Source organism: Diadema antillarum, unplaced genomic scaffold, assembly GCF_040938485.1.
Source record: "Diadema antillarum isolate AM-2024a unplaced genomic scaffold, OU_Dant_1.0 scf00000181, whole genome shotgun sequence".
In the NCBI taxonomy this organism is placed as follows: domain Eukaryota; kingdom Metazoa; phylum Echinodermata; class Echinoidea; order Diadematoida; family Diadematidae; genus Diadema; species Diadema antillarum.
Window position 1 is genome coordinate 1,190,284 of NW_027271070.1, and position 144,179 is coordinate 1,334,462.

The 144,179-nt window shown below is 38.8% G+C and overlaps 2 protein-coding genes across 2 annotated transcripts; one reads left to right on the forward strand and one right to left on the reverse strand.

Annotated features, from left to right (window-relative positions):
• Window positions 1-8,349: 8,349 nt before the first annotated feature.
• LOC139723129 (syntaxin-18-like) lies at window positions 8,350-46,605 on the reverse strand. Its single transcript, XM_071634395.1, has 11 exons — window positions 46,400-46,605; window positions 45,241-45,308; window positions 44,542-44,657; window positions 43,237-43,314; window positions 41,485-41,551; window positions 39,685-39,764; window positions 38,067-38,143; window positions 35,142-35,200; window positions 33,228-33,297; window positions 10,147-10,227; window positions 8,350-8,489 (listed from the first exon to the last, which is right to left on the reverse strand). The coding sequence occupies exons 1-11, from the start codon at window positions 46,556-46,558 to the stop codon at window positions 8,397-8,399; spliced, it is 948 nt and encodes a 315-aa protein (XP_071490496.1). The 5' UTR covers window positions 46,559-46,605; the 3' UTR covers window positions 8,350-8,396.
• Window positions 46,606-47,659: 1,054 nt separating this feature from the next.
• Window positions 47,660-53,512, forward strand: LOC139723117 (TM2 domain-containing protein 2-like). The gene is made up of 4 exons (XM_071634383.1): window positions 47,660-47,847; window positions 51,012-51,099; window positions 52,050-52,165; window positions 53,020-53,512. The coding sequence occupies exons 1-4, from the start codon at window positions 47,660-47,662 to the stop codon at window positions 53,225-53,227; spliced, it is 600 nt and encodes a 199-aa protein (XP_071490484.1). The 3' UTR covers window positions 53,228-53,512.
• Window positions 53,513-144,179: the final 90,667 nt, after the last annotated feature.

Below are 144,179 nucleotides of genomic sequence, written 5' to 3' on the forward strand. Positions count from 1 at the left end.
ATGCGCTCTTAATATCATGGGAGCATCTAGTCGCCTTGGCCTCGGATGGTAAACTCTTGTGTGGATATCATAATGTACTGACCAAATTTGATGAGCCGTCATTTCATGTGGGCCTATGAACCCATTTCAGACAGACAGAATGAAAAGAAAAGAAAAGAAAAGAAATATAGGTGGATCAAATGATAGAAAGATAGATAAACATAAATACATTGACATATAGATGTGCAGGCCTATAGATAAATAGATAGATAGATAGCTATAAAATTAGATAGACAGATGAGATAAAAATAGATAGATAGATAGATAGATGGATAGATAGATAGATGGATAGATAGATAGATAGATAGATAGATAGATAGATAGATGAAAAGATAGATAGATAGACAGACAAACACACATTCGGATTGATTTTGTAATTGATATATGAACATACAAATAGATGTATTATTTATGGACATGGGCCGACAGATGGATTTTTTAAAAATTTTGTCCATGAAAAAGTTGCAGACACCAATAGGCCCTATATGAAATGAAATGACAATAGTCCGGAGCCCTATACCATGCATGCACGTACTCCCACATGTGGGGAATGGATGTAGATAAGCGAATATACGCGTGTGATAATGAAAAGAAGTGTTATGAATGCATAGATTTCAGACTATGCACAGATTGGTTAACTGATAGATTACTGACACGAAACATGTGCGTAAATGTAGGGCCTACATAAGAAATGTATATATGATTTCATTCAATAGTTGTTTTATCAAGTCGCTTGCCGAGAGAAGGGGTTGCTCGAATTTGCCCAACGCATTACAAAAATGTGTCAAAAAAAAAAAGCAATGGAAAATCAGGTAAATGGACGCAAGACGGATGTTTTATTGGTCTACATATTTCCGACTTAGATTGCATGAATTGCAAAACTCATAATGAATGATAGGGCATAATCAAACACACGGGATAGTTTGATCATCTCTAACATGTCGAATAAGTTGTGGCAGTGTTCGAAGTGGCTTGAGGCTTAACAAATGAAATTCATTCACTACAGAAGTCATGATCAATCAGAGTTAACGCAGTGATACTTTAACGGAATAGACATTGCAGACAATATATCACATCTGCATCATCAATCCGTGTAATCTCGTACTGATTGATATTTTCAGGAAATTCATCAACATAATCATCCGCGAATAATATTGATGCAAGAGCAACCCTTTTGCATGTTGCCTGCCAGTAGGAAGCATTACTTGTTCTTCAACATCATACTATAATTATTTTGGCGATGATTGACGACTAAAGTGATTAAGGATGAAAATCATAAAATCCAGAATAAAAAGCGCGTGGACGGAGATCCTTGTCCGTACGTCTGGACCATGGACTGCGTTTTGCCAGACGCGCTAAAACGGGACAGTGCGGTGGGCTCTCACGCCCCTGCGCGCGCCGTAGAAAGGTCGTTCGTCTAGACTGGAGACGCTTGCGCTCAAGCAGGTGGGGCCTATTTTCAGAATCGCGCGATTACGGGGGTTGTTCCCGGCGAGAAGTCGTCTGTATGGGCTCATCGAATGTACGTCCGTGCGTCAAGGATAAGGTGATGTCTTTCCGTTACGCGAGACCGTAGACGAAGTGACAACCGATAGGGTCGGCTAGAGTGTCAGGAAGGGGGTTAACATGGTTGTGGGGAAGGGGGGGGGGGGTGACTTCTGTAGAAGATTTTGGAGAGGGGTCGGATGATGCTGAAATACCGGTAGGGGGACAGGGTTCAGACATTCCTGGTGTGTGACGTCAAAATCGTGATTTCACGTGCGAGCAAGGGAGAGTGACTACAGTTATTCAACATCACCACTATACTTCCCTTCACCGCAGTCTCCCGGGGACTAAAACCAAAGTGCATGCAGCCGTCTATTTTTCAACTTACCCTTTTTCTTCCGTCCCTGCGTTGCATTCCAAGGGAATATGACCAGATATTTATGGTCTGATTAGCATTTCATGAGCGTGGTCCAGTGACGTTTCTTTGTTTGTTAGGCGGCCAGTGATCGGAATCGACATTCCTCAGCACATCGCGCAATTAATTTTGCAGACATGAAAATACTTATGAATACGCAATACAAAAACAGCAGGTATATCCGTGGCTTAGGGGGGTAAACGATAGAAGCCGGGCTGAAATTTCATATCCTGATACTACGTGTAATCTTGCAGCTCAAGACACATTTCATATCCTGGAGTACGAGATATTATCTCGCAGCTGAAGGTATTATAACTCATAAAATTTACCTATATTTCGTTCATGCATCAAATGGTATAGTTCAAGAAACCAATAAAACAAGCTGCACTACACCTATCATTTTATAAGATGTATTGATAAAACAAACTTGGATGACATCAACATTTCGAATTGATTATTCCCTTTATAAGATCATGCCATATACTGTTATCTAACCTGTTTTGCAATAGGCAACTCTTTCGTAAGAAGAAACACTACATACGTACGGGAAATTTTGAACAAAATGATGAGATGTACTTTGAAGAGACACTTTTAGTAAATTCAGTTTATAAGTGCAACTAAAAGATGTAAAGATACAAGAACTACAAAATACTAGATTACAAACCACTTGTCCTCCGCACCCACTTTTAATTTTGCTCTCCAAAGATTTGCAGTGAGTTGCACTCTCTCTGACTCCTACGTCATGTCTGACAGCTCCTGCCTCTCCCTCTCTCCCTCTGCCATTCCTTTCGCTGTCCTACCTGTCATCTTCACCCATCCCCCTCTCTCTCCCTTACCCCTTTTTCCTATTCTCTTTGTCGTTCTTCTTTCCCCTATATACCTCTCATCCATTCTTTCTCCCACCTCTCTGTCATTTCTTTCTCCTATCTCTCACTTCCATCCATCCTTTCTCTTCCCCTCTCTCCCACCTTTTTGCCATTACTGTTCCTTTCTCCTACCTCTCATCTTAACCCATATTTTCTCCCACCACTGACTCCCCTTCTGTTGTCATTTTCTTTCTCCTACTTCTCACCTTTAACCTTTAACCCATTCTTTCTCCCCTTTCTCTGCCATTTTTTTCATTTGTCATACCTCTCCCCTTAAAGGGATCTTATAATTTTGGTTGAGACCTAATTTCAGGTTTCTAACATCTGTTGGTCAGATTATGAGAAACCTCTTATGAAATATGAAAGAGCATGTAATTCCATGAGGAATTCAACATTTATTTGATGAAAAATTGGTTTTGAAATGGCTGAGATATCCAAAACAGAGCGATTCTAATAAAGTGTGGGACCCATCTTTTATTATGATGGCTTTGTTTTACTTTGTTTTTGGATGTCTCAGCCATTCCAAAACCGATTTTCATCAAATAAACTTTGGATTCCTCTTAGAATGGTATGGTCTGTACTATTTCATAAAGTGGTTTCTTGTTATCTCGCAAAAAGTTAAAAGCCCAATTCTCATCTCCACCAATACTGCACCATCCCTTTAATATGTTCTTTTCCCCACCTCCCTCCCTTACCCTCTTTCCCTTTCCTCTTTGGCATTCCTTTCTTTCTCCTACCTCTCCCCTTCGAACCTACTCTTTCCCCCATCTCCTTCCCCAACCCTATTTCACCCTTTTCTCTTTGTCATTCCTTTCTTTCTCTTACCTCAACTAATTCTTTATACCCCAATCATTTATCCTCAGCTAAATCATGGATCTCATCTACATGTAACAGTTTGCACGCATGACTATGCACTTCCAGCAATGCGAGTCTCTTCTGTAACAGTAGGCTTTTCCTGAATTTCAATTTGTCATGGCTGATTTTTGCCCAGATGCATGTTTCTCTCTTACCTCACTTTTTGCCACCACCTTGAATTTTCAGGAACTTTGCCTTCATGTGTCACAAAAACTGTGCGAAATTAAGATAATGACACAAAGACACAGTGACTTGAATTTTGATGGTAACTTTTATTTCCTTGATATAAGACATCTGAGATCCATATCTCAACTGTGATAACATCACACATCACATTTTTTTTTTTTTACATAATTCAAGAGTGATTCTACAACAAACAAATTACTCCTTATCACCACTGTATATATTTCCTATCTTTTTAACACTGGAAAGCTGTGATTTTAGATAGTCAGAATTGTACACTCTTGGACAGTGGATGGCAAGCACAGAGAAAACATATACTGTAAAACACAATATTTTTGTGGCATGAAATTTTTGCGAGTTGCCTCCAACATTCAATGCGTATAGTGTAGACAAGAACTTTCATATGCATTTTAATTTTGCGAATCTTGGCTCTCGCGAAATTCGCGAAATTAAATTGCACGCGAACATTCCTTGTTTTACAATAAATCAGTAAAGCAAGGCAGCATAGAAGACAACCATTTCCATGACAATATGAGAAACACAGAAGTTTGTATAATGTCATCAGCATCATTATCATCATCACTTCTCCATATGAGGGGGTATCATCTGAATCTTTTCGGGGATCTAATAAGAGCAGACTGAAGTTTGCGGTGCCAATGCCACCAGTGATCACGGCTCTTATCAGATGAATCGCGATTGAAAGGCATTTCAACCACCAAAAGGCATTGGAAGGTTTGGAGGAAAGGACAAGGGTTGAGAGATTTGGTGCTCGTGGAATCTGCGTAATTTATTGGAAACGAAGCACATTTTATCCACTTTGCCAAATGCATCCAGCGTCGGCATCTAGAATGATTACATGACAAAGTAATCCAACTCTAAATTTGATAAAATCTCTATTAATTAACTCCTGAGAAGTCATTGGAAAATACTGGGACCGATGTATGTATAACAACGAAGATCCTCCGATCACCACCAGCAACTTGTAAAACCCATAGGGACACTTACCTTTTCCTCTAATAGAAAAAAAAAATGAATAAAAAATAACAATGGAATTTATACGTACTTTTTTTTACTCTCAAAAAATGAGATGAGAACACAGTAAAACTGCTAAAATAACAGAAACTTTTGAAATATGACAAATCAACCATTATTCTTGTATAGAGCCTGTTCTGGAACATGGTCATCACAAGTTACATCATCATACTGATAAAAAGAATGGTTGTAAATCAATGGAAATTCTCTCAGAAGCCATTATATTTAGGTGGAAAAAAAATTTACATATATCTTGAATAAAAGAAATCAAGAAATAAAAATTGATGTGCAAAACTACAAGCATGATACTGACCACTAATGTCTCAGTAAAATTACTGGAGCCCAAAAAAACCTAATATTTGAAGACTCAGTAAGATACAATGGCATTGCAGTTTGAAATGAAGTGTTCGACTCTGCCCAGTTCTTGTTCATGTGACCGACTGTCACATTTACCTCACAATGCAACGGTATGGTTGTATATTGTCTTGATTCATACAAATCTGTGTAACCCATGTGGACTGAGCTACGTGTACACGTGGTTGACATGAATTCTCAGGCTTACTTGGTTAGCAGCCCTTTTGAAGGTGGTTATATAACGAAGGCGTCGTTGAATATAAGAGCCTACTTGTTGTTCTTCCCAGGAATGCACTCATAAGAACTCTAAGAGCGCACTCAGCAACCTATTGAGTCAACAATGGCGATGTTTCGCAGATTGCAAAGCGAACTTTTGGCACCGCTACTTACTGAGAGTAATGCTTGTAACCCTGCAGGCGATACGCTTCTTTTTTTCCGCAAACATCGCGGGAGAAAAGTAATCAAAATGGTAGCTCTCTGCAAGCATCTTTAACCAATTTACTGTATCATCCTGAAATCCCAGTGGGATGTGCACACGAGCTTCCAAGCTCTCCGTACATAATGGGTTAGAGATATCAACCTTTCTGTACAGAATCACACTTGTGGTGCAGACATAACGATGGCCTCACAGTGCAAGTTTCAGAATCATGCAATTACGCACAACAGTTTTCCAAGTACGTTTTTTTGAAGTTGTACTACAGCAGCATGGATGACTCGAAAACGCTCGACGCAATACTGAATCAAAACGCCAATTTTGAGTGAATGCTAAAGTTAAATTCGACAAGCAGACATAGAAAGATATGATATTAAGCTCTTGACACTGTCAGGATAATGGTTTCTCCGGGGCAAACAGCACAGATGACATAACATTTCTGAAACAGCACTTGCCTCTTCTTGTGACAAGGTAAGAAATATCTGGGGAGTGAGCGAAGGGTGGGTCGGCTCATTTTGATTACCCAAACAGTGCACTCCTGTTCTAGCAAACACAGCTATAACAAAAGTCTTGTTACAATGAAGTAACAATTCAGGTACCAAAATTATCATCTATATCTCTTTACATGCTTTACTGCTTGGCTACGACATAACTTTGATATAACGAGAGAAAACTGCTGGTCCCAAGAACTTTGTTATAATGGGAGGCACCAGTACCATAACATTATGCTGTCTCTATTTCCCTCCGTTGGCTGTAACTCAGATTTACCAAATGCTGACAAGAAATTCATCTGTATAAAACATAAAAGACATCCAGACTTTCCACCGTCATTACCTATAAAAAGCTTTGGTTAACTTTGATAAACTGAGTAAAATCAGTCAGAGAGAAAAGATGGACACTAGAAAGGGACACAATGTTAAAGCTTAACATGTTTTCATTGACACATAAGTGGGATTCACACTTACACAAATTAGCGGGATACAAATCTCAACATTTGCATCGCAATCCCATTTTGAGATTTTCGCCTGTGTGGACATGACAATCCCACTTTATAGCATGATCAGCATTATGATCCAAATCCCAAGAAATCTTGCAATTATTTTGGAATTATCTCCATAACTTGTATCGCAGCATGTGTGATAATGCTGGAGCAAAAAATCTCGAGACTTTCAATCCCTTCATTCAAAACACACATGATTAAACAGCGCATGAACACAAGGGCAATTCAGGGTCACCATTTCGGTAGATTTCAGGCCCGTGCAGTTTAGCCGACAAATCATCACAATTAGCGGGATATTTCTGTCTGAATGACCATATAAAATTATCCCACTAGTTTGTCTGTGTTAAATGTGAAGAGTGATATCAACTGAAACCACACAACAGTAATCGAATCAGACTGGGTGATGATGTTATCGCTTCACCACAGTCATGCTGACCTGTGTAGCAATCTTTTACAAGATTTCCTTTATTTTTCATACCCTCACAAAGAATAACCTGTATTTTTCACAACAAGTATCTATGGTGTGTAATAGCAGAGCATGGATGACTTTTTATTAAGAAGTGAAAGCAGTGGTACCGAATAATATCTAGATTTGTCATCAAAAACGAGATTTTACGAAATATTTTTGTGTACAAACAAATGGAAGAGTTGTGAGGTGATGGTAACATCATCCCCCTCCAGTTTGTATGTGTGGTTGCTCCTTATCAGTTATATCACCACTTACAAGAGGCTTTTAACCCGTTGAGGACGGTTTGATTTTGCTACAACACCCATTTCCCGTAGACACCTACCCGAGTCTACTCGGGACTCATCCTCAATGGGTTAAAATTCCACGACTGATCTAGTTGAACATTTTCCATCCTGACAATTTGAACGTGGATTGGCTCTTTTCGCTTAAAGGCTACCATGCACAGACAGTCTTATTGTCATGACAACCAAACTGACGGATCACAAACTAGTAGAAGTACTGTATGCTCCCTCGAGGTCAAACCTGTACCTCGTCACAACGGCTCAAACAGAAGCACACCTGCAACCCCCTACAAACGTTTTTTTTTTTTTTTTAATCTTCATTCCTCGCTTCTTGGATACTCGGTCGGACGCAGCATGCTTGGCATAAAACTGTGCAGTAAGACTCGGTGGTGATCCATGTCTGTGGACACAGGTCGGTAGGTCGGTGGCTACAATTATTGCCACCAGTCTCCACATTCCTGGCCTCTGCCACACTTTCATCACCACTTTCTTGTTGTAGTGGTGGACCGCGCGTTGGCATCCATACAATTCACTCTCCTCCCTACGGTTGCCAGCAACGTGTTGTCACTTCCATTCCTGACCCAGGCTTGCCATATTCTGTACCTGTTGTCTACACAAGTTGCTGCCTTCCACTTTTAATAGATGCATACCACTGTTGTTATCGACTGATTCTGTTGTCTACTGCTGCTGTCGTCCATTGATTTTGGTGGCCTATAAATGTTGCTGCCTTCCAACTGTTGATGCACAACGTTGTTGTTGTCTACTGATTGTGTTGTCTACCACTGTTGTAGTCTATTGATGTTGTTGCATACAAATGTTGCTGCCTTCAACTGTCGTTGCATACCACTGCAGTTGATTACTGATTATGTTGTCTACCACTGTTGCTACATACCACTGTAATTGTTGTCAATTGATGTCATTGCATTCTACTGTTGTTGTCTACCAGTGTTGTTGCCTACCACTATGGCTGCCACACTCGGCTCGCTAGCTGTACCAGTCCAGGAAGAGCAGGGAAAAGGAGCAGACGACGAGGAAAAAGAGGACCCAGAGACGTAGGCCGGCATTGTTCTTGATTGCCTGTTGAAGAGGGGAAAAACATGAAGATAGAAATACTGTGAAACATGATACATTCGCGACATAAAAAATTTCGTGAATAGAAGCCAGCGGCCTTTCTCGCGACATTAAATTTTCGCGAATTGCCACTGGCATCCAATGCATATCGTGTAGGCAAGAACTTTCACATGCATTTTAATTTCACGAATTTTGGTGCTCGCAAAATTCGCGAAATTAAAATGCATGTGAACATTCCTCATTTTACAGTACACTCATCACTCAGAGCAATGGACACACTAAAAGTTATACCGGTAACCCTTTTTAACACTTTAAAAATATCCTCTTCTTCTAACACTTTTCTCTCCATCATGAATGAATTCATACATTCTTCATTTGTAAAAGAAACATTACAGATCTGTCTTCAGAGTACACACAAAAAAAGATGTCAACACAAACAGGAAAAAAACACAAACAGTGTATTATGCGTATCATTCCACACCCTAATAAAAGTGCAAAAAAGGAGGGAAAAAGAAAATGGAAGTGTGTTATATCTCAAGATTAAATGTAGTGAAAGTCTTTGCTTAAAGTATCCTGATATGATAGTCACATATACAAATCACATGATTAATTTCTAAATTGCACATTCTTTGAAGAGTATGCTTTCTCTAAACTTCTGTTGAAGGTCATTCGAGTGTGGTCTTTGGCCCGACAAGGGAGTTTGAGTCTGAATTTTTGTTCCAATGTTATAATTGTGCTTATCACTGTTTCCAACACTTTTGAACAATATCATGAATCAAATCGAGACTGATTGCAAACTGCTGTCATGGATCTGCACTGGTGAGTTTGCATACTTGTGTGCATCATACTCGCGCAATCACAAAACCGTGGTAATACAATGCATCATCACATGAGTGTGTTGGGATCCAGTCTTCAAAATTGCACATCTCATGTTGTGAGGTCAAATTCCCAGATGGGGCCTCTTCTTTTTACTTTTTCCTTTTTGTTACTGTGAGTATACACCACACATTGGTTCAAGGATCACTAGTGTTATTATGATCAGGAATGCCTTTAAATTAACCCATTGAAGACCAGTCCCGAGTATACTGGGCAAATGTCTATGGGAAATGTGTGTTATAGCAAAATAAGCTCGTCTTCAACAGGTTAAAAGACAGGTCTGAAACATTAGGCGTGATTACATCTTTGCTATAAAGAGCTTCTGTCAGAAATGAGCGCTATCATTGGGTTATAAAGACAACTGAGGTTGAAAGAATGTACTGTCAAAACAGAAATTCTTGAGTGCATGAAACTTTCGTGAATTGAACAAGGAGCCAAGGTTTTGCGAACTTGTTTGACTACACAGTGCACCGACTTCCAGAGGCCATTTGCAAAAGTTTCATGCTGCGAAAAAGGCCATCGGCTCCAAATCGTGAAAGTGTCATGCCATAAATTTTTCTGGTTTTACAGAAAGCAGGAATCCCAGTTGCCTGCCTGACAGAAGGGCCCTAAGAATTGTGGGCTCAAAAAATCACAAAATAATAATGGTCGCATTACATGAAAGAGCTTTCACATCTCTGTCAAATTATGTAATGAACAAAATTCGATTTTGGGATGAAATTTCATGGTAGGGGCTATCTGCTGGGCAGGTGACAACTAATATTCTGTAAATCGCGTCATATCTCACCTCTCGAATGTCCTGATTGGCTTCTTTGATGTTCTCTGTTGTGTTGACGACAGTGTCCGCTATCCTGTCTATGTCCCCATCCTGCAGAGGTGAATGAACACAGAATCAACAGTGAATGCACTTGGAGGCAGGATTAACCCTCTGGATGCTTTGAATTCTGCTGAGCAGAGAAAACCCAATAGCACTGTACACAACGTCAAAAGTTTCAGGCACACACAAGGTTAATGGGGAAAGCCATAGGAGGAGATTCTTTTGATAATCTCTGGGACATATTTTCACTTTTCTAACATAATGAAAGAGCACTTGACTTGACCTCTTTCAGTAAGCAGGGGGAAAAATATTACCCTTCACATACATGATGTATGTCACTTACAAGTTGATGGAATATGCACTTTTCATGAAAAATGAAATTTTGTAGAATTCTCCTTGTACAGAGACTCCAACTTTCCCGCTTTCGATGGGAGATCTCCTGCCGAAAGCCCATTTTTGCAGAATTTCCCATTCTCCCGCTTGATATTTAATTTCTCCCGCTTGAAATGATTTCTTACTTAATTTCATTGTCTGTTGAAAAATAAGCCTTAGATAGCACGAGAGAGCATCTAAAACCCTAGACCGCAAGGTACTTCGCGCTCGTGATGTGCGCTTCACACACATTAAGTTGGAGTCTCCCGTTTGCTAGGGGTTTCAGGCGGGAGAATCTCCAGATCAGAAGGTGCTTGAGGTTGGAGTCTCTGCTTATATGTTCTTTATATTGTTGTCTGTAATGACCATCATGAAGTGTAGTAGTCTCCTACTCCAGTAATAACAGCACCGATACTTTAGAAAGTGCATAACTCTTGAACGGATTGTCTGATTCTCCTATAACTTTCACCGATGTGTTCTACTAATATTGCTGCTTTCACTCAATCCACATTTATATCTGGGCTTTGGTTTCCTTTAAAAGCGTCTTGCTCAAGGCACAAAGCACCATAGCAGGACTTGGAACCCTAAACCTTTTTGTTGGGCCCTATGCAAACACCAAATCGACACCTCCATAACTATTGACGTAGTGCCTGGTAAGACTAAAAAATATACAAACAGACACACATCCAATACACACACACACACACACACAATTACATACATTGTATACTAGTAGGCTCCATTAAGTCGCTGATATTTCAAAGGAAAATACACCCCTAAGGATTTGCCGTCAAACCTCAGTGATCACCTGTCCATAACACTCACCAGCCTATAATAACGGTAACCATGATAAAATCTCCCCTGGTCCCAATCTACCAGGAAAGGGTGAAATTATAAATTTGTGAAGAGTGGCTACCTGCTCAAAGTGACCGACAACTACAACTAAACAGATACGGTTTACACTGCAATAACTGCATACAGGGATTTCACCAAAAACGTTTAGGGTCACATCCCCCACCCCCTACCTGGAAATGAAAGTGTGTAGTTAAAATCTATAAACAGCGATCGCCTGCCGAATGTGACCAGTGACCACAGATTTGGTTTCCGCTGCAACAACTGCCTAGCAGTTCAGCAGCAGAGCAGAGCAACCAGCTGACTAGGTATAATACATTGTAGCTTTGTTGGCTAAGTTGACTGTATCAAACAGATGCTGTGAAGTCATGTTTGTGGCCATGGCAACCATGCATCTCTTACAGTGACCACCTGTTCATAACACCCACCAACCTATGATGACCACAATGAAAATCTCCCCCAGTCCCAACTCCCCCCCCCCCCCCCCCCCCCCCCCCCCCCAGAAAACATGTAGTTACGAATCTGTGAACAGTGGCCACCTGCCTAAAGTGACCAGCAACTATAACAGATACGGTGTCTGTTGTAATAACTGCTCAAAGGGCTTTCGCCAAAAATGTCTAAGGTCATCCCCTCCCTCCTCAATCCCCCCCCCCCCCCCCCACCCAGAAAGGAAAATGTTGTAGTTACGAATCTGCAAACAACTGCCAGCCGCATGTGACCAGTGACCACAGATCTGGTTTCCACTGCAACAACTGTCCACCTGCACAGTACAGAGCAACCAGCTGACTACAACTTTGTTGGCTATTGCATCATTTAAACAGATTCTGTTAGATCATGTTTGTGGCCATGGCAACCAGTTTGGAAGGGGCAGAGTAATCAGTTCACACAGTGATTTGACATAGTGTATACAATGTACTGTGCATTATGGTATACTGTAACATGACACTTGATAGCCATCACAATAGCTACTGCACCTAACCCTGTCTGTAACAACCACATGTTAATTCAAACACCACATCTCTGATTTCCCTTGTGCAGAGATTCTAGAGAGGTTTGACTGTACAGCCGTGATCTGGCAAAACTACACATCTCGTTTGAAGTGACTTCGAGATCATGATGTTATGAAAAACTCAATAAACCAAGAAATAAAAATTGTAAAAAAATTGAGATACGTAGTTCTGCAAAATCATGGCCGGGTATCCACATGGCATGGTTGCAGTGCAGTAACGGGAACAGGTCAGTAAAGACTTGAGGTAATAATGTAAAGCTCATTATGGAGATATGCTCCTTTACAATTTAATAGCATTTCACAAGAATGTCTCATTTGGCAAAGTTTTATTTCTGTGCCTCTGCACTCAACATTTCTTTCTAAAGATATGTTCTTCATACAGCCTGGCTGAAATTATGGAAATTTCCACTTGTTGCACATTTCTGGCTGCAATCAACTAATACAGTTCACCCCCATTATAACTAACACGGTAATAGCGAAATTCTAGTTACAATGACGTAAAAATTCAGGCCGCAACATTATCCACTCTACGTATTTTTATTGTTTATTTGTTCGGTTATAATGAAATTTCGACATAACGAAAGAAAACTGCTGGTCCCGAGGACTTTGTTATAATGGGAGTCTACTACTGTACCACAGATTGAAAATCTGGGTATGATAAAACATCACAGTCGAATATATCAGCGTCATGTGTTGACAGTGAATCTTTGCCACTGTCACGATGGGCACGTGCCCACAGAGCGTGACCGCACAGAGCGGGACTGCACTGTGGGGAAATCTCACAGAGGATTTTTCTTTTTCTTCTAGCAAAGAAAGGTCGCACACAAGGGTTAGAAGTGTATGCCTCATTATCGCCTTTACTGATACAAGTGTTTACATGGTGAATTGAAATAATTGAAATGACTGCGCAATACTGCATCCTGCAAATCATTTCTACTCTTGGTGCTGAAGCATCAGTATTCGCTGCTTTTCACGGGCACTCCACATATATGACGTCTGCTTCTCAGTGTGATTTGGATGAGCTCTCAAAACGCGATGAGCTCTCGTTGCAGATGCCAGACATACGGCATTGCATGGAAGACAATGTCTTGTGAATCAGAATGACAAGAGCACTCAAGAAAGATGAGAAGACTTGAGTGGATTCTCCCTCCGAAACTCATACGCAAGGAAATTTCGTACAAAAACTCAATCTCAAGAATCGGGGAGAGGCAATCAATACAGTGTTTGTCGCATATCAGTTGCAACTTGGCCCATACTTCGCAAATTAAAAATCGAAAAATTAATGGACCAATTCAGGTGTTTTTCGTTTTCTTAAGTCTTTATTGAATATTTTTCCAGTATCACTGTAATAAATTAAATAAAATATCTGGAGTAAAGAACGCCACATTGCCAGTAAGAATGCCATTTCAAAATATGTTCTTGGAATATCTGTCATGGAGTATGTTTGAGAGGTAGAAGATGTTGTAGGAGTACGTCTGAGAGGCAATGCCGGTAGATGTCACAGGAGTCGAGTAACATGCATTGCTAATAATTCAATAGTGATTCATCCTTGCATTTCTTGCATTGATACTGTAAAAGTGTAAATTAAAAGTCTCAGGTGAATAGTTTTGCTCGTCACATTTTCCAGGAGTCCATATCTTGATTACAAGGAATTAAAAACACAAGAAACTCATCTTACAGGACCAAGCACCAGAAATTACTCACACAAAAATATCCATTTTTATAGCAGTGGATTTCTCGCATGTAAAAAGTGACGGAAATGAAAAGAAAGAGATGTATACATGAACTATGCATAGGTGGGAAAAAATATTCAGTATGCTCTTAGACGTATGACCACAATATCCCACCATGAGCCATTATACACACCTACAAGCTCCATAAAATATTCCCCTGAACTTACTGCCGTACTGAATTTTTACCACATAGATGTTGAATAGGCACAGACGTCTGGAAACTCATTGTCAGAGAATAGACATTACCTATTGGACTGAGGCACATTTCTACACCTGAGCACCTGTGCTTGCTAATCTACAACTACATCATGTTTGCACGCATTACTCAATGCTGATGAAAAAGGCTTGGTGAGTTGAGCTACGTGCCTAGCCACTTAAAAGGATTTACAGGAATAACTAACTCTTCTGACCTGCATCAGACCTAGGACACAAATTAATCCATGACGATATTCATAATTTGCTTCATCACTGAATTTTAGCATCTCCATCAGGAGTATACGGCACAGCAACACTCATTACTTCACATCTACAGTGTACGTATCCGTGATGATATTGAATTTCGGGGCTTGCGTCAGAACTTGGGGGGACAAAGAAGCAAAGACACAAAGAAAGTAGAAGTCAATAATCATAATTTGTGGGATATGGTTTGGCGTTGATGGACAAGTGGATACGAGGGATTACTTCTTATTTCACTCAAGACTAGATAAGGACACACACACACACATTTACACAGGAGAGCACATGTACACGTATGCGGTTAGGAATTTGTAGTCCATATACTAGGCCTATCGGTGCTAATTTCCTGTTTTCCCAGGCTACGTATCGCCTGGCAGCCCCAAACCTCGCCCAGCACCGTGTTTATGCCGCCGCTGATCCCTCGAAACAAGTGATAAATTGATTTGACATTTATGTCGCAAAATAGACTGGGAGGGGGTACTGTCACCTATCAGACTTGTTGGTGTCTTTGTTAATTTAGAGACGTGGTGTTTGACCACAAAAAAAAAAAAGAGAGCTAAAAAGCAGTCACTGTGTGGCTCTTGAGTCTGACTTTCAGTGTGATCGGTCTCTCTTCTGCTCCTCCTTTGTGCAGCTAAAATAGCTATGATGTAATCATTGCGACCTACAATTTGCACTGAGCGAATTTTGAGGCCCGCTGATCTCTCTCCCCCTGCATTCTTCTCATCTGTCTTTCCCTTTCCTCCTCGGGCTCCTCCATTTTCATTCCTTCTCCCATCTTCCACTCCTCTTCCGACTCTTCTTCTTCATCCTCTCATGATGCTTATTCTCCTTCTCCTTGAATATCTTCTGCACTGTAAAACCACTTGAAGACCACTTATCGATTTAATAACATTGGCGTAGTTGATGCTAAAATCGTGTTGAACACAGCAGTAATTCTTGCTTTTCGCAGAGGACTGCTTTTGGTGCATTTTTTTTTTTGTTTCCCCTTTTTTAAGGTACTGGAATACTGTGGGTCAAACTTAAAGATAAGCCAACCCATCTGGATTACTCAAGAAAATAACTCCTGATCCTCTTCCTTGTCTTACAGATACAATCCAGTAAAATATTAGTTTACACAAATCATGAAAATGAATGAATGAATGAATGAATGAATAAATGAATGAACGAATGAATGAATGAATGAATGAATGAATGGAAAGTTGTATCGTGCTGTTGATAAGCTACTTGTACTTGGAGCTATGAGTGTGAGTTCTGACAGAGATCTCAAGGAGTTCCTTGTGATTAATCCCCTTGATACCACTAAAACTCAAGAGATACAAAAACTGCATGCAATACAGTTGGTCCATGGCTGAGAAGAGTTATTAAAAGAGTTTTACAGGATCTTAGAAGAGATAAGTTTTATTTCAATGACATAACAGAGCTTTAGGCAAGGAAAACATTTTTTACCAAAAATATTTGGCATTTTTTAATGACACATAACTTTTCTCAACAGTAACAACTAGAAATGTCGCTACAGCGACTGGTTATACCCCCGCCAAACAACATTTCATAAGCTTTGGTCAAAACAACATTTCATAAGCTTTGGTCAAAAAACCGAGGAAGTAGTTAAATCCGCAAGATCTTTCCTTGATCTTCTGCCATTAATATGCCGTTACCATGGCAACGTACTTTTGGGTACTGTCAAAAAATACGTCTTGCACATCTACAACCCAAGGCACACATCTGTGCCAAGTTTTATGGGAATCGGTTGAAAACTGAGGAAGTAGTTCGCGACGCAAGATTTGCAACGGACCGACCGCCCGACCGCCCGACCGCCCGACCGCCCGACCGCCCGACCGCCCGACCGACCGCCTGACCGACCGTCCGCTGATTCCTATATACCCCCTTCAAACTTTGTTTGGCGGGGGTATAACAAAATGTAATACATGCTCCCATGTACATGTTGGAAGTTTTATGTTTCAAGGTCCTTGTAATAAGAATGGGGTATGTAAAATCTGCTTATGCAGCCCATTTACAGCTCAATCTATATTACTTTGTGTCTCTTTGAATATTGTTTCCATTAACAATGCCGTCAGTATGTTCAGGAAATCAAAGAATTAGATGGGATTTTTGTTCTGTTATCTATGAAACTGGAATAACATACATATAATTCATTTATCAAAAAGAATTTCCAGCAAAGGAAATTCCTCCATGAAATGAAATAATGCGCGGAAATTGTCTTGAATTAATGTAAGAGGGTTGCTGTCTAGAACCATTTCCCTCTCCCCCACAGCTTTTGGGCGGTTATGCTGTCAGTATTAGTGATGTGCGAACAACCAAGCCATATTGGAGGAACGGGTTCGATCACTTCCCCCTCTAGGGCTGGTGACAGCCAATTTACGCCCCACACTGAGAAGCTGGGCCCCTTAGCAGACCTAGTTCACAAGCCGACTGAAACTATCCGCTTGATGATGATGAGGTCAAACAAAAAGACGAGGAAAAACAAATTTTTTTTTTTTTCCACGGGGGGATGTCAAAATTGCAGTTTGATTACATGTTAACGAGTCGGGGAAACAGGTGCCATCCGCAACACATTGCCTAACTTGTCACCCTCCGTCGCCGCGACGATGGAGAGCCCCGTGTCGTCGGGAGTGTTGCGGTGAGCGAGGGATTCATTAGAACGGCACGCCCTGGTTGGGGGGCACAGCGCGACACCCCTCGGACGGCCCGCGCCGTAATGATCCCTGTCGCCTGGAGCCTGTCAGGCAGCCAGCGCCTCGGAGCCGACGGCGCATCAGGCCGGTGGGGTTGCCATGGGTTGCCATGGGATGGGAAGACGCGGCGCCGACCGAGAGGAGGGGGAACAAATCTACATTGCTTCTCACCACTCTAAGGCACGACAAAGCCAAAGCAACCAATCAACAGTTGTGTTCTCCCAACCTCCCTGCTATAATAGCTTGGCCAATTGCACTCTTTTTAAATCTGTGCCACAAACCTAAAACAAACTTAAAAGCCACGAAAATCCCTCCTTCTTTGTTCAGAGGAGGTGAAAAAAAACACAATAAACAAACAACAACAACAAAAAAGAGGAGGGAGAAGAAAAAAATCAAGTGAAATCAAGCATTTGTGACTACAGCGGATTTTTCCCTCATTTACACTATTCATGCAGCTACTTTGCTATAAATAATGTTACGGAAACATCACAAATTTTAAAACAAATTATGAAAGAAGATAAACAATGGAAACTCTGTGAAAGCATCCTTGTATAACCATTAAAAAAAATCATATGTGCTGAGTACTTTGTATATTATAGCAGTCATTGGTCTAACATGGCCAGGAACTTGCCTAATTTGCCTCCTACTTGGGAATCAACCAAAGACTCAAATCAACAGAAAAAACCTGCAAAAAATCACAAATTTCTACACTGATTTATTTTGGATACAATCAAGGGTCAGGGAGATTAATATCTGAATATGATAGGTCAAATTGAAATGCCACAGGTAACATGCTTTAAAAAAAAAAAATTACAACGAAGTTTTGAGTTGAAAAAACTTACACATTTTTAAGATTCTGACAGGAGGTAAGACATCAAACTTTTACAGTCTTTCTAAAGAAATTGTATGAAAGAAATTTATTGCTATTGTTGCTGTTTTTGTTCTCTTTTTTTTTTTCTTTTTCTCTCTATTTTCCTTGTCTGCAAACTTTGTAGTCGTACCACAGTGGCAGGTAACAGATCACAAATAGCATTTTAAATTCATGACTTGACATTCGTATGAGAAACTATCAATTGACTACTGGTTAACTCCAGGACATTTTGGGAGTACAACAGCTAAATTTCAAGTTCATTCATTGCAGTTGCTCATTGCATGAGCAAACCCCCTCCCCAGCTCCCCCCCCCCTTTCCCCCCTCACCTGGTGGTGGTTTTAGCTCACCTGAGCCTTTGGCTCAGGTGAGCTAAAAACCACAGCGGTATCATCATTTTTCTGGACAATTGTGGCCAGAACACAGAAGATGATCGTTGTAAAGCGATTATAGAAGTTGATCACTGTGAAAAGACATAAGCAAAGAGAAACAATAACAGAGCTATCAAAGTTGAACTGCCATATTCTTATTCCTTACCATGAGTCACAAATGCATCACCAGCAAACATTAAAACACTCCTGCTTACTTCCGGGCGCCACTCTAGAAGGCTTATATCACCTTATGTGACATAAATCTTTCTGCAGAGCATGACACCAACACTACATCACATCAACTCCCCCAAAAATAAGAAAACAGAGTAAACAAAATAGATAAAGATCATCTCCAAAATGCGGAAAGATCATCTTCAAAATGCGGAAAGATCATCTTCGAAATGCGGAAAGATCACCTTCCTGCACCACAGACTAGGGGACCTTCCAGGACTTACGGGTAATTAGCTTTGATAGACAGGCCTACCTGTACATTGTTAAACCTCCACTGGGATTTAAAGACCACGATATAATTACAGTGCGGTAATTGGGCTCCCAGAGAGCGAGCGGTTTTTTAACCACTTTCACACCAGCACTCGGATGACATTACAAGATAACCTCCGCTTTTCAACAAAAAAAAAAGAAAATAAATTAATAGATGAATAGATAAAACAGAAGACTTACAAAAACAATACCAAAGATAACAACAAAAACATAAAAACAAACAAGATGGAAAATTTAAAAATTGGAATGAATATACAACCAGAAGACAGGTGGAAGCATTCTTCTATGAGAATTCCCAGGTATATTATAAACGTGAATGTTAAGATAGCAACCCATGGTAATCCATTGTCCACATACCTTTCTCCTATTTCACTGAAATTCATTTTGAAGTCAAAATTCGTTTTCAATGTCACATTTGTCAGTATATATATATATTCTTTTTAAATTAGCCTCCGCTCAGATCAACTACGTGGCAGGACTTGATATATCCAAATCTTTTAGCTCTGACTTTCACAAAAGTAAAACGCACACACAAAAGAGAAGTAGCTCGAGAGAACTATGATGCGATATTTGTAGGGAATGAAAAGAGGTACATAGATGAAGAGAAGACAAACTCCAACAGCTGTTAGCTGCACCCCGACTCTCTCTCCTCCTCTGCAGATACTGATGATGGTGATGTCACTCATTGACCTACATTTCGCTGTCATCGCCGTAACGCTTCATCACACCCACATGCAACGATCTTCTCTCCGACAAGACACCTTATCTCTGGGAGCCATCAGTTGGCGCATACTTGCAACAGAAATACCTCACTTTGTCAAGCTCCACCCGACTCCCTTTCTTACCCCTCCCCCCCCTATCTCTCCTCCATCCCAAATACACAAACACACATGTACTCATAAGCACACACAGACACTTGATTCGTAAATAGCAAACATTAAAAACTTGTCTCTCATCAGTAAGTGCCATTTCCCGTTTTCATAATCCTGTTTATTAAACCCACCAAACCACAGGTGCGTCACACACGCCCTGCACTTACCCCCCTTGTCCTCAGGGGGGACGATCTCTTTCTCTCTCATTCCCTCTCGTTGCCAGCAGGCTGCAAATGGGGGCGATGGAGGGGCAGGGGTCTTGCGTGATGGCTAATTGGTCATTTGTCGCGCCTCGCCCGCGAATTTTCCACTGGCAGCTCCTCCAATGCCACAGCAGGTCGCCACATCAAATCTCCATGTGTTCCGGAGGAGGTTTTAATCGTGGTCCTGGGCTTGTTTGATTACAGCTAGCAGTTTATTACAGTGCCAAGTAGACCAGCAATAGGGATGTTGAATGTTCGAGTGTGTGCATACATTATATGAAAGAATTGCCAACTTTACATCTGACAACCATGCCACATGTTCAGAAATTTTTCGGTGTGGAAGAATTGTTCCGTAATTATCAGGACGCATTTTTTTTTTCCGTCTCTGCTGGATTCAATATTTTACAACTTGATGTTATCATTTCAATGATGTATCATCATCATCATCATCATCATCATCGTCATCCTCAATATGATCATTATTACATCATCATCTTCATTAACATCTTAATCATCATCATCATCATCGTCATCCTCAATATGATCATTATTACATCATCATTTTCCTTAACATCTTAATCATCATCATCATCATCATCATTGTCATCCTCAATATGATCATTATTACATCATCATCTTCATTAACATCTTAATCATTATCATCATCATTGTCATAATTCTAAATATGGTAATTATCACATCACCATCTTCATTAACATCTTAATCATTATCATAATCATCATCATCGTTATCCTTCTAAATATGGTAATTATCACATCACCATCTTCATTAACATCTTAATCATTATCATCATCATCACCATTGTCATCCATCCTCCTCCTCCCCCCCCCCCCCCCCCCCACTAATTTGTACTCAATCAAAATTAATGTGAATGAAAATATTTTTGATAGCACAATTCGTTGCCCTCTGAACTTGGCAGATCATCCAAATTTTTCAAATCACTCCCGTGATCTTGGATGAGTATCAACAGGCCACATTCACTTGAACTTGGATACAGATGGTAGAGAGTCGGTCTTTATACTAACAAAAATCCTTTCCTCACTGTCTATTTCTTATAATAGACCTCATGCATCTCCCTTAGCTCAGTATTTTCACTGGTAAACTCTTAACTCCTACATGTAACTATATCAGGTGCGATCAACAACCATACATGATCTGAATATGTTGCCTACCCAGCATTTTGCCTACTAGCACTGTAAAAACCAGAGATTTTTGCATGCATAAAACTTTTGCTAATATCATGAGGAGTCAAGATTCGCAAAAGAAAAACGCATGGGAGAGTTCTATGTTGTTTTCTCTACACAATGCACTAAATGACAATGGCGATTTGCAAAAGTTTCATGCCGTGAAACTGGCCCTCAGCTCCAATACTGTATACACCGTAAATTTCACAAGGTTTTTATTTTCGCAAGTTGGGTGCTATTTGCAAAGTTAAAAACATGCAAAAATAATACCTCTGATCCTGGTATGAATGTGTGATGTGCACACGTATCATTTCTCCATTCAGGACCATAACTCCAAGATCGCGACTTTAACCACTCGTAAAATTATTGGGAAGTCCCAATTCACGGAAATTTAGACTTGTTAAATATATGGCGGATACAGTATGCGAAAGTTTCACGCTGTGAAAGTTTCAAGTTTTACCGTAACTGCATTATCAGTGAGAGTCAAAGCTTTCTCATGAAATAGGTTGGAATAAGGAGTGTTTTTTTTTTTCATTGCTGTTTTCCTTTTACACTCACAGTAACATCACAGCCCACTGCTTCCTGGTCTTTTTTTTTCGATACAATTACAAATAACTTTTGAAATATTTCCTGCATGATCAAATTTCCGGCAAACATTGTGCATGTGTGCAGATATGTAGCTCGGCAGGCATAATGTCATCATTCATGCTTCCCCAGCTTGGTAAAAAAATCACTTAGGCATCATAATCACTAATCAGCAATCTTAAATAAGAAGATAATTATTGTGTCTGGGCATGAGTTCAATCATCAGGACATGCTTATAGATGTACGTATGCCAATACTTGACAAGAATGTGATATCAATTTGATGTGCTGAATAGTTGATGGGGCGAATGTCTCCATGTTTAATGTTTAATGTCAATCTCCAACACATCTAGAGCATGATAGCAAACTTTGCATTCAAAATGCATCCCGGCGAAACTGGGACACAAATCACGAGAATCACACTTCTTGCCTCCTAAATATACGGTTCCAATCCACGTGGATTCTCCATCAATGGCACACATCATAGAGCAAATAACGTCACACTTCCGAGCATATATTGGCTGATGTGAGTCACTTTTGAATGATGTCTGACAAGACTCCTCCTGTATGTATTTAGTGCAGTGGTTGTGTGATGTACATCTAATTACTGAAATGACTTCTTCTTTTTTTTTTCAAATATCGAAAACAGTCATTCAGTAGACTGGAGTATTTAAAGAGATACATTGTAAGGGAAGCAAAGCAAAAGACATCAGAGAAGGAAAAACTTTTAAAAAGAAACATCAAAGCTGTGCATAGGCATGGCTCGCTATATGGCCATCTCCAAGGTTCAGTGTTTGGAGCAGATTGACTGTCCGTCATCTGGACAGGGGAGGATCTTTCAATCTGGAAGAGTAAGGGGAAAGCATAAGACACAACCTTTGAATTTCTGCGGCAAACAGTAGAAAGGAGATGATCTGTACTTGCCCATTTGGACAACTACGGCGGGAGTGGGAAGATACCCTGAGCACTGGTCAACAGCAAGTACTGCGATGGCATTCACAGTTTCGAACATTGTTTAAAGCCCTCACTGCGCTTTATTCGCAGATTGGCATTGGATGTCTCGAAACTAACTGTAAATGAATAGGTATTACTGAATCCCCCAAATCCCTACTGAGTCACCTCACCATGGCCTTCCTGTTGGACCAAAGGTACATTGCTACATCTGGGTGGGCTTGCTAACTTTACAACTGAGCTGTGTTTCGATGCATCACTGAATGAAATGCTGATGAAAAAACGCATGACAAGTTCAGTTAAGTCCCTTGGGCACATAAAGGATTATTAAATACCATTTCACCAACTATTTGTATCAATCATTGAAGTGTTTGAAGACCAACTGGGTCCCATCCCCAGGCCCTAAAAAAAGGGGGGGCACCCCGGGATGTGCCATGAACATGATTTTTCTGTCTGTTCACATGAGCACTTGCACATAACTCAAACTGCTTACAATTATGCTTACATAAGATATACGAGTGATTAAATCAAGCACTTGAGTGGTGATATAAGAGTCAATGGGGAATGGGAAAGCAACTTAGACTAAATATGTCACATACAGCTAACACCATCTTCTTTTTCTCGTATGGCACATGGTTGTTAAAACACTTCCTGACAATTGCTAGTCACATGGGCAAAGCACGAGGGGTGGGCATCATTCGTTGGTTTTTCTTGTGTGGGTAGGTATGGGGGCCACTTCACCGGGTTAGTACCCTGCTCTTAGCGACGAATGAATGAAGTGGGATCTTTTACGTGCACGAATCATGACTAACTCACACACGGGACCTCCATTATAATATGTCCTTTCTGAGGGACAGAGTGTTTTGCCTCTTACTGGACGGGTTGGTATGATTACACACAACACTGCTCAGCTTGGCTTGGGAATTGAACCCGGGTCCTTTGGATTGGGAGGCACTACCGACTAAGCCAAAGCACCACCCTATATACAAGTATACAGTCAAATCTCTCAGCAAGGTACCTCAACTCATTCCATACAGTAACATGTGATTCGGTAAAGATGTATACATTTGTGCTCCTATATGTCTACTATGTTTGCTTGTGTCCGTGTGTGTGTGTATGTGTGTGTCAGTGTGCGTGTGTTTGTGTGTATGTGTATATGTTTTGTGGGTGTGCATGTCTGAGTTATCTCCAGGTGCAAGTGGTCCTGGTTTCTGGAAGGTTACAAGACCTTTTTTTTGTGTGTGTGTTAACAACAAATGTCAACAGACACAACTTCCAAGTCAGACAAACCTACATAATTATCTTCCCCTGGTAACAAATGGGCTTGGATGGGGGCACATACCTTATACATGTAGGTCATTACTCTTTTTAACAATTGGAAGATAAGTTTGTTTTCTCCCTTCTCGGCCCCCCCCCCCCCTCACCCTTAAACATCATCCCCAAATACCAACATTTGATATGGCAAAATGTCAGTTCATCAGCTACCATTTGGGGCTTGATTTGAATTGATCAAATTTAACCTCGGCGGGCTCTTGTGCCAAATTGTTGCAAAAATGGCGTCCATGTGAACAGGAAAAGCTTTGGCAGAGGTCAAACACCTGGTGCATTACTAGATGCAATTGACTACAAATTACTAAATATTATGAGAATTCCTGTGCCTTAATGAGGTGACCTCCCTGTAAATAAATTTTGTCATCAAACAGACTCAATGTATCTTATAAAAACTCAGCTTTTACTCTCTCTTGGCTCATCTGATTGCTCTTTATTCGACGTAATTTCACTCTCAAAGAATGCCCTGAACTGAGTTATAATAAACCATTTATAATTCAAAACAAATATTACTTGTAACAACAGAAAGTAAGTTATTATTGATATGACATTAAAAACTTCTCTATGACATGAAAAGGGTCTGTTCATATTGCAATATTCCATTATGTCTACTAGGTAAGATTTTTGTGACTTTTGGCCCCCTGTACTTTGAGATTTTTTGGTCATGAATTTTATTTTCTTTTTACCTACTTTGTATAATCTAAGTCAAGAACTCCATTCATTAATTCCAGAAAGGCTTCTTCGACAAATTGCATGAAGTTTTGAATTATGCAACTTTTGCACCAGCCTTACTGTATCCCTTCTTCCTCCCCTCCCCCCTCCTGAAGAAAAGGGTTCTTTTATCATAAAGAGCATTTGCAGACAAATCATGGCAAATTTTATGCACCTGAGCAAATTCACTTTTCAAAGCTAAGCTTGCACGGCTTGAGGGCCAAGTATGTTCAATTTCTACTCAAAGGATCTTAAAGCAATTAAGTAAATATTATTTTGTAACTCCTGGTTTGCAAACGGACAGATAAACAGCCAAACTATCTTAGCCTACAGACATACTAAGAAGAGTAATTACAATTCAGTTTTTGGAAATAATAATAATAATAATAATAATAACAATAATAATAATAATAATAATAATAATAATAATAATAATAATAATAATGGTAATAATAATAATAATGATAATAATAACAATAATAATAATAATAATAATAATAATGTTAATAATAATGATAATAATAATAATAATAAGAATGATGATAATAATAATAATAATAATAAGAATAAGAATAAGAATAATTTGAGGTAATATATTTTTGAAATACCAAACTGTCTAGTAAATCAAGGCTGTTGCCGTGGAGACAAGTCAGCATAACTAAAGCAAGGTCCATGGTTATAGGCATGCCCTTTGGAGAGCAGAAAGGTATTCCCCTTGTGCAGAGAGGGAGAGGCTGGGATATAATTCATCTGACATCCACCTCGACTCACATACCATGCAAAGTCTCCCATAACGTCCTACCATAAATACATGTAGACAGAAGAGTGCGTGCACCATATCACCTCAACAAACTTCAGAGTGAAATGAAGCATTATCTACAAAATCTCTTTGTTGGCAGTCAGTGTCCTTTTCAAAAGTAATTACCAATCTTCTTTGTCTTTCACACCCCGCAAACATATGTGCACATGACTATTAACAAACCAGTACACAAAATACCTGTTGCCTAGCAACGCAATCAAAGAAGAAACGCGAGCTGATATCTCTGCTAAAAGGTCATTAAAATAGTTGCCCATAAGTGACTAGTCTTGTGACACAAAGGTTGGTTATTTGATTGACTATCTAAAGTTAGTCCTTATCATCACAACTTGCCACTCTCTCTGCTCTCTCTCTCTCGTTTCCTCACGTGAGCCGACGAACATCAGACCTTATCGAGGTCAATCTAATTTGAACGCCGTGCGCTCCACAGTTGGTACCGCAAATCTCTCCTCGGGACTCGCCAAACACTGTCCCCTGTTCGGAAGGTGACATCCCCCTCCCCCCCCCCCCCCCCCCCAAGAAAAAGAAGCACCCGTTCAGACCTCTGTGTCCTCATTTGATGGTCGCTACTTTGGTTAGCTAATTGGGCGTTCCCAAGTGGGATCTTCCTCTTTCTTTGTCTCAAGAGTCTGGTGGGGGGGGGGGGGGGGGGGGGGGGGGACTTCTTCACACCTTCGGCAAACGTCAATCCTCATCTCCACCCTCAGGTCTCCACGGCGACCTTGCATTGCCGCACATAGCAACAAAGGACACCGCAAAAAAAAAATATCACCTCTCGGCGTGTAACGCCAGACGCACACCCTGACTGGACATGACAGGAGTTCTATTTTTGACTCACGCAGACAAACTATGCAAGGCACTCATAATCCTACTGCGTGGATTTTTAAGGATTTGGGTTAAACACAAAGAAAATTGCTTATAAATGTTCACATACAAAGTGACTCCTGTTATGAAGAGAACATGAATTTTTCATCTCTTCTCGTTCTATTTTTATCTATGCATTACCTGACACCAAATGAACAATAGTACTCGCAAAACATGCACTTTAGAAGTTCAACTGAATATTGAAGGTGAAAATGTTTGAGAGCATGGGAGAATGATCACAAGCTCTTGTCTCTGTAGACAAAAGACAAAGGATTTTCATACCATGTGTCAAAAGAGTCATTTTGCTCTACAACATCTTGAAGCAGCAATTTTTCCAAATCTTCACTAAGTTGTCCTCACTGAGAATACCAAACTTAACAGGGGAATCTGACTTGTACAAAAGTGTAAGCTATTAAAAATGTGCACCAGATGATTTCCACTTGGAATTCCTCATTGGTAGATGAACACAAAATGTATAACTGCATATGAACTCATTGCACAACAAAGACCAGCTAATACATCAGTGTGGTTTTTTCTTCACACATTCAATTCCATTGTCAACTTTAAGAATAAGGAACCCGTCAAACAAGGTATTTATCAGCTGCTAGTGCATCCATCAACATTTTACTCGTTTCCCATGAATGCATGAACAGTTCGGTGAATAACCCGTTGAGAACGGACTGATTTCACTACAACACACATTTTCAATAGAGGCCTGCCCAAGTATACTCGGGACTCATCCACAACGGGTTAACACATGAAGCTCATGGACTCATCATAACAATGGGTGTCCCTGAAAGATGATTTCTGTGTTAATTGCAGTGACAAATTTCCTCTCTTCGACTGACGTTATATCACAAATGTTGCCAGGCCTAGCGGTCTCTTCCCAGTGCGTTCAAGTGACAACTGCTGTAATCAGAATATCACCTGTCACATTTAAGCTCAAATGAGCTAACAGATCTAATGTGAGAAAAAGGAAAATATTCAGCACAGTCCCTTAATTTTATTGGAATATCATACTGCAGGCATCTATGAGTTGCTATGAGTTGTCTTTTGATGAGCAGTCACATTTTACAGGAATGACACATCATAATTTGAAATTATTGTCTCCCATGAAGTTGTCATTTGGAGCTACAGATAATGTGACTGTTATCTCCTGGAGACCCCCCCCCCCCCCCCCATCCATAATGCTCTGCAACTAGCGGTCACTGCCTCTCACTCTAAAATTCGCAATCAGATGAAAACATCACTACACTATATAGATATGAAAAAAAATGATTTGTGTTTTCTCACCCCATCCCCTCCCCCATGCCAATAAATACAAAAATTGGCACATTTCCATGGTCATAAGAGTTGATCTCATCTTTGCCTCATCTGCAAAGAGCATCCAAAGCCACAAATGGTTATAACAGGTTACGGAGTATCGTCTTGACATTAAAGGTTATGGATTCTTAATGGGAAAGTGTCTAAGGTAGTCGCTGTCTCAGTGGAAGACTTGAGATCTCCAGCCACTTAAAAAGTTACAAAGGATGGGAATTCCATGACCTAAAGTTGCCATGGCAATGCAGAAATGGGAACCACATGGCAGACAACTTTGCTCAATTTCGATACTGGACTGGAGGATAAAAAAGCTGATACACCTCTCGACAATTTATGACTATAGATAGGATAAGAGAATAGGTGATATAATATCCTCCCCTCCCCCATCGTCCATTTACTCCCTTACCCCACTTTTGCATTCCCTCCCCCTCCTTCATCTCCCCTCGACCCCCCCCCCCTCCCCCCACCCCCACTGGACTGAAGTCTACAAAGCTGATACACCCTTGGACAACTTATGACTAGAGCTCAGGATGAGAAACCAACAGGTGATGTAATCTTTACCCCATCATCCTTACTCCCTCATCTTCCCTACTCAACCCCCCCCCCCCCACAAAAAAAAAATAAATAAATAAATAAAAGGGACAAAGAGAAAAAATTGAGAGATTCTCTTCCCCTGCCGCATCTGGTTCACTTTCCCCAGTTCCCGACGCCCCAAAACTCGTGGGGGGAAAAACTGACAGTACAGTTTATCAACAACGATGCCCCCCTTGATGAGATGCATGCAGAGAGAGATAACCAGCCTGGTATGTCGGGAATTCCACCTGTTGCCCGCCATGTCGGTCACCCCCGCCGTGAGCTCGGTCGCACGCGGGGGAATGCCTCACCGACATCACATGATGGAAGGGGAATTTTTTCCATGGCGCCCATCCAGCGCATGATGCATTAAAATCACTGGTATCTCACCACTGGGTAAATATAGACAACTTTGTTATATTTACATCCCCCCCCCCCCCCAAAAAAAAAAAAAAAAAAAGTGGCTCCATCCCTTACTCTATCATCTCTCTCTCTCTCTCTCTCTATCTATCTATCTATCTATCTATCTATCTATCTATCTATCTATCTATCTATCTATCTATCTATCTATCTATCTATCTATCTATCTATCTATCTATATACATATATCTGCCTGCCAACCTATGTATCTCTCATCCCCTTGATATTTCACCTGTACTTTCACTATTTGTCTGTTCCATTGTCTGCTGAACTAGACAACTGTGGTATGCTTGACATATTTGTCTTCACTTTCATCTCCATTACAACTTAGTGGTCCCTTCATACTTTCTCTTTCTCACCTTTCATTTCATCATAGTCTCACTCTCACTATCTCTCATCAGTAATTGTGAAGATAGATTTGAGTAGAGAGATATAGAACGATACATGATCAAAGTTATCAATCGATACTGCTAACGAAGTAAAACAAAAATTAGGTTCTAAAAAGAAGCATCAAACCATAGACAATACAAGTTATCAATCGACATTGTTTACAAAATAAGGTTCTGACAATGAGGGGATCAAGTTTATCAACATTGTTTTTTTCTCTCTTGAAGAGACATATGCTGCAATATCAGATTGAATGATGCAAGCATTCAACATGCCGTCCAATCTATGCATATCTGTGTGTGCATTTCACACTGAACTTGAAAGTAGCAGGGCATCACATAGTTTAAAAGTTGAGAAAGTTTTAAAATATTTGATCAGAAAGTCAAACGATTGGGCCAGAACACTACCGATACAGACCTGATATGAAAGACATGTGATATGATATGAAATGATATATGATATGACTAGACATAACATGACAGTACATGACAAGATTTATGATGATTATACAGCATGTGACGTGAAATGATGTGGCGTGATGTGATGTGTTGTGATGCGATGCGATGTAATGCGATTTATAAAATGGGTTCAAGAATGTAGCCAATAGGAAGCGCTGAAATGAGTCACCTGTGCTTTGGTTATTTTAGTCCCATTGCACTGTGTGTTAAATCCTATTGCCGATCGTCTGTGCGCGCGGCGGCTCCTTTGAATTGCAGGCATACGCGCTGCCAATCCCGTAAACAACTTCTAGTTTGGGCTGCCGGCCGGCCGGCCTTTCTTGTGCATAACATAACATGTGTGGCGTACGTATACTCTTATACGTACAGTACTTATATGTGCGGGATTTCCCAGTGCGACGTGCTTAAATGTTTGGGACGAACATCTTCATCGGACATCTTGACCCACAAAGGTACGTGACAAATGCTGTTAGTTTTCGACCCATTTTATAAAACAAATGATGCACAGGATTATTTCGTGGCGTTAGTGGAGATGTAGCGCACTCGAGGGTATTTACAATTGTGAAACATGCACGAGGCAAACCCTGTGCATCATTTGTATAGCGATGCTATGCGATGCGATTTGATGTGACATAATGTGATATGACATTAGATTATATGTGGTATGGTATGACTATACTCATACTTTCCTTGGATGGCAAACACAATGGCAAACACAATGATAAATTGACAGAGTATGAATAATTGATACTTTTGCAATTCAGCCTGGTTGACACTTATAATCAATTCCCACACTGTATATTTAGCCTTTGAATCAGCATGGCTGTTATCACATATAATTGCAAAAACCAATACAGTGCACAAAAGTAAGTCTTACCCTGAGACAAGGTCCACAATCCTTAGTGGGACTACACATTTTTTGTGTGGTTTCTAAGGCAACATATTGTAGAATTCTTGTGTTAAATGACTTCTACCTCAACTTTCATGCACCTCAGTTGGATTTTTGTAGAAAATGATTTTAATGATACAATAGCTGAGGAATACAAGACTAGATGGTGTAACAATCTGAGATGTTATGAAGTGAATACCATGGCTAAAAATATTCCTTTACGACCAGTAAATCATAGCACCGGTAACACTGAATTTTCAAATTCTCCATTTGTCTGAAATGAGTTAAGTCTTTGCTGGAGCATATTCATTGCTTCATATACTTGGAGCTCCCTAATGAACTTATCTTACTGAACAAGAGGAAGATGTCTAACATAGGATGAAGAAGGAGGAGATACTCTTTTTTTACGACTGGAGCTAAAGCAGGGCAAGGTGAATGTAAATTGTTGCAATGTTGCATGAAAGGTGAATGCAAAGTCTTGCAGCAACCTGTATACAAGAGTCATGGGGGGGGGGGTAAGCTTAAGGCTCACTTGAGCTCGTAGATAGTACTATTATATGACCTCAATGCAACCTCCATGCAGTTGCCCCATGATGGTATGTCATCAACTGAACTTGTGCCTAACAACTCTAAGGACCCTACAATTATCGCTCCTTTCCTACGCTGGTATCTATACACAATTTGGCTTATCTGACTTTCTGATGGAAAGGTGCTGATGATTGATATCTATGATAATTTTCAACTAATAATTCTCATCCCCCGCCCCCTCCCCCCCCCCCCTCCTGGGACCACATATAATTATACACTTTGAATAGCTTTCCCTACCAAGAGGGGGTGGTTCCTGACAAGTCTGCCTACCTCTAATCACAGAGTCTAAAAAAAAATTCCAAACCTTGCAAAATATTTGTACGCTAGATATGTATCAGGCACAATCGCATCTCTTACCATCATTGTCAGATGATCAGAAATCATGCGCTAAGGGGGAGGTCACTCAAACTGTGGACACCAATCACGATTTAAAATTAGCGGCTGCAAAGTTTGCAGACCGAGTGAGAGACAATGGACGTGTATGCTGGCATGATAACTGCTTCCAATGTGTCATTGTCACAAGATATTCACAATTTCATTTGAGTTCAGTTAACCCATTCCATACAGGAACCTGGTGGCCTGTGTATTAAGTCTATGGGGATTTCAGAATTCAGTATGGAATAGGTTAATGTATTACTGATGGCATACAAAAATGCTATACTTCCCATGCAAAGGATTTGTATCTTTTCCATGCCTCTTTCTCACATGACAAATCCAATTTCAGTTCATGACTGTTTATGACACTTTATGAATCTCTGCTACAAAAAAAAAAAAAAAAAAAAAAAAAAAAAAAAAAAAAAAAAAATATATATATATATATATATATATATATATATATAAATCTCTCTAATGCAACTTCATAGACATTTTATGACAAATTATGATTATCTATTTATCATAATCCTAATTTTTGACAAAATATATTAAGTTGTTCTTGTGTCTCTATCTCCATTTTTTTTTTTCCTGGGCTTTCTTCTCCATATCTTCTGAAGCCAATCAATGCTATTTTGAAGCCTGGCTTGTCCAGATTTTAACAAAAAACTGTTTGTTTAAAAAAAAAAAAAAAAAAAAAAAAAAAAAACGAAACCCAACTAATTAGAAATCTTAGCAGAGCAGCAGAAAATCGGATCATTCAGCAGTATTTCACACATGTTTATTATCAATATCAGAATTATGGATAGAACATTCCTCATTTTATCTTTTTTACTCTTTTCTTTCCTTGAGAGATCATAGTTTCTACAAATACTTGATTGCTAAATGTAAGACGCTTTGTTACTGGATGCTTGTTATATTTGTAGCTTCTTCGCTACATTTAGTCTAGGAGCCATTGTTATCAATATGGTTTGAATTTTCAACACCTAATTTTAACAATGGTTATTATTTGAACTTCAAGAAGGATGAATCTGACAGGGCTTCCTATGACAACCATTTTTTACATTCCACCCATTTGCCAAATTTTACATAAGGAAGGTTTGAATTCAAACTACGAGGAGTCAAAACTCTGAAGCTTGAAGTCATGGAGGTGTGAAGAAATCTCTAAGATCTCACGGATGGCTTTTTCACCTTTCATGCTTGCATACCATCTATTGAGTGGGACAGTTGTGTGGTTCAGTCAAAAGAGATTATAGGGAGCTTTTGCAAGGCAACACAGTGAGCTGTGCGATGGAGGAAACAACCAACCTTGACGTTATCCATTCTTTGGGCGGTTGTGCCCTCGGAGCACTTTCGCTAATGCATGATGCAGCAACTCGGCCGAGTTGCATTATCTCCCTGGTGCAAGCACATGCATGATGTCACATCCTTCAGCTGTGTCAAGGTTTCTAGTGCAATGCTAATTTGGTCAACTACCATCGTAGATTCGAGGGGATGCACGATGTCAAGCTCATAACCTATGCCAACTGTTGAAATATGCACACAACACACCCAATCTAACATCAGCGTAGATACCACAAATGTTCCCTGATGCAGAGTGCCAGGCATGCGATGGGTATCAACCGAATGTTAGATCGCTTGGGGCTTACCTGTTGGAGAACCTTGTCTGCTATGATTTCCTGCAGCTTTGTGATCTCCACCACCTTTCCTTCAATTTGCCTGTGGAAACAAAATCAGTGTCAGCACAGTCAATGCTCGGCCAATGTCAGCAGGGATCTCCCTGCCGTCCGAACTGAGTACAGCCTCAAGATTTCTGATGGTTGCCACTGTCATGGAAAAAACTACCTTCTTACAATGCATAAACATATGCCATTAGCCAGTGTCCTCTTGAGGTTTGCACAGTTACAATGATGATAATGCTATACCAGTAAATGTACACAGCTGAAAGGTCTTTACTTTGCTGCTTATATGGTAGTGACACTTACTGTACATTGCAACTGCGGGCATAGTCTTACAGTTTTGGTCATAAACAGAGTATTCTGTATGTTTCACAACACTTTACACCCTGTCAAAGACCAAAAGAAAAAAAATGGGGAGACTTTGCCCATGAAAAAAACAACAACAACAACAGCAAACATCTAAAAAATGGTTTACAGACAATTTCTATGCCTAAATCATTGAGCTAAAACCAGAGTTTTGTTAATTGAGCATTTGGCTGACTGGGGAAACACCTGGCAATGAAGGATATAGTACATAAAAATTGAGAGTATGCATATCATCATCTATATCAGGGCCAGTTGCCTTGTTGACAAACATAAGCACTATTTCATTTCTGAACTTTAGAAATACACAATATCTCCCACAAACTACAACAACCTCCCTCCCCTCCCTATACCCAAACCCCTATAAAGGGTCATTGGAAGACACATGTTCTAACAAGGCAAGTGCAATAATGTGTCTCGGCCATTCGCGTACAAGAAATTGTACGCGAATGGGATATAACAGATTAAAAAAAGAAGATAACAGATAAAAAGAGATGTGAAAGTGTAAAAATTTATGGCAAAAAAGAAACGTGCCATAAAAACTTAACATTGGGCCCTTAAAGTTTGTTGACCCTTGGCTGTGACCTTTGACCTTGTGTTGACCATCCACTTCCCAAGGGACATCTACCATCCAAGTTTGGTCACAAACGGACCTATGGATCAAAAGTTATGACCCATAATAGAAACGTGCCATAAAAAATTAACATCGGGCTCTAAAAGTTCGTTGACCCATGCTTGTGACTATTGACCTTGTGGTGACCATCCACTCCAAGGGACATCTACCATCCAAGTTTAGACACAAATGGAGTTATGGATCAAAAGTTATGACCCATAATAGAAACACGCCATAAAAACTTAATATTGGGCTCTTAAAGTTTGTTGACCCATGCTTGTGACCTTTGACCTTGTGGTGACCATCCACTCCCCAAGGGACATTTACCATCCAAGTTTACTCACAAATGGAGTTATGGATCAAAAGTTATGACCCATAATAGAAACGCACAATAAAAAATTAACATTGGGCTCTAAAAGTTCGTTGACCCATGCTTGTGACCATTGACCTTGTGGTGACCATCCACTCCCCAAGGGACATCTACCATATAAGTTTGGTCACAAATGGAGCTATGGATCAAAAGTTATGACCCATAATAGAAACGCGCCATAAAGACTTAACATTGGGCTCTAAAAGTTCATTGACCCCTGCCTGTGAGCCTTGACCTTGAGGTGACCTTCATATATGGTAAAATGTGACACTTTGTATGACCCCTCTTCCCTCTAAGTTTGATTGCAATTGAAGCCCAGAATAAAGAGTTATTGAAGTTTTTGTAGCGTTACGGACAGACGACGGACGGACGGACGGACGGACGGACGGACACCGCAGGCGATACCTTAGTCTCCCCTCACCTCCAGTGGGCTTGACAAAAATGTTTGACTCAGTGACTAGCTTGCCACTTTCATTAAATAAATTATTTCTTATTCCACATTTTCAACCCCAAATCTGCCCTTTCCAAAATGGCTTACCTGACTTCGTCCACCATGCAGTTCATCTCACTCAGCAGTCTGTGGTTCTCCTGCTCAAACTGTAGAGGATAGATCAGATAGAATGAGCATGACATATCATCTATGCAACACCTGAGAAGATTCTTGCTATGCGATTGGTCAACTGCTCATCATGTGACATTCATCAAAAAGTATTATGGCATGCTTTTACTGTCAAGTGTGTAATGTGTGTCAAGCAAGCTTGGATAGCGCAAGCTGACATCAACTGTGTGCATTTACTCCCATGACTGGCTCTTGATCAAAGTCACAGTCATGTGTGATCACACTCCTCTGATGTCATAATATGCAACTTTTGTACCGTACACTCAATCAGTTACAAGCTCGCGCCAAAGTACTTACTATCAACAATTTCAACTGATCTCTTTCTTGTACAACTGTACCATTCAGCTTTCCCTGAAAAATGGTTGTCATTACTGCATTACGTTCAGGAATCAGTGGGGACCACACTTGTTATTGTCCAAGGTATCATATAAAACAAATAGGGAATGGAATTCCTCCCTGCAATGGAACAAGATTTCACATTGATTCAGTGAGAGATGATGCGCTCTATTTAAAGGACAAGTTCACCTTCATAGACATGTGGGTTGAGTGAATGCAGCAATATTAGTAGAACACATCAGTGAGAGTTTGAGCAAAATCGGACACTCCGTTAAAAAGTTATGAATTTTTGAAGTTTCTGCTCAGTCACGGCTGGATGAAAAGACTACTATAGCTTGTGATGTCACATGAGTACAACGATATAAAGAAAGAATAAAGAAAATTCAACATATTTCCATTTTTCTCCCATAACAAAAGAACACTCGACTTCTCTCTTTCAGAAGGCAGGGGGAATTATATTACCCTTAACATACATCAGTAGCAAGTCGAAGAACTGTGCACTTTATTCAAAAAGTAAAGTTTTGTGAAATTCTCTTTTTATTTTCCTTATATAGTTGTACGCATGTGACATCATACACTGTAGTAGTCTTCTCTTCCAGCAGTGACTGCGCAGATACTTAAAATATTTGTAACTTTTGAATGGATTGTCCAATTTTCCTCAAACTTTCACTGATGTGTTCTACTAATATTGCTGCATTCTCTCAATCCTTATGTATATGAAGGTGGACTTGTCCTTTAATCATACTTCACCTCGTTGAATGGCGTGTATCAACTTTTACCAAATGTGAAATCTCGTATCATCACACTCGTGGACATTCACAATTGTGTACGGGTGAATTGCCCCAACAAATGTAAAAGTTCAGTACCTGCTCATGGCTGCCAACATTCACTCATTAAAATCTGGGAAATTCCAAAGAGCAATCAGGGAGATACTTGTGTGTCACATACCACCCAACAGGCAAAACTAACTCTCAAATCGAGGAGATTGATCAACAGTCTACTCCCGTTACAACAAAGTCCTCGGGACCAGCAGTTTTCTTTCGTTACATCGAAATTTTGTTACAACCACCAAAAAACAACAACAACAGCAATAAAAATCAAAGACAGAATAATGTTGCAGCCTGAATTTTTATGTTATAACCGGAATTTTGATATAAACCGTGTTCGTTATAACGGGAGAGCACTGTATTCTCTAATTAAGACATGAAGAGATATCAGAAGTTTTCAGGAATTCTCCTGCAGAATCATCCAGACTTGGCAGATCTGCCTAACTACATTTCACCTGAACCAACACATCTCAAACAAAGCAGCCCTGGTTTACAAAACATCTTGAGTGAGTGCGAAACAAGTGATTTTTATTACCCTGGCAATGACAGCTCATGGGATGCAACTGTCACAGTGGAAGAACTGTGGACAATACTTTTTTTGTTTTAATCCATAAAAACTGAACATGTTTTTGCATTGGGAATAGAAGGTACCTTGGGCACACTGATGGAAAGACAAAAATTTGAGCTGTCATTTCTTGCAAATGAATGTCGTTGAGTGACATACAATATTCTGGCATCCATTTAACCTCACATTCTGGTAATAAATAAAATCGCCATAGAGGGATTCTATTGCAAAATCACGCAGAGCTTACGGTGTACACGATGTGCAACAAAATCCAGGGGCTTTTACTTTTATTTTTGTGGGTGAGGAAATCTCATGTACGTATTTATGTAATATTTCAACCACAATTGTCATGTACTAGTGTGTAATTGCTCTCGTCTGTGTGTGCATGTGTGTTGCATGAGCTATTGCCGACAGACACATGCTTCATGACTTTCTATGGTGGTCTACATGTGTCCACAACTACAGTTTGACCTCAATTATCCGGCCTCCTTTTATCCGGAAATCTCTATTATCCGGATGCGTTCACGCAGTGAAGGACTTCTTTTCTTCATCCAAAAATTGAGAAAAAACAGTGACTTTAAACTCAATTGAAATTTCTACAAACCTCACACCATTTACCTAAAATATTCCTGACAGAACTAACATAAATTCACTCCACATTATCATCGTAAAAGTAAGCCGTCATCACCACCGTTGCGGGGTACGCTACCTGCCTAGCTGCCAGTGCACTGGGACGGCAGCTTGGACGGCAGCTACATACATTAACATTGTGTCTCCCATATCCAGCCAATTCGCTTAAATCCGGATGAGTGCCGGTCCAAACAGGACAATCGAGGTCGAACTGTACTGTAAAACCAGAAACATTCACAGCATGAAACTTTCGTCAATTGGAGCCTGCGCCCTTATTTGAGGCATGATACTTTTGCAAAATTGCCACCGCATTCAATGCATACGTACAAAAAAGCTTTCATGTGCATTGTACTTTCGCGAACCTTGGCTCCTCACAAGATTTGCGAAAGTTTCATGCACACTTAAATTTCTGGTTTTACCACACACATTTCGAAGCCAAAACGTAATGCCCGGAGAATCTTACCCATCAATGATCAGGAAACTTACCAGTTGCATCTCCTCTGGAGACAACTCATCCGCTTCCTCGTCTGCTGCCACTGAGTCGAGTTCTGGTAATCTTTCATCTATCATTTTAAAAAAAAGAGAGAGAGACAAGGGTTTAGATGAAAAAGGCCTTCAAACCTTTTTTCCAAGAGTCTCCAAAAGTCGTAGCTTGGCAGCAACAGAAAAACTAGAAATGTCCAGAGTCATGCAACGGAAACTGTGCATCCCCTGGTTTGATGCGAGATCTCTGCCATACAGTACAATTGTATAAGCTGTATGACTATGACAAACATCTGTACAATATATTACAAAAATCCTTTAAAAATGTGAATGGTAAAGCACACACACAAATATGACATGGTGGTGACTTTTGACCCTGTAGAAGGAGAGACATTGGGGACAGCATTACAAAAAATAATGGGGTTTCAGATAGTGTATGGCTAGTACAAACATCTATACCAAAAAAAAAAAAAGTATGGCTAGTAGGGCACATACAAGTAGACCCTCAAAAAGACAACACTTTTCATGCACTAAAGACAGCAGAAGCTAGGGTGCTATCACCAAGACTTATAGACAGCTACATTTTACATGATGCATCTCCATACCAAATTTGAAGAAAAATCCATGAAGAAACTTGGCCATTATCGTTCACACAAATGTGATGCAGCAGCAGCGCAACACTGCTAAATCCAAAATATCCTCAGGTATGTGTTCATGGGGAGACACTATGTTTTTTAAAGAGGACTAACGCGATATGACTCTCTCGAGTACGAGTGTATAATTTTTGACAGACTCTTTGATGACAACACCATTACGGTGTGAAAACTTACAAACTGCAAAACATTATTAAGAGAATTTTCTGTTCAATATCTTACCAAACAGAGCTGCCAAAACTTTGCAGCGTGTAATCACTGAGATCTTTGTGATAAAGTGCAACACAGTGGTCGCATGGTCTAAGGGGGCAGTCCTAACCCATTGCTGGCTGTGACATGGAAACCCGAGACAACCAAATCACGTCTGAAGACACCAATAACATGTTTATGAGTGGTGCCCAGCAGCACAAATTGGTAGTTTGCAACAGCTATGACTCGTTTGCATTCTTTCCTGTCATGAGAACTGAGCTGAGAAAAAGCTGAGAATTCTATCCTGCGCCTTTAAAATCTCATCGTCTCAAGCTTATTTCTAAACCTGCACCTATGGCACTGAGTGATTGACATCTGTCCCCTTCCCTGAACACTAATGTGTGAAAAAGGTAAAGCCCAAAGTGCTAAGAAGTATAAAGGCATGATAGATAGACCTCAACAGCCATTGTGCTGGTAACAATTCGTATTTCCACATCCCTGCTCAAAACCAACCACCTATAGGGAGACAGTTCAGCGATTTGCAATTTCGATTGCCACAAGCCGCCATTTAGAGCTGTAACGAGCCACAAATCCTACCAATCACTGAGTGCTCGCACAAAACTAAGAGCACTTATAAACTGAATCAATCAGATTTCTGACACTTCCAAGTTTTCTGTCTGCAAGGTTAAAGGTCATCTGCCTTTCTTCAAAACAAAGAAAGATCTTTATCGGGTCAGAACTGGCAAAAGTCATGGTCAAGGATGCTGTACCATACTCACTCTGACCACCATTTTCTTTGGTGGAAGCTGGCTGGGCAGACTTTGAAGAACCGGAGGAGACTTCGGAACCCAGTCTTGATCTGTGTGTAAAGAAGTGTGATCAGGATATGTCAGGATCAGGTCATCCCAACAAGAGGCAATTTGGTCCTGAGGGCTCACTTGCCCTGTATACGTGTTATTCATGGGATGCTTAATGTCCACGATGAGAAATCACTGACGCATTCATGTTTGTTTCTTCCATACTTCAAAAGCACATAATAATTTTTCAATCACATCACATTACATTACATCATTTTACAGTAAACAGCTTTCAAACTTTAACACAGATGTTTTCATAGGAAATAGGGATTTGAGGTGATGAACAAAAGGAATAATTTTTCCCTTGTGATTAAGAACAACAATTATCCTGATGCTTTAGATGTAAGAGTAAGTGGGCACTTGCCCAATAACTTCTGCCTGTATCTGGTTTTATCAAATTTATGTTGATCTCTCAATGACCTACACTTTATGATGCATAAGGTACGTGTATATACAGTGCACTCCTATTACAACAAACACGGTTTTAACGAAATTCCAGTTACAAAGAAGTAAAAATTCAGGCCGCAACATCACGTGCTCTATGTTTTTTATTGTTTATTTGTTTGGTTATAACGAAATTTCGATATAACGAAAAAAATCTGCTGGTCCTGAGGACTTCATTATAACAAGAGTCCACTGTACCTATCAATCCCTAAGTCACAACAAAGGAAAGATGTGCTTTGTGGAGTGGAAAGGGACATGATCATCTTACCAAGCAAACAATACAGACCTACATCAATGCATAACAACCACATTGTGTCATATTTCTGCAGCGGCATGAATTGTACTCTAGCCCACACAATTCTTTCTGTCTTTGAATTTTTCAAGTGGTCACCACTCTTGTACAGTCTGTGGTCCATCTGTGTGCAACTAAGCCAAAGGGGAGGAGGAAGATCTAAAACTGACTCTCTCGTTACCATTGATGACTTGTTTGACTTGTACAATATGATAGACAGTTCGAGGCGCTTGGACTGGGAGGGTTAATGAGGATAAAGAGGCTCTGCGTTGGCTCCAATGTAGATTAACATAGATAGCTATATGACAGCAGTCCGCTTCATACAATCAGTGACATTTTACTTCCTCAAGAGAATGAAATATTTTCAGATTAGCAATAACTTTTTCTGAAATAAACTTTGACAAACTCTTTATCCTTTATTGCCTTCTGACATGGTCGTTTAATTGAGGAACCCGCACATCCCTATTGTGATGTCAACTGACACATGGGAAATTAGTAATACTTTTTTGGGGGAACATGGGTGGGGTGAAGGGAAGCTGCCACACAGGACCACACCCTTACAACGGAGACTCCAACCCCAAGCACCTTCTGATCTGGAGATTCTCCCGCCTGAAACCCCTAGCAAACGGGAGACTCCAAGTTGATGTGTGCGAAGTTCCTAGGGTTCTAGATGTTCTCTGGTGCTATCTAAGGCTTATTTTTTCAACATACGACAGCAATAAGTAAGAAATTCTTTCCACCGGGAGACACAGAGCCAGGGCGGGAGAAATCAAATCTCAAGCGGGAGAATGGGAGATTTTGCAAAAATGGGCTTTCGGCGGGAGATCTCCTGTTTTCGTTGGAGTCTCTGTTATAATCTTGCACCAACAAACACAAAGCCACGCCTATACACTGGTTGCACCGGTCAACGCCCTAGACAAGCAATTGCTGCTGAAAATTTAGTCCAGCCACCCCTCCACCAATCCCACCCCAACATAAATACTCACATCCGTTTTTTGTCCACGACACGCTTGACTCTGATGGCTCTCTGCTCGCTGTACAGCTTGCACACAGCTGGCAGAAAGAAACAATATTCCAAGCAAAAGCACATCAGGAATGGATTTCATCTTTACACTTTTATAAATTTTTACTTCCATTTCATTTCACTTCATGCACATTCTACCAAAATCACTTAACTTTTGTGAGAAATAACTATGTATCTGAAATGAGATATGTTGGAACATCTTCACAAGTTTCCATCTATATTCAAAAAGATTCAAATAACTTTGAACAGAAGTTTAATGTGGCAAGATTACTATCCACTATAATGCAAAAAATAGTGTCTAATATGACTGCTGGTGTTTGTTCACCATTACTTCATTACTTAATTTCTTCAAATGATTTACACAAAGCAGAACAGAAGACAAGCTCTTTATTGCAGTTTTTGAATTTAAACTGTCTTGCTACGGCAAGTGATAAACTGTTGCACACCTTCATGATATCTCATTCCAATTACACACGGTATGAATGATTCAAATGTGTAACCCATCGTGAAAGTGTGATTTAAAATTAACCTACCAATATTAGATCAATCTGCCGAGTCTGTAATCGTTACATATTCCAGATTCAAACCTTTCTAATTTGCAAACTGTAGAAAGCTTTTTCTCAAGACCCACTGCAGAAACAACAGGAAAGCCAGCTAAAGAGTTTTAAGAAAATTACTGATGAGGAGTTTCTGCAGTGGAGTGACTAGGAGATTAGCCACGTAAATGGAAGAGGTCAATTTCAAACAGAAGCATAACATGCTTTACAGAAAAAAAAATAAAAATCTCAAAACATTTCAACACCTCAAGGTTTGGGTAGGGAGTATTCATATATCTAATGTTAGTTTGTGAACAATTATCAAATATGTAGGTTTTTGACTAAACCTCATTTTTCTACATTTTTATTAAGTCACATACATGTATTTGTGACTACATCACGGTAATGTGGCAATGGGACACATACATCCGCAACAGGAATATATTGTCCATTCACAAGTTGAATTATCATTGACTTGTGACGAAATGAGAACAAACTTTCATTACGAACTTGTGGCAAAAAGGAAAAGAGGTATGTAAAGTGGCCAATAATTTCCTTTCAGATGGGTACCTTCCATGGTTGTTTATCAGGAATTCATGACAAAAATGAGACAAACTTTCCAATTAAGTTCATCTGGTGCTTTCCATAGGTATCATACATGGTGGTTTGATATGAACTCAGAATGCAAAAGAAAAAAAAATGAATCAAATTCAAGACTACTCAAGCTCCACCTTTCAGATAAGTCTGCATCTCGATATATCAATTCATAATCTAAAAGAGACAAATTTCAAGTGAAGTTAACTTTATCCTTTTTTAACCTTATTAAGTCATGAAACAAACAAAATGGTAAATAATTTTTGAGGCTTGGTCCAATGTTCCCTTCCTGATGGGCAACCCATGAGGTGATATATATGGTTCAATGACATTTGCTCCTGCGACAATTGCTCCCATGAAATTTCTGCACGCTAAGCCAAACATAAATTCTACCCACAAAACATAACTCTCACCCTAATCCTAATCCTCACATCAAACTAAACATAAAACGCTATAACGATCCTAACCCTAACCCAAGCCCCTGGTGAAAATATGACCGGAGCAATTGTCGCAGGAGCAAATGTCGTGTCACCAATTTATACAGACGCTGTGATAGAAACGAGACCAAGACGGTCCCACCTCACCTTTCAGATAGGCATCGATAAGGTCAAAGACCGCCTCTCGGTGTTGCCGTACCTGTCCCGTGACATTCTGTCTGGCGGCTGTAGGGTTGGATGAGAAAACAAGGATTTAGTGTATTGATGACCTCATGAGATGAGCCATGCATTTTCCACGAATGGGAGATAAATCCTCCAGGGTTATACATTTATTGATGGCTGTTAACGTATACATTTAATTTGAAAAGAAGTTTTATGTCTGCCAGTAGCAGAAGAGCTGTGCTATAGCTATATATTCCATGATGCACAATTCTGCCTCTGTAATGATGATAATGATGACAATAATGATTGATGTTGGTAGTCAATACTACACAAGAACGTGTTATTTGTCTGGAACAAAAGCAAGGCAGGGTTGCAGCTCAATATTCCTTTGTTCATCACATTATCACTCATACAGTACAACCTCGACTTTGCAGTAGTGACGTTTCAGCTGTCAGCATGGCAATCACACTTGTAAAAGCAGTAGACCCAATTACAATCATATTATCTAGTGCTGACATGAAATGGCTCAAGATTAGCTCACGAAATTATACAACGTGTAAATGGGCTTTAGCATTTGCATTCATGGGAAAAAAAAATATCACATAGAAAGTTGTCAAAGATAGTACGGGGGGGGGGGGGGGGGGAAGAAACAGAGCTTAGTCTAAATATTCAGCCAAATCCGGCTCAGAAGCTTTTGCCCTGTCCTGATAGCCAGTAAAGCTCCGTGGTCAACTTAAATGCAATTACTGCTCTTTATTTCATACTGAAGAGACCATGGAGATTGCGTGCAAAGAGAACAAATGGTTTTGCCCAAGGCTAGATGAATAACTACTAGCTGCATGTAGTCAAGGAGATGGTGTTTTCAGTGTATCCAATAGTAACCACAACTTCAACAAAGTAGAATGCTGATAATTCGCCTGCTAGCTTAAACTGAAAGTCACTGAAAACAAGCAAATCATAGATGCCCAAAAGATGAATTCCAGCAGCATCAGCTATATGGCCCTGTTACAAACTTACTCCACCACAATGAAATAAATTGAATTAAAAGCAGTGACAAAAATCTTCCATGTGCCTTATAGAGCTTCACACCTGGTATTAACACTCAAAGTGCTCTGGTTGGGTTTGTTCTGATATCTTAGCTGTAGTGATGACAGAATAATGCCAATGGGTCTTCTGGGAGCACAATTCTAAATTTGAAAAAAAAAAGTTACTCTGATAAGTAAATGACACCCATCATCATTATCATCAATATTACTATTTAAGTTATTAGATCTTGAAAAGCTACTTTACCCTCTGCCTTGAACAGTCTTATTGTTTCTGAGCACGTCCTCATGAAATCCTGGGCGTCAGAGTCTATCTGGTCCCGCTCCGCATCAGTCATGTGACTGGCATCACTCACAAGGTGGCTGTATGAAAGAAAAAACGGGGGGGGGGGGGAAGAGAAGAAAAAAAATATAGAAAGACATCAGAATTCAGAATGCCTTGTCACATAAAGAGTTAACTCTATCACTCTCTAAATGTTCAAGTGGATTAGCCTTTGCGAGATGCTTCAAAGGGATGGTATAGCATTGGTTGGGGTGAGGATTCAGCTTTTAACCTTTTGCGAGATGAAATGTTAAAGAGCATACAATTCTAAGTGGAATTGAAAGTTTATTTGATGAAATCGGTTTTGAAATGACTTAAATATCCAAAAACAAGGTAAAACAAAGAGATCCTAATAAAAGTCATGGCCTGTTGCATTTCATTAGGATTTGTAGGATCATCTCAGCCATTTCAAGACCAATTTTCATCAATAAACTGTGAATTCCTCCAAGAATTACATGTTCCTTCTTATTTCATAAGAGATTTCTCATTATATCTCACAAACACACACAAAAAAGTTGGAAACCAGCAGCCCCATCTAAACCATAACTGTACCATCCCTTTAAACCAAAACAAATGTTTGCATTATCATCAGCATCCTACATCCAAATTGCAGCTCTTACTGACCTTGCAGCATTAATGTAATGCTTTCGATGCTCAAGTAGAAACTCCTTCAGTTTGGAGATGGTGTTTACCTGCATGAAAAAGACAATGTGAAATATCATTGGATATTTGCTGGGGGGGGGGGGGGGTAATGTCATGAACAAGAATGCAATTATTGCATATTGCCATGACTGAAACTAATTCTTGCAGCAGCAGCCTTTAAAGAAAAAAATTCACTTACCGGTACATATTTAAGTTGTTGCCACTGTAACTGCAACTGCAAATTAAATCTACAGTAATAATGTGAACACAACTTTTTAAGATGAATTGGGCACCAGCTGTTGGGACAGTCATCAGTCAATATAAATTCAAGCTCTCAAGTATCATGACAAGTGCTTGTGGTGCTAATGTATGCCAAATTCCATTCATCAAGATCACATTGCATTGAAAGGTGTGCACTATCAATGACAATGGAGAAATTAGAAAAAAAGTATAATAATTCATCCTTTGTAACAAATAGTAAACACAGCTTATTGAAATCATTCCATTACAATTCATGCATTTTTTTTTTCATTGCTTCCCTGGGTCAGCCTGATCTTGTAGAAACTTCAATTCCTTGTTGGCTGCTTGCCTTAAGCTTATTATCATCTATTCTATACAATCATCTGTTTTTACTCTGTATTTCGTCATGATTGTTTATCTTTAGGCCTTTCTATCATTATCATTATTTGATGTTCATGCTGAACAAATAAATTCAATTCATTCAATCCAAATGGTAGTACACCACAGGACACCTACCTATTTGAAGGGGGGGGGGAGCAATGGTTGAGGAAATAAGAGTAAATTAACGTACACAGTTTGTTGTCAAACACACTCTTTATCAATTAAATTTAAACACAAACGAACAGAACAAGTTGGGCGTTTGAATGTGCTGAGCTGAGTATGATTCAATAAAGTTACAGGGTTAAAATTACTGGTTACAAAACATTAACGTGTAGAAACCGTCAAACAAAACAGTTAAATATAAAGTTTACTGGAGTCACGGCCTGTGCGGTATACTCGTCGTCAGTGGTTGCACTACATAATATATGGCCACCGGCCACCAGTAGTGCAACGGGTCTCGCGCCCGGTGTAGCGGTGCTCGATGTTCGCTTAGCGGTGACGGTGACGTTGACATACTTACCACCTCCTTGGATTTTGCAGCAAAGTCTCCCTTGCTCTGCGCCTTCGAATGACCAAGAATAGATGATTTCGAAGCATCCTTGCCGACACCAAGAGCTTTATTTCTTGTCCGTACTGTCTTGACCGATGCCTTGAAAAGGGAGGTCCTGTCTGCAGCCATATTTCACTTTGAAGACAGCCGCTGCCACACGTTATTTTACTGGCAGAATGAATCGTCCCAGTTGTCTAATGGTTAGTTATTACACGCAAACTCGATGTGTTCACTAGGTTCCTGGACAACTCGACCGCGGGATAAGTCGTCCCTGGACAAGTCGTCCCTACTCCTGGACAGCTCGACCGGGTCGAGTTGTCCAGGGTCAGGTTTGCGATTGGACAACTCGACCCAACTTTATTTGTGCCAGATTTTTGCAGAATGAAACACATTTTAGTCATTAAAATGGCATAGGTTAGTGGAATGATGTATGAAAAAATGTTTTATCGCATTTTTAAGGCAATTCCTATCTATTTTCTGATGCTGCGAAGCAATATTTCACGGTATCTTCCCTGCTCTGAGAATCTCGGTGACGGAGCTTTTTCTTGTGACGACAGCCTGTATGGTAAGGTGACATTTGTTGAGAAATTTCCATTAAATGCTTATAACCAGCAATAAAATATAGTATTTTACATAGTTATACGTGTTTTCTATCCTTAGTGACATTTTCATGAGCAGAGGAATCATTTCAGTATGATAGATAAGATAAGATAAGATACCGTGAAATATTGCTTCGCAGCATCAGAAAATAAATAGGAATTGCCTTAAAAATGCGATAAAACATTTTTTCATACATCATTCCACTAACCTATGCCATTTTAATGACTAAAATGTGTTTCATTCTGCAAAAATCTGGCACAAATAAAGTTGGGTCGAGTTGTCCAATCGCAAACCTGACCCTGGACAACTCGACCCGGTCGAGCTGTCCAGGGGTAGGGACGACTTGTCCAGGGACGACTTATCCCGCGGTCGAGTTGTCCAACCCCCGTTCACTAGTAGTTGTGTTATCAAGATTTACGTGTAAGGATTGCGCAATCATTAGGTGTAGTATTTAAAATCTGGAGTCTATATGTTTAGTTAGGAATAATAATATGTAGGACAATATTTTTTCTTCCTTTACAGAATTTTTGAGCTCTGATAATATATCAAAATAGAGAATTTTTAAAGGATATATTTATAGTAAATATTTCACACGTAAATATTCCTTGAAAGAGACACACTTAGTCCAAAATGGCTGCCCCCATGTCGCCAGAATTTGTTGTCCTTTTTTTCATCATATTATGCTGTTTAGCCAGAGCGACTTCAAAGGTACTATCAGAAAATGACAAGATCATAGTACCTGAAGAGGATGGGTGCTTCACAGAAGAATGTGGTGTTGAGTATAATCCAGCAGCACCGCTCGTAAAATGTTCCTTTTTGTAAGTAAATACTAAATGTACAATGTAGGCTTAGCTATAACGTTAGTATTTTGAGCTGTGCCTGACGCCTGGCTGTACCAGTGCCAGTGCTTTGTGCATGGTGTGTGTGTGTGTGTGTACAATGTAGATACAGACGTAGACGTACTGCTAACGTTTAGATCAAGGAGGTTTTATACATGGAGTTCCAACTGGCTGTAATTATTCAAACAGTTGTCAGATTTCTATTCGATGTACAAAAGAATTCCACAGACAGGTGCACTTGTGCCTTTTTTGATGATCGATGTTCCAAGCCGCCGTCTTGCTGAGCAATCTGAAGATTCATTTTGAACGTTATCATAATGTTGGCCATATTTTGCTTATTTATTTATTAAATGAAATGAAATTTCACTTAATGATAAAGCATGTAAAACAAAAGTCAATCCTGTCCAGAAATGCGTGCAAAAGTGTAAATCAGAGCTGTATCATGTGAGAATGTTTAAAACAGTGCCATCCTGGAAAGCTGGTTTTATCACTTTTCCGCTTAATTTCTACAAATGAAACTGATATGGAATAATCTTCAAGTATAATTCTTTATTGATATATCAGATTAGTGCCCGGGCATGCCCAGTCGAGTAATTTTCATCTTTATTTCAGCATTTTTTGCTCAATTTCTATTCGCGCATCCTCGTGTCTGTACCACCTACCTTTTAATCATGGTTTTATAAAAAGGAATAGCGAAAAGTGATTACCATCACAAAGACATATTTTCCTTTGAAAGTGGCTGGTGATTACGCAATGAGACACGAGTCAATTGTCTTTGTATCTGCGCGGCAGATCCTGTTTGGCACATGCTTCAAATATTTTTGAGCGGCGGCTTCGAACATGGGTACAAAGGAAATAAGACAGTTGTGACTCCATTCTCTTGAACCTCCTTGGTTAGATCTAAACTTAACTGTAGCTGTAAATTAATACATTGTAATGTAGGTGACACTTTAGTATGTGTAACGTTAGGTAGAAATTCTTAAATGTATGTAGAAGTCTATGTGTAGAAATACATAGGATACCAACAAGATTCAAGAAATTAGAATCAACACGACAGATGGCCATGGCCCATGGGTGTGTGAAATTTTAGATTTTAATGGTACCGGTAATTCTTTTGTTCCATTTTTTTTTCCATTGACATTGATGTGTCATAAAACCCGGCCAAGCCTCAAGGTTCAACGCGACCTCTCTTACTCGTGCCAAAATTCACCCCCGCATGCAAAAGCATAGGTTTCCACATGTAGCCAGCTGTCAAATTTTGGACTCCACGCATTGTGGTTAAATTATGGGTCTGTTGAACAATCCCTTACTTGCTGGCATTCAAGAGGTTTATCCTTGATTCGGAAAGTAACTGTTATCAAAACTTTGATTTTACAACAATTTTTGTATTTATACTTATTTCAACTTTATGTATTCATATTCCTGAAAGATTCTTTCAGGAAATTGATAAACTATTTTTAAGATTTATTTGGAGTAGTGGTAACGACAGGGTTAAACGCACCTTCCTTTGCAATGATTATTCTTCTTGTGGTCTCAAAATGGTTGATATACAATGTACGTTCATTTGCCCTTGCACAGAAATTAACATGGACCAAACGTCTGTTGGATACTTCAGTTATCAGGGCTTGGAAAGATGTTGAGTTACTTTGTCTGTCTGATATTAATGAAGATACTGATATTCTCTTTAGGGCCTTTGCCCCTGAAGGCTTTTTGAAAAAAAAAACTGAATTGCCAACTTGCAGAGTCTCTTAGAACTTGGTATAAGTTTAAAACAAAATTCTTGAAAACCATGAATTTGGCAGAACTGCATAAGCAAGATTTACTTTGGTTTAACAAGAACTTTCGCCTTAAAACAAAACCGTATTTTTATTATCCATCCTGGTACAAAAGGGGGATTCTTTCTGTTCAGGATATACATGTGGTGTGTGGCAACCGTTTCAAAGAGTTTTTTGAGTTAGTTTTAGAATTTGATATCCCCATCAAAGACAAGAGGAAGTACAACTCCCTTATGAAATCCATACCAGTAGGGGATTTGTGGTCTCTTGATATCAGAGACCCATATGATTTGGTGTTACAAAAATTACTACAGACCAAAAAGGTTCCAAAATTTGCATATCCCATACTAAAATCTGTGGAAGTGCCTGGGAATAAACTTGAGTTTTGGAATAATTTGTTTGATGTTAATTTGGATAAAGATGAATGGTCTCGTATTCATTTTCGTAACTTCAAGTGTACTGTGGAAACTCAATTAAAGTCTTTTTATATTAAAGTTTTTCATAAAGCCATTGCTACAAATGACTTTTTATCCAAAATTGGGAGGTCTGACACTTCCTTATGTAGTTTATGCAAAAAGGATCAGGATTCTATTCAGCATTTTCTAGTTATTTGTGAGATTGTTACTCCAATCTGGTCCAGATTAGAAAGATATTTAAGCTCCAGTTTGAAAAAGAGTAGAATTATCAAATTTTGAAAAACTCTTTGGCGTCAACCAATCTCAATCTCACTCTTCTTGTACCAATTTTTTTTTTTTTTTTTTTTTCTGCTCTGTACAAAATTCATATATTGATGTAAGTTTCAAAATGTTCAACCCTCTTTTCATTCTTTGCTTCCTTTTATTCGGGTGAAACAAAAGACAGAGTACAACATTGCCTCAAAAAATAATAATCATGGTATTTACTTTAATAAGTTCATGTTTTTATGTATAATGCCTTGTTTGATATCACTAAAATGATAATGCATGTATTGTTTTGCTTCTGTGTGTATGTTATGTTTTTTCTCCGATAAAAACATTCAAAAAAAAAAAAAAAAATTATGGGCAGCTTAGTTTAGATGTGTTCGTAATAATCTAGGCGATGACATGAAATGTTCATTTAATCATTGTTTTGTATTTATGTACACTAGCAGTCCCAAAATTTATATTTAGTTGAATTCTTGGTATTTTTGGTAGTTTTGAGAGTTCAGAAGTGGTGTGCATTTTGCTCACTACAAGTGTACCTTTCCCCTTTCATAATAAGAGGTATTAACCAAAAAAATAAATAAATGAATAGATAAATAACAAGTTTGTTTCTGTGACTAATGATGTACAGTAGATGCCTTCACATTTCATGTTCTTAGATCTATTAAAAACTGTCTTTTTTTTTCAGACCTGATGATTTCATCGAGTGTGAAGCACCTGAAGATCTGAAAGGGAACGACACCATGAGGAAGGAACTCGGGGCAGGATGCTCAAAAGTAAGGGTGAAAGGTCAAATGCAACCTGCACTGGCTCAGTACAAAATAAAAATCCAAGACAAAACAAAATTTAACAAGGAAAAAATGATAATATTAGTTAGTAGCCAACTCACTTGAAAGTTGACCATATTGCATTAATTTGCAGGCTCAAACCAAGTTGTCTCAGGCAGAAATATGCTATCAATCAGTGATGTTTCACCAAACACCATATTAATATTATGTTGTACTATAGTGTTGTACAACATATCAAAGTGTTAATCGCTGATTCTTTTGTATTCCTTATCATCTTTCTGTGGGATATAAGTTAAACTCTAATTTGAAAACTGAATAGGGTGTTGTTTTTTCCCTTCTATGAAACAGGCTTTTTTTTTCACCTTTTTTTTTTTAATTATCATTTCAGAAGACAAAGTTCCAATTACTGCTTTTTCACCTGCCCTGATACACAGTAAATATTACTTCATTTTGTCCTGCATGTTCTAAACATTGTAAACTGAATATGTATCTGTGTGTTTTGACTCATTTCTACATATCTTTTGTCTCCCTTGTACTCATACATATTGTATCCTTCAATGTATGGTCCGTTGCATATACGTCAGAGAAACGGGTAAATGACATCAGCTTGTTGTGGTTTCAGGCCACTAACAATAGAAAACAAATGATATCAACATATCACACCATGTCTTATGAATGAATGAGTGAATGAATATATCAACCCAGCACATCATGTCTTGTCGAATGAATGAGTGAATGAATGAATGAATGAATGAATGAATGAATGAATGAATGAATGAATGAATGAATGAATGAATGAATGAATGAATCAAGAATGAATGAATGAATGAGTGAGTGAGTGAGTGAATGAATGAATGAATGAATTGCAATATCCATGCATGATTGAGAGTATTACAGTGTGATTTTCATTGTCATTTTTTTCTCTTCAATGAACGTAGTACGGAAAGGAGAGATACCAAGATGTGCAAAGATCGCCAGTCACATGTCACGTCCTTCCGGGGATAGAATGCTACGGCAACAGGACATTCACCAAGCAGAACATCCCTTGTCTAAAGTGAGTATGTTTTTTTTTTTGAACCGAACTATGATTTTTTTTGTCCTGAAAATTATGTTTGTTGGCTTTTTTGTTTCTACTTGTATTGTGCAAGTTTGTGTTTTGTATCTGCAGAAGTTGGCAGCCCTGCATATGCACTTCATTTAACCCACAGTCACAGTGATGCTTCATGTAGTAAGAGTTAGCAGGGCTTTTGCAAATTGATTGCACGGTTACTTAGTCCAGGCGAATGTCAAATAGATAAAGTATTTACAAACTTATCTCCGTAACTAAAGTCGTCGCCACAGGATGCTACCACCGTTGAAAGGAACTTCATGCAAGTCTGTGTCCTCAACACTTGTTGTATCATCTATCTACATGAGACAGCTTTGTTGTTGTCTTTGTTGTTGTCGTTGTTGTTTTAGTTGTTGTTTTGGCATACTCTGATTCTCTGTCTGTTGAGAATATATGTGATATAATAAATCATCACAAAAGCCATATAATGTCAGAAAAATAATTCTGTTGGTTTTGGCAGATATGAATTCATCAGATGCTAAACTTTAAATCAATATATGATTTGCCCTAATTCATTGTAAGCAAAACATGTTTGAAAATAGTCATAAGTTAGAAAACTGTCAAGGTTGTGCATGTATTTCAAAAGTCAGTTTGCACACATTTTTCTTCCTTGTATGATTTCCAACTTTATACAGGTAACATGATGACCCACCACACATTGTATTTGACATGTGAGGAACAAGCTGTTATTACTTCATGTATTCCACTCTATTTTTGCTGTCTTCTGTGTTGTTCTTGTTTATTCAAAGTTTGTCTTTCCAAATTTCTCAGTGTTCTTCCTCTCTTCATCTCACCACCAGGTTTGAAGGACAGCACTTCATCAGCACACTCATATTTTCCATCTTCCTGGGATTCTTCGGGGTGGACCGTTTTTGCATGGGGCAGGTCCCAACGGCGGTTGGCAAACTACTCACCCTGGGCGGACTGGGTGTGTGGTGGATCGTGGACATTGTCTTGCTGGTCACCGGCGGCCTGATGCCCGCCGATGGTAGCAACTGGTGTCCGTAGCCAAAGGTTTCCATGGCAACTCATACAGATGGTGAAACAGTTCATCTTTGGTGTTGACGAGTCATGCGTGATTGCAGACTATCATGAGAAGGGCAGGATTGTTACCAACAAAGTGAATTCTACTTGGCTTGTCCAGGGGAGAACTTGATGGAACATGCAGAACATTTGCTCTCGTAGAAAGAGACCGGATAATATTGAGTGAAATCACATGTCACCACAGTGAGAAAGTAATGATCATGCCACTTCAGCACCCATAAACCAGCTGATGTGCAATAAAAGTGGGCACCACAGGGCAGTCTTTATGTGGGTCTTGCCGAATTAACAGGAGTCGCACTCATACATATCATTGTATAAGCAAATATTTCACAAGGTTTTCATTTTGTGAATTTCACTAGTCAGATCGTATTAGCAAATTTAAAAACATGCGAAAATATTAACTCTGATTCCAACATGAATGTGACGTGCACACATACATTTCTCCATTCAGTTTTGTACTCCACAATCGCGAATTATTCACTCGCGAAATTGTCGGGAAGTCATGATTCACAAAAAATTAGACTCGCTATTATACAGTAATGTATATTTATGCAATGCATTTTGTGCTTACTGACATAACAGGATATCAACTATAATGAAGAAAAAGGCTTGGTTTTGAGCTCTTTATTATACCTGGTTACCCCTCTATCTCAGTGACATGACCAGGAAATGTCATGTTCTTTATGAAACCCTGGACAGAAGATGTCTGTCCATTAACTGGCAATCGAATAATAACAACTTTAAGTTATTTTCTCCTTGTAAAGAAATGTGTACACTTGTAACATAGATATTTGTTGATGGATAGCACTGCCAACTCTTTATAAGTGGTAGCTATTGGAACATGGGAATCGGCTTTGTCCTGGACAGTGTTGTTTATGCCATGATATATTTCAAGAGTGAGATAGTGTGTTAATCCAGACTTGTAAGACAAATTAGCGCATGGTTGATTTCACTATTGAGATTGAGGAGGAATGACGTTTATCACTTTCCGATAAAAAAGTTTGTGATTTGTCACCTTCGCAACAGTACGAATTGCACTTCTGTCACGGGAGTCCATATTTTCACAAATTTCACTGTATTTAATTGAGCGTCATTCGGCTTTCAAAATTCACGAAAACAAGTGCACTGCTAAGTATGCATTGCATATACAGTACTTGACTTACATGACATAACAACTACTGTACCTACTGTTCATATTTTGGTCTAAGCATTTTCTTGGACCTAGGCACTTTGTCTCATGCAGAGTTGGTGCTTTTGCCTCTTGAGAGCAAAGTGATAACTTTCTGAAGCAAAAGTTTCATTGTGTGTGTCTTTTCCTGTAGGGGGAGGCATTAACTTAGGAGCAGACTTTCTCTGAGATACTGATTTTCATATAAGTACAAATTTGTATATCAAATTGTCTTTTTTGTTGTTATTTTTATCATGAAATTGTTATTATGGACAAATTACTTATCTTTGCATAGCTGGTTGTGAAGTAAAGTGTAGTGGTATCTTGTTAACATGTGCTGTTTCTAAGTTTGATTCTGCTAAACTTGAGAAACTGGAAAGCTTATTTGTGTTGTTGTTTGATTAGAGTTAAAGAAGATAAAAATCATGTTTAATATATAAAAAGAAATGGAAATTTTCACCAAAATAATTACTTATGCTAATATATGCATAAAATCATACATTTTGCTCTAAATCAGAAATTAAGGCTCCTAGAATTGTAATTTTTGGTGAAAACATTCTTTGTAGCATTCCCAACAATGTACTGAAAAAAAAATTTGGTATCAAAATCATTTTCTTATGTATTTTATTGTTTTATGAATTTCTTATGTATTTCCTTGTTTTTTCGACCTTTTGTTTTATCATTTTTTTTCCGCAAAATTTATGACAGAACCTATATCAAGCATAATTATGCTAAAATTAATTAGTTTCAGTCTATAAAAGTGAAAATAATCAGATCTTTATGAATAAGAAGAGAAAACTCCATTTGCATAGACTTTATACACAAAATCACATTTTTGAGCCATTTTCGGTCTGACAGGCATGTAGAAAACGTTATGCGGCGTCGTAACGGTATGCACGATTTTCGCGAAAATGGTGTCAAAAGATGCGCGAGTTAAGAGTATGAAAAGAAGGCAGGTTCCTTCTTTATATACTGTGCAATATGGCTTGAAAGAAGTAAGTCCAAAGTGTAACTTGAAATGTAGTCATTAGAGTAGAGACATACTGCAGGATCATGGTTAGAGAATGAAATATGTATGTACATTGTAAGTCATGCATCCCTGCAGATACTCATTTTTGGAGAGTTCATGCAGCTGGTTCATGCCATGAGCTGAGAACATCACTCTCACATCTACTGGGAAACCCTGTTTGATAACAAGCTTGCTTATAATGACGTTCCGCTTTTAACGAGGTAAATTTGGCAGTTCTGATTTCCCATTGCTGCTATTTGGCTGGTCCCCTTTTAGTGCATTTTCGAGGTACCAGATGTGATGATGTAGTGCTTTTAACCCGTTGAGGACGAGTCCCGAGTATACTTGGGCAAGCGTCTATGGGAAATACGCGTTGTAGCAAAATCAAACTGTCCTCAACGGGCTATAAGGAGTTGAATTTGTTGATCCCAATTTTCCATTGCCTTATTTGACTGGTCTCTTTTTCAGCACGTTCACAATAAGGTACATCAGTTTTAAGGAGGTAAAATCAGTGGTCCCAGCAACCTCGCTATAACTGGGTTTCTCTATATATTAATCCCTTAGACAAATTGTGTGCCTTTCTCTTGTACACACGTGTACCTCCAGTGCATGTGAGTTTGCAGCGTGTACAGAAATCGAAGAGCAGATATATGTAGTTTCTGTATGTGCATATGATATAAAAACTCATCTTAGTGCATTTGTCGTTACATTAGTGTACAAAACCAAATACCATGGTACATATTGGTTTTTTTTTGTTTGCCAGGAAATCCATTTAACAGGATAGTCACTTTATGTAAGCATCAGAAATAAGCAGATCAGAATTTGGCAAATCAAAAGACTGATACAATGTATATAATTTTTGTCTGTTTGAGTGTCCATAAATCATCCAGTGTTGCATTCTAATGGCCAGTCAAACTGACCATCTTGTTTGTGCAGAGAAAAGCCTGGCTCCACATTCTATCCCCATTCATATCCTCCAGTGTTTAAGTCTAAGACTCATCTCATTTGGAAGCATTTTGATACCAGATCAGGGAAAATGAATGTTTAATGTATCTGAGATACTATATACATTCATTTTCCCAGCACTGTTTCTTTGCTTTGCTCTGTTTCTGACTTATGTTATGTATGTTTCTTTGTTCACTCAAGATGTATTCCACTCTGTTTGCTATGTACTGCATACATGACTCTAAATCATGATACATGGATGGAACTTTGAGCATAACTCAAAGTTAGTTGTGTAGCTTTTTATTATGTGAACTTTGTATAAGAAAAATATAATTTTGATCAAACACTTCACAGTTGTCAATGTGTGTAATTCATTGCAGGGTGTTTCATCAGTTATTAGCTATATACACAAGTGTGTGGACAATACTGTATTCTAACAATTTGCAAGAGGTTGATATTTTTTCCTCTTTTATGTCTTCTGTTATAACTTCTCTTCCTTTTTGTACTTCTTTTTTCTTTTTCTCCTTTTTGATCTTATTATTGTGATTTTATCATTATCATAAACTGACAAATTAATAATCTCAATAACATGGTTACTGTAAAACATGATATATTCGCGGCATGAATTTTTTGCAAATTGGAGCCGACGGCCTTTTTTGCGGCATGAAATTTTCGCGAACTGGAACTGGTATTCAATGCATATAGTGTATAGACAAGAACTTTCGCATGCATTTTAATTTCGCAAATCTTCGCGCTCGCGAAATTCGCGAAATTAAAATGCACGCGAACATTTCTCGTTTTACAGTAGTTTTATAATTATCATCATTATTGTTGCTTAGATTGCCTGTCTTTCTGTCTAAGACATTCGTCCTCTTTCTTGTCTAGACATTCTCTGCCTTAACTCTCACATAAGAGGGCAGCAAACAGTTATTACTGTGTGTGTATGTGTGTGTGTGTGTGTCTGTGTGTGTGTGTTTGTGTGTGTGTGTGTGTGTGTGTGTGTGGTCTTCTCGATTAGCAATGATAATCTTGGTAATGGTGTCTTGAGTTGATGGTGATATCGGTGATGAATGTTATGACGATACATTGTATTGTTAATCAAAGAACAGTGCCAAAATCGTGTTGATCAGTGGACCCTTCCAGTATTAAAGTATCATACAATGGCAGATCTATGGGGGTGGGTAGGGGGTTTAACCCCCCCCCCCCCCCCCCCCCACCTTAGGCTGCCAAGTGAAAATGTGAAGTGTGTAGAAAAATGCCATCATCTCTCCAGACCCACACAATAATGTTCACAGCACTCTGTCGCGGCTCAGTCCAGCATTGTCAGTGTTGGCATAATTATGCTTTCTGGCATAATTCGGTATACTTCAGCATGTAGCATTATGCTAGGCATACATCCAGGAATGTGAATTCTCTTTGCCGATTTTGGGAGAGAAGTGGCAGCAAAAAAAAAATAAAAATGAATAAAAATAAAAGAGTAAGAATGTGAACATACATTTTTTGTTTAGATAATAATGATAATAATGATAATAATAATAATAATAATAATAATAATAATAATAATAATAATAATAATAGCAATAACAATAATAACAATAATGATGATAATAATAATAATAATAATTGTTATTATTATTATTATTATTATTATTATTATTATTATTATTATTATTATTATTATCATCATTATTATTGTAATTACATGTATTATCATTATTTTATACCATCGCGGTCAACGACGTACAGGACTGGTGACCACTGAACTCAAACACTACGTAGTGTATGAGTTTAGTGCTGGTGACGAGTTTATGTGCACTCTAATGATTTTTTGATCTAGCGCCATCTAGCGGTCGTACAACTTTCCACTCAACAGTATTGGAGGTGGGATTTCACAAAGAGAAGGGCAGATGATTTATGAACATTTCAGCAAGATGGGAAGTTCGGAGTTCACATAATCTCAAGGAGAGAAGATAATGATGGTAACCAATCAGATGAGGCAATATGTAGTACACCCTGTCCCTTCTCATAACTTTCTCATAGCATGTTACATTGAAATGAGCATTTACATCATGTTACAACGTGTATTTCTAGAAATATAGGGATAATTTCCAAGCTGAAGTTCTTTCTTCCTCGTTCAACTTTATTTCTATTATATAATTCCTTAATGCTCCCATATATAAGTTATTGCAATGTTGTATGGGGTACTTGCGGCTCTACCAAAATAAATTCTATATTTAAATTACAAAAGAAAGTTATACGTATTTGTACAGGATCGCATTTTCTGGCTCATACTGATTCATACTTTATTTCATGAGCTTAAAACATCGAAGGTTTTTGATTTGAATATTATTCAAGTAGCAGTAATTATGTTCAAATATATACATCATCAACTTCCATCATCGTTTGATAACATGTTTAGGTTCAATACTTCTGTCCATTCGTACCCTATTCGCATATGTAGAAATTTCCACCTTTTGAATCCCAAATTATTAGTGACACATAAATCTATAAGACATTCGGGTCCGGATATTTGGAATAATCTCCCGGATAATATAAAGTCTTGTTCAAGTATTTATTCTTTGAAAGCTTCACTTAAACGATATTTGATACGATTATATTCTCCAAACCAATTGAGCTGACAAATATTTATAGTATAGATTGTCATCTTATTGTCAATCTCAATTTTCTTCCTTCAACTGCATCTTGCACTCTCACCTGCAACTGCACTGCACTCACATGATCACCTTCCTCCAAGAGAGTTATGTCGTTGGATAGTCATTTTATGAGGCCTCCATCCATTTCAAGCTTAATCGCTTATGATGGTGGTCTCCTGCATTCAATTATCTCTGTTGTTTACTGAAAAATACTGTATATTTTATTTTATGTTTCTGTGTATCTACATTGCTCAATGCAATCACCTATGTGAATCTATTTATGTACTGTTATCGATTTATTTCACTGCACTTGTTATTCTTTGTCTTTGTACTTTTTGAAGTTTGCATTCAAATTGCATCTGATTGAATGCAGAAATAAAAGCAAACAAACAAACAAACATCTGATTTTGAGGAAACTATTTTGTGGTGTTTTTCTTTTTCATTCAATGCGTTCATCAAGGTCAGTGTGAACATGAAATGGCATCTTGCTTTGATGTATGAATCGACTTATTCCGCTGACGGAAAACTGATGAGATACATTTCTCACCGAGAACTTTCGTCAATGTTGTCCTAAAGTTATAAAGTGTGTGTGCGTCGTCGTAATGAGTAAAGATCATAATAAATAATCTCTTGGAGAGTCAGTGCATCTAGTCCAGTACATTCACCTCGTGGACTATTCTGCCCATTTCTTCATTCTCGTAGCTTACACTCTTCCTCGCTTGTTAAAGCTGTCGGTATTTCGTGTATGATTTCAATGCATGCAAGTAGATAGCCCCTAACTGTATTCTGTAGAGGAAAAAAAAACCAACAACAATCAGGCAAATAAACAATATTACAAAACTTTGACGTGGACAATCTTCCGGCGCGCCACCGTAACTATGTAGGGCGCCCTCATATGAATATTCTTGTCTTGCATGTGTGATCTGGATGTTTTCTTCTTCTTCTTCTTCTTCTTCTTCTTCTTCTTCTTCTTCTTCTTCTTCTTCTTCTTCATCTTCTTCTTCTCCTCCTCCTCCTCCTCCTCCTTCTCCTTCTCTTTCCTTTTCCTTTCGCAGAGTCGGTGTTTAGAGTCGCTACATAAATATGTAATACATTATTTCATTTGATAAAATAAGCCCCCCCCCAAAAAAAAACAACAACAACAACAACAACAACCGAAGTTTCATTCAATTAGACGGTAAATAAGGAAAATTTGGAAATCCTTTTTTTTAATATAAAAAAGCACGCAGTCGGATAATTGTTATCAATTCGACATGATACCGGTCAACAATTGAGTTTCGTTAATGCTTACGTCAACGGCGTAGCCAGGATTTCATCTTAGGGGGGCGGTTAGTCTGCGAGGGAGCGAAGCGACCGAGCCCGAGCGAGCGGAGGCGAGCGAGGGGGGAGGGTGTGGGAGGGGGGTGTCCCCCCTCCCACGGTAAGAACTTTTTGCATTTTGATGTTGTAAATGGTGCAATTTGATGCATGTTTTTGCGCGTTATATCGACGTGAAACAGTCCCACTTGTTTAAGGTAGCAGTTTATTTTGATGTAGATTATTATTGAACAATTTGCCTTTAAAAATGCTATAAGTTAAATACACTTCTTGTATTAACTCTTTTCACTGAATATCGTGAACGCGACTGAACCCGAGAGAGCGGAGCGAGTGAAGGGGGAGGGGAGGGTGTGGGAGGGGGGTGTCCCCCTCCCACGGTGAGAACTTTTTGCATTTTGATGTTGTAAATGGTGCAATTTGATGCATGTTTTTGCGCGTTATATCGACGTGAAACAGTCCCACTTGTTTAAGGTAGCAGTTTATTTTGATGTAGATTATTATTGAACAATTTGCCTTTAAAATGCTATAAGTTAAATACACTTCTTGTATTAACTCTTTTCACTGAATATCATGAACGCGACTGAACCCGAGAGAGCGGAGCGAGTGAAGGGGGGGGGGGGGGGAGGGTGTGGGAGGGGGGTGTCCCCCCTGCCACGGGAAGAACTTTTTGCATTTTGATGTTGTAAATGGTGCAATTTGATGCATGTTTTTGCGCGTTATATCGACGTGAAACAGTCCCACTTGTTTAAGGTAGCAGTTTATTTTGATGTAGATTATTATTGAACAATTTGCCTTTAAAATGCTATAAGTTAAATACACTTCTTGTATTAACTCTTTTCACTGAATATCGTGAACGCGACTGAACCCGAGAGAGCGGAGCGAGTGAAGGGGGAGGGGAGGGTGTGGGAGGGGGGTGTCCCCCTCCCACGGTGAGAACTTTTTGCATTTTGATGTTGTAAATGGTGCAATTTGATGCATGTTTTTGCGCGTTTTATCGACGTGAAACAGTCCCACTTGTTTAAGGTTGCAGTATATTTTGATGTAGATTATCATTGAACAATTTGCCTATAAAATGCTATCATTTAAATACGCTTCTTGTATTACTTCTTTTCACTGAATATCATGAACGCGACTGAACCCGAGAGAGCGGAGAGAGCGAGGGGAGAGGGGAGGGTGTGGGAGGGGGGTGTACCCCCTCCCACGGTGAGAACTTTTTGCATTTTGATGTTGCAAATGGTGCAATTTGATGCATGTTTTTTGCGTGTTTTAACGTGATGAAACAGTCCCACTTGTTTAAAGTTGCAGTATAATTTAGTGTATATTATTATTGAACAATTTCCCTATAAAATGGTATCATTTAAATAATCTTCTTGTATTAATTCTTACACTGAATATCATGAACACCATCTGTTCAGCAGTCAAACAGAAAAAGCATGCACACGAGGGTGTAGATCTCATATGGCCGGCATATCCCCTCCCACACGAAGGTGATTTTGCGTTTTCAGATCTGAAATTCAGCGATCTGTTGCAAATTTTTGGTGCAATACTTTTTCATCGAAGTGATAAAATCACGGAATTTAGCTCTTATTCCGAATGTGCACCATCTGTGTGTATGTATAAAGTCTAGTGAGGTATATAGAGGAAGGGGGATTCCTCCTCCCGCTCGCGGAGCTTTTGCGTTTTTAGAATTGAAATAAAGCGATCTGGGTATATAGCCACAGTCTGTACTTCTTATGCATGGTGGAAGGGGGGAGGGGCGGGGGAGCAGGGAGAAGGCGTGGGCGAGTGTTATCCCCACCCTTCCCTTCCGATCGAGATTTGCCTTTTTAAGGTTGAAATTGAGATATCTCATCTACGCATTTTTGATGGAATCAACATTTGGGAAATCACACACACACACACACACACACACACACACAAAACTGATTGGGGGGGGGGGGGCTGAGGGAGGAAAAAGTCGATTAAAAGGGGAAATTCCCTTAGCGTGTAGTAATTTGCGATTGTATGACGAGGATCAATATCTTTATTTCATGAATGACACTACACAAATTCATGCACAAATCGTGCGCTGGGACTCGAATGACGCAAGTGCGTCGATGTGTGCATAAAGCCGCGCGGGGAGTTGGGGGGAAAAAGATCTCTTACAGGTAAATTGCGGAGAAATGAGACGGGAGCAATAATTGTCTGAGTCGTAGGAGCAAATGTCGTGTCACCATAATTTTGTATGTATCATTAACCCCCCCCCCCCAAAAAAAAAAAAAACAAACAAACAAACAAACAAAAAACCAAAACAACAAAACAAAACAAAACAAAACAAAAACAAACACAAAACAAAAACAAAAACAACAACAACAACAAACAAACAACAACAAACAAACAACCAAACAATCAAAACAAAACATTGTTACCATCTTTGCACAAGTTGGAAAAGACAAATTCCCGGAAGAAGGAAGTCCATCTCCACTCGAAGGACATTTTTGACTCCCTTTTTTCTTTCTTTTTTTTTCAGGAAGGCGAATGCAAGGCTATGTTCACCACCAGTGATACGTGCACCGCGATACAGCGGGATTTCGTGGAAATTGAATTGGGCGTCAATGGCGATTGCATCATAAAGTTATGAGAAAAACTGACTCATCTATTTCTCTCTCAGTTTATCTATTTTTCCCCTCCCCCCCCCCCCCCCCACATCTATATTCTCTGTTTTAGCATCTTTCGAACCAGGAAGCTGGTTTACTCAATCTGCCAGACTTACATTTCCACTTTCGCCGCAAATTTATCTGCTTGTTCGCATGACACAGATATTTTCTTTGACATCGAGATCGTGTGGCTTGAGACGCGCTACGCATACGCCGGCGGATACGCTCTGCTTCTTCTTCTTTTTTTTTTTTTAATCCTACTTTGGTAATTTTGCTTTTTAACCTTTTGAAGACCCTTTGAAATAGCATTAAAGACGATAGGATGGGAAAAGCAAATATGCAAACAAACAAACAAACAATCCATCCACAAATTCCCAAAACAGCATCACTTTATCATAGATCTATAGCCAAAGTTATACGTGTGGGAGCGAGATTAGCAGACGGTTAGTTAAGACGAAGTTCATGACCCCTGGGTCAGAGGTCATTATGTCCCAATGGCAGATAGATTTCGAGATAAGGAGAAAATCCTTTGTAATAACTGAAACCTAAAACAAGCTCCCTTTTGGGGCAATTTACGGGTGTTTTCAGCAGCGGTCTCTTTATGGACGAAATCGTACACCTCATTTAAAAAAAGTTTGATTTTTTTATATGGTGGACGTAGTCTTCCTTCGCAGACTTTTTACGTCTTGATTCTGGCGGAAATAAAAACGATATGAAACTAAACCATACTAAATGAAACGACTCTTCGCAAGCATTGTTTTCGTAAAACCCGCATGTGCTTATGTCCAGCATATTGTTCAACATTATTTTGTTGTATTCCCTCTCCCACTTTTATAGAATCAGTTGCCACTTCGTACGGTGTAGTAGTACTTGTATCTCGCTCGGTGTCCCACAATGTTACCTATGGTAGAGCAAGATGACACACCCGAATGAAACGCATGGGTCATAACTGGAAACGTCCCAGTACTGAAATAATTGTGATGACCTCATCAATTTTAATTTCAACACTTTCAAGCGGACCAATGTCCAGAATTGACTTTGCCATTTCCGTAACTGTGCCCAGTTTTTCATGAAACATTCATACAGCATAATATTCAAACAATTCATCGGAGCTTTCATTGCCTAAATGTCACATTGTTATTCAGACCTGTGATGTATGACGGTCGGTTGTCTTTTGTTTTTCTTTTCTCGGGTCGTTGACCAGAATGAAAAGCGCTGATACCGAGAATGTAAATAACGCTAAAAAAGAGACAGTTTTAATGAAAATTATTTTAAAAGAAGTAAATACAAAAATCATTGACAGTGATTTTAGGCTACATGTATATTGTCATTAATTTTATTAAATATCTGTACTTATTATTATCAATATATCAATATTATCATCACCATTTCTGTTGTTATTGTTATGATAAACGAGATAATCATCATCATCGATATAATGGCATTATGCATATTAACTTTTTTCAACTTAACTCGATTCAATTGAATTCAAGTTCATAAGTTGCCTGGGTGACTTTTTTTCCATCCAGAAAAAATTCAGGATAGCTTATAAGTGCAATTCGAGAAAATCAATTTAAAGATCGGTGACTTTTTTCCATTCATTTGTGTGTGTGTGTGTGTGTGTGTGAGTGTAACTTCATACTTAGAGAGATTTTATCCTTTGATATTATTTTGCTGAATTTAATCCTTAATGCAAACTCTTTGTCACCATTGGTTTCTATGTATGTTGTTCCTATTCCTCAAGTGCAGTTATTCCAAGAGCTGTGTTTTTGTATTTGTGTTGCGTTTTTTGATGTTTGATTGCTTTTTCTGCCCTATCTGTCCCATATTATAATGAATGTCATGTTTTGAATTACTTTATACTTTATCTTGTCCAAGGATGTAAGCACTGAGCGGGAATTGAACTCGGGTCCTCCGATTGGGAGTCGGGAGTCTTATCCACTATGCCACAGCGCCCCCACTTAATTATAATCTTTATGATAATCGTAACAGTATCAACAATTAATGATGGTCGTCATTATCACTATGTTATAATTACGGGTGCTGTTCGTCGCTATTCCGAAGGTTCGTTATTCCGAAGGGTAGTTAATCCGAAACACACAAATTCCCTAAACCTAGAGGTTCGTTAATCCGAACATTTAGTGGCGTTGTTCCGGAGGTTCGTTATTCCGAAGATCCGTTAATCCGAAAATGAAATTCGAACAATGAACCTTCAATAACGAATCTTCGGACTAAAGAGCCTTCGGAATAACGAACCTTCGGAATAACGAGCTGTAACCATGATTACCTCGGAGGAACTGAGTGAAAAGTAAGTAAAAGGTTAACCGTTCATGTAGCACCGGCTGGGCGCGGGAGACTATCCGAGATGGTATCACTGCGTGCTGATGATATCACAGGTAATCAATCGTCGGCATTGAGGGCATGGCTTGTATAGAGAATTCTTGATTTTGTGAAATGGATCCTGTTTACGCTCGGATTGCTTTGGAATGGATTGCGAATAAAAAACGACCCCCCCCCCCCCCCCCCCCACACACACACACACATCATATACCCCTCAACATACCACTGGGAGACTTATGAATAACATTTAAACCCTTGTTAATGTCTTTTCTTTCTTACTTTCTTTTCTGAAAGCCCAGATTGTCCCTTGCTTGACAGTCATTGCCTCGGCTAGATTTATATCCGCAGAGATACACAGATCAAGCTTATTTGCGTTCACAGTTCAGCATATCATGTGAAGACGTGCGCAACATCTGACATGGCACGAGCGTTAGGTTTCAAGCGTTTGATATCCTTATTACATACTACCAGTGTTAAAGAGGGAATCTACTCTCTGAATTTGAATAGCAGGGCGAGGGTGATGTTCGTTATTCCGAAGGTTAGTAAATCCGACAATTAAAACAAGATTCGTTATTCCGAAGGTTCGGTATTCAGAAAAACGCAAATTCCCTGTACACCTGGAGGTTCGTTGTTCCTAAAACTAAAAAAAAAAAAAAAAAAGGGGGGGGGGGGGGGCGGGGAGGGGTCGTTAATCCGAACATTTGTGCTGAATTGTGCGTAATCTGAAAACGAACATACATAGACGGTGCGTATTAACGAACTTCGGAATTACGAACCTTACTTCATTTTCGAATTATCGAACCTTCGGAATAACGAACTGTAAACAAACAGGGACTTAACCGCACAATGCAAATCAGGCAGAGCGATGACGTCATCACTCGCATAGTAGTCCTCACATCACAACCCCTATATATATGTACATGTATATATATATATATATATATATATATATATATATATATATACATAATTATCTTGATTTCTTATTTCATATTGGTATATTTACTTCTTTATTTCTTTCTTCTTGAAATGCAGACTAAGCTAGAACGAGTGATTCATGTATTAAAGGCATGACAACAGTTATCATTATGACATGGTCAAAATATGACAATAGAGATAATACTTCCACTAGAGCCTACTACACGACTGTCATTTCTTCTATTTACAATAACTATACTTACAATTATGATGGTGATAAAAGTATTCATCATTATCATCATATTATTATCTACCAGCAACACAATGGCATTTTAAGTAAATATTGTGTTAATGATTATAGGGGTGTAGGGCAATTATCCCCCTGGGCAATTACCCCGGACCCTTTCCCTGACCCTTCCCCTAATCTTAATCCTGATCCTAATCCTAACCCTAACCCTAATAACCCAAACCCTGTAACCCTAACCCTAATCTTTACTCTATAACCTTTTTACTAACCAATATTTAGCCGGGGGTAATTGCCCTCTGGGGGTTATTGCCTTGATACGGATTATAGTTATCATCATATCAACGACAATAACAACAGTAAGAATGACAATTACAAGCATAACCATGATCATCAGCGTCATCATATCCGTCATCAGTGTCGTTGTCGTAATGATATCTATTTCTTATCATTCTTTAAGTTTTTTTTTCATATTTTTCATGAGGTCATTTTCAAGTTTGGACATAATTACAATACTCTGTTGCTCGTGTAGTCAAGCGTGGTCCTTGCGATACAGATATGCTGCTATAAAAAAAAATATAAAGAGCGAAAGCATGTCACAAGGATTCAATTCTTTCTCTCATTTTTTTTTTTTTTTTTTTGGGGGGGGGGGGGGGGGGATGGGTGCTTCTATCCTTCTGGCTTAAAGAAATACCTTCACGCTCACGATCTAATTCTTATTCATCCCCCGATCACGCAAGAGCCCGCCAACAAACCGTCAACGCTCTGTCGTCATTAGAACGTCCCCCGACTTGTATGGGAAACAGCTTCAGAAAATCGGCCATTGAATTAGGGGGAAGGGTACAATTGCAGATACTATTTCAAATGTCAACTGCCTTTTGCGGCGTGTGACACAAACAAAGAAAATGGAGATGTTTTAATCGACCCGTCTTCTGTTACGCAGAGACACGATATACAATGTCCCGTGAGACAAAACCCGACCATGCATCTTGAAGTGTTGTCCCCTGGTTTTTATGTTGTTGTTTTTTCACTTTAAAGAGAAACTACACCATCATGTTTAAGTTGGATCTGTCATGAAACAATGAAAAGAGGTATCAAACAAACCAGAGCGTTAAAAAAAGAAAAATAAAATAAAGTTAGGGACTTTTTAAGATTATTGCTCCACATGCTTTAATTCCCGAAACAGAGAATCTCAGTAAGTTAGATGAATTGACAATGTCATTGATTCCAATCTCTATTACAGATTTAAACATACACATCACACACACACACACACACACACACACACTTACAGTCATATATATATATATATATATATATATATTTCATTTCATTTATTTCGTTCTCATTTTTCTTTCATCAAAACATAACACAAAGTAAATCAAAAATTCAATCGTAAGCATAATTATTATGTACATTACAAAGTATGATAATCAATGGTAATCAACAAACTAATAAAGATATGCACACATACTGGAATTACAAAGTTATGTTTGAAGGGTAAAAAATGAGAACTGAGAGATCCACTAAAAAAGCATTGCTTGTAGATACATACATACATATATATATATATATATATATATATACACTGTAAAAACATGGGTGTTAGATTTAACACCACGGGTGTTAGATAACACCGATCAAACTTCAATAAAGGACCACACCCACAGGTGTTAAAAATACTGTGATGGTGTTGAAAAGTGTTCACCTGACACTTCGTGGTGTTAATTTGACACTGTACCTGGTGTTATTTTGACACTGTACTGGTGTTAATTCAAAAATGACACCACATGGTGTTGATTTGATATTTGTTGGTGTTAATATCAATGGTTTAACACCCGTCCAGATTCAATAAGGGACCACACCATGTACTTTGGTGTAAATTTATTTTCACATTTTTTCAAAAATCTAGTATTTTAATGTAAAATTCTTGATCGTCTTGTTTAAATTAAAAATCAACAAGAAGTGCAGTTACTAAGAAACTCTTCAAAAAACAGTTTGGAATTTGGAAATGACATAATTTAACACCATATATAACACCAGCTCGGTGTTCACTATTTAACACCGGACTTTTTGCAGTGTATATTCTTTATCTTGTCGATGATCCAGTAGCTGCAACTCATATCATAAAACGTATAATCTTCGCTAAATCATGGCAAATCGAGATACAATTTTGACGTCATACATGGGACTTCTTCTTCACAAGTTATCTATATCTTTAAAAAAATGATGAAGACTAGCGTGTAAGGCTATGGTAGACTTGTAAGGGCATATACGTATAGTATCATCACATAACATAATGAGCTTAGTACGCCGTTGCAAATCGATATCGCTGGTTCATATAAAACTCACTTTTGAGTAACCCACAACTTTCATTTTCTGTCCGAAATTTTGACGAAACTTCCGCAGATCCGTTTGCTTGCTTTCACTTTGTCAGTCGAATGCAAACCTTGACGTTGGATCGATAATCACTTTAACTCCGAGAGACGTCTGATACACCCTGGGTCTGATGTCTGCTGCATGAAATAGCTAGTTTGGCATTTTATTTGGTTTCGTTGTCTTCGCTCGTCTCGCATTCGGACGAAGTAGACCTACTAATGGAAGACTCGTTTCAATGCTCAGCTTCCATAATAGGGAAACAAACCGATTTAATTATAATGTCGTCGGTTGAGAGCTAGAAGGGCACTATCGCAATTTGGTGGTGTTGAGTTATTGGTATCACATTGTAGAGCTTGATCCCCTCTAGGATACATCATAGTGTCAATTTTAGATAATTTTCAAATGTTAAAATCAAAACAAGAAGGGCACTATATTACTTGATATTTGGACCAATGCTTTCAAATCTATTCACTTTTTGATTTAGCAAACTTTTCGCCTCATGAAAATTGAACGTTTCGTTTTTATTTATGCTTAAATCGTAGAATGCGATAACGCCCTTCTAGTTCTCGGCTGAAGATGTATAATTGAAAGACAAAGAGTCCGACGCATTACCTTTTGTATTTCCCTACTCCTACATTCTCTCTCTCTCTCCTCCTCTCTCTCCCTCTCTCTCTCTCTCTCTCCCTCCCGAAGCGGCCAAACTTATAACAGTTTTAAGTCGTTTCGTTGTCGTGTTTCACCTTAGCTGTCCCAGTTTTCCCGGTTGAAATGTTATTTCTTTAACGTGAAAACCGACAATTCAGATGTTGTGCCATAAGGAGGTTAGAGAGACTTCCCTGGTTATAATACTCCTTCACGACATGTTCAAGTCGATATCTCTATGTGAAGTATTGTTTTACTAAATGTAAAAACAAAAATCAACAGCTACATACGTGTCATTAAATTTAGACAAGTTGCGACCAGACTCCAAGGGTCGTGACTAAACATAGGGGAAACTCTGATATTCACAATTTTCTTGGTTCAAATGTATAAATGTGATAAAACTTCTATAGCAGTTTATTTGTTTACATTGTTTCATCAAAAGCCATCAACTTCAATGTAGAGTGATGTTGCTTATATGTGTTTGCTTCTGTGTGTGTGTGTGTGTGTGTGTGATTTGCTTTGTGAAATTTGGTATGGAAGATATTATATGATATCATACAATTATTATGTAATAATGTAATAGTTTGTAATGATGTGGATATACAATATGACACAGGGCAACTATACCAAGTCGGTCGGATGACGTCTAATACGATCACGAAAAAGGCGAAGGTCCATGATAGCATTTTTTTTCTTTCTTTTTTTTCATTGAGTTTTTATAGAATGTCCGCTGGTCCATCAATTCACGAAAGAGACGAAGTAAATCATCTGCGCCTTAGGCTAATGTATAGAATGGTGTATGATATCAATAACCTAAGAGCGCGGGAAAGAGAGAGTATGCCATGCAGGCAACCCTTGGATCCCTATTGGCTGGGGAAAACAGCTTCCGTATGGATGACCCGCGCACTGTAATAGATCACCGCAGCGGAACAATAATTGCCTGAGAAATAATTGCCCGCAGCTGCTACTTCGCAGCATTTTGTTTTCATTTATGATTTGTATTACTCCCTTATCTTAATTGTTTTGGCGTGTGCGTAAGTGTGTGTGTGTGAGTTTTGTTTGTATGTTTGTTTGTTTATTCTGCTTTTTTGCATTATAAGGTTTGAAGTGTACGGTTGTTGGTTGTTGTGCCGGTGTGCCTGAGTTGGTCATGTTGCCTGGTACACGCAAATAGGCAGTGATTTAGGGGAAATGGATGGAAGACGAAAACAGCTCTGAGACAGGGGCGTGTCAAGAGAGAATGAGAGACAGGGAGGGGGGGGGGGGGGGGGGGGGCGAGAAAGAGAAAGAGGTAAGTGGGTAGGGAGGGGTAGCTGTATCTTCTATTTTTGACGCCGTTGACTGCCAAACGTTATTGTACGCAAAATAGAATGTATTGTGTGTGTGTGTGTGATATTTTGACTCAGAGAGAGTAAAGGTCTTCCATCTCAGCTCGATTTTATGCATGCTTCTTTCTCTATAGTTGCAAATTCACGAGAACAGCACGGAGGTAGCTTCCACCTCCCTGCACCGACAATAGACAGTGAAGTGATACATGTTTTACTAACTTGACTTCCAAGATGAAACCCTGGCAGGCCAGGAGTATTCCAGTTGGCCCTCTGACGTTGAACCTGGTATGGAGGGACCTGGTCTTGCATGAGAAGCTCGTGAAGGAGGAGGAGGAGGATGGAGGAGGAGGAGGAGGAGGCGGAGAAAGGAGGAGGAGAGGATGGCTGGCTGGTAGTGGAGGGTGGTGTTGGAACGACTCTCACAGGCAGAACTTACGCTACCCTTTCTTTAATGTGTGTTAATTCGTGAGGAAAAGTGAAGTTAGGAGAGTTGACCCTGTCCTCGAGTGTTTCTGGATGGTGAGAGGATTATTCGAGATTTATTAATACAGTTGATTAGATGGTTAGATGATTAAAGGACAAGTTCACCTTCATAAACATAAGGATTGAGAGAATGTAGCAATATTAGTAGAACACATCAGTGAAAGTTTGAGGAAAATCAGACAATCCATTCAAAAGTTATGAATTTTTGAAGTGTTTGTGCAGTAACCACTGGATGAGAAGACTACTGCAGTGTATGTATAACTTAGATGTCACATGCGTACAACAATATAAGGAAAATATAAAGAGAATTTCACAAAATTCCATCTTTTGAAAAAAGTACACATTCCCCTGACTCGTTACCGACAAATGTTATGGGTAATATTATTCCCCCCGCCTTTAGAAAGAGGCAAGTCAAGTGCTCTTTTATTATGCGAAAAAAAATGAAAATATGTTGAATTTTCTTTTACATTTTCTTTATACTGTTGTACGCATATGACTCACAAGCTGTAGTAGTCTCCTCATCCAGCGGTTCCAACACAAAAATTTAAAAAATTCATAATTTTTGCACAGATTGTCCAATTTTCCTCAAACTTTCACTGATGTGTTCTACTATTATTGTTGCATTCTCTCAATCCTTATGTTTATGAAGGTGAACTTGTCCTTTAACTGGTTTGTTCGTTTGATTTCTTTGTTGTTTCTCTCCTCCCTGTTCTAAGACTGTTAAGCGTCATCTTGTTCCTTCTCAGGGCCTACTTGATAATTTACTGTTGCAATGCTCCTTCTTTCCTTCTCCTCTCCTGTAAGTTGTTCCGGAACACTGTTCGAGGTATGAAGATCCGTAAAGGCATTATTTACTATTTGCAGATGAAACAACAACCCAGATTCAGTACTTCAAAATAGTTCTAAAATGTGAGTTTGGGATAGAAGCAAGCAATGTAAAAATGTTAATCAGTATACCTATAGTAATCAGTGTTAAGTATTGTTAGATACACAAAATGTGAACAATGGGTATAATAAAATTGTTTCTAGACTAAACAGTCTACAGTTATGGTTTATTCAGAAAAATAGTGATATCTTCTTACATTTAAGACTTTATTGCGAAATGTTTACATGGTAGGATGTTTTGTGATACAACTGACCTACACATATGCATGAAATGTGATATCTCGAATATTTCCTTTAATCACTGATCCCAATTGCTTCATATTTCTTTAGCATTCATTCTCATATTCCAACAGATCGATCACTATGTTTTATATGTTTGCAATATTCTATGTATGTCTCCTAGCTGGATATCATGTATAGGCCATATTTCATTTTGTAATATTATGCCTCGTAGCTGGATATCATGTATTATTTAATTTTGTTACATTTGGTGTATTTTTTTCATTGAGAAATATGAAAATGAATTGAAATTGAAATTGAATTGTAAACAGTACCTTTAAGTATACTTTATGAAAAAACATAAATCCAAGAATCTTTGCCTTTTGCCCTTACAACAGCCATACCCCGTTTCCTTTCAAAAAAGGCCTCGTTTTACACATGCTCGTCGTCGTCTTGGCAACCAGCGCGACCACAGTATGCCTGGTATCTTTGGTCCGGTCATTCATGGGTTTATTGGGGTTCGCGTTTCAAAATCTAATTTTGCGCTCGAGCGACGTGAGACAAACGAAAGCATAAATCTTCTTGCGTAAGTTTTCTGAGATAAACAACAACAAAACCGATGCAGTTTGGAGTTCTTGCTCTCTCTTTCACCAATGTTGTTCTACTTCCGATCAAATTGTATCACCAACTCAATAAAATGTTATTTCGCAAAAGTTTGCTGTTTGTATGTCTTATTGTTGGTGGTATTGCACTAGCATATTGTGTCCTATTATTGTGTGTTGCTTTTGTCTTGGATGTGGAAGAGCACAAGCAAATATATGAAATATTAAAAATGAAACAGTGGGACGACGTTATACTTTTTCTCTGTGCTACAACATTATCCTGTTGAAGGTTTATTTATCATTTTGTTTACTGACGTGCAGTTGCAATTAATCAAAACTGTCCTGATGATTGTTACGTTGAACCCATGTTGCTACTCTCGTATATCACAATTTTGGTGCACAATTTGAACCATAACAAGATGAAGAATTCACATGGTTCAGATATGAGCCACGTAATAACATTTGCTTTCATTTCATTTCTTTCTCCTTTTCTAATCAATGTAATCGCTTCCAACGCTTTGCGATTTTGTATCACTGTGCTTATCATCAAGGTTGATTTTGGCAGTTCAGAAATTCATAAAATCAATAAAGATGAAATAAGAATCAATTTGCAAAATACAAAAAAGAAGAAGACGCAAAAATATGGCAGTCATATATTGATATCTTAAAGAACAGACTATCATACAGGCTAAATCTCAAGACTATGACCCAAGCTATTCGAGAAGCATTTGGAAAACTTCCATTTATTTTTCCAGAGATTTTATTTTCCTTACCTCGCGGATGCATGAAGACAGTGTTTATCTCCCATCCGACCGCCCTGTCATCGCTTCTTGACGTAAAATACTCCTGGATGTTGTCGGATAGACGCTCATTGGATGCTGCTGTCCAGCTGTCCCCCTCGCCAGTGATGTTGGGGGAAGGCATCTTTCCAGGAGGGCGTTACTGCCTGGCCCGGATCATCTCTTGGAAGGTATCTTCCAGCTTTTCTCCTCATCCTGTATACTCTTCAACTTTAGAAAGGAAGATCCTCCCTGAATTCTTTACACTCTCAGTTCATTCATTTTTAAAGGTATTGTTTACCATTGGGAGCAGTATGTTCAAGTTATCACATTTGATGCATATGCATTATATGTGCAGGTCAGTTGTTTCACAAAACATCCTACCATGTAAAGATTTTGCAATAAAGCCTTAAACATAAAGAGATATCACTATTTTCTTAATAAACCACAACTGCAGACGTTTTATTCGAGAAACGATTTTATTATAAAGCAGCGTTTACATTTTGTATATTTAACAATATCTAACATTGATTGTACTGATTAACATTTTTACATTGGTTGTTTCTATCCCTAACTCACATTTTGGAACTATTTTGAAGCACTAAAGCTGGGTTTTTGTTTCCTCTGCATATGGTAAATAGTGCCTTTAACTCGGTTGTTACCTCTGGAACGCGCACTGAACTATAGGTGACGTTGGTAAGTCAGTGAAGGAGAGGTTAGAGGGCTATCAATAGTTAAAAGTGATAACAAATACTATGGTCTTATTTACCCACGAGATGTACTGGCACTGCTCTTCCATGGAAGGCTCGACCATCATATTATTACCCTAGCGTTGCCAGGTACCCATTTTTTACACCTGGGCCGAGGGAGGCATCACGGGTAATAAAAGCATTTCGTCCGAGGACTTCAGCACTTGACGGGATTCGAACTCAGGACCTCCGTTTCAAAGACGAGAGTAATATCCACTATATCACAGTGTCCCCATTCAATCTTGCATCACATACTTCCATCAATTTTCTGTATCCATCCTTGAGTCCATCTTAAGGGGGGGGGGGGGGAGAGACCTCAATGAATCCTCCGATCTCATCATGTTCAGTTATAGGTATAAGGTATATAGGGGAGAGAGGTGAGTGGAGAGGCATCCCCCCCCCCCCCCTCCTCCCAAGACGGGAAAACAATGGAGAAGAAAATAAAGGAGGATAATGGGGAACAAGATGAATGACAGTTGGTACATGTATAACAACGGTGAAGATACACACTCGAATTTTCTTCGTGTTTTTCTCCTTCTTATCATTGATCCATCATACTGAAGCTCATCTGCAGTTTCACTGATGGAGCGATCCTGTCCAACTGTACCGATGTCAGTGTGTGTGTGTGTGTGTGTGTGTGTGTGTGCGTGTGTGTGTGTGTACATCATGCTTCTGGTATATCATGTGTCCAACTAAATCAACCGCTTCACAGCTGTGATTATGCCATCACACCCTTAATAATCTCACAGTATCACAGTCTCTCTCTCCCACTCTCTCTCTCTATCTATCTAGCTATCTCTGTCAATCTATCTATCTCTATCTATCTCTATCTATCCCTCTATCTCTCTGTATGTCTGTCTATTTATCCATCTATACCCATCTATCTATTCATCCATCTATCTCTCTATCTCTGCCTATTAATATATCTACCTCTGTATCCCTCTCTAATTATCTCTCTATCTATTTATCTATTTATCTACACACCTATCTGTATCCATCTCCATCTATCTGTTTTTTCATCTCTTGTATCGGATTGCCTTTTGTGTAAGATGTTGACAATTATCTAGGCACATTCCGTTTGATTGATTGATTGTTTGATTTTATTGTTCTACATCTCATAAATAGAAACCATGATACAATCGATAGAACATAAGACTAGACATAACGTCGTAATTAAAGGAGAAGACAAGAGAAGACAATTTTACAAACATGCAATGTGGGGGACTACTAAAAAAAAAAAATAGGTATTCTTTAAATTCATTCATCCATCTCCCTCCCCCCCCCCTCCGCTCTTATCGAACTTCACCTCTCTTTGACATCTATCTAACTTTCCATCCGCCAATCCACCCACCCATCTATCCATCCATCCACCTGTCTATCTATCTATCTATCTATCTATCTATCTATCTATCTATCTATTTACTAACCTCGACCCTGGAAGTGCACGCGTGCGGTTTGTTTATGGGGATTCGATGACGTTTTTGATGGATGCACATTGATGCTTCCTCCACCAACTCCCTCCCCTGGCACTGGCACTTGTGTATAATTGAAGCTGTCTTCCAACTCTACATATACCAGGATGTCGCCACGCCCAGTCGCATCATCCTGGGGAAGATTTCATCTAGGCTTCCGTCATTTACTATGCTCTTTTACTTGCTCTTCAGATGCATCAAGAATTATTGATTCTCAGTCCAATACTCTACTAGTATCTGATGGAGATCTTCCTTTTTTCCTTTTTATGGCCTATTTTCAGTATCATCTATATCTTTTCTACTAGCTCACGTTGTCACGTACATGTATTTTGATGTGTGACTGTAGTGAATACGCGTATGATAGGGCCTACTTGTTGTGTATACGAATAATGATCCGTTTGGGGGAAAATCAGAAGCACATGATCACAGAAAGTGTGATGGTCTATTAGTTCACAGATAGCCATGATATAATATAGCTATTATTATCGATTCTATACACTTTGATTATAGTCATGGAGTAGACGTGTATAGGGCAAAGAGGAAATGTATGTTTTTCATACCCAACTGACACTATATGTAAACGATATCCATGTTCGAGGGCATAATTGACACGATTATGTTGCCATGAGTTTGCTGGGATCATTTTGCTTTAATCAGTCAACATTTCCACTGATTTATTGCGTATGTTTTACCGAGTCTACAACAAATAAGAGAGGAGAGAATTGGTATACACACTGTACTTAAGGTGGCTGCATTCTCTTGTAGTGCATTTCCAAGGAAATGAAAGCAAAAGGCAAGCTGTGGCTCTGCGCGTGGAGAACGTTTACTGTCTTTTTCAATGTTTATACAATATCAGCAACGTCATCAGTGGCATATCACCCTTCTCAGATTCGAAGCGGAATGTGTTCAAGGCACACGCGCTATGTGGTCTTTAGCCGTATAGTTCCCCCGCGATGGCGCCAAACTATCGCGCGCTATACGCCTTGTCCGCCGGTTATCTCCCTCAGATGTGTACCAACCGCTTGATAGCTGTCGAGGGGCCCCGACGCGCGTGACCAAACTTGATCTGTTACACCTGCCGGGGTGCCTCGTCACACGAGCGCGACGCGAAGCACTCTCTGACGTATCCCCTCCCCGCGATTGCACCGTCGAGAACCAGTCGTTCCGCGGCGGCTGAGACAAATACCGTCATTGTGACTGTATAGTAAATAATGCATTAGCCTGCTGTCGTCTTTTTTTTTTTTTAATAATCTAAACGGCTTCAAATGAGTCTTGACGATAATGTCATGCGATTCCATCACCTGTCCACGTAAGATCATGGCATCTCCTCTCATCTCGAAGGAACACAGCCTTTATCCTTATTTCGCATACCATCATCTCTTGTTTATCTCTCCAAACTTACGCTCGTGCCGGTGATACTCTGCGACAGTCCATGGTTTATTTCATCCTCGGCGACTGTGCTTTTGTCTCGTTTACTGAAGAAAAGAGAAGAAAAAAACTTTCTATACTCGCCACTATTCCATACTTCCGTTTATTTCCAGTTATATTAAAGCTTTTATGTGATGATAATGACCCCAAAAAGGGGGCTCAATGGAAAGAGCAATGTTTGTTCTACAGTATGAAATACAAGCAATGAATGATGCAAATTGTAAGCTAGATATAAAGTACGCAGCATCAAACCACTGAAATGTGGTATCTGGAATTTGATTGATTGACCTTCTGCATGCTACATTTATTTCCTGTCCATAAGTATATGTGCGCAATGAAATTTTGTGCACATGAATTTGACTCATTAACACATCAAGTGTTAAAGAGTGCATGTGTTCAATTGTAAAGGGATGGTTATAGTTTTGGTTGAGACTGGGATTCAGTTTTTTACTATTTGCGCGATAACATGATATAAACAGAAAATAAAATATCAATGAGCATACAATTCTTAGAGGAATTCAAAGTTTATTATTTTGATAAGAATCGGTTTTGAAATGGCTGAGATATAAAAAACAACAACAGTGAAACGAAGCGGTCCTAATAAAAGATGGGCCCCACATTTTATTAGTACCTCTGTTTGTTTACGGGTTTTGTTTTTATATCCCAGCCATTTCAAAACCAATTTTCATCAAATAAACTTTGAATTCCTCATAGAATTGTATGCTCTCTCATATTACATAAGAGGTTTTTTTCATTATCTTACAAAACAAAAAAAATGGAAAGCTGAGGCCCCATCTCAACCAAAACTATTTCATCCCTTTAAGGCATTGTGTCGGAGAGATCTATCGTAACAGGGAGTGACAGTATGTTTGGGAGAGGAGGCAAGCTTTAGGGGTAAAAGAGTGAAGAGTGGTAGTGGATGAATAATATTATGTTTGACAGTTTGTTGCTAAAGAGGATGATATCAAGAGCAGCAAAGAATATTGGTGGAGAGACGGCCATGCATTCTATGTACTCTCTATTTCCCTCTCCGTGTCTGTTAGTACGAGTGTGTCAGACTGATCGACTGATATTATCATTCAATTCATTTCAATTCAATTTACTTCATTCAATTTACTGACATTATTTTCATGGAACAAAAAACGATACACAATACAATGTATACGAATGAAAAAAATAAAGAAGTAGAAGTTATTAAGTATAGTAAAAAATTATCTAAACATCAAAATCAAATACTATAAGCAGAGAGGGCATATAAGACAATAAAAGTATGTGACATGAGTGAAGAAAATGAACAAAGGCGGGTGAAATAGCAAAGAGGAAAAGAAAGAGAAAATCATTCAGTCAAACTACATAGGATGATGAACGATACCAACGTATACATTGTCGGAGGGAGGGGTTCTTGGAGACGGTATAGGGATGATGTGGTATATAATACAGGGAGGTTTCATGGATCTCTCTCTCTCTCTCTCTCTCTCTCTCTCTTTCTCTCTCTCTCTTTCTCTCTCTCTCTCTTGGGGCGAACAGGAAAGATCGGATGAGCAGATGGGCACGAGAGATTGATCCCCGGGGGATCTATCGCCTAAATCCCGAGTGATACCGGATCCCAACGAACAAAGCCGGCGCGAACAGACCGGCGACTGTCCCTACGAGTTCATGGCTCTGCAGATATGACTTCTGAGACTTAAAAAAAAATACATATATACAAATACATATGATGAATATGTTTCAGACCTTTAACACTCTCGTGCATCAATTCTTCCTGTCACCTCTAAGGCTTCCAGACAACTGAAAGGATGTTGCAACAAAGTTAGGCATCACAACCCTCCTCCATCGTCCTTGAGAGTCCAGAGGATGATGATGATGATGCAGCTCTTAATGTTGGCTTCAACCCTCCAAAGACAATCATTTTCAAAATGGCATTGGGATTGTGTAAACAATGTAGGGTTGAAATGGTAATAACAGAGTCAGTCATCAATTCTTTAGCTGGATGCCTTTTGTACTTTTTAATCTTCAAACACAATAACTTTGGTTACAGGCATGTGTATTTACATCATAGCCTTTTTTTTTTCCCTTGTCTTTCCCTTCCTTTTTCTGCGAGTCTCTTCCTCCTATCCCGTCTTTCTTTCTCTTGTCTCTCTCTCTCCTAATTTCAGTAACCATTTTCATTTACCTATCACTTATCATGGTGTTGAATAATAACAGTTAATGTTTATTTCAACTGATAGGCTGATGATTTGTGACGGATGGATACGTCACAATTGTGGAATATGTCCATAGAACATCAGAGTTGTTTATTTTTTCTTCTCATCATTTGAACTCCGAACTTTCTGTCGCATTTTAACAAAAAAGTAAACAATTAAGCAATTAAGGTTATACAATAAGACTAGTATGAAGAGAAAGACGCCACCACAGTGTTTATAATAAACTTTTTTTTTTTTCACCGCCATTCAGCTTTAATGAATCGTTGTTTTGGCACAGGCAATGATAGCAGAAGTACGTCACATACGAGAGCTTTCTTCATCACTCCCGATCCCGTGAACATTTGTCTGTTCTCCCCCGTACCCACCCATACCCCCCCCCCCCAAAAAAAAAAAGAGTAAAATATATGCATAGATGACTTACGACACAATTCAGGGTAGCACCGAAGACCAGGGAGGTGGGAAGCATCCCACCTACCTGCGAAGACCGAGTGAGTATGCATCGTGAATAATTTTTCTCCAGGCCCAAGGGGAGTATAATGTGACAATCACCGAACCTGCGACATGTTACAAGACACGTTTACGAGGTTTTCGGCGGGCTCGAATAGTATGAGAAATTATGACATCATTACTGCAACAGTGAATCACAAAACGTCACGTGACAGACAGTTTTAGGCTGTGTAATATATATGGAATGACGCTTTGTATATCACGCAAAGGAATGTGATGATGAAATTCTAGTTAACATCTCCCATGTCTATACCATAGGCATTGGCATGACCAACCTGAGTCCACCCAGGGAGGTGAGAGGAAAACGTTCCCTCCCTGGTCCACCTCAGCCTTCCATGAAGCCGTGACGACACTTGCCGCCATAAATTTGCGCCCTCGAGCGTGTCGTCTGTTTGTTTTCTCGAAATTCCGGTCACGGTTATGAACGAGATTTAAACAGTTCGTGTTTATTAGTTCTGGCCACTTTGTCGAGGGCAAAGACCGCTGGTGATTCGTCACCCAGAACCTGTCACTCGAAAGGTGAAGGTGTAAGGATAAGGTTGAACAAAACTGAAATGCTTTTTCTTTGTAGGTTTGTCACTTTTCGCATACCACGGGAGACACACCTAATGCTAGAGTCACACACGGAAGGGTCACAAAACGGATTTGATCCGGGTGAAAATGAGCCGGATTAGTCCCGGAATGGAGGGCAATTTATGCTACAGTCACACACGGCCGGATTTCGAACCAGGTCCATAAGGAATTAAAACCGTATCGTCCCGGTTCGAGCCGTAAAGACCCGCATTGACTCGTATAGAACCGAATAAAAATCCGCTTTAAAATCCTTAACTGAATCCTTTTCGACCCCTATCGACCCGTACCGACCCGGTTGTAAACCTTGTCATCTGTTGCATGAAGGCAATGCGGTATACGGCAAGGGTCCATACGGTTTAACGCTGCGGGTTGCAGCGGGTCGATGCGAGTCAATGCCGTTCGAACCGGGTAAATTCGGATATCAATACGGAATCGAAATCCGTCAGAAAATTTTGAACATGACCAAAAATTTTTCACCGCCGTATCGTAGCCCCCAGAATCCATCAGGAATTGACACGGGTTACGATGCGGGTCAGTGCGGGTCTCAACAGCTCGAACCGGGTCGATACGGTTTTAATTCCTTATGGACCCGGTACGAAATCCGGCCGTGTGTGACTCCAGCATTACTCACAAGTTCAGACAGAATGTGGAAAACCTGATGAAATTGCTTGCTCGATTCGAAGCGAGCAAATCATTGCAATGTAATAGAACAAAGCGTGACGATTCTATCTCTAAATCAATGTAAGTGCCGTCTTGCAGACTCTTTTTTTTTTGCCTCCCAGAATTCAACTAATTCGACTGAAATAGAGCATCAAAATGGCATCAGAATGGTACACGTGCCAAATTCTACCTGAATTCGTCAAGGGTTGGTAGTATAGAAGGACAATGGCAATCATTTTAATTATTTTCATTTCATTACCAATTGCCTGCCAAACACGTCTTTCACACGTCATCTCCGAGCTCAAGTTGATTTATTACATGAATAAAATCAAACAGAGAGAATCACTACCTCAGTTGCTCATCTAATTTGCATAAAGATGTGATTATGACTACTATCACTCTTCAAGGGTATGTGAAAGTCAATTAGCCTATAGCAATTCTTTCCCCTGATTGTAGGCCTACTGGTCTGTCTATTGGTTTAGATAGTTTTCCTATCTTGGATTATCATCGGGAGTCTGGCAGGAAGACTAGCTGGGTGTTGTTGAAGAAAAAAAAAACCCCACAAAAAACAAAATGGCCGAATTGGAACGTGAGAAATAACTGCAATCTAAAGGCGCGCTAAATTAGATAGAGGGTGCATATTGGATTGATAATTCTCCCGGCTTTGTCTTGCCAAGAATTTGATTGCTAATCAGTCCTGCAAATTGGCCACGTGGATCTTGTTCCATTCGAGACCAAACACTTACCACGTGTTGCAGGACGAAATGCGGGACAACAAACGACACATTTTTCTCTGCTGAAACTCGAAAGGGCTCTAACTATGTTCATAAGTGGTTCATGCCAGACTGACCGGAAGTGGACTACACTATGTAAACATTGTTTCTGTATGTTTGTTCGCTTGGTTAATTTCATCAAAAAAAAAAAAAAAAAAACCGAACCTTATTTCATTTTCGTATTAACGAACCTTCGGAATAACGAACCTTCGGAATGACGAACCTGCAGAATATAACGTCACAAATGTTTGGATTAAAGAACCCTTGTTCACTTTCGGATCATCGAACATCTTGGTATAGGGAATCTTAGTGTTTTGAAATAATGAACCTTCGGAATGACGAACCTTATTTCATTTCCAGTTTAACGAACCTTCGGACGAACAACACCCGACTTCATGATTGCTTTGGTTTTTTTTTTAATTCAATTCAAATGACTTTATTGGGAATTTTCTGCATTGAATATATATTACAAATGAGATACAGTAATTTCTTTTTTATTTTCAAGACAATACAACATACAGTGTGTTCATCCGAACACAACTGAGATATACATGTACAGATTGAAGAAAAGAATAAGAGAACACGTCAATTGGGAACCACTTGGGATACAGTGAATCAAATGATCTGACTGAATTATGGCGCATGTATCGGGAGTGTGAATGTAGAAGACGGTCGTCAAATAAGCATATAGCTTAAAGATACGACTGCCTTGAAAGAGAAGGAAAAAAATGGGCAAAACATACATCATGTATACTTCTCGAAAACAAAAGAAAGGAAAAAAAAACTCCTACAGGCATTACCAGAGTAGATTAAGACCTGCGAGCAAAAAAGAAAAAAAAAAGAAATCCACTTATTTAAGACAAACAGAAGACTAGAAGTTGGTGAAATGAACGGATTCGTTTCAGCAGCAGCGGCAGCAGTAACAACAACAACAACAACAACAAAAACAACAACAATAATAATAACAACAACAACAACAAAAACAACAATAATAATAATAACAACAACAACAACAACAACAACAATAGAAACGACTGCAGTGGTTGAAAGGAGTGTTAAAGATTTATGGTGTAACGCGAGAATTTCGAAATCCATTAGCTTCAAAATTGGACACTAATTTCTCTCCATCCCATGCATTCATGGCAGATGCTGGAGTGGCAAGATCGACACGAACATGAATGTTAATTGCACGTCCACAGATAGAAAGAAGAGAACAGACCAGGAAATGGAGGGGGGGGGGGGAGGGGGTTGAACGCTCCTTGCTTCGGGGCGCCGATTCCGTAACTTGCACTTCTATATCAATCAGCCCCTGTATCCACAAACTTAACTTCCGATATAGGAATACGCATCGCGGCAAAACCCCCATCTCACAGATTGTAATTCTGTGACTTAATTACAATTTCTCTGACTGGAATTCATCCAGGCGGCGAAATAATATCATCCCTCATCAAGACTTGATGGAGCTTGTTTTTCCGATTGGTGGATTCGGCGGATATCAAATTGCTGTCGGAAGTTTAGGCTATCATGTTGGGGTGTAATTCTCAATGCTTTAATGAGACCGGTTACGAAAGAGAGACATTCGCATCCTTGAACGCATGCACTGAAATAAAAGCAAGTTATAACCCTTGTATATGCTATTTAGTGCCAACTGGCAACTGGCACTGGAAACCCCATTATGTAGCATTATACACACTGTCTTAAATCTTGATTCGTCTTGTACACACTGTCTAAAGTCCCTGGCAGAGAAAGGGTTAAAGATTATTCAGAGAAAGGCAGGCCATTTAGTATCAAGACAGTTATGACTTACTATGAATCTAATTATTATTAATCTAATTATACTGATAATAGCAGTTGGTATATATATATAATATATATATATATATATATATATATATATATATATATATATGTCAGTATCTTGGTAATGTGACTGATGATTGATTCACAATAGTCTTTGTTTGCTTGGTAATAAAATATCACTAATTTCACATACTCCGAAAGGTGTATTTTCTTCAATGTTACATCGAACGATATACGCCATTGAATGCTATGTATATAAGGTATAGCATAAGTTGATTCTTCCTTCTAAACAAACAAACAAAAAACATGCACACGGTGTGTTTTTAAGTTCGTAACAAATTGCCGGGTTAGATGATATCAATTCAGCTATTTTTGAAATGAAGAAGGGTTAATACGATGTATTTCTTACTCAACATTCTCTCGTGATACACTCTCCACATTGACAAATCAAAAGCGAAGAGACATGTTTCCGTTGAATTCGAAGAATGGAGTTAAATCAGCAGACAGAATTGGAATATTTTTATTAAAATGAGTGGGGCTTAAATAAAACGCTGTTCCGTGAAAAATGAAAATTCAATGATATTTGATAATTACATGTCATAAATTTCTTACTTATACGGTCAATTTTTGTTTTGATAAACCTTGTTCTGTTTTGCTTTTATTGACGAGGACAAATACAGTGAAATAAGCAGAATAGTTTTGTTGATTATTGTTATGGGAAAACGAAAATTATTGGGTAACAACGTGGTACATTATTGTTATTGCGTGAAAACCCATTTGATCTCATCCTAACCTACCAATACATCATGGCCAGCTTTAAGAACTAACGATCCCTTTGAAAACTTGTCCTGTTTGTAGCTCCTGTAAGGTGAAACATAGAAGTATTATTTGTACCTTTAATTGTATATTGAAACAATGTGCTGTGGCATGCCAACCTCAAAGTGAAAGCCAGCTACAGCAGTGTAAACTTTACATTCCAATTTGGTCACTCATGCTAAGGTCAGTGTACACTGGACCATGCACACTCAAGGGCTACGTAGTTCCCACGGCAACGCACACTGATAATATGCCGGACTGGACCATGGGATGGTGAGTCACCTCCCACTCCTCCTCTCTCCCTCGTTTTCTTTGTCCCTTTCCCGTTTATCTCTTCATTTCCTTTAACTTTTTGTCTATTTCCTAGAAACAAAGGGAGGAGAACAAAGCTTTTCTTACTCTGAAGTTGGAAAAACCCATTTTTTTAAAAGTTTGAAAGGACAATTTATTTGAGTAGTTTGAATGATGAAGATACTAAGAAATGTGTTCTGCTTTGGTTTGGATAGTGGATAAGGAATTACAATATCCAAACATGAGTTTGATCGAGGTACCGAGGAACAATCGATAAGCCCTCGGATTACAGTATTTGCCCCTATTCCTAGCCAAGATGGTACAGCCAGGTCCCCAGTAATACAAAGTTATTCACCTGGGTATAGACCGGGGGGTCGAGAGGGACATTGTTGGGTAGAAACATTATCGGAGGACTTTTATAAGTGCTTGACGGGATTCAAACTTGGGACTTCCGATTGGAAGTTAGAGTCAATAATATCAATATGCCGTAGTGCCCCTACTTTGCCATAAAAGCAACCATCATACAATTATGATACTCATATTAGATGTACCAGGTTGTGCCATCAGCAACATTATGACATTCGTCGTATGAATTGAAAAAAAAAGAAGAAGAGGAAAGACTCGATATTTTTTTTCATAGTAATTATTTTGCACAAACCCATATCTGTGTGACAATTAATAAAAGTGATGCTTTTGATTCCTTTGAAAAAAAAAAGTTTTCCGTAGATATCTTCAACCGGTTAAGGAAACAATTCAGTTCTTACATTCCTCCTTATGGCAAAGGCAGCTTTAGTATTGTCTGTTGTTTGCTGTATTTGTGTATGGATGTTTCTGTTTCTCTGTCAACTGAAATATGGTTCTTCTATAGTGTAAACTTCCAGAGACCGTAAAGAGCGCCATCTTCTTTCGTGTCGGTGAGTGTCGGCTTTGTTTATTTGCGCTTCGACTGGATACTAGAACATGTATATGACTTCTGCCAACGGCACGTTTCACTGAATTTTTTTAACCCGAATCAAAAACAATTTGAGTATCGCAGTGGATTGACTCTCTGTGGAATCACCTTTCAGACGGGATTTCCCATACAGCTGGCCCTGTTCACAAACTCTGAAAATCATTGGTTTGGACAACGACCATAAGAAAATAGGCGGTGTGTATGATACTAAAGGGCGGTCCATAAGGAGGTACTATAGTATTTCATTTACAAATTTACATTCATTACAACTGCTTCGATATTGGTACAACAAATACGAATATAAATGTATACTACCTCGTGTTTGGATTTCATATTACAAAATGAAGTACGATCAGCAAAATAAGTGTTAATGGTCATCTTATTCCACGAAGATGCCCGGAAGAAGTGACAAGAATAATGATGCATGGGGCCAACATACCGGCCTACATACACTTGTAAAAGCTAGTTTGTAAAACTGCATGCCCCCAAATTCATGGGAGTGAAAGTTGCGGAAAACGGATATGATTTCAAATGATAAATCAACTGGACTTGTCTGTTAAATGTATACATGCATTCCGTGAATTTATTTTGATAGTAAAATGTACTGCATTGTAAGATATCAAATTGTCATATACGTTATAGTATAACTCAGGCCTAAGCGCGGTTGTAAAGCAAAATGATAGAAAAGGCTAATTGTGGCACTGTGGATAACTACGTCATGATATATCCAGAGTGACCTAACGGTATATTACACAGGCCTATAACTTCCCACTCTGCAGTTCCTGGTCAAAAGAATGACAAAACATCGGAATCAGCTCAGGGCAATACCATCAAAATGAGTGTGTAATAGATTTAGTTCGTATCGATCGATCTGCACATAATATCTATCCATCTGTTTATCTAACTTTCTACTATCTGTTTGTCCTCTTGTTAGTCTATACACAAAATCAGCTATATTCCCAAAACAAATATGTTATATGTACAAACGGTATATACTTACATAGGCCTACGGTATGTATGTATGGCCATATTAAAGGACAAGTCCACCTTCATATACATGTGGATTGAGTGAGGGCAACAATATTAGTAGAACACATCAGTGAAAGTTTGGGGAAAATCCGACAATCCGCTCAAAAGTTATGATTTTTTAAAGTATCTGTGCAATCACTGCTGGAGGAGAAGACTACTACAGTGCATGATGTCACATGCAATACATGCATACAACAATAATAAGGAAAATCAAAAGAGAATTTCACAAAACTTGACTTTTTGAATAAAGCGCACATTTCTTCGACATGTAACTGACTTATGTTAGGGGGTTATATTACTTCCCCTGACTTCTGAAAGAGAGAAGTCGAGTGTTCTTTTGTCATGTGAGAAAAGTGAGAATATCTTGAATTTTCTTTATACTTTCTTTATATAGTTGTACTCATATGACATCACAAGCTATAGTAGTCTTCTCATCCAGCCAACTTCAAAAATTCATAGCTTTTGAATGGATTGTCCGATTTTTCTCAAACTCTCATTGATGTGTTCTGCTAATATTGCTGCATTTACTCAACCTACATGTCCATGAAGGTGAACCTGTCCTTTAAATGATACTAAGCAAGCCTTTGTTTTCATAAACGTATTATATCAAGGCATAATCTAAAAAGGACAGTGCCCATTTTTGGTAAAGAAAGTAGAGATTGCGAATCATTGTTTCAATTGATATATTTTGCTAATCGTCGCATTGTTTGCCGTATTTTTAGAATGGGTGAATGAATTAATAACCCTTTGTTGTATCATTTGAGTACAATTAGTGAAACCCCGGCAGAGAGATTTCATGGAATGGGGGGGGGGGGGGGGGGGGGGGGAGTAGAGGGGGATTCGAGAAAATTTCTAAATATTTTAGGTCGAATTTTGTCTAATATATCATCTCATTATTACATATTCCATTATCTGGTTTCAGTGACAAGTTTTGGAAATGTTATCATTAATTCATAGGTTCGACGTTTTAATCTTTCTTTAAACTCTATGATGCACTTATTTATTTATTTGTTTACGATGTCATCAATGTATTTAGTGTACAGTGTGTTCCGTTTCTTCTTCTTTTCTTTTTTTTTTATTTCTCTGTAGTGGTGCTGAACGCTCATGTTATTGCTATCTTGATGGACCTTTATTCACAGGGGGAAAACATGAATGTTATCGCAATCAAACGGAAATGAGTTGACACGTGACTTGGTTCCTCTTTCCAAGAACGGGAAATACGGAGGAGACATCAGAGCAAATAATGACCGTACACACACACACACACACACACACACACACACACACACACACACATATATATATATATATATATATATATATATATATATATATATATATAGCATCAACAGTGTCACAATATGTCGTGTCCCAAGAGGGTTGGAGGCAAGTCCATTAACGATCATCTCATCCCTGCCACGCAAAATGCGCCAACTAAAAATTTGCGTTGGATGTCTCGAGAGCAAACAAGAATGAAATTTCCCCCGCCATCTCACTCGCGCTTTCCGAGAAGTGTGTTTCATCTCAATATCAGCCCGCCCACGCGGTGGATATAGCCTTCACGCAACAGTGCGAGTAAAGGGAAGTTAAAGGGATTGTATGGTTTTGGTTAAGACCTAATTTCATGTTTCTAACATGATTTTTTTTTTCTTTTTGGTGAGATAATGAGAAACCTCTTATGAAATATGAAAGAGCATGTAATTCCATGAGAAATTCAATGTTTATTTGATGAAATTTGGTTTTGAAATGGCTGAGATATCCAAAACAGAGCGATTCTAATAAAGTGTGGGACCCAACTTTTAGTACGATCTCTTTGTTTTACTCTGTTTTTTGATGTTTCAGTCATTCAAAACCCGATTGTTATCATATAAATTTTGAATTCCTCTTAAAATGGTATGTTCTGTACTATATCATAAGTGTTTTCTTGGTATCTCGCAAAAAGTTAAAAGCCTAATTCTCATCTCCACCAATACTGTACTATCCCTTTAACACTGCACCACCCTTTCTTGGTGTGTTACATTCTACTGCATGGACAAGGTAGCCTTTTGTTTCATAGGTCTCGTGGCTAAAGTTTAGTAGGTCATATACATTTTATATCGCCTGACGTGACGTCACTGCGGGCGCTATATCATTTTCGATCTCTGCTGTATTAGTCACGTGATTGCATTACCAGACACCGAATAGCATTTATGTAACCCATTTGTGTATCATTCGATTTCATCACAATGCTTTCCTTGATGTATAAAGTTATAGTGTCTTTTTGTTATTTTTGTGTTCATGACGTCTGATACCTCAGTTTACTGTGCTATGGTTGAATGCACATTAAACTTGCAGTTTGTCGCTTCCTAAAGTGATGCTTTGATGATTCGTCACGACAGAGAGAAAAAAAGTACTTGTATATGGAGAATTGGTCCACAAAAAAAAAAGAAAGAAATGTCTCGGACATTTCGCAATTTACTTTGAGGTGCTGCAGAATGTGTTCGGGATTATTAGTGATATATATATATATATATATATATATATATATATATATATATATATATATATTTTTTTTTTTTTTTCCGGGGGCGGGGAAAAAATACCGCACATAATTAGCTTCAAATGAATGTTGAAATTGTCTGATTCCGAGTGGTTCCCGCCAAAGGGTCGAGATGACTGACATACGAAGCTCTCCAAGGTGCATTGACCCCGCTTGTGCTTCATGTGAAAAATGCGGGCATTTGATATATTTCCACGTATGTCTGGCAGAGGCGTATTCCAGTTTACCGAAACGTTGTTGTTGACAGTCTGAGCCACTGACTCGGGGAAGGGTGTAATGGGGTGGGGGGGGGGGGGGAGGGGGCAAAGGAGGCGGTGTGCCGCCTCTTCGCTGAAAAAAACCCAACAACAACCCCGAAATATAAGTTTCAGAAAATAAAGAACATACAAGTTTAAATTCTGGAAATTGTATTCATCAAGAATCAAGATATTCGGGCGGGGGTTGGGAGGGCCTATAGAAGCGTTGCCCCTGCCCCCTTCAATTATTAGTAAGTAAATTGAGAACGTTAGAGAATTCAGAAGCTGAACACACTGTCGAGCAAGGCTGAGATTGGTCTCAATCACATGCACATAAAGCCAAGGCGAGGGTGCCATTACATAACAACATGCCCAAGTGTGCATAAGCACTACATTTATTAATTTGTGTCGCCAGTAATTCAACAAAATAAAACTTATTTAAAGTCATCATCGTTAATCTGCTCAGCTCTTACTACCATTCGATGTTGAAGAGTTTCTTCTGGAATAAGTTACTAAGTAATGTCCGCAGAAAGAAACCAAGTGACGACACCCAAGTTCAGTGAAGAGGCGATGGGAGGCATTAACTAAGCTCATTCATGACATTATCACTTCATTTAATTTGTATGTTGTGACAATGACAGATTTATCATATTCTGGAAATTTTTGTATACATTATTCTCATATTTCTCATAGATACATGCTTGCCTCCCCCTCCCCTACGCAGTTTCTGCCCGTCAGCATGGCTTGATGACGTCAATGGAACCGCGTCTATTGCTTTACATACTTTAAATTAATGAAGGAAAGCTGAACTAGTGGGTTTCACTGTCTCTTCAACTATACTGGAGCACATAGAACTTGACCACGAAATTTATACTATGAGTGTGACGTTGGACAGCTAGCACAGGTAGCAGAACCCTCACACGCACACACACACACCCACACACACACACACACATACGCACACACACACACACACACACACACACACACATATATATATATATATATATATATATATATATACATATATATATACTCACGATGCTAAAATTTCAGTCTCAATAGAAAAATCTGTTACTCACAGTATGTTAAGGATAACATTTGTTCTCTCTACCTCCTACGAGAAGAAAGTCAAGTGCTCTTTCGTTATATCCTATAAAACATAAATGTTGCTTTATTATCGTGACATCAGAAATTGTTGCAGCAATTCCATCCAGAGATGACGGCATGTGGATTTGACCATGTTATTCTTTAAAAAATTCAGAACTTTTGAACTTTTGAACGGATTGACCGATTTCCTCGTAATACACGAGCATGCGTCACAGATTTTTTTTTTTTTTTTGGGGGGGGGGGGGGGGGGTGGGGGGCTAATATTTCCGTATTCACTGAATACACGTAGAGGTATATTAGAGGTAAAATATTTCTTTTTCGGTGTTAACGTGCCGACGACCGTGACTGGGAGAAGGAGTGGGCAGGCCGGAAAGAGATTACTAATTCATGACAAGTTCAAGGACCTTTAGGGACTTCCCTGAATAAATAATATCCAGGAAGAAAAACAAAAACAAAGCTTATTAAAAAAAACAACAACCCAAGATTACATCTACGGTAGATGGCAAAATCTTGTGAAATGATTAATCGATGATAGCTCCTACTACCTCATGAGGCTTCTGACTATTTCATCTGGGTTGAAATTCTAATGAGAATGGAACGTTCTTTCCCAACTTACGCAAGATGAGAATTGTAATTGGGAAGGGGTGTGGAAAAGGGGGTTTGGCGATGAGTCAATACAACACATTATGAGAGTAATTTCGTAAGGATCAGATGAACTGGAATGATTATAACTGAGGAGGCCAGGTTCTTTGTGTGTGTGTGTGTGTGTGTGTGTGTGTGTGTGTGTTTCTTTTCTGAGGGGGCAAAGTAGAAGGCGGTTTGGTGATGACGAAAAGATGGGGTATGGGGGGGGGGGGAGGGAGGATCTCTTTTAACAGTGATTTATTAAGATGAAGTGTGAGAAGGGAAGAGGACGTAGACGATAGAAAGAGCATGGAAAGTATACAGAGAAAAGGGGGACGCCAATGGTTAAGAGCAGGAACATGATAAACAGGAAGAAGAAAGGAGAGGAAACGGAAGTGACGGGAAGAGGTATTGGGAGGGAAAGAAACGATGGGGAGTTGGACGAGGAGGCACAACATGTTGAGCAGATGGAGTACTAGTCTAGGCGGGTAGTAAGAGAATGAAAAGGATGAAGAGATAGTGAATGGGAAGGCGAATATGAATTGTATATGACGTACATATACTCAAGGGCTACAGAGAGGTGAAGGAGAATTAAGATGGGAAGGGAAGGAGGAAAAGGAGGAGGAAGAAGAAGAGGAGGAGGAGGAGGACGAGGAAGAGGAGGAGAAGGAGGAGGAGGAAGAAGAGGAAGAGAAGGAGGAAGAGGAAGAGGAGGAGAAGGAAGAAGAAGAAGAGAAGGAGGAGGAGGAAGAGGAAGAGGAGGAGAAGAAGAGGAGGAGGAAGAGGAGGAGGAAGGTGAAGAGGATGATAATGATGATGATGATGAGGTGGAGAAGGAGGAAGAGGATGAGGAGAAAGAGGAGGCGGATGAAATGTGTGTTGTGCAGGAGAAAGGTTTGTCCTAAGGACAGACGAAAATATGTACGTAGAAGACAAGGAGTCGGCATAGCATTGTAATGATCGGACAGAACGCGTATTGTATAATACGGAGATGAGACAAGGGGGCCCAGGCTTAAAAAATAAGAGGATGAGTTTGAAGAGAAGGAAACAGATTTATTAGGAGCAGAGAGTATAGTCGCAATATAAGATGAGGATTATCAGCTGAATGCATGATGAGAAAGTGGTGGTAAGAAGGTGGTGGATAAGAGGAGAAGGGGAAAGCGCGTATTAGGAAAGGGGAGGAGTAACAAGAGGCGATGGAGATGAGGATGCGGAAAAATGGAGTAGGAGGAGGAGGAGGAGAACAAGATTGGGAAATTGTGGGGAGAAGAATGAGACGCTTAAATACGCGCTACTGCTAACTGGCATATACCCTGGGTAGCAAGTTGAAGTTATAATGGTCATTACCATTGATGACAGAATCCGGCTATCTGATTTGCATATTTACGAGCTTTCGACCAATGACACTGATTCGTATAAGTACTTTGGGAAACTTCCATATCTTGCGCAACGCTATTACGTCCTATTTCGACGAAACTTCCGCCATTTTTTTTTTTTTCGATTGATGGACATTGCACTGAAAGTCATCCTTCCCTTTCAAAGGTAGTCAAAAACTGCTGCAAAGCATATTGCGGCCTATACAGAGTGCATCTTATCTACAGTTAAGGCCTTCCGTACGCAGTGATATGACATTGACTCAATCAATTCATAACTGCATTATTAGCTTGAAGCTGAAAGGAAATACCTTAACCCCTTGGTGTGCATTGAGTGCTGACTGACATAGAAAACCCAATAGCACTGTACACACTGCCCAAAGTCCCTGGCACAGACAGGGCTAAACAGTCATATTAGGCGCGGTCAGACTGGCAAAAGATCGAGAAGTTAAGATCGCGAAGTTTGGGCCATTCGTTCGCGCGCAAGAAAGAGTGCGCAGTCCGATGGCTAGTGATTGTGACGTAACAATGCACATCTGTACATGACAATGGTCTCGCGCTTCGAAGACACCGCCCGCAAACAGATCGAGAAGTTTCGCGAGAAGTTTCGCGGGAAGTTTGCGGTCACACTGGCAAAGCTTCGAGATGTTAAAGATCGCGATCTTAAACTTCTCGATCTTTTGCCAGTCTGACCGCGCCTATTAGATGAAAATGATCATAGGTGTAGGGAAGAGACGAAAAGAAGTATTGACTTGTAATACAAAGTGAATTCATCGGTTCATGTCATGTAAATACAGGTTACTCCCACGTATGATATTTGTTCGCTTGTTTATCTGTTAATTAATGAGTTGGACATGCAGTAGAGAGCCGGGCAGGGAAACCCTATATCGATATGTAGTCAAATTTTTAATGGGAAATAGGAATTTGAGACACAGGCAAACTCGCGATTCCACATAACGAATGAAACAAGCTGAAGGAGACATCCGTGTAGATGTAACTACAGACAAACAAAGACTGACATGAAATACCCGGATGTAGCGTATGTAAATATATACACGCAGACATACATGTACACAAACACGCAGAGACATACATAAACACACGACCCCACACACGCACACGCAGAGAGTAGATAGAAATAATAGAAATACTATAGTAGACAGTTTTTTTTCCAACAAGAGTTAATGTATTTACTTTTAAAATTTCAACGCGATGATTTACTTCGAGCCCAATCAATGGTTCATGACAATTTTGAAGGCCATTAAGGATGTGTTCTCAGTATTTTCTTGCGGTTTTAATAATAATTTCTAGAGAGCGTTATTACTTCCTGTAACAGATACCCCAGACGCCTATCGTGGATGATGTGTGCGCTTGACAGCGGATCGAATCACATTACCCAGAGGAAAAATGGATCAATCATCTAAGGTTCGCTAGAAAGGTAACCATGGCAACGTGATCATGTTTGGCTTGCAAGAGTTTTCTTCCGTCCGTGGCACTATATACGATGTCAGCTAACACGCCAAAGCTAGCGTTGCGCTTGACTCGATATATTTGTCAATTTTCAAATTTCCCTTTACCCCCGCGTCAACTTGTTTGTCGACGAAGTTATCGTGGTGGCTGAATAGATGACAGGTAACAAAAACACCCCATCCCTCCACCCCCCCCCCCGCAAAAAAAAAAAAGATAGATGATGAATGTCAGGTGTATCATGAAATTGCGGAATATCTTTTTCAATTTCATTCAAAATACAGGCTTTGATGATTGCAATTGCTCCTTGATGAGACTTTTTCTTTCTTTTTTCTTTTAATGACGATGTGTTATATAAGAGAGCGAACCCTATATTGTGAAAGATCACAGCCTTAATTCGTGAAAGAGGCGCGGACGGGAACGGCAAATGGCAAAACATGTGACTCAAATTGTTGGTGTCTATACTGCTTTGCTGTATTATATACCTATAATTGAAGAAATTATGCAAATGCATATACGGATTATTGCCACTGATTGACAAATTGCCCTACATCGACGTAAATAAGCACTGAATTGATCAGTGTTTTGGCAGTAGCCATGATAAAAAATCATGGGCGTACATACTCGAGCAGGATTCGAACCTACGACCTACGACCTCAATTCAGTGCTTATTTACGTCGATGTAGGGCAATTTGTCAATCAGTTGCAATGAAAACATCTCGACGGAAGAATTTCATGAATTTGTATAACGGATTAGTTTGGATTTACCCCTAAAGAGAGTTGCCATCACATGTTTTGATGAAGCGAGTCATCATTATCACACCTATCACCATCAGATGACTATATTTATATAATATTGACTGGCCCTGAGGGAGGTACCAGAAAATATTGCCCAAACTGAAAGCATATTGCCCGAGTCGAAGACCTGAGACGATTCTCAGACTTTTAAATTTTGAGCAACTACATATTAGTTAAACCGAGTACAGAGTTTCAGAGATATAAGAATGTTTTCAAAATTTACAACAAAGTGCAATGAACAAGGATGATGACATGGCAGCCTCACCATAAGAATGCATGAGTTGGGGCTCAAGGAAGCAGAACAAAATAAGATGGTATGCATGTATTCTACACAGGTGAACTCGTTTAATAAGCAAGTGTTATTACATTTCAGAAATATGTGAGGCTCCTATATGTCCTCTCAACACTATTTAGTGTAATTTGTTTAAGTATTGTTTCTCTGCTCAAGGACCACAATAAATTCCACAAATCTAAACATGGAGCTGTCAATTTATGTACTACACGAAGTGAAATTATGAATCGTCTGGAATGCCCCTTCAAAGTAGAGTAGATCTCAAATCATTAATACCAAGGCTTGACAGTCTTTTTTTAATAAAAATATTTAATAAAACATTAGATTAAATAATTCATGCTCATCGTGTGCTTCAAATACTGAATAATGTGACTAAGAAGTACGAAAGAAAAACATTAAATAATGACATATTTAAATAAAACATTCAAGTAATCATAAATCTTGATAACTATATATGTGAAAATTTGTGGACGTGATAAACATGATTTTCCAGACACCGCGTCTTAAGATTCATGAAAATAAATGCTGTCATTTAACATTGTTTAACATATATTTAGTTTTTAGTGTAATTACTGGATAGATAAAATTTGGCTGTGAAATTCGGCCCTGAGACGAAAATAGTTTTGCCGAATTTTTGCAGTAAAATAAACCGAGGTTGGTCATGAGTAGCGCCGTTCACTGGCGTTCAGTTATCAAGCACTGAGCCGAGAGTTATTCTCCATAAGATGAGAAAAGCATATAAACACAATGCACACATAATATTTTAGTGGCCCAATCGGACCACCAAAACACTATTTCGTAAAAAGTAATAGCCCGACATCTACATTTTAATTTCAAGTGGCCCCGGGCAACTACTAATGTCAAAGCTTGCATTGTGTGTGTGTGTGTGTGTGTGTGTGTGTGTGCGTGTGTGCGTGTGTACGTGTGTGTGTGTGTGTGTGTGTGTGTGTGTGTGTGTGTGTGTTTGTGTGAGAGAGAGAGTGCGCAATAGATTATCGGCAGGGATCGAAACAGTAGAAATCAAGCCACACTTACACAGTATTGTCAATATTGATTGCACTATATACCCATTAGGGTCCGCATCAACCAGGCGGCTGAAACCAGAGAGAAAAATCTTATCGTAAACATCGCATTTAGAATTGAGCAGAATAGAATTGCAAAATCAAAAGTGGAGTTTATCGTTCTCCGCCTCCCCGTGTCCCCGTAGGGATCGAAGAAGATTTCGTTTCGTACTTTAAAAGATGACCAGTTGGAAACAATATACACCCATTGCCCATTCGGTGTAGCACCGAAGACGGCACTTGAATAACGGATAGTATGGTTCTGGGACATCAATCCTTGGGGAGATATCCAACTAAGAAGATAATAATTTTTCGATGTCTACTCCAAAGCAAGACACTTTACGATAGAGGTAAGTCGACTCTCCCTGAAAAAGAAAAAAAAAGAAAAGAAAAAGAAAGAAATCCAATTGAATTGATGTGAATTCAGCAGTGGTTGGCTGAACTGGAAAGTGTTGATTACCATGACACATCAATAATGAAATGTAGAGGTTTATCTCCACTGAGCTTTGCAAATGGGGATTTTTCGTTTCTCTCGTTTCTCTATTGTTGTTGTTGTTGTGGTTTAATGGAATCCTCGTGGACTGCTCTTGTTTCACCGTTGAAAGTTGGCAGGCGTTGAGTGGAGCAAAGGTTTGCCACGCTCTGCGAAAGCGTTGGCGAGTTTGAGGGTCATCGTCATCGCCTCATCGTTCGTCGTCTGCTGTCCACAGTCCATGCATGTCATTCTCAAAAATCAAAGGAAACCAAAGCCCAAGGTAAGAGTTGAGAGAAAGCAGCAATATTAGTAGAACGCATTAGTGAAAGTTTGAGGAAAACTGACATTTTTAAAGTTTCGTTACCGTCGTCGCTGGATAAGAAGACGACTACACATCATGACATCATTATGGACGACAATATAAACAAAATATGACCAAAAAACAACAACAAACAAACAGACAAACAAACAAACATTTTTGCACTTTTCCAGTACAATGAAAAGGCACTTGTTTTGACTTTAAGTCTTTCGGAAAGCAGGGGGAATAATATTACCATTGTGTAAGTAACAAGTCGATGGAATGTGTACTTTTCCTGAAAAAAAAAATTTGGAATTCTCCTTCCATTTTGTTTATATTGTTACCAATAATGATGTCATGAATTGTAGTAATCTCCTTATCCAGCAATAACTTAAACGAAACTTAATAAAATCATATAACTTTTGACCGAATTGTCTGATTTCCCCTAAACTTTCAGTGATGTGTTGCACTAATATTGCTGCTTAAACTCAATCCACATTGTTTCGGGCTTTGGTTTCTTGTAATGTCCGTCTGACACGCCACAAATTACTTATCGCAGCAAAGGTTTTCACTTGTCATGTCCCTGATCTTTGAAATGATATTCAAAGGAGGTAAGCCATCGTCATTACCCTATGGATATACTCCCTCAAATCGACATTAAATCATAAAACTAGATTCAGAGAACAACAACAAACAAAGAAGACGTTGCACTCAAATGATAAAATTTGATCTCCGAGAATCCTAATGATCCATTATAATGAGCCTATTAACGATTCCCTAGAGACTCAGTGCGTCACGGTGACGGCTATTCTGACATTTTATGTCGCATTTGCCCAAGATTGATATACTAAGAGGCCTATTGCAGAAGTGGGCACTTTTATAGAAGTCACATGCATGCACACACTTAACGATATGGACGAACAGTATGTTTGTTTGTTTTTTAGTTTGTTTTTCAATATCTTTATTTGATTTCCATAAGTTCTCACGACAAAACCACTCATCTTGAATGGGATATAAACAAAATAAATACAATCAGCAATGTTTGATCAACCACAACAACAACAACAATGATGATGATGATGATAATAATAATAATAATAATAATAATGTTATTATTATTAATAATGATAATAATAATAATAATACAATCAATTGGTGCGTGACCCGAAGTTATAGACTGCACGTATATCCCCAAACACAAAAATACCCTCCCTACCTGCCTTCTTACCCGTCCCCCATAACATTACGTAGCAGTACTAGGGTCCCCGCTCACAAATCCCAAATCCCAAATCCCAAATCCCTTTTAATCATGCAAATTCCATAATATATTCGTATCCTGTTATAGTACATGATAATCTCAAATCATAGGCTTTAGCAGTAAAAGAAAGTAGCAGAAAGAGAAAAAAAGAATAGGCATTCTAGTAAGAGTGAGCCACAGAGAAAAGGAATACAGAAGTTTAAACCTTATAAAACTAATCCATCTTATTACAGACCCCAGCGGCACTCTAAAAATCAAACGAATAAACATTAGTTACTAATCTATTTTTAAACTATATTTATCAATTAACATATTCCCATTTCATGAAATGCAAAGCTAATTTTCCTCTCCTAATTGCCAATTTCTTTTCCTCTTCTATAACTTTCCCTTATTCTCTTCTGAATTATGTTGAAAGATTGTAAAATGTCTGTACTACTTGACTAAACGATGATAATATTTCAGCAAAAATAATCAAAGAATTAACAAACTTAATTCTCTCTGAGCTACCTGACAGTCTAACAAAAATATCTGCTCAATGCATATCACGTATTTCCACAAGGTCAGTAATGTGATATTATTGCTCTCCATATATCTTTTACTATCCGACATTGCAAAAATAAACGTTCATAAGTTTCTATTTATGATTACACAAAGAAACTATTTGCTACAAAACCAAATCTTAAAAGGAGCTCTTTAGTGTAAATCACTCCATGTAATAAATTAAATTGAAATCATCTGTGTTAACTGAGAAGCGTTGTGGATCCTGGTCTAATAAATATTTCCTTGATTTTTCTTTAGCATACTCAAAATCATTATGACCATGTATCATACAATATCTGCAAAATATCAACCACAGAAATCATACATTCCGTAAATTTACATCTCCTAATTGCATTTCTTTTGCCCTAAAATCTTCAATTCTAAATCAAACATCACCACAAACACACACACACACACATAGTGCACACACACGCACACACACCGTGCACACGCACGTACACACACACGTTCCATCGACTTATGAACATCACGTTCACAATGCACATTTACACAAAAGCAGTATCCAGCACTGTACCCATCCCCCTTTCTCTTTTTTCTTTCTCGATTCCCTCTTAGAACAAAACGACTTGGGAGACAAGTACAGTATTACTATAGTAGCTACATAGCTTGATACAGACTGTATCATGATGAGACAAAATTTACAGGGATTGCATAGTATTGGTTAAGATGAGGATTCAGCTTTTAATATTTCTTTGGAAACCACTAATGAAAATTAAAGGCATAATTTACCATTTGCAGCAGTGAAACAAAAACCCAGCATTAGTGCTTCAAAATAGTTCTAAAATTTGAGTTAGGGATAGAAAGAACCAAATTGAACCAGTATAATTGATGTCAAGTATTGTTGAATATACAAAATGCGAACAATGGTTATAATTAAAATATTTCAAGACTAATTCGTCTACAGTTATGGTTTAATGAGAAAAATAGTGATATCTCCTTATATTTTAGGCTGTATTGCAAAAATTGTATATGGTAGGATGTTTTGTGATACAACTGACCTACACATATGCATCAGAAGTAATATCTTGAACATTTGTTTAGATCACTGCTCCCAAAGGTAAACAGGACCTTTAATGTTAAGGAGCGTTCGATTCTAATGGTTGAGATATCCAAAAACAAAGTAAAACAAAGGGATCCTAATAAAAGTTTGGTCCCTCCTTTTAGGATGATTGCTTTGTTTTAGGATATCTCAGCCATTTCAAATCAAATAGACATTGAATTTTTCTTAGAATTGTATGCTCTTTCACTGAAAAAACATCGGTGTTAGATTTAACACCATGGGTGTTAAATGTAACACCGATCAATCTTCAATAGAGGACCACACCCACATGCAGGTGTAGAAAATGTATTGTGACGGTGTTAAAGAGTGTTCACCTGGCACTTCGTGGTGTTAATTTGACACTGTAGCTGGTGATATTTTTGACACTGCGCTAGAGTTAATTCATTAATGAACCACAGGGTGTTGATTTGATATTGGTGGTGTTAATTTCAATGGTATAACACCCGTCCAGCTTCAATAGGAGACCACGCCAACTGGTGTTACTGTGGTGTAAATGTGTTAAAACATTTTTTTTTTCAAAAATCAAGTACTTTATCGGAAAATTCTTCATCGCCTTGTTGAAGTTTAGAATTAACAAGAAATTCAGTAACTAAGAAAGTACATGTATAAAAAGAAAACAATTTTATATTTGGAAATGACACCCGGAGGTGTTAATCTAACACCATGAATGAGCACCGAAAATTAACACCAGCTCGGTGTTTCATATCTAACACCGGAGTTTTTGTAGTGTTCATATTTCATATAAAGTTTCCCATTATCTCTCTCTCACTCAAAAAAAGAAAAAAGAAAAATGGAAACCTAAATCTCAGCTTCACTCAAACTACACAATTTCTTTAAGATCAGACAGTTAGTGGTACAGATGACTGTTTATTAGCCTCTCATTAATGATTATCACGAAAAGATCATAAGATCATTGTTAACTGTTCGCTATTTCATTTCATTTTCGTATTAACGAACCTTCTGTATAACGTATATACCTTCGGAAATACTTGTACGCCACAAAATAATGTTCGGATTAACGAGTCGTATTTCATTTTCGGATTAACGAAGGGAATGCGTGTATTTCAGAACAACAAACCTTCATTCTCGCATTATTGAAAAGAATCTTTGGAATAACGAACATCGCCCAAATCATCACGATGTACATTCGGTTCACCTTTATTGTTTAACATCTTATCATCAGCCTTAATAGGTCCTATATTTTGTTACTGGCTAATGCGACCAGTGCGTAATTTCCTCATGTCATTTTTTTTAATCGGTTTAGTTCTGAGCAATAACTGCGTTAATGCTTGAAACGCAGAAAGTATCAAAACCATGGAGCTATACCATTATAGCTTGCAGCTCCATGATGAAACCAAATAAAAATGACTGCATAATAGAGACTACTAGTAACTGCACTTGCACCAAGTGATCACCACAACATCTGACGACGTCATTACCATTGTTTTTAATTAATCTAATTGCCAAAGTTAATCCCCAATTGCAATTAGAGTTATGACTAGCCTTCATTTATCTCTCTGACATTCGTCTCTCCAAGGACGGAAATACGCCATTTTAATCGACAGGCCGATTAAATTAATCAATGTCGATTAGGATAACTGAAAAAACGTGCACATAATAAAATACATTCATTTCAATCGCTTCCGGTCGAGACGTGAATGAAATGCGAGGGGGTGGAAAGCTATAGGGGCCAGGTTATCGACGCGAGATTGCCTTGCAGATAATAAGATAATGTTAGAGGTTCGTTTGAGTTTTGTGTGCGTTGTGTTTTCTCTTTTGTTTTGTTTTGTTTTGAGAGAAAATATTGCGATTGCTTTGTGTGTCATCATCTTCTGGATTCATGGAAGGGGGAGAAGGAACAGAGGAAGGGGTACAGCACGTTGAACTTGACTTTGAGGTTTCTTACTCATCATCTTTCTGAAGAGGAGGCGCCGCGGCGGTTGTTCAGTCGAACCGCCGCGCCGCCGCGCCGTGGCCGGAATCGGTCACTGTAATTAAACAACCCAGGGACAATGAATCAATTGATGACCCCATCGCCATGCAGACTGACGACGTATGAGGAAAAGAAGGTCCCCAGCAAACACTGATCATGGGTTTATCATGCACGGAACACTGGACTACTCATTCAAGATGGCTCGACAATCACCATACGGCTGTCAGTTCCATGACATTTGCTCCTGCGACATTAATTGCTCCCATGAAAATTCTGCACTCTAAGCCAAATATAAATTCTATACCCACAAAAATAACCCTAACCCTAATCCTAATCCTCGTATTTAACTAAACCAAAAACCCTATCACAAGCCTGACCCTATATAATCCCAAGTCCTTGAAGAAAATAACAAGAGCAATTGTCGCAGGAGCAAATGTCGTGTCACCACGGCTATCAACGCGATTCCGTTCACGGTGCATATATATTCACTCCTTTAAAAAAAGGAAAAAGATATAAATACAGTGTAGTTATAAAAAATCACGAACAAAGCTGTTTTAATGTTAAAAAAAGGAAAAAGAGAAGAAGACAGAAATAATCAAGAACAGTTATTACATTCATTTCAAAATACAGTACGCTTCAAGTTGGGTTTCCGACAGACAATTTTTAATTCTGGTTTTGTAAGGTTTTGTTTGTTTGTTTTCTTTTCTACTTTGCTCAAAAATGTCTCTAAATCCAGACTTCAAATGTCATATTACTCACTGTATTTCAATTTTGCACCTACATTTTGAATGTATACCAAAACCAAACAAGACAACATGAAATTTCCTTAGAAAGGAGAGAAAACTTTATCAGTCACTCTTGATTACAAAAGTGAAATAAAAATGTCTATTCAATATTATTATTTTCCCGGTTTGTTGTGTGTCTCAATACAATTTTGATACGAAAAGACATGCCTATACAGCACGGACAATGTGCCTGGGTGCAATGAGTTGTACATCACATCACAACATATACCTATCCCCTACGAGACAAAAACTCGATGAATGAATATCGATCTATGTTACGTTGAAGCAGATGATATCATAACATTTATGTGCCTGAACAATAAAGTACCTCATGCAATCCAGAATCAAAGTACGAAGATGAATAAATCATAGAATATCGCTGCACAAACAAACAAACGTTTACATTGTATCATTGTACACAAACTTAGCGTACATCCATCGCATTGTTATAGATGTTTATCTCTCTCCTCAAGAACAGGTATCTCTCTCTCCCTCCATATCTACCGATGTATGAATTCATGTAGGTATATGTATATGTGTGTGTATGTATATGTGTATATGTGTGTATGTATGTATGTATGTGTGTATGTATGTATGTGTGTATGTATGTATGTATGTATATGTATGTATGTATGTATGTATGTATGTATGTATGTATATGTATATGTATGTATGTATGTATGTATGTATGTCTGGGATGTGTGTGTGTGTAATATGTACTGTATGCCACGTATATCTACCCTATCCACATGATTTATGTATCATCTACCGTCAGTCTGTCTGCATAAATACCACGTCTGTCTCTACTCTTTCTACTAGTAGTATTGCATGTGCAAGTTAACTTTGGCAAAGTGCGTTTGGTGGTGTTGACGGTAATGATTGTAGACAGTCTGTTTGTTTTGGTTTTCGATATTAGTTTCGCCTTGACTGTGACCCCGGAGAATGCTGGGCTTATGGTGGTGGTTGGTTGGGGGTGGTTGAGGTCAGTTGAGGGGTCAAACATCCAATTACTTGTCGAATCCACCAGTCAAATCCCCCGAGCACATGACATTGATAAATCTTCGTAGATCTTCGAACAAATAATGTATGGCTGCTGCGATTGGCTTGGTATAGTTTGTCTAAAACATCGCGTTGGAGATTTACGTCGGTTTGGAAATTTCAGGAAAAGAACAAAAACAAAAACATAAACAAAAACAAAACTGTGTGGAAACAATGGATGAAGGCACGAGTGAATGAAAAAATAATATATGAATGAACAATGATTGATTGAATGAGTGACTGATTGAGTGAATGTGGTGAATGGACGCCTAGATATAAATAGATAGTGATGTTGAGCGCGAATATGAGTGAGTGAATGCATGCCATAACTGCAATAGGCATGTGGTCACGAACACATATACATAAAGTGTATACATGCATATACAATACACATACATTATTATATAACGTTCGATTTTCATATTTATTGTGATATGACTCAAGGTATTTGTCCTTTTTTAAGCGTCATTGATAGATTTTCACTGCAAGCACTATTAATCTTCAATATAAGATAACAACACAAGAAAGTGCCGGATGAAAGCCCTTGAACGTACGAACATGAATTTCTTGTTTCCATAACAACTCTTGAATAAACTGGTTAAATGCTTACCAAAGACTTTGGCATCACAGTATAAAAGTAGTCCTTCATACTTCCGTTTATTATTCTTGAGGGAAAAAAGCACAGAAAACAAGAAAAAAGACCAGTGCGTCGCCCTCTATACTTTGCAGGAATTTTTCCGCACAGGTCTGAAACCCAGAATAGATTGGTGACGTGTCAATCAAAGAAGTGACTTTCACTGAGTCTCGTTGCATGATGACTTTGGCTCTGTGTGTGTGTGTGTGTGTGTGTGTGTGTGTGTGTGTGTGTGTGTGTGTTCGACCATGTCGCCATCATCATTTTTGTTTAATTTCTATAGAACACCTCCCGCTGATGGTACAGTTCGATCGGAGTGGGAAGTTTTCATTAGATCTAGATTCTGACAACAGTCTTTGTGTGTTTTTATGGCCAAAAAGCTCTTTAGTCCTAAAAAGTAAAAAACAAAAAAACAAAACAAAACAAAAAACAAAACAACAACAACAACATTGTAATCATACGAAATTGTAGTAGCGTATAATAATTATGAATTATTATAGTCTAAGGACCAACACCACAATATACCAATATACCAATGTCATCGCGTAATATCAATGTTATAATTAGTTTGCTCATGAGAATGAGAAAATACAGACGAAATTCCTATTTAACTTACAAGTTCATGAGATTACAATTTAGCCTGGCTTCCAGATGCGATTTTTTAAAAAATCCAACATGGAAATTCTCACGAACACATGCCCTCCCATTTTTTCCCCAATGTAAAACTACAGCGCAAATTCGCACAGAGACAATGGAATAGCTCCATCCACAGACCTTGTATATTGCAACATTTCAGAAAACTATGCCATACTGTGACGTAGACCAAATAAATCTGACAATGGAATTAATAATATCTCCATGGTCTGACGGAATCTGCACTCTCGTTGACTAATCGACAGTCTTCGACAAATGTCCACAGACTTTGGGGAGGCATTTTGGAAGGCTGCTGCTATGATCGCAACAAAGATGTCATCTCGTCCTGTCATTTTTGTTTAATTGACAGGGATCCCTGCCGTGCACAAACACCAAGAGACCCAGTGGCAGAATCGCCTACTTTCCGACTTTCTGTGGAAAAAAAAAAAAAAGTGTATTGTATAGCTCCATGGTCGGAGTGAACGTCATATTCCAAGAACAATATTAAAACAAAAGAAGATAAAACGAAACCCTTGGTCTCACCATCCCCTTCTGCCCCACCCTCTTATCACAAAACGTTCTCTTTGATCGAAGGTATTGTATCTAGTATTGGCGTCTTTCCAGCACCAACACTGTAACACGACAAAAATTATTATATGTAACTGAACAGTGATGTAAGGCCAAAGAATAAAATATACATGAGAAGTACAAACAAACAAACAAAACGTGGAGTTTATGTTACTGATGCATGCAGATGATTCATGAAACTGTCAAGTGCATTTGGCACGAAATAACTTTGTTGGGAGGCGATCTCAGATCTTTTGGGGTGAGAAATAGTTGTGAAGAGGAGCGAGGACTATAACAAGGCGGGACGTTGGGAAAGTAGGTCAGGTAAGTAACCACCATGATGTACCTGACTGTATAAAACTTGAACTTGCATTTCGTGACGATCAGGCTTGTATTGGATACGTTCATCAATGCTTATGGGCTCGTGTAAATCATCTATGGGCAGAGGGTTGTCATGAAAGTGTGTTAGTATTGAAATTTGGTATGGAAGATGAAACAAACAAACTGCTTTGTTTTGCAACTTTTGAAGACGACAAAGTTCATGATGTGCAAGTATAAACATCCCTGTATGATTGATCAGACTACTATTATTCAAATCCATGCAATGTTGACACGAATACGAAACTTTATTGGTCTAAATCTATTGGTTACAACAGAAATTAGATTGCTGAACGTTATCTATATCTTTTTTGGAGGGATATGATAGGGACATAACCACGAAAAATGCTGAGTTCTGCTGAGTTTCCAATATTTCCTTTCTCCACATTCATATCATGTCAATAATTTCGTATATATACATACAGTATACATACAAACATACATATACAAACATACATACATACATTTATTCTTTTGTTTTGCTGTCCATCCGTCAAAAAGTCGCTCAGACCCTGCCACTTGCCCCATTTTATAGGAAAAACGTTCCGTATTATGGCCCCTGGTGATGTGCATGCAAAGCAAGAGAGAGAAGTTCATTTCTGAGGGTTCATTGTATTTATAGTGATTTTGGTTTTTTTTTTGTTTGTTTGTTTTTACCCTGCATGCACTCTTATCGAGGTAAAAGAGTTATAACTCAGCGTCACAATAAGTGGCACCGGGGTGCGAGTTGCACAAAGACGTTTTGATAATGTTATAAAAAGAAAACAAAATGAAACAAATTAATGTGTTGGAAATATTTATATTTTACAATCATTTTCAAAGATCAATGATATTAAAGCCACAAAATAATGTATATCACACGCATAATTAAAATTTAAATGCAATGGAGAATCAGAAGAAAATCATATTCCTTATATAAGACCTGAACGGAGAGGGCTTGAAGTCGATGATACATCAATCGAGACATTATCTCATGATATCTTTATGTAAAAATCAGTGGGAGAGCGGTTGTAAATATCATCGCCTCACATAGGATCACTATGGTAACAGCTTCTTCGAAACGTGTTGATCTTTGAAATGTCACAACCTTCTGAGTGTGTGTTCTATGTCTATGAAGCTCCCACCGTTCTATTTGCAAGAGTTTTTGTTGTATCTTATAAAGTTAACTTGACCATAAAGGCTATAATTTCACTTCATACTGTCAGATATAAACAAAATAATTATGTATATACGAAGGGGGGGGGGGGGGGGGGGGCTGCGGATGGTGAAGTTTTGGTTACCTTCGAGTTGATATCAGAGTGTTTTGCTTGTTTGTTTGTTTTTAATAGGACAGGTTCATTATATCTGGAATCATGCAATTAGCGATCTGATCTCCCATAAAAGACGGTTCTGCGTTCTATGTACAAACTCTTTGTTTGTAGAACTTTCACAATAAACGGATGAGTACATTTGCGCATATTGATTGAAAGTGTTCCATATTTCGGGTAAATGCACGAGAATGTTTATGGAAAGGATACAATAAACAATCTTCTTCTTTTTTTCAGAAGAAGAATATGCGGTTTCCTTTTTTCCTTACTAACGAAACATGATTAAATAACAAAGCTTCAAGCCATTGAACTCAAATAGCAATACCTAATTTTCAAAGTACAATAATAGAAGAAGAATCCGAAGCATTTCGTTTACTTACGAAGACTGAACCAGGAAAAGAGATTGGCAAAGTCTTTTATCTAAAGGTAACAAAATATCATATATTTCTGGTCATGCATATACGACACAACAGGTCTAACCTTTCTGATTATGGTATTACTTTTTTTCTACAGAGAAATGAAAAAAAAAAAAAACAAACAACCTGCCAATAACCAGGACTCAGTCATTTATCACAAGTCGATTACATGCAAGACGCGATATAACACCTGCCGCTTTCAAGCCCCCACGCAACATACCTTTTGGGAAGCTCAGGGAAGAATGATCAACAAAATAATCTTGATGATTTCAATGCCTCGCAGTGGCTGACAGGATGGTTCATGATTATTTTGACCCAATTTGTGTGTGTGTGTGTGTGTGTGTCCGAACGGATCGTCTTCCCCCCACCCCCACCCCCCACCCCCCCCCAAAAAAAAAAAAGACAGTATGATAGGCCAATGTAAAAATCTAACAATGCAGCCTTTTGGTATTAAAGGCATAATTTACCATTTGCAGATGAAACAAAAACCCATGCTTCAGTGCTTCAAAACAGTTCCAAAATGTGAGTTAGGGATAGAAACAACCAATGTAGACATGTTAATCAGTTTGTATAATCAATGTTAAGTATTGTTAAGTGTACAAAATGTGAGCAATATAGTTATGATAAAATCGTTTAGGATAAACTGTCTGCAGTTATGGTTTATTGATAAATATAGTGATATCTTCTTAAATTTAAGACTTTTATTGCGAAATTTGCATATATTGATAGGATGTTTTGGATTACAACTGACCTACACAAATGCATCAAAATAATGTGATTATATAACTCGAACCTTTTTTTAATCATTGCTCCCAATGGTAAACAATACGTTTTAAATGGTCTGTTCACGAGCACTACGCACCACGACACCACGACGTGGGAGGAAACGCTAAAAAATAACAGCTCATTTCCAATCGCACTTCCGATCACCCACGGCACAGCTTCCAAAAAAATAATGTTGAGATATCGCCAAATCGCTCGGAGAAAATTAATCGGTATCTGACTGACGCGCGGCGATGACATATCGCATCCAGTTGTTAGTCTGTTTTCAGACTCATAACTATTACTTTGCTTCCCATCCCCAGTGACTAGCATGACTGTTATCGTTTTACATATATCTGAGGTCATTTTGTACATTCTGTAAGTGATCATTCCCCACTTGACTGCTTTACTTTGATAAGTAAAAGTGTTTCACGCAAAAATTATGTACCAACATGTACTAACACTAACAGATATATAAGAAAGTATATAATGTTATAGAATACTTTGTATTTTTTCATAAAATACAATATGATAAAAATCAAATACAATGCAAATGTAATTTAAAGGGATGGTATAATTTTGGTTAAACCTGGCTTCAGATTACTGACTTTTTTGTGAGATAAAGAGATATCTCTTATGAAGTATGAAAGAGCGTGTAATTCTAAAAGGAATTCAACGTCTATTACTGAATATTGGTTTTGAAATTCCTGAGACTTCCAAACAAAGTGATCCTAATAAAAGATGGGACCCACTTTTATTAGGATCGCTTTGTTTTACTTTGTTTTTGGATATTTCAGCCATTTCACAACCAATATTCATCAAATTAACTTTGCATATCTCTTATAGAATGAAAATTGCATGCTCTGTAACATTTCATATAAAGTGGTTTCATATAGTATCTTGCAAAAACTTAAAAGCTCAATTCTAATCTTCACCAATAGACCATCCCTTTAATGAGATGATAATGTCACCGTCTTACGAGTCCAGAGTGAATCTTTGCTGGTGTGAAGTTGTGTGTGTGTGTGTGTGTGTTTGAATAATGGAGAATATGTTCTATCATCTGCTTCAAATTGTTGCGGAGTCGATTTTGATAAATACCTCCTTGACATAACTGGCAACGATGAATTTTAATGAGGGATGGATTCGTGTTATATACACAAGTGAATGGGAGAATTGTAAAACGATAACATCATCTCCTCTTTATATTGCATACTATAATCATCATGGTTTTGGCAGATATCATTCTTCAAGAAATTAGTTTTGTGGACCTAAAAAAATCTTTGTCATATTTTCCAAAACTCACCTCTTTTATGCAGTAGTGCATTCTGGTTTTAATGAATTCTCTAGAGATCTGCTTATTCGCTTTCCATTACGTTCATCAAAGTCGTTTGTTATTGTTATTTTGTGCCATAAAAGGGGAGGGGGGCGGTTGTATTTTATTACTGTTCGGGAAGGTGTTCTCTGAAAAGCTTGAAAGCCTATTATATTAATGTCCCTATTACAACTCTGTACATAATCACAACTTATAGCAACGACATAAAATTTATTGTGACGTATTGTGCTGTTATATACCGCGTAAGTAGGATTTACGTTCTTTATAGACTGCATATAAATGGAAAAGTTTCGCCCTTCTCAAAAATGACGTCAGAGATGCACCTAAATTGGATTTTCCTAATCGTTAGTATAATCATAGCGATGACCGACACTTTGTTTTTGGGCACCGCGCAAGTAGAATGCCCGCATAATTTCGAAGGCGTATAAGGCCTATAAAGAGCTCAGTGCGATCGTTCGTGCGCGTTGTTTCCACGCACGTATTTAGTGCTTGTTTTCAGCAACGATCGTTGTATTGATGATTTTTGTCAACAGTTCCGTGAGAAACACAAACATTGCGATAAATATATATATTTTTTTAATTGTTCTTGCAGGCCAACAGTTTTGTTTTGTTTGTTTTTGGGGTTTTTTTTAACGATTGAGTCAAAAGGGGCCTGAGCTTTCGATCCTGTATAGCAGAATCTCCGTCAGAGGCAAAATGACAAACAGGCAGGGAAAGCAATCACATATAAGGACTACACACAACAAGAACAGTCATGCGAGGGCTAGGGACACAGAACAAAGAAAACAAAAGGGGAGGGTTGGAGGTCATGGTCAAGGAGCCCAATAGGTAAAGGGAGAGGGATTAAAGCGGGAGGGTGGACAGACAAAAGGCAGATGAGGGTCAGTGATGATCCCGAGGACAATGGGGGCTACCTGTGAAGGATAAGGATTAATAGGGAGGCAACGGCAGACATCAGTTTTTAACTAACTTTAATGTTAAACAGTGCATTTAATTTGATATCTTCATGAAAGGAAAGGTCGTCATAAGAGGGGCAAACTCCGCAATGTTCAGCGATTGGGCGATGCTCCCTAACGAGCACAGGACTGTGATAAGCCTTCAAAATATTGCCCCCTCATAGATAACAAGTGCGCTCATTAGCGGAAGCAATTCGCACGTTTGGAGTCACGTAGTAATACAGGCGTCAGTTGGCTACATGCTGTCAAATTCACACCCGACAACTTCCGTTTATTATCAACGCAGTCCCCGCTATGGAACGAAAGTTGGTGAACACAGTATTCTGTTGATAGCATAGGGCAATTGATAAAAAAACAAACAAATGAAACAAAACAAAACTGGGGAATTAATCGCAAGGTTCAACAAGCTCTTTATCAGCTCGGAATTTCCGGTCTTGTTCCACTTTACATGTCAGTCTGCGCTGACTTGTTGGTCCGCTCGGAAATGTTTGTAATAGTACTGTAACGGACGTCGTAAATTTCAACAGCTTCTTAAGGTTCTCTCTCTCTCTCTCTCACTTCCCAATCTCCATTGTGTGTGTGTGTGTGTGTGTGTGTGTGTGTGTGTGTGTGTGTGTGTGTGTGTGTGTGTGTGTGTGTGTGTGTGTGTGTGTGTGTGTGAGTGTGTGTGTACATGTGTTTGAGTGAGTGTGTTTTTGGTATTCCTTTTTTATCGGTAATTTTGCTGCACTATATTTTCCATTCCATTTGTTTCAATGTAAATGTGTGCTTCAGTCATTACATTGTTGAAAAAGAACTTTTTTTTTTCCTGTTATACCCATGTACAGTGATACCAATTATTGATACAGTAACTGTTTTTTTAATGTTATTTGAATAGAAGTGAATATCCAAACATTGAAGAAAAAAAAATGCACTCACAGTGTGTCTTTATGCACCATTCTCGTGTAAAATGGACCGAAGATGCGGAGCACCTTTAATCCAGTGAATGGACGGACTTGAGGCGATATCTGCCAAACGCTGCGACGAAAATGATAATTATCGTGATTGAAAAATGTGCTTGCAGTGCTCATTGGAAAGGTAATCGGCTTCGTCACGGCCATGGTGCGTTATTATAATAGAAGTATAAGTATAGTATATAGAGGCAATAATAGTAGGGCCAATAGTAATAATAATGAAATATAACACTTTTATGATGATATTAACTCAGTTATGAACAGAAAAAAAACTACAGACGAACATGACTGTGATAACCTTAATGGTGATGAATTCAAATATATTACCTTTCCCAGTTTAAGAGCCAATGGTCTATAAACAGCATTTTCATTCTGGTTCGAACCCTGATCATTTTTTTTTTAACTGAAATATGTAAGTGTATTTTTTTTTATACGTAAAAAAAAATGATTGTGTAGTATCAGATTTTTTTGTTCTTTTTCTTAATTCTGACCAAAAAAAAAAAAAAGAAGAAGAAGAAAGAATATAGTACACTCTCCTTTGGCATGGTAATCATTATTACCCAATGATAGCTATGCAGTTTAACCTATTTTAAGGTCTGTTTCTTGAAACAGTAAACAACGATATCGCAACATAAACTGAATTCACGATGTCGAGACCATTGAAAGTGCAATCCTCTTAATGAATAGTACTCGGGTGTCATTAACAGAGGTAGTTATATAAAGCTTACTGTTTCGCTTGCTTTTACCGAATATATATACAAGTCACAACCACATATCGATATCAAAAGCGGCGGGGGGTCCCTGACAAAGAAAGAAAAACGCATTAACAGCTATGATGTCATCAACTTTCACCCACTTCAAATCTGTAAACAATGTAAAAAAAAAAACCAAAACCCACAACAACAAAAAACCCCAAAACAAACCCTCGTGTATGTTTTTTTTTTTTCTCTCGATAATTTAGTAGGGCTAACTATATACGCCGTGCACAGACGTTTCCCCCTATGTCTAAAACTTATCATCGCTTTGGCAACACAACAAAATTTTGATTTGAAGGATGTTTAAAAAAAAAGCATCGTGCATTATCCTTTGTGCGTGATCCAAGAGGAGAATTCTGTTAGACGACATCCTCCCCTCATCGTACTGCCGGGCACACCACGAGTAATGTGGTTGCTACGAAGTATCATTGGTTTCCGAAAATTTGTTAAATATATTTCCTTATCTTGATGTGTAATCTTTGTGAGACATCTGCTATTCCGTTTTTGTTTCATTTTATTCTTTGATGAACTCAACTTAAACATTGGTGGGGAACGCGCTGTACCTCAGTCCAATATCATTGTTCACAATGCGCACTGACCTATATCCTTATTCGGTTACAGTTCGTTATTCCGAAGGTTCGTTATTCCAAAGGTTTGTTAATTCGAAAATGAAATTAAAAGGTTCATAATTTCGAAGGTTCGTTAATCCAAAAAATGAAATAAGATTCGTAATTCCGAAGGTTTGTTTGTAGTATGTACACACCCTGCCCCCTTTTTTCCTTTTTCTGATTAACGAATCTTCAGAATAACGGACTTTGTTTTCATTTTCGGATTAACAAACCTTCGGAATAACGACGGTATGAATACGGAATAACGAACCTTCGGAATAACGCCACAATAGTTAATATTCTGATTTGAGTGACAATATTTCATTTTCGGATTAACGATGCATCTAGTCCTATATAGGCTCTATAGAATTTGTGTGTTTTAGAGTAACGAACCTTATTTCATTTTTGGATTAACGAACCTATGACATAACGAACATCACCCCTTATTTCAACCCAAGAAAAAATAGTAATAAGGAAAGGGAATTCAGCCTTACAGACAAGTAAACGAACAAACAACACAACACTTTCATGCAATCTGACTGAACTCCATGATAAAACGTGCCACTGTTGTCATGTTTCGTCATCAAGATGCGAATATACAACTTTACAATAATATTGTTCATCAGACGTAAATTGTCCGACGCTGCAGGTGCCTGCATGCCCACTTCATAATTGGGATTACTGCCACTGCAGAAACCATAATTATGACTCAACTAATCATCTGATTGGATGCTGCACGGCTGCGACTATATACACAATTTTTGCAAAGACCTTTACACGAAAAAAAAAAAAACAACCTTCTAATATCTCGTCGTATATAGCAGCAGAGATTCAGGTGTTTATCTTATCAACTGCCATCACAGCGCGTCCCTGATTAATAATAATAATGATTCAAAAAAAAAATCCCTCTGGTGATGGGCATCAACAACTGTCAACCATCTCTTTTCTCCAAGCAATGTAAAAAAAAGACCTTTTTTTGTCGATAGTTTGGTAACTTGCGTGGACAACTTTTCCGCTGTTAAACTCACCGTCGCTTTACTATATGGCAACACAGCAAAACTTTGACGTGACTTTTTTTTTAAATTTCATGTAAAACAAACCATGAGAGAAGAACAAGCATTGTACATTAGATATGTGTGAGCCCATAAGAGAATTGTTAGACCACAATGAGTCACCTCGTTGAAATGACACATTCACTTATTTTGAGTATGTGGTTGTTACCAATATGAATATTTTACGAATATACCAGGAAAAAAAATCATACAATTTCTTATACCTTGTAGTCCAATCTTTGTGAGAAGTCCGCTATTCCATTCGTTTCATTTTCTTCGATTTGATAAACTCAGTAGGAATGGAGATGTGCAACGTATCTCAGTTGAGTCAAAATTTTTATTGTTCTCATTTGCGTACTGACCTACCTTATTTCAACACAAGAAATATTTCTTCAAGACCCTGCAGTCTAAAATGGTTAAAAAAGGAATTTCAGATGAAGTTTGAAGTTTGAAGTGTATTTGAACAATTTCAAACGACCCCTTTCGGAGTATGAGAAATTTACAATGTCTTTGTAACAGTGAAATACAACAAACATGATGTTAACATATATACATACATGTATGAACAAATATGATAATCATAAAGTACATTGAAAACACGATGCAAAGGGATGCCTGACACAAAAAGGACATCAAGGTACCCATAATACACCCATATGTAAAATATGTAAAATGTTAGATAGATAGATAAATAGATAGATAGATAGATAGATAGATAGATAGATAGATAGATAGATAAACAAACAAACAATGCTGGGAATGATTGTGTGCCCTCAGTAATCCGAATGAACTCCAAAGTTTGTAAAGTATATTTCGTCATCAAGCTGCGTAAACAATTTCAAAATTATTTCGCTCAGACTTTCTGACTTTTATGATTATGGCTCAACTATTTTAGCTGCTGCACGGCTGCTCATGAAGATTGCAATTTTTGCGAATAAGAATTGTTGTGAAGAGTTTTACAGGAAAAAGAGGAAAGCTTTCCAATGTTCACTTTCTATAGCAGCACTGGCAACCAATTTTGTTGCTCGCAATGTGTTTGTTTCATTTTCTATATAAATATTTCATTTTTCTGCCTTTTTCATCGTTTGTGTTTGTGTTGTGTGTTTGGATGACCCAGGGAGGTGAGACAAAACTCACCTCCCTGGATGACCATAAATGTGCTGTGTGTATGTGTGTGCGCGTGTTTGTGTGTGCAAGTGTGTGGACTGCGTTGAGGACCATGCCAAAAGTTTTGTGTGGACTGGCACCCGGTACCCCCGACGACCCTCCCAACGGTAACGGCACGCTTGTCTGCATGCGCGTCCAACGACAGTGCGTGGGGTAGCCCTTCTGCATGCGCTTCGTCGCTTCATCAGCCGAGCGCTCTCCCAGCTTGCGCTTCCACATACGAATACACTACACATCCACACAAAACGAGCTTGCATACTAGTATACTCAGTACGCAGCTCAGGTAGGTAGTGGATCGAGCCGACCGACCGCGAGGAAGACCGTTGGCTGCTGTAAAGCTGTAGCTGTTGGACGCGACGAGTGGTGATGATGATGTCGTTCTGAAGATCAGAAAGACTGTACAGAACAGAAGCTCCTGCAAATTTTGGACCCTGGCCCTGCTATTAGATGTTACATTTTGTAATGAATGACACTTGACCAACGAGATCGAGTGTGAGGTGGATGATTTTCTTTGTGATTGAAAACAGGTGAGTATTTCAGGCGAAGGTGCAGTAATTTCTTACTTTGCTCAGAATCAACACCACGGCTGTGCCATGTGATGTGCCGAGATCGAATTCTTTCACTCAGGTCTGTCGTCTGCACTAGCACTTGAAGTTGATTTTTTAATGAATTTGTTTTGTTTTGTTTTGTTTTTTTTCTGGCAGGACGTACTTTTACTATTAAAAGTAAAATTTTACTAAATAAGGTTACTGTATTGGTACACTGTGAGCTGGCTAAGTTACTCTGTGACAGCAGACATTTTTGTTTTTGTCCATATCGGCCTCAATCATAACCGTATCCGTAAGACCAGTAAGGACAGGTTGTTCGTTTCATTTTTTTTTTTTCTCTGTGTGAGAAGATGGCTAGAATCTGGATAGCCCATATTCACCTGCACTAGGCTAAGGCTTTCTGTAGCTGGCCTGGTCTGCCATGGCATGATGCCATGGCCTGGACGTGGGGGGGGGGGGGGGGGGGGTCACGTTGCATTGGAATGAATGAAGCTAGCTCGGATGGTCTAATAAAGAAGGAAATTGTGTTTGAGATTTCTTTCATCAATAGTGATATTTCTAGGTCCTACGGTTAGACAGTGTGACTGTCCAACTAGTGTTTGATACCTGCACATCAAATAGTAACAAATAGCGAGAGATTTCAGAGTTCTGTCTGGACCTAGAACTCACTGTCTAGAGAATAGACGGGAGTGGAACTCTTGTTAGAATCTACCCACGGCAAATTTACAGTAGATTTAGGGGCCCTATTGCTTGTACGTAGACCCTGGAATGGGTACATTTATAATTAGGGAGATCTAGATACAATGGCATGGAGACTGCAACCTCTGCACTTCTGTAAACTGGTGAAGAAGCCAAGTCTATCAAAGTAGAAAGAACATTCAGAGCTATTCTGCTTTTTATGGCTTTTTTAGGACGTGGAGGTGGAAGTGGAAGGGGTAGATGTGTGAAATCCATTTCCAAGGCTCTTTAGTTGATCAGAGAGTCAGTAGGCTGGAGTAAAGTTTGAGACTTTCTAGCAAAACATTTAGATCTAGTGTTTACCATGTTTACTGTGTTGTACTCTAAGTTTTACATTTCCATGTAACAACATCTGTATATTAGTAGGCCCTACAGTTGAGATAGTGTCTAACATTAGACATGTTTCACTAGCTGGTTGGAGAGGAATTCATATTAAGGACAATGTGAACTTCATTGATTTAATATGTATAGAAAAATGAGCCCAAATAAAAAAAGTATGATTTTCCATTTGTCATGCTTCTTCACACAAGCTATATCATGTTTTTTTTAATGTGATGTGCTTTGACTCCAGGGGGGTGTTTCATCAACGTTTGTCAGCGCTGACAAGTTGTCAGTGCTGACAATTTCAGCAAATCCTTGGTTTTGATTGGCTGAGATGCTCTGGTCACTGACTGTTACTATGGTGATTGTCAGCGATCACAACTTTTAGCGCTGACATACGTTGATGAAACACCCCCCAGATCTTGATTTACCTCTACCATCTCGCTCTGTTCAGCCAGGGAAGTGGGATGTCTCTTCCCACCTTCCTGGTTCAACCTGACCACGGTTTACATCTTGCATACGTACCTCATTGCCAATTTATGAGGCCAAACAGTTCCTATGATCAGTAGTTCATGTGCATCTTTGTTACCAAAAAAGGCATGCCACCAAAGAAGTTTTATATTTTATTTAACAGGTATGAAAGAAAAAAAAACTGCGTAGAGTGGTTTTACTATATCATCGATGATGATCCATAGTTGTGAGAATTCAGCTAACTTGCATAAAAAATTACATGGACTGGTGTAGGGCCTACATTTAATTATGATTGATGGGAGACAATTATGAATGCTAATCTGGTATATGAAAGTGAATGAAGGGCAAGTCCAAGATAAGGTCCCCTCAGAAGGCAAAATTTCATCTTTGCTCAATATTGACATATTTGGTATCATTTTGAAGCTTATGAGTTGAAGTTTTGGTTTCCATGGAGGAAAAAAATGATATTATGTAAATTTATGCAAATTTCAAGGGCTTCATTTGCATAAATGTAAAACACAGCGTTACGTATGGGACATTTATAAAAATTCATATTTATTCAAAGGAAAGCAAATGATATTTGATAAATATGTGGACATGAGAAGTTCATCAAATAGTTTAACTTGGTACGAAAATTTAGGGATTATGCAAATGATTATGCAAATTAGCTCGTGTCCTATCATGAGATGTCCCATACGTAACAAAATGAGGTCATTTTTTTAGGTTTTTTCTGAAATTGCCAAGGTTATTTGAATGCCCTTTTGGAAAGTTCTAATTTATTGTTTAGAGAAAATAAATACCATAGAAAAAAGAAAAAACAGTAAAAGAAATATTTTCTATTAGGCATTGAAATAATGTTACGTATGGGACAAATGGGTTACGTATGGGACATCCTCACATATATTGCATGTAAATGCATGTAGCTAGCTGGGAAGGTCTCTCAGTACACAAACGGTCAGTCATCCTAAAGAAAGCAACCCAACTTTGTAGTTACTTTTTGAGTTATAGACACTTGAAACAATACATGTACTTGATTGAACAATTTTCAGAAAGGGGAGGGGAAGATGGCAAAATTCACTTATGAAAATCAGCATTAGAGGGATGGTATAGTTTTTATAGAAATGGGGATTCAGTTTTCAACATTTTATGAGATGACTGGAAACCAATAATATGAATTACTAAAGAGCATACAATTCTAAGACTACAGGAATTCAAAGTTGATTTGATGGAGATCCAATTTGAAACGGTTGTGATATCAAAAAAAAAAAGTAAAATGATTTTTTTTTTTATTGCAAGTGATACACAAATTGTCTTTATTCAGTTTTCAATAGTAGCCACAACAAAATTCATGGGTATACATACTGAGATGTGACTCAAATCAATGACCTGACTGCTAGACAGACATCATACATCTACTCGATTACTGGAATTCCACGCATCAGGTAAAATTGCTCATTTATCAAAATTAATATTTCTTGTGTCAAATGTTGTTTTTTATTGAAATTAAATGGCAAACTGCCCTTCATCAATGGAAGTAAACACTTTAAACTATTCAGTTTTTTATTAGTAACTATCTTGATAAAAATAGGGCATACATACTCAGGTTGGTCATAAAAAATATAGAATATGATTGAATATGATTATGATGGTAAATATTTGGGGGATATTGTTCCCTTGGCAATCTGGATCAGTATTTGAGTAATTTCAACTGATTCCACCTCAATAATTATGTAAAAATTTGTTTATTGGTATTTTGCAAAATTTTAGTTTGCACAATACCCATAAACATGGTTCTCCACACACTAAACGAATGGGGGACAAAGGGCATGCATACTCAGGTTGGTCATAAAAATATGAAAATATGATTGAATATGACTATGCTGGTGAATATTGGGGGAATATTGTTTCCTTGACAATCTGGATCAGTATTTGAGTAGTTTCAACTGATTTTACTTCAATAATTATGCAAAATACCCATAAACATGGTTCTCCACACACTAAATGAATGGGGGACAAAGTGTCCCATACGTAACTGTCCCATACGTAACACGTCATGTCTGTCTTTAATTAGAACCTGTAATTAGAGCTTTTTGCCTAATGACATGAAACTTACCTGTGATAATCTTGATTGTTGTGACTTTCATCACAGTGAGTTACAAGTTGTAGAATGGAATACTTTCAGAGAGTTTTGAGGTTGAAAAAAATGTTCAAAAAAACAAAATTTCTCTGGTCCCATACGTAACGGCACATATTTTCCCTTCTAGAATACAATTGTCACGGTCATTTTTCTCAATTTTTTGCATGATTATACTTCTCCTAGATATCAATCACCATGATAAAGTTCAATATGATCAGAGGCCATTAACACTATTTTTCAGGTCATAAAAGTCTCTGAATGTCCCATACGTAACGCGCGTGTTATCTTGGACTTGCCCTGAACTGTTCAAGAATCTTGTGTAGAGTATTCAGTTTTTGAATGAGAATCAATAAATGGCATTTGTGTTATGTACAGTGTATCCCTAGGATCATTCATGAATATTTGACAATTCTATAATTCATATTCATCATTGAAATATTTTGCATGCACAATTACTGTACAGTGCGTATAAAAAAAAAACGCAACAAGATTTAATTTCGAATTTGTGAAGATTGTGTTAACTTTTCACTAAAGGGAGTAGCACCATCTTAAAGCCACATCTCCTCTTTCCAATGATATCTTATTTATTCTTTCACGGTCATGGATGGCTGAGTAATCATTCTTTTTGGACAATGGGTCAAATTGGACTTGGGACCAAGTTTCAGTTTCTGCATTTAACTATGACGTCAATTTTCCTAGAGAAAGCTGAATGTCTAGGCTGGACTTTGTGGAAACGGTTTGCTCCTAGAGCCCTTCTTCTTTGAAAACAACATGAACGGAAATGGATACTTACAAATTTTGCATGAAAATGTGATTCCTAAATTAATGGAAAATTTTTCTGTGTAACAAAGGGGTGTGTTCAGATGCTTATGGTGGGCACAGGATGGCGAACCCGCCCCTCAACTAGTTGCAGTAAGAAACAGATTTGTTGAGGTATTTGGAAATTGGGTGATTGCCTTGTATCATGATGTGGAGTGGCCACCACGATCTCCGGATCTGACTTGTGACTTTTTTCTTTGGGGTTATCTCAAGAGCAAAGTGTTCATTACCCCTCCACCTGACATTGCAACTTTGAGACAAAGACTCACTGATGAGTTTGAAGCTCTACGCCACCAAGCCCCAATGATTCGCAGGGCTGTGTGTGAGATGGAGAAAAGAGCTAATCTCTGTGTGGAAAGGAATGGTGGCCATGTTGAAGGGCATGGGATGTAATGTTAAAAGAGATACTAGTATCTGAAAGAAGACAATGGTAAGTTGTGATCATTAATTTCATCAATTTCATTAATTGCGATCATTAATTTCACTAAAATTAATTTCATTATTCCATTTTTTAAGTTTATTTCTAATAAGATGCATTGATTCTTACAGTACCTAAACTTGGTCCCAAGTCCAATTTGACCCATTGTCCAAAAAGAATGATTACTCAGCCATCCATGACCGTGTATGAATAAATAAGATATCATTGGAAAGAGGAGATATGTGGCTTTAAGATGTTGCTAATTACTGTGGTGTAAAGTTAACACAATTTTTACAAATTTGAAATCAAATCTTGTTGCGTTTTTTTTTATACACACTGTATATTATCCACATCTAGAATACATAAAATATTTTGTAGTGTTGAAATTCAGTGAGTTTAGAACCCATTTGAACCATCAAGGAAAATGAGAACACACTGGGAGATATTAATGAACAAAAATAGTAGTACACCACAAAATTATAAACAAACTTGTGTGCTAGTTCACTGAAATTGGCCATATGAAGAATTGGACCCCGTTTGCAGTGTGGGGCTGGGCCGAGCCGCGGCCGAGCCCAGCCTCAATTGCGGGGCCGAGCCCCGCAATTTTGTCCATTTACACTGCCGGGCTCGGCCATGCTTTTAATTCAAACCTTTCAATATTTTGTCGAAGTGGCGCTCTGCTTGTAAGCAAACACAATTTGGTATAGTCTGGTTTTAAGACCCTTTGCCAACTGGATTCCGTGGCGACGAAGTTGCCGTTCGGGCAAAGGCCTTTTGCCGAAGGAAAAATTCTTTGCAGGACAAAACCACCTTAAACTATACTAGTTTTCGACGTTGAGGGGGTTAATATCCTGAATAACGAAATAGTACGGGCAGAGGGTTTGGAAGCCAGACTAAAATTGGCCGCGCATTTGGCCCAGTTTGCTTTTACACTGAGAAAAGGCCTGGCTCGGCCGTAGCTCGGCCGTGGCCGAGACCACCTCCAGAGCGTGGCCAAATGCGCGGCCAATTTTGGCCCCGCATTTGGCCTTTTGCGCGTTTACACTGAAATGAAGGCGGGCTCGGCCGCCGAGCCGCGGCCGAGCCTCGCACTGTAAACGGGGTCTAATTAAGTTGCATGAAATTGTCCATATGAAGAATAATTAAGTTGTTGAAATTGTTGATTTTATTTGACAATATGATAACAATCAGGAGAGAGTCATGGCTGTTATAAATACTGTCGCGTTCTTCTTAAATGCTCGTACATATATTATGAAATGATTACTATGGGTTCTAACAAAAGAAGAGGAAGAAAAAAAGGTAAAACATCATTGAGGTTTTCATTTCTTTCCTTGGTTCTTTGTGTACAAACTTACGCATCTATAAAGCCAATGCATTAAAATAACAGAAACAAAGCAAACAAGCGAAGAAAAGCTGTGCCAAAGAGCAGATTACCATATTTGTTTTGAAGGTGTGTCTCATGGAAATGATGGCAAAATGCACATAGATTATAGTTATTGGATCTACAGACTGTATGATGATGACAGATGTATGCTTTTGAAGTTTTCCTGGATAGTGGTCCTCACTTGTCATTGCGTACTCTGTAAAAAGGTTGAGATTAGTTGCTGCTTTGGGGGAAATTTGTACTTTTTCTGTTTTCTTGACAGTTTTTCAGGTTACCCTAGGGAATGATGATGTATTCCTACACAGAATGTAATTAACTGATCAATTTCTGCATGCAGTTCATGTTGTCATCTGAAGTACTGCATACAAAGGCTTTGTAAGCTCCTTTGTGCAAGTCCTAATCTCATCTCAACTCAGATGTAGCATTGATTATCTGGGTTTTGCTGGCAAGGACAGCATCATTGTGACTTGTATCATTCCTTTCGGGGATAATGTCATTTTGTGCATTGCAGGCCCAATGCAACAATCCCCTTTGAATAATGTTGCACAAGGCTGTGCTAGCTAGCTTGGCGATACAATACAAGACCCAAGCCCATAATGCTGGTGATTTGCCATTGAAGAAGAAAACTTAAGAATTAGCTTGACTTCAGTGCCTTTCTAAGGAGTCTTGGATCTGTAGCCATTGTGATGGTTTCTTTATTCCTCTCACAATCAGGCCTCAAATTAGACTCTCTCATTGCCTTTGTGTCGACAGGGGATGCTTTCTCCACTTTCATCTCAGGTGTACTCAAGAAAAGATATTTATGCCAATAGAGACTGACGGAGAGGCACTGCTTACTCTCAACACACGTCATAACTTGATCTCCTACTTGTTCACATTCTGTGAGGATATAAGTCAGTTATGTTGGTTTTTTATTTCTCATCATTGCTTTCATTTAAAAGTCCTCCATTCTTGCTGCCTTTGTGAGGACGTTTTGAATGGTTTAAATGGTGGTAGTCAGGGTGTGGAGAATATTGCCACGAGGGCTTCAGAAGCATTTTTGTTTGTTTTGTTTTGTTTTGTTTTGTTTTGTTTTTTGTTTTTTGTTTTTTTTGTTTGTCTAAGTTTGTTTGTTTGTTTGTTTTTACAGATGACAGCACCTTAGACTTGTAGTCATACAGTACTCTCCGCATAATCGGGTAGGCTCGGGCAGAGCGTTTCTTACCCGATTAAGCGGAGTACCCGATTAACAGAAGAACACGTCTCATTCACAATTGACACACATACAATGTGTATTATGTGCATCCATTGTACACTGCACCAAACATAGTACTACTCTCTGTATGCTTAACACGCGTGCTTGCATGGCACATTATACATACCTTACACTTGCTCAGTCATGAGCAATAATAAATACACTCTTTTTATGGACAAATAATATGTCTTCAGAAAACTTTGTCGTTTGACTATTGCAAGACTCCTCGCTAACACGCAGGCGTTTTCCGAAATGAACACGTCTCTTTGCGTGCACTAGTCACGTAAAACGGCCGGTTTCTTTTCGATGAGAAGTGACTGGAGAAAGCAAAATTGTGGAGCTGGTGCATGGCCTGATTTTTCGTTGCAAACTTCTCATATGGTGAATGTTGTTGCGGAGCAAGGGAGGACCGCAAATATGGTCACTGTCTAATATGCAATTGCGAGTGCCAGCTACATGTGTAATGTTCGTTTACGTGTGGCAAGTCAGTACTGGTACATGTGTTTTCATGTTTAATCACTCCCCAAATGATCGATCTTCTTTGTAAATCAAGCAGAGAATTCGATTAGCCGTGGAATATTTGACATTCATGATTTCTCAAATTGTTATATCTGCGTTAAAATGTGGGTAGAAATTAGATTAGAAGAAAATTACCCATTTATGCGGAGAGGCAACCCGATTATCAGGTGATTTTAATGTGCATTGGAACTGATTTTGACATTACTACCCAATTAAATGGAGTACCCGTTTAAGCGATACCCGATTACGCGGAGAGTACTGTATAAGAGCCACTAATCAGTAGGTAATTTAACATTTCCCAAAGCAGGGCTTTGATATTGAACCAGACTGCATTGTAACTGCCCAGAATTGGATAAGAAGATTGGTTTCCCCCCCCCCCCCCCAACATCAGTTTTTTTTCTTTTCCAGATTATACAATATTTAAAAATTCTTTTCAATAATATTTTTTACCACTGTACAGTATGGCAATTGTTCATAAGATTAAGATTTTTTATTTTTTATTTTTATTTTATTTTTTATTTTTTGTGGGGGGGGGGGGGGTCTGAGCAGACAGCGTACCTAATTGTATTCCTGGTAAGGTGTGATGTACATGTATCACCCCTTGTGTTTATCATTTCTTTATCGTATCATGGCTATTCTTTATCGTATCATGGCTATGGGAGACGGGTTCGGGGGATATGTGCTCGAACGGGTCTCCTGTGCGAGTGCTGTAGTTTTTTGTGGATAGAATTTATGTTTGACCTAGCGTGCTAATATTTCATGGGAGCAATTGTTGCAGGAGCAAATGCCATAGAACTCATTTGTAGAAGTGATCGTGACATGCAATTAACAATCAATGGCTACATGACAATAGCCCAAAGCATCAGCTATAACATACATAGTGTATATATCTGAATCTGGGAGAAATCCAGCCTAGGATAGGTGAGCCACTGCTCCATGAATAAAGTCTTGTTAATTGGCATTTTGCGAGAAAAAATAAATGGAATGTTGTGGAGATAGCATGTGAAATGGTCAAATTTTACAAGAGTAACGTCAATCATTTTTTTTTTCATGATGATGACGTCATCAAATTGAAAAACATTAAACATAAATTCAATAGACAATTTGATATTAAAGCTACCATACAACATACTGAAACCTGGAAGCAGATTGGTCAAGGATAAGTGAGATATACTTGAATGAATTGGAGTCTGATGACATCAATATTAAATTTAATATTTTTAATTTCATGCAGAAATTTGATAACTGTAATTCTTTTTGCCAGCCTTAAAGACCTCTGAGCTGTCAACTATGACTCACTAGTTTTCAGTATATGTAACAAAATGTGGTGTCATCGTCCATCCTAATGAGCTACAACAAATTTAAAATATGCATTTTTCACACATTTGCACTGTATATATATCACCATTGACACATGCATAGAATTTCAACTTTGACAGCCTGTATGATGTCAGTCAAAACCATATATAGACTTGAAATTTGGTGAACATATGCTCCAAAATATTCTCAACCGACTCTGTGCAAAAAAAAATGTTATTCCAATCTGGTATCCTGCAGAAGATAGGCAACGGGTTCTGCCCATACGTGACATTGTTTGCATAAAATCCTCCTATATATTGGAGGCTTGCTTTTGATTCAACCAATTTTATGACATGATTTTGACATTTAATCAAATTTTGAAATTATTATAAGAAATGCCCAAAGTTTCGGCTACAACATATTGAAATCTGGGAGAAATTCAACCAGAGATAAGTGAGCTACATTGAGCTACTGCTCAATGAAAAAAGTCATGTCATTTTGCATTTTTCAAAAAAAAAGACTGCCATAGAAGTAATAAGTAAAATGGTCAAATTTTACATCCAACATTAATCATTTTTTTTTTCACCATAATGATGGCATCAAATCAGATATTTGTAAATAATTATAATTCGATAGAAAATTCAATCAGCTACAACATGCTAGAATTTTGGTACAAATTGGTCAGGGATAAGTAAAGTATGCTCAAATAAATTTGAAATCTGGTGGCATCATGAAATTTCGTGCAGGAATTTATAACTTGAAATAATTTTGCAAGACTTATAAAAACCAATTAGCAGACATTTACGACTCATCAGAATATGCAAAAAATGGGGCCATCTTCCATCCTATAGAAGCTACATGTACAAAGGATTTTTCAGCACAGTTGCAGTGTTTTATGGCCATTGACGTACGCACAGAATTTAAACTTTAATAGACCTGTATGATGTCATATCAAGTTGGATAGACTTTAAATTTGGTGAAAATATCCTCTATGAAATCAGAAACCAATTCCATGCAAAAAAAAAAAAGAGCCTTAAAGGGGAAGGCTAGTAACTGATCAGTGGGAATCAGTGGAAATGCTGGGAGATGATTGTTCCAATCCTTATGGGATTCATTCAAGAGTTCATTGTATATCTATTGTTGTGTGAAAATGATTTGCTTCAGAATGGTCTCATATTCAAGTAATGTGCAGTTTAATGCTTCCAGGTTAGCGTCCCTGGTCAGTGACGGAGCATTAATCTGCACATTACTTGAATATGAGACCGTTCTGAAGGAAATCATTTTCACACAACAATAGATATACAATGAACTCTTGAATGAATCCCATAAGGATTGGAACAATCATCTCCCAGCATTTCCACTGATTCCCACTGATCAGTTACTAGCCTTCCCCTTTAAATACGCACAAATAAGCGCAAATGACGCATGTGCAAGATTTGTAAATGCTCGGAATGGTCTGAAACATATGCAAAATTATTTCAGAAGTCAATGTAGCCTTCGTTAAAGGCACTCCTGTATTGATTGTTAAGAGGAGCAGCCAGAGGGTTACATGTGAAAGACTAGGCAAGTCACCAGAAAGAACCAAGACTGCGCATCCTTGTGTAAACCTGACTAATGCCAGTAACAGTTTAAATATGTTTATGGAGATCAGTCATAAGGTTAGATACCTACAGCTGTATCTGTTGCATGAATGCACAGAGGTCATGGTAAGGGCTTGCCATGTATGAGCAATTTCACAGAAACCAAACAATTGCTACAAAAACTAAATATAAAAGGCTTTTAAGTTGTATGCATTTACAATAGTTATGTTCACACAATGTTGCTAATTTTAATTGTTGTAGTTTAGCCTTCTGTACGCATCTGATTGTAAAGCAATTTCAAAGATGAGTTGATATTTCGAATTACAAGTTTTCTTATGATTTATGCTCTTCCATGCGCTGGGGGTCTCCACTTGCAGTTTCCAGTTGTGTTGACATAATAATTAACGAACTAAAAAATTTCCGCGACCTCTCTGTGAACCCCATTCCCCTTAGCTTCTGGATCAACCACTAGTGTGTGCAGGACACTACTGCATCGTCACACATTATCTGATTTATTGCTAGCACTGTATGTACAGTATGTACTGTATTTCTTCCGGTTCTTTGGTTTAATCATTGAGTGGAACTAGAGCTGGAAAGTTTCTTAGAAGTTAGGTGTTGTGTGAACTCATCATTTAAAGGGTACAGTAAGTTCTTGTCATTGATAATTAGCTACTGGATCATCAATGATTACTAGTAGCCTCTGCATGAACGTACCTAATGCCAGTATGGAGAGACTACATGCCACGAACAGCCTAATCTCAGTTATCCAGCCCTCACTTACATTTTGTATCCGGATCTCTCTATTATCTTGGCATGAGCTGGCATTGATTTTATCGAAATCCCTAGAATTATTTCTAGCGGATTTACTTACTGAACAAGGAAGTGTTTCAGCCTGATTTATCCCAATAAAGCTGTGGAAATAACACATAAAAAAATTTGTCACATCAAGTTTTGTTGCACTTAAGCGGCGTTCCCGCTAATGTGGTTCCCGATTAACGGGTGAGCACTGTATTGGTAAATTGATAACATGCGCATACCCACAGCAGAAAGTGCAAGAAAGTGCTGTATTTGAGCGTATCTCTTTCATTGAGCCAAACTGCTTTGTAATGTGATATCCGGATGCCACTGGTCAGGACGTGGCTGACTAACTGAGGTTGGACTGTATATTTCAGAATTTTCAATCTATTTTTAGGTGTACATATTTTTCATTTTTTATATTTTTCATACAGAGACCTTGGATCTTCATAGTAGTAAAACCTGTAATCATTTGCATTTGCGATTGAGGAACTGGAACTAATGATGTGTTTTATCAACAAACACAAAGAGTCAGGGTGATTTGAAGCTGATACTGTAGACGAACTTTCCCCAACATCTTGTTGCCATCGGTGAGTTCTGGAAAACAGTTAACTTCCCCCCAAGCCTTATAACGATCTGTGTTTTTGTTGTTGACAGGAGTACAAGAGGGTTCAAGACCAATTATGAAGTCCATGCTTGTATCTTTCAAAGAACACAACAGACAGTGGGGAAGTTCTAATTTCAGTTAATGTGTGCCGAGCTCGGCCGCCTTTCATGTGCGCCGCCTGGAGAGTCGCAACTCTACTTTGAAGTTCCTGCACATTTTGTGTTCCCTGCACAATGATGACCCTATTTTGTTCTTCTTTAAAGCAAAGTCATCTCTTTGCATTTAGGTAAACTGCCTTTTTTCCTGCTGTTATTATTGTGAGTAATGCCTGAAATACCTCTATACTTCCAAAGTCAGGGGTATCACTAGGCATGATCCACCAGTACCCATTAGGGTAACAAAGGGACTTGAGCCTCAGCCAGAAGTCATGGATGATATGTGGAGATAACTAATAGTGTGCACACACACAATGGAAAGCTGTGGCTTTTATTTTGGGGGATATAACTGCAAGGGCTTTCACGCTCCTTTGATCTCTTAGTCCATCTTGCATACAGTTTATCCACAGGAGATGAGGGGCAGACGTTGAAAGGCCTCTCAGCAAATAGGCGCTCTGCTTTTGTTACCCTGCTGGCTATTGTTCCAACTTCCTGCCTTAGTAAAGGGTATGATCTGTACCAACTTCTTGGTAGGCAGAAGCTTGCAAGTACAGCGTGTCATTTCTCAGCAGCCAGGTATGAAGGATTACCTTCAAAAGACAAAAACAATGTTTCTCACAGAGAAAAGAAAGGATGGAGGAAATCTGTGTGCACAGATTTGGTATAATGTCATGAAAGATTTCCTACCTTCCTTTTACGCTGTCCACCCACATCCCCCCTCCCTGCCAGCTATTTCAATGGATCATGATGTCAAGTGCTTGGGGACTACCTTACTACTACTACTATTCAAAAACATTCTTGGTGGATGTGTTCTTGTGTGTCCCCCAGCTTCTCATAATTATTACTTTATGCAACTCCATACATGGTTCTGTATCTTAATGTCCACTTTTAAAATAGGCAATGAAAGGGGGATTTGTGTACCCATTTATATGAAAAAAAGATGAGTCTAATACACTGTTAATAGTATTATGGTATAAAACTGTACTTTAATTTTTATTCAATGTAAATAAATGCAAATATGTTTTGTATGTAGTTTCTGTTCTGCAGGGTGTGTAAGATGAAACAAAACTTTTTTGTTTATTTTATCATACTTAGTCCTACTCTGCAGATGAAAAAAACAAAACAAACAAAACTGTCATACTCTTTGATGAGTTGTAGTTGTGATTTTTGTAGACTTTGCCATTTTACTACTATTGTATGCAATCCCAATTATAATTAAGTGACAGAAGCCATTGACAAGCATTTCAGCACCTCTTCTTCGAGGGATTTACTTTTTTTTCCAGCAATATACTGTAAAAGTGGTTTCTTTCGCGTACAGAAACTTTCGCGGTTTCCATCGGTGCCGACTTTTTCGCGTGTGTTTAAATTTGCGGTCGGTAATGACAGCGTTGTAACAAGCGACGAGTTCAAGACATTTTTGCGTGATGTTAAATTCGCGGTTAAACCTCAAAGCGCGAAAAGCGCGAAAATAAAACCACCGCGAAAGAAACCACTTTTACAGTAGTATAGTGTGCAAGTAGTTACTATGAACTTCCCAAACTCATTGTAGGGTTAAAACAGATAATTATCTCTTTAATGCTCTAAATACTATACCATGTTACTGGGCATGTGCTGAGATGTGTTGATCACCAACTTCTGATAGATACACTCATTGACAATACTCTACTTTACAGGGACATTTTTCATATTTGTCAATGGCCATGTGCATTGGCACCCTCTGCCATCTGCTCCAAATTGCCAAGATTGACCATAGTCCCATATGAGCTTGACATCATCTTCAGGGGCCTTAGACCAGCAACAGAAAGCTTGCTTCTGTGCACAAGACAAGAGTGTAGTCTCTCTCCTAGCTTGTGCTGAGCTCGAATCCATCAGTCCCTTTCTCTTGCTGGGATTTTCAGCAGGTCACAGGTCAATCCTCGGCTGAAGGTTCAATGCCAATTGTATTCAGTTCACACAGCACACACATGGCTGGGATGGCTTCACACATGTGTTGTATGGGCAGCTGTGCCCTTTGGTCAGAGCGACTGAGTCTTGATGCGATGAAAATGTCCAAGTGACTTGAAATTGAGCCGACATGTACACAGGCCTTTTTTTAGGGGGGGGGGGGGGGGGGCATCAATATTTCGAAAAGAATTTTGTGACCCCAAAAGAGAGAGATTCTTGTGGCTTTCATTTGTTCCCAGCACAGGGAGAGAGAGAGAAATGTGACCTTTGGTCAGATGTGTACTTTTCTTCAGTTATGGAAGCTAATGTAGGCAATCTCTCCCAGGTGATGGCAGTGATCATGACCATATTTGACAGACTGTTGGTGTGTCCCTTCAGACGCAACCATCTCTGCAAATTCTTTGAATTGAGATGTATTCTCAATTTTTTTTCTTTACCAATTTGACATCTGAGCAGGCTTTAAAAATATGGGTAGATGGAGGAATGTCCACTAGTAATAAAATTTGGTGAGAAAAACAGAACTGAATGGACAATAATGTAGAAGAAATGAGGGAGCAAAGGTAAATGGTGAGGGTTCCTGCAAACTTTGGCTATAAATTAAAAAGATGATTTTGGCTAGAAACAAATTAAATAATTTGCCAGCATTAAATTCATCTGGAAATGTTCAGTGTTAAGGATTTGTATGTTTCTTTTGTTTTGTTAAGATTGAAAAAAATTCCGGTAATTCTGTGAGGACCATGTGTCAAATTTTGATTACTATTGTGCAAGATAGCCTTGCATTTGAGGTATGAGTGAATTCAAACAAGAAAACTGTCACAGTTGCTATCATATATTATAGAAAGAAATATGGCAGCCCCCCTGTTTTTAGGGTGTGTAATTGGGTCAACCCGCTGACCTGCCATGTTTAGAGTTTCAATCCCTGGGTGTTCCCAGTAGAACACAAGGGAAGGAGAATTTATAGTTGTTGTAATGTATAAATGCCATGAGGTAGGTCTGTCTGTAGTCTACATGTGTCAACCGTTTGTTTACAATCTACACATAAAAAGGACATAAATAGTCATTGATATTCTATAGAAGGCAGAACTTCATACAGGTACTAGTGAAAGTGTAATAACTGTTGTAGCTTTAATTGCTTTTCATAAATCAAGGTTTAATATTGAAACATGTAAGGTAATTCTATAGTGTATATATGTTATTGTTAGCCTTCTGAGTGGGGGGGGGGGGGGGGTAGGGGGAGGAGGGGTGCCCAATGTTTAAGACTGCTCTTGTGACTGCAGGGGGGCACCATATTTAATGTCTCCTTGTGTTCTATTCTCGAAAGGGCAAGAGGTGGTATGATCGATGCTAGGCTTCATAAGTTATGGGAGCAATAGTGTGAGTTACAATCAGCTTGTGTATAAAGTTAACATTTTTGAAGACCATTCACACTGACAGTAAGGAAATAATAATATTATGGCAAAGAGTTGCAAGGCAAGTATTCAAAGATTGTCAGAGAAATTGCATTGTAAAACCATCAAGAAAATGTGATATTTTTATCTCCTAGCTTCCACTCAACACTTTCTCCAGGCATTTACAAGTGCAATATGCAGCTACAGCTGTAGCCAGCCTCTGAAAGAAGTTACATGTATCTGAGTTGGTAGAAGTATCAAAGGCAAGTTCACATACATCTGTGCAAATGTAGAATAAGAACACTTGAATAGTGTGATGGATTTCTAGTCTGATATTCACCACAATTCTCTTTTAACCCTTCTAACCCTTTAGCAATTGAAGATTCTGTACAAAATGGCTCATTGTTCCCTGTAAGGTACAGCAATATTACTCTCATTTTGACAACTTTCTAAATTATGCAAAATAGATCACTGCATGTTTATATTTGTCAATTATAATAATGTTCATTTGAAAGCCTATTGAGACTTAACCAAGAGAAGGGTCTGTCACAGAAATAATTCTGACATACTTTTGTTGACCTTCGACCTCTTTCAATTTACGTAATTATATATTCTATATGAAAACAATAAAAATGGTAAAGTATAAAAGTATAAAAAAGTGGACGGGTGGTTTTGGGCATTTTGGGAGTAATCTGAGGGGTGGTTTCATGTGGTTCAGTTACTAATGGGTTAATGGCCCACTGTACACATACACACATACAAACACACACACATGCACACGCACAGCATGTTTTAGTCCATGCACATGTACCGCAACCCTCTTTGACATCCTTACAACATCTTGTAAGTATCACATGATTCCATTTCTATTTAAAAACAAAACAAAAACAAAACAAGAAAGAAATGGTCGCTCTGACATTCTACATCCAACTTGATTACTGCATCACGTAGCATACATTACTTTCTTAATGACGATTACTCTAGTTAAATAGATTTTGGCACAAGAACACATGCATACAAACAAGCTTTAATAGGAGTTGGCCTCTATATCTAGAGGTGTCTTATTATGTATTTATTTCACATTTAAACTTTTTTCTTTATCTCTCTCAAGACTCTCTGTAATCAGATTGGCATTTTCTGTACTCTTTACTTGAATATGTATGTGTCACTCATACAAACAAAGTAGCAAGGTGTCAATTGAGATCCAAATAATGAGTTTTTTGCGCCCATTCAGATGGACAGAAACATCCCGCTGATCGTTGATCTCGATAATTTGTCGACCAAATGATGCATGCCTGAAATCAACTGAAATGATGACACTTGCCTTTGTGTTTGTGCACGGTTGTGATGTGTGCTTTGAATGATACTCGATAGAATAAACTATCTTGAGATTATTTGCTCCAGCTTCAGGCGCTTGCCATGTTGCAAATTATTGTTCTATGTCATTTTCGAAATACTCACAAAATTTCATGCAATATGGATCACGATGCTGATTGCACTATTTACAATAGTGAGATTTTTGTGTCTACACATGGCAAAGATCTTCAGATATGGCTTGCGATGCAAATCTCAAGATTTGGATACTGCTAGTTGGCGTCAGTGTGAATGCGATTGTAGTGAATACTCTCCTTCAACTTTCTGGCCACTGCCAATGTCCATTAGCATAGGACATCTCAGTTACTTCTCAAGTTTATGTGCAACTTCGTAACCATGTTGAGTTGTGAGTTTACTAGACTGCTGGGACTATTGTGTATGACTTGGGGGGGGGGGGGGTAGGTTGGGGGAGGAGGGTGGTATGTGATACTGATATACCGAAAGGGTTTGATTTTTGTCTAAAAAGGAAAGAGAGGAGGGTATTGGTGGGGGTGTAGCTAATTCCCCCAAGTGCATGGTTCTGCCAGAAAAGCTGGCCCTTCTGACCCCTGCGTCTAAGAGGTTCCATATTAGGCCCTATATCAAGGTTTCCCATACTCACATTTCAGTATGAATATGTTGTTTTCACCATGAAGTGGTATCGCCTTCTTCCAGTCCTCTTTCTGTCTTTCCATTCTTTGCCTTGGACTCCCTTTTCAACTGCTAAGTGATTTTCGTGGTGGCATTCAATCTTGTAGTTCCGCTGCTCAAAGAGAACTCGGCAATAGCATGCTCACTGGGGACACTGATACTTATTGTATTGAGGGGTTTTGTCAACAACAGCAAATCCCGATGACGGCTTTTATACTGTCTTGCATGTAGCCATTTATGACAGCCATAGAGGTGGCAAATTATTTTCAATAATCGCAAGCAACAGCCCAGTAAATTTTAATGCTGATTCGCCTTCATGGAAATGTCTTTTTTTTGGGGGGGGGGGGGGTGGGGGTGGGGGACAAAGTAGACCTATATGATGATATGTAGATGTATATTTTTTTTTACAGTAGGTACCCTATATAGAGCAGAAGAATCTAGAAGACTCTATGTGCTCTCGCTATTATTTCCGATAGTCTCTGTTCCTTATTCACACTTTAAGAAAATAACCACACACACACAAAATAAAACCAATATTTTTCTTGAAATTGCTTGAAGGCAATAACTTCTACTCTCTAGGTAAATGTTCATAGAAGAAGCATGCAACCTGCCTTTTAGCTCTACAAGATTGGTATTTACATGTAGGCCAAATGTGGACAATATTTATAAATGGAAGTGAGTAGACACCGACACGTTATCTGCAGCTAATGACCACGATAATTGTACACATAGGCCCTATACATTTCAAAAAGCCGTAAGATACCATGCTATAGGGCCTAATTGCTAGATTCATGTGTTTTAAAATAGATGTGATGTTTACCTTGTTTGCTCGACTTTCCTGTCTATGATTCCTTGTCTTTAATTTTTTTAACTACCTTGTGAAAAAAAAAAATTGATGAGTGTTCTTTTGAGTTTGAATGCAATAATAAAAATAGGATATTTTTAAGATGTTGCCACTGTTTTTGCAGTAAGTGTACTATCTCCTGAACCAATTTGAGTTTTCTTATCCAACTTCTTTTAATTTCTTTTGACTCGTATTCTTCCCCATATGGGCAAAAAAGCTGCCTATGGTTACTGTGTTTTGTCTTATTTTTTTCACTATTTTTTTTTTTCTCTCTCTCTCCTTCTTGAAAGTTGAGTAGACCCTTCCCCTGTCTATCATATCAAGGATTGACTCAAGTGTTACTGACTGGAACCAGTGTACACATATTTTGTGGTCTGCGATGAAGGAAGAGCTGCCATTTGAGACGACCAGACTTGGGTCAAGTGTGTGTGTCTGGATGTGAAGGGGGGGGGGGGGGGGGCAGGGTGTGATTGTTGAGCGGAGGGGAGAGAAATGTGCACACATTTTCCGACTGATGGAAGAGTTATGATGGATAACAGAAATATGACAGTGTATGTCCTCCAGAGTCAAGCTCCTGTGATAATATTTCAGTGTGGTCATGGAGAGTGTCATAAATGGTTTCAAGGACAGATGATTAAATGTGAAGAAGAGTAGGAGACAAGAACAATGAAGGTACTGTTTCCAGTGAACTTTTTTATCAGTCCTCTGCAAAATATCACTTTGCCAGTTTGAGTACTTGGTAGTCCCTTCCCACAAACCTCAAACTCTCTTTCTCTCTCTCTCTCTCTCTTATACCCTATCAGTGCTCATCCATGATGCTCGAATTAAGGATTAAATGTACGGCACATTGCATGTTCTTACATGCCGTGTTATACAACACCTAAAAAAAGATGTAGCTTTCTGATTGGATGATTGGTCATCACATGACATTCAGTTAAAATTGCCATTGCATGCTGTCGCTGTCAACCGTGCAATTTTGTTTGAGCAAATATGGATATCACATGGCTGACATCACCAATGTCCATTCACCTGAAGTTTTTGTTCCATTCTACAGCTCTGATGTCACAATGAATGAGCATTTGCTGTATGCACTCAAACAATTACAAAGCACTCATTTTGTCACTCATTTTTGTAAACAATTTCAACCGAGCGGTCTTGCGTATGTACACACATACACATACACTCTTGTACGTACAACTACTAGATGGACTGTGAGTAGGCTACTCATTCCCCTTTCAAGGGAAATGGTCGGCATTTCTGTGCGTGATTCCAGAATCTGTGTGGACCACATCTGTTGACATCAGAGATGTTGTATAAAACAAATAGTATATGGTCTTTACTCGTGCAATGGAACAAGATTTCACACTTCGTGAAAGATGAGGTGCACTATTCAACTTGGCATTGCCTCGTTGATAAGAGTGCCTCTATCTTTTTCACCTTGTGCGAAATCTTGTACCTTCACACTTGTGACCATCACCATTTGTATATTGACAAGTATCAGCCCCGTTTTCTATGGTCAGTTAGCAAGGATTTTTTTCCGGTCTGATTGAATTTGGTGATATTATCTTGTATAAAACTTGCAGAGCCATTTTATTTGTATCTATCATGACATTGGATCTAAACTGCAAGATACCACAAGATTCACACGTCTGTGAGCTCCTTGCAGAGGCTTCCAAATCTGCTCTTGAGAATGGGAAGGGAAATACTGTACTGTGATGCTTGCCTGGCTGGACAACCCTCAGTAACTTGAGCGCATTGTGCTAAAAGGATTTACAAGATAGATGGGGTGAATGTACAGACAAAGAAAATCTGTATGCTTGTCATTTTAACTATTCATCAAAGCTGCAAATTATACAGACATGTGTGATAGGCGCTATTATGTTTTAGTGTAAGGCCTGTCAAGTGCAGTGGGTTCATGACTTTGGAAAAAGATAGTCAACAACCAACAAAGCATCGAGAGGTCCCTGCACTAAAAAGCACCTTGTGCCTTTGAATGTGGATGAGGGCCTCCGCAGCATACGGTATTTTATTTTTTTACTTTCTTAAATTTGGAGTTTCTGCTCATAAATCAAAACAAACTTCTATGGGACTTGAATGTCTGTTTGGATTCACTTGGAAAAAGAATAATTAAGTGGATATCTCTTTATTCATGTATGATAATTGCTGCTGATGAAATACACTGCAGTAAATCATCTTCAAAGTTGTATTTGTGATCAGGGGTGTCAGTTCATGATTTTTTATTTAACTTTTCATATCAGTGACACTGGTCAAGCAACAAGATTGTTCGAATCCAGTATTTGGCAAGATGTTTTGAACTCCACATGATGAGGTTGTTTAGATCAAGGAGTAATCCTCATGCGGGTCTTTGAATAGTTACAGTACCTACACGGTATGTCAACATATCTCTAAACAAGCACCCCCCCAAAAAAAAAAAAAAAACAAAAACAAAAACAGAAACCCAAACCCAAACTATCAACAGTGTTTGTTGTTATTCCCTCACACACGAGGGCTTTTTACACTTGCAAATTTTTGCGTAGTCCCGTACCAACGGTGGGGCTAAGGGGGGCCTTAGCCCCACCGTTGGTACCGGACTTTCCTTAGCCCACTTTCTGTTTACATTTGCTTTTGCCAAAGTGGGCTAGCCCCACCGATAATCCCATACTATGAGCCCTTTTTACACTTGTGTTTCTTAACCCCGTACTTTCTCTGACCCAGAACTATCATTAGTCCCGTACCAATTTTTTCAGCTTTTTACACTCGCCAATTAGTCCTGTACTAAGCTCTTGTCCGGGGCTAAGGAGAAAATTGACCTTTTTATACCCCCGCCAAACGAAGTTTGAAGGGGGTATTATAGGAATCAGCGGACGGTCGGTCGGGCGGTCGGGCGGTCGCGGTCGGGTGGTCGGTCGGGCGGTCGGTCCGTTGCAAATCTTGCGTCGCGAACTACTTCCTCAGTTTTCAACCGATTCCCATAAAACTTGGCACAGATGTGTGCCTTGGGTTGTAGATGTGCAAGACGTATTTTTTGACAGTACCCAAAAGTACGTTGCCATGGTGACGGCATATTATGGGCAAAAATGGGTACAAATCTTGCGTCGCGAACTACTTCCTCAGTTTTCAACCGATTCCCATAAAACTTGGCACAGATGTGTGCCTTGGGTTGAAGATGTGCAAGACGTATTTTTTGACAGTACCCAAAAGTACGTTGCCATGGTAACGGCATATTATGGGCAAAAATGGGTACAAATCTTGCGTCGCGAACTCCTCCCACAGTTTTTGATCAATTTTTATGAAATTAGGTACAGATGTTCATCTGAATATGTTAATGTGCAAGACACATATTTCCGCAGTGGCAAAAAGTGCGTTGCCATGGTAACGGCATGTTATTGGTAAAATATAGGGCAAAATGCTTCATGGCAAAACTGCTTCATCAGTGTTCTTCCAATTCTCATGGAATTCATATTGAATGTTTGTCTTAGGATATAGGTCAGCATGACACATTTCTTGACAGTGACAAAAAGTATGTTGCCATGGTAACAGCTCACATATTATGAGCCAAAATGATGGAAATTTTTGTGTTGCAAACTACTTCCTCAGTTTTTGCCCAATTTCCATGAAACTTGGTACAGATGTGTGCCTTTGGTTGTAGATGTGCAAGACGCATTTTTCGACAGTACCCGAAAGTACATTGCCATGGTAACGGCATATTAATGGCAGAAGATCAAGGAAAGATCTTGCGGATTTAACTACTTCCTCAGTTTTTTGACCAAAACTTATCAAATGTTGTTTTGACCAAAGCTTATGAAATGTTGTTTGGCGGGGGTATAACCAGTCACTGTAGCGACATTTCTAGTTACACTTGTATTTCTTAGTCCGATACTTTCCAAACCACATGAATATTCATGACATATTGAAAACTTTCAGTCATCTGCGAAGCCGCGCTTCCGCGCGAATGCTACAACACGTAAAACGGGTCAAAAATCGACGCATTTTTCCACAAAATCTGCCATAACTTTTAAACTATTTAAGAAGCAAACTTGGGGCGCCCGGATTCTGAATGTAGACACTTTAGGGATTATTTATGTGTATATATCATTATTGTAACATTTGTAGTCGTGACGCAAATTTGATCAGAAAAGTACCTTATGAGTAGATTTGTCTATGGGGAACAGTCCAAATTTGACGAATTTGAGCATATTTTGCCGTCTTGCAATTCTTCCACACGGGATATCTCGAGAACGGAAAGTCGCACGAACTTGGGGCGCGCGGTTTTAGAAAGTAGAGATTCTGCCCATTTTTGTGATATAAGAATCTTGTTCATTGGTTGAGCAGTCCTGACGCAAATAAGCAGTAAAGCTAGACTACCAAGTCACAATTGCTGTCATAGGGAACGTGTACAATCCACACAGAGCTATCACGTGACGAGACTACCAACGAAAATTTGAGCCGTTGACCTTCACTGTCTGCCGTCGTCAGCAGTGTGAATTCCTGTGATTTCAAGCTTTTGTTTCTCGCCAAATATCATTTTCAATGCTATATCAAGATACAGTTGTATGTGAGACATTATCTAGATACATAGCAGCCTTATGAGCAACATAACTGCTAAGTTTGGGAGCAAAAACAACCAAATATATTTCACATTCCTTCTCATTTTTCGATGATGGCTCTAGTCGGACTGGTGCATTTTCTTCGGAGGTGGTAATAATGTAAGTAGTTGCAACGGTCGCTTGCCACCTGCTGTCTGCAATCGGGTGCTTATATACACGTGTTGTGCACAGGTAATCAACTGAAATAATGTTGTAAAGGAATGATAAGGTCCTAGATTATATCTCAACCCGATTTCTGCCGCCTACACACAACACACTACGCGTGAAATTATGTGAACATGATGTCCCTCCACGCACGGTGCTGCAGGCCACCCCCATTAACGTGTCGACTAGCCACTCGCCCCACACGCACTCACTTTCTCCAGCGTCTGCTACGTCGGATTTTCTGCGTGAATTAGGGCGAAAGTTTTCAATATGTTACGCTGTGCACTGTACACGTACACGCACGCACCGGCAGCACTTGATTACCTCGTTTCTGATTGGTCAGTGGGGGTCGGACTTCGTCTCCGTCGCTTAGCCCCGGATTATTTTTTTCGTTCTGTTTACACTCGCTTGCTTGGCACCGCAATTGCGGTGCTAACCCTGCTATTTTGCAGGGCCAGATAGTACCGGACTATCGGTGGGGCTAGCCCACTTTGGCAAAAACAAGTGTAAACAGAAAGTGGGCTAAGGAAAGTCCGGTACCAACGGTGGGGCTAAGGCCCCCCCTTAGCCCCACCGTTGGTATGGGACTAAGCAAAATTTTGCAAACTAGTTTGTAAAAAAGCCCTTATCTGGCCCTGCAAAATAGCAGGGTTAGCACCGAACCCCGCAATTGCGGTGCCAAGCAAGCGAGTGTAAACAGAACGAAGAAATAATCCGGGGCTAAGCGATGCAGACGAAGTCCGAACCCCACTGACCAATCAGAAACGAGGTAATCATGTGCTGCCGGTGAGTGCGTGTACTTCTACAGTATACAGCGTAATCATGAATATTCATGTGGTTTGGAAGGTACGGGACTAAGAAATACGAGTGTAGCCCCGGACAAGAGCTAGTACGGGATTTATTGGCGAGTGTAAAAAGCTGAAAAAATTGGTATGGGATTAGCGATAGTCCTGGGTCAGAGAAAGTACGGGGTTAAGAAACACAAGTGTAAAAAGGGCTACAGTGTACTGTATGTTTCATTAATTTGGCTGGCCCACACTCCCGGAACATAGAGCTCCAATCAAAGTTTCCAAGATGTATTCCTGAATCCATCCAACATTCTAGCATACCTCCACATTTCAGAATTCACAGCAGCTACTCGCAGATGCTTCATACTAGAAACTGTATTAATATGCCATATATTTAGAGAGTCTTATACCCCATTCAGTAACTTATGCATTTTTGGCCGCGCCAAGCAGTAAAATTTGCGTTCAGTAACCATAGCAGAGTTGCGCTACTTTTACGATGACCCATCCACGAACTCGGCCACATATTAGGGATAACTACCATGGTAGCTGAACGTGCGCTGAGGTGGAGGGCTTGACCAGGAATTGTGACCTTTGACCGTGCAAGGAATTTTGGCCCGAGCCTGGTGCTGCTATCGTTCATAAACTCTTCAATCGGCACCAGGCCCGCACCTGGCCCGTGCCTGGCCCGCACCTGGTGCTAGCTTCAGCAGTGCCAAAATAGCCCGCTCCTGGCGTGGGCCACTTTGGCCCGACCCATTCATAAACTCACAATTTTACGGCTTGGCTCAGGCCTGGTGCGAGCCAGAGGGAGTTACTGGAAGGGGTATAATTTTTCACCAAACGGCACTTCCTAGCAATTTTGCGAGTGGTTTAATTTGTGATCGTGGAGTACAGGACTGTACAGAGAAATGCGTGCATGCACATCATATTTATGTTGGGATCAGAGTTATTTATTCTTGCATGTTTTTAATGCGTGAATAGCACCCGATTTGCAAAATTCGCAAAAATGAAAACCTCGTGTAATAAACGGCATATACAGTACTTTAAGACTGTGGAACAGCATACCCGATCATCAAGACCATCAAGTGCACCTGGCAAGAGCAGTTCTTTAACTGCACATGTTTTAATTAGCACTGTACACATCATATGCCCTTACAGCTAATGTTTAAAGTACCCGTACACCATACATGTCTACTTCACACCATACCAGTATGCTGATAACAACATCCAATGGTGGCCTGTACTTTACTGAAAGAAAAGGGAAAAGATATTTAGAAAGCTTTCATCCATTAAAGATCTGCAGCTCTATACCACTATTGTTAATGTCTGTGCTGTTTTGTGGTACGGCACTCATTTTTTTTTTTTTAGCAGTTGGAGTAAGAGAATTCTCGTCTTTGGCCATCACTCATCCATAAGATTATGACAGCATAACACAGCTTTTCCTGTTTTCAAGCGTTTCGCATCACAAACTGTCAATGACTTTGTTTTTGCTGCTCTGACAGCTTCTCAAACGAAATCCTGGATTTTACCAGCCGCTCTGTACGTCATATGTACATAGTGTGCACATTTGCAAACAGAACTGGGGGACTTTTTCTAAGACAGAAGTCTTGGTGGGTCTTGGTTCTTAATATGGATCCTTGCCTCACATCTACATAATTCTACATCTGATATTGCCCTTTGCAGATCAAAATTTCGAAATGCTTATTCTTCGTTTTGTTCGTACAAAATTACCATGTTCCATTTCATTGTTCCTTACTGATTGCTCCTTGAATTGTTTTGAGCTTTTTTAAAGAGATTGGTGTGATTTATAGTGACCTGGATATACAAGCGTATGTTCAAAGTTTTCCACTTCCTTTCCCCTCCCCCCAGATATCTCAGACTGTACTGGAGCTGGGTATATGAGACAGTGCACACCTTCTCTGTGATATAGGTATGTATGGACATTCTTTGTTGTTTCAGTGGAGGTTATGGGTGTGAACGTTTATTGGCTGTTCATATGAAAATAGTGACTATGGGTGCATTTATCAACTCACTTTCTGGTGCAGATTTAAGGTTTCCAAACAACTTTCAGAGAGTTTTGGGCAGTTGATGAACGCAAACTACACATCGCCACTCCTTGGGTCAAACTGCGCAATGAAGCCTCACAGTGACAAGGCCTCTCAATGAACTCACTGACAGAGTTGATAAATGCAACAACTCTAGAAGCGCAATCTGAAAGGCGTTTGCAAACACATTTTGCGAGTGGATATTGAAATGCACATTTCAAAAATTGGAAAGTTGATAAATGCAGCCTATATATTACGTGCATCAAGGAAAGGCATCAATGCCATTGCCATGTTGGTATCTGTCACGACATTCGAGCATTAACTTTTCTTCGTGCAAGGTGAAGAGGTTCAACTTCGACAGAGAGAGGGAGAGAGGGATAAAGAAAGTGTGAAGTTGGTCTAACTTTTCATCGTCTCTTTCCTTCTCCTACTTCTCCGTCTTGCTGTCTTCTTCCCACTCTATTCTTATGTCTCTCTCTCTCTCTTTCCCTGTAAAAGTCATCACCTGTTCCAGATAAATCTTTGAAAGATACCAAACATGCTCATCACATCCTGGCGTGGTTAAGGGAAGGCCAAGAAGAGTAGCCTGGGCTAGAGTGCGTGGGTATGAATATTTTATCTCCAAGCGAAAATGTTTCAAGCATAGCTTCATAACCCAGCCAAGCAAGGAGAGCATGGTCACGGAGCCAGCGCTCGTAACGTAGGGCTGGCCTCAATACTACTCAAAAGGCCATGCTAAGGTTTAACCCACTAGATGCTGATTTTAGAGGATAGGCTATGCGCACTGACAATAGATCTTGATGAGATTCCTTTTACCTGGTATTTTGACTGGTGATTAAACATAGGAAAAATGGCTAAGGTTAGATTAAATCACATTCTTTATATCAGAAGAAATACACAATACTACTGGAAAGGCCGTGTGAAGGTTTAACCCACTGGATGCTGATTCTAGAGGATACTCTATGCGCACTGGTAGATCTTGATGAGATTCCTTTTACTGGTAGATTGACTGGTGACTACTAGTAAATGCAAAGGAAAGATGGCTGAGGTCAGATTGAATCACACTCTTTATATCCTGGAAGAAATACACAAAAGTGGATTTATCATTACATGATTGTGAACAAAAGTCTGATAATAGTTAAATAGTGTAGCATTGAAGCATGATATCAATGTTATGTTTGATCTCAAAGTAGGCCCTATAAGAAGTATGCTGTGTCTTTTGAAACTTTTGAAACGTTTCGAAAATTGATTAGTGCAAAACACGATTTCATCCACACTCACTTTGATATAGGCCTACACGGTATTAAAAAATGGCAATTCAAAATGTGGGAAGGGTGTGTTTACAATTGAGGAATCTCTCTAATCACGTTTACTGCAAAAACATAAATTTGAAATATGTTTACTATTGGCGATTTTCTCTAATCACATTTACATGGGAAGCATAAATGTAAAATCATGTTCGCTGAATATTAGTCTACAATGAGGGTTTACAGTTTTTCAATGCGCAGTGCATATTCGCCAGATCAGCTCATTCTTGAGCTAAAAAAAAAATGAGCATAAACAACATGGCCTACCTCCATGAATGGTGTGTTGGATCAATGTTTCAAAACACTGGTTCTGCCCTCGCAAATTGAGCATTTCAAAATGCATCCTATATTGCAGGAATTGTACAGAAACAAGGTACTGCAAGTCACAAGCCATAGTCAGGCACATCAGAAGGCAGGCATGCATAAGTCATTTTCTAGCCTCCCTGGATAGTTCAAGTCTTTGGTAACTGCTGCCCACTTCCTCAACTGGATATATGCTGAGAACTGGCTGGATTTGATGAGTAAGCAACAAGTCAAGCAGGGCATATCAGCATCCCCAGGAATATACATCCTGACAGCCTTCTTGTAG

Coding starts and splice junctions, on each gene's coding strand:
- LOC139723129 (XM_071634395.1), bottom strand. CDS start 46,558: ATGGCTGCAGACAGGACCTCCCTTTTCAAGGCATCGGTCAAGACAGTA. Junction 45,309..46,399: donor CTGCAAAATCCAAGGAGGTG/GTAAGTATGTCA, acceptor TTTTTCATGCAG/GTAAACACCATCTCCAAACT. Junction 41,552..43,236: donor TATCGATGCCTATCTGAAAG/GTGAGGTGGGAC, acceptor TCTTTCTGCCAG/CTGTGTGCAAGCTGTACAGC.
- LOC139723117 (XM_071634383.1), top strand. CDS start 47,660: ATGGCTGCCCCCATGTCGCCAGAATTTGTTGTCCTTTTTTTCATCATA. Junction 51,100..52,049: donor TCGGGGCAGGATGCTCAAAA/GTAAGGGTGAAA, acceptor CAATGAACGTAG/TACGGAAAGGAGAGATACCA. Junction 52,166..53,019: donor CAGAACATCCCTTGTCTAAA/GTGAGTATGTTT, acceptor TCTCACCACCAG/GTTTGAAGGACAGCACTTCA.